Raw genomic sequence first — 131,403 nt, 5'->3', positions numbered from 1 at the left:
CGCATTTTGCATTTGCAGTTTACTCGGTTAACCGCTTTTATAGCGGATTTAACACATTTCAGCCCGATCCGGCTGAAAACTGAGCTGTGGAGCTAAACAATATTCTTAGTTAATTTTCATAATTATGATGAAAGTGATACAAATTAATATATTAACTAGAAAGTTTAGAAAATAGTTCTTTATTTTTAACGCTACCTTAATTTTTTTGTTTTAATTGTTTAGAACACAAATTGGTTTCATAGCAAATAAGAATACATTTTTATTGAACTAAAATCTAGCTACTAGCAACAGTTTACCAAATTTTCAAAAAAATATTGTAATCAAAAACAATATATAAAAATGAAAAACTTGAAGGGAGTGTTTTGAAAAATCACTTTCTACCGCTGTATTTTGATCGATAATCTTTTAAAGGACTATTAGTATATTTTCGGCACAATTTTCACCTTTCATTCCACTGTGCCCAGTTGGGTGGGGCAAAAGTGAAAACTAGTTCAGCGGCCCGAAACATGCCAAAATGTTTGAATCGAACAATCAACGCACAGAGATGGATTCAGTGGGAGTTTGTGGGAATGAAATGCTGGTGGATTGGGCGAGATGGAATGGGCAGGCATAGCTCATATAGTGTGGCTGCATGCATTTGCCATTTCCTCGGCAATCCGACTAACCCACCGCCCAGAACAGAGTGCCACGCCCACTCATATGTCAATGGTGCATGCATTTCATTCAAAGTTTTTGTTGTTTTTATGCCTCACAAAACCCAGCTCGACTGACATTGTGCGAATGTTTGACCCCCGGGGTTCAACTTTGCGGAAGATGGGGGAAACGGGTGGTGTGGGTGGTGTGGGCGGTGTTTGGTTTTGGGTTGAATTCTAGCCAACGTTCCTTTGTTATGGCTACCAGGCCAATGAGCTTTGGGACCTGACCATTATATTTTCAAGTGCAAACTTTGACACTTGAGTTGTTACCCCCCGCAACGGGTTAAATGGCGCCAAAAGCCAGAATCCAGAATTAAAGACCACTTTTTGATAGAGTTTTAAGGATCAGAAGCTTTCACGACCCTCGGCACGAGTCAAAGAGATAAAATTTAGCGCTTGATAGAAAAAACGAGAAAAAAAATCAAGTAAACAATGATAAGAAAATGGGTTTAGCGAGCAAAGGCAAATAGAATTGCACGAGGACACAACAGAACACAAAAGGCAAACAAAATTATGTTTAAGGTTATATGCTATGCATAAGTAAGTGAGGCAGACGGACTGGAGCGGGTCAGGCAAGCGGAAACGGAAACGGATGCTCAAGTAGCAAAAAGAAAGTGTCTAACTGGCTGTGCATGTGTGCTGGTGTTGGTATTAGTGAGGTGCCCCCATCCCCGCACACACCCTCTCCCCCACTCACTGGCACTTCCGACAATTGGCAAAACAAAACACTAGCTAACACACAGGGAGAAAGAGAGCGCAACCGCAGGCGGCTTCCAAGACTCCTCTTCTTCCCGCTTTTGTCCTTACACAGGAAAAAATCGCATATTTTTGGTTTCTTTTAGTCTTCACATATTTGAGGAAGTCCTTTCTGGTAATCCAGTGAAGATATCTTTAAAATTAAGTGACTTTTCAATGACTGCATATGAAATCAACCAGGATTAATTTATTTTTAAGGAACTTAAAACTCGCACCCAAAATTTTATGGTTGGTGTTAAAAATAAATTTAATAGTGATTTGTTCATTATCTGGCTTTGTTCAATAAATGCAGGGGTGCCACACAATACTCTTTTAATAAAATTCCAACCAAAAACAAACTTATTTAATGTTCTTAATCTGATCTTTACCAAACGATTTATTAAATAAAAGACTAACGCTCTTAAAAATTTTAGTAGAAAACTATGTTCTAAGGAATTTACTAAAACTTCCGACCGCAGAAAAATCTCCAGGGACCTAAAATGATTTTAAAGCTTCTTTTTGGATGAAATTTGTTTTTAATATTTCATTTTCATATTATAAAATATGGTTTAAGGATATTATATCCTTCCTATTATGAAATTGAACATTAAATATTATAAGTGAAATAAACAGACAAATAGTAATCCTTTTTTTACTTGTGTAATTTGCCTTGCACACGCGCCGAACGAGATAAAACATTTGTATGCTCTGATAAGAACGCATCCACTTACTTTTGGTCGCACATGACCTGAATTTTGTCTATGCGGGGTAACAGGAGTCAGACGAAGAGCAGACAAAAAACTTGAACTTGCACACGGACCGAAAAGCAAATGAAGAAATTTAAATTTGATACCAGCCAGGGCAATCAGACGATGTGAATGATGCCCACTTTGCATACCCTTTAATGAAATCACAAGGGGTAGTATAAATTTAGATAACGAATAAGATTCCAGATCTGAAGATATATTACTTTTAATAAATATAAGAGCGGTTGTATTCATAATACACAATGCACAATGTTCTTTAGTTATTTAATTACAAATACAATTTAAAATTGTTGTAAACTGTAAACTCAAGTTGTTATTCTGATAAATAAATAAATCTTGTAACTGCAGTTTCTTTTAACCTATTCTATAAATGAAACTATTTTTGATTTCTCTGAAGATTCAATTAGTACACCATAGTTTAAAGGCAATTTGCCCAGTCGATCCCCAGCATTCGCACACATATTGTAGCTGGCTGACTTTACTATGCACCATCATAGAGCAGGCAGCCTCCACTCCAACTCCATCAACCACCCTATCTGTCTGGGGGTAGTAAAATTCCTCTTCGTTTGCCTTCTTTTTTCTAAAGTTCCAGTTCAGTTACACGAAATTTGGAACGGAAATACGAAAATGAAAGATTCGTATCTGGGAAAAGTTGGAACGAGATTGATGTGTGCACGGGCATAAGACCCACAAAAAAAAGAGGAGTAGCATCGAACCGCCCGCAGCACTCAACTGTGGTTCGTTCGCTTTCTTTCTATTTAGCCGCCCGTTTGAGTGCCATCCTCTTATACGAAAATAGGATTTGCTTGCAAATTTTCGGAGCCCCTTGCACATTGTGGGGTAAGTTAGGTAGGCAGAGGGGTGAGGGGATAGGAGACCTTTGGGGGTGCAGCAGCCCTTCGGCTCGTTTTGTTTGCTTGACACTTGCGTGGTTAGTGATTGTCCATATTATGTGACAGACAGACGGACAACTCAGAAAGAACTCGGATTGAAAAGAATAGATAGCGGAAGATGAGGAAAGGAACATAAACTGGGTGTGTTTTAATTTTGGAATGCAGTAGGCTGAGTTGGACGTCTTGCAGTTGTCACATATGTGAACCCTTTTCATAAGCCATAGGACTATATGGCTCTCATTGTACGTATAAGCTCAGATTAATTTTGTCGATAACTAAGAGTCTTAGCCTAACCAGCAAAATTATTAAATCATGCAACATTTAGGTTTCCCAGAATTTTCAGGTACAATTTCCTTATTATTATTATGCTACATCAAAGTCACAAGTGTCTTACACTTGTTAATTTACCTAAGCCATAAATTGCCATACACCCAGCCCATAACCATTCACACTTTAAGCGGCTTAAGTTCCAGTTTGCTGAAATTTTACCAGAGAATCATCGATGGTAATTAGCCCTGTCAACACTCTAAGAAACGGCAGGGAATTATTCAGGGCAGGCTGGGAAATTGTCAGCTGGCCAAACTGAAATTAATATTTCAGGTCGTGCCAAATAATAAGCCAGGAGCCACGACACCGCAGGAGGGCAGAGCAAAGCTGGAGTATCGTTTAACACTTCATTAAAAGCCATTCCGACAACTTGTAGACAATTAAAGACAAGTTGTGGGCAGTGGTGTGGGCAGCACTTAACACATTTCCAATGTTCATTGACCGGCAAATGAAATAAAAATTGCAAACATCTTCAACTCCGTCAGCGAATGCTTCATTTAACAGCGACAAAAACAACATCGCAGAGAGCTATTTGCGGATGGAGCCGTGGAAGCGGAAAAGGACCCTCCACATCCACAGCCGAGGCAATAGACAAAGTTCCCAGGCCACAAATTACACTTTGGTTTGGCAGCACAAAATGGCGTAAAAATTGCAGCTGTTTCTGCCACTCGAATGCGAACAAAATTATTGAATGTCCTTGCCTCCTGTCTGCCGAGTTTACCATTCTGCATAACTTAATCGCTAGCTTAAATATGAAATTATTGTTATAAAATGTACTAGTCCTTAACATTTTCACCTTTATTTATGTTTTTAGAAGGATCAGATTGAATGTTAAGAATAAGTACCTTGAGAAAAATATTGATAGTTCAAAAAATATAAGGAAATATAATTTCGGACCTACAATTAATATAAGAGCATTTTTATTTATGTTTGGAAATAAAAAAAAAATATTTTTATATAATTCGATTGCGACTTGTAAACCAACTTTCCAATTTTCATAGATTTATTTTTCAGAGCGAAACTATGAACGGGAACATCTTCGATTCCCAGCCTTCTTTGAGGTCCCTTTCTGGTCCTGGCTCTCTGTGTCTGGTTCTGTGTATGCCTGTGTATTTTTTATGATGCTTGAAAATAAATAAACACTCAATACCAATGCCAAAGAGCAGACAGAGCCAACTTTCAGGAGCAGACACCAGAGAAACCGTGGCCGGGGCGTTGGGAAAGGGCAGACTGGCAGCATCGCGCACATTCAATAAATCTTCAACTGTGAATAGTCACTTCAGACGGAACCGGAGGAGGAGCAGCTACCCAGGACACTGGGAGTCGAACGCCTTTCGCTTTCGCTTTCACTTCCACTTCCATCTCCCTTAGCTCCTTTCCCCATAATGGCCGCAGTCATGAGCTGTTGGATGATAATAATGATGATGCTCTTGTCCCGGCCCAGAACGTGTTTAGCGGGGATGTTGGAGCTAGTGTGTGAAAAAGCGCAGCCTGCACGTATGAACAGCGGACTTAAAGCCTCTAATAGCCTAATATTTTGCACTCGAATACATAACTCACTGCGCTCAGGAAGCGGAAATCGAGCAGGAAGGGCACCAGATCAAGAAGACCAAGGCCAAAAACTTTGAAACAAAGAACAAAACAGAAAAAAAAGCCCGTAAGATTTTGCGAATTTCTAATATCCTTTATGTGCGATTCGAGGTGGTGAAATTGTTAATGTAGAAATAAATATGCTTTTTAAATTACATTTTTCCAATTTTTGTTGAAGAATATTATTCGGGAATATATGTTCAAAGGTTTTTAAAAAAATGTTATAATATTGTGTTATAATTTGAGACTCTATAAACATACTAAACAGTTTTTCATTAAAAAAATCAAACTAATTAAGAATAATTTTAGCGCTATGCAATTTAATAATCTGCAAGTATCTAGTTACCTACAATGCAGTAATCAATTGAATATAATGCACTTACAGTTAAAAGAGCCTATTTATACAAAAATGTTTATCTATTAATTACCATACTTAGCCACAATGAATTCGGGCCATTTCTTAGCACGACGGTATCCGAAGCGCCTTAAAGCAGGCAACAAGCCATGCTGAGCACAACAAAATGAAGGCGGATGCAAGGAAAACGTAAATCAAACGGGCAAAAAGGCAATCGCAACTTTCGACCCCGAGCAAACATTCAATCTATAATGGCATTTACACGACTAGGAACAGGATATGTAATATCCTTTTGGGGTTTTTAACCAGAACTGAAAACTGAAACGCCTCGCTCCTCCCGGTTGGCAGTAGGCAGGTCCTCCGAAAGCTGGATGGCTGGGATGCAACTTACTTTCAAATAAATATGGCGCAGCCCTTTGCAACCCCGTCGCCATAAATCTCAACAATTTCCGCTGCCTGTGAGAGTGGAGCGAACGCCGGTCCCATGGCCATCTATGGATTTGCTATTGAAATTTATGCGCATGGGAGTGTCTGGCCAAGTGGATCCTAACTCTTTTTGTTTTATTTACTGAAGCAGGAAGAGGTGGGCCACCCGGAGATACTTTCCCTAGGCTTTAGTTTTCGTTAGTTAATGGATTTATTTGGTTTTGAATGGATGAAGTGTCCATTGACAAAATAGATGGTAGCTTGTTTAAATATCAGGGAAATGACTTTTTCATCTATACAACGTAAATCAACAATATTGAATATATTCAAAAGGAATACAATGTTTTCGTGTCCATAAATGTTTAGAACTCTACTACTACTTAAAACCTATCCAATAAATTAAATCAAAACATTCTTTTAAGAGAGTAATACTTATTCTGCAAGTTTTTCAAACAGCCTATCAACAAAAATGTTTTGGTAGACCCCCCATCCAGTCCTAATTGCACACACTTTTGCTTTCCGTTCGAGCTTAAAAGGTGCTTCGCTTCGCCACGCGCCAATCATAATTTCCAAATCTTAAGCAGCTCCATAAAACTCGAGTGCGAATCGCAAACACAAATGGCAACTTTCACTTGGCGTGCTAACAGCCGAAAGGAGGCTAGGCTAAGATTCCGCTTGGCAATTTAAAAATTAAGGCAAGCAGCAGTGAAGCGGTGCTGCAAAACACTTTAACTAAAATTAGAAAAACGCAAACGAGCAGAATGCAGGCAAAGTCTAAGATTCTCTCTTTCCTTATAACCGTAATCGGCACTTGCAACTTGGCAAGAACAACAAGCGAAAAATACACAAAAAAAAAATAAAAATCACAATGAGTTTCTATTATTGAAATATTGAGTAGGTAAAGAAAAATAGAGTGAGATCAAGAGGGTTTAAATGACATTCAAACGAAAATAAACATACATTTTTTCTTTAAGTCTATATGTTTGAAGGGACTTAATTTAAGTCCCAATTATTCTCTGTATATCAGCCGATGTGGCAACTATGCAAAAGCAACATCAGCGACACCAGTGGCAACTGCAACACGGCACTATAATGAAGCTATCAACCGTAAGATGGCGTTTAGGCACGCAATCATACTTTGGAAACCTTAGAGACCCGCGGCTATATGCAACGCAATCGCGAAGAGCCTCATGTGTGCCAACTGGGGAGTTCCGGGGAAACCATTTCAGTGGAATTCTTATTGCTATCAAGGAACGCAAATTTATTTAATTTTTTGGATAAACCTCAAGATTTATAATTCACAAGTTAAATCGATGAATATTTTCAGGATCTATGTAAACTATTCCGTGTGTTTTGTATACAAACTTTTTATTCCTTCAAATTTTGTTAAACTAATGAAACCCTCGTCTAGTAATATAGACTTTTAACTTGTTAATATTGATTAAATTTGGAGGGGAACCCATTTACCTCTGATTTCCATTATTAATTCCCATTCAAAATCGCCTTCTTAAATTACGAGACCCAATTCTAAAACCAGAACACCCTCCATATCAACTAGCCTGCATCGTTGGCGTGGCCGTTTTCGTAATTTTCGCTATGCGGCACAAGCACGGCGAGCACTTACACACACGGCGTATGCTTAATATTTCCGCCGCATCCTATGCGCATATTCATTTTTGACGACGCTTTGACGTCGTCCGTTCGTTGACCGCTGGGGAATCGCCCGGTGGAGGCTTCAGCATTAGCGTTTAATAGTAAACGACGCTGTCCTGGGCGCTGCCATCTTGCCAGCTGTGTGGGATATACCCCGTGGTGGTGACCTAAATTTCTCGGTTTATGAAAAATATATGTGTGCAATATAAAATGTTTCCCTCTGCTGCATGCATAAAGCGTAGGAAAAAAATGTATTTTATATATAAATATATATATATATATATATAGAGAGAGTTGGGCATAGCGCTTCATATTTATATTTATTTACATAGGGTTTGTGGGCGATGGCGGTGGTGAGAGCTGGGCAAGTTTATAATGCCTCGCCAGTTTGCTTTTTTAGTCAAACACCAAATGGCGACAGTAATGGCGGCGTCCCAAGCGAAAATGCCCTAGAGCTGCGGTGCTGCAAGGAAACATCAAAGCGTTCTAAAAGCCCTTAGAACACAGCAAAAGAGGTTGCTTTTGGGGTAGCGCACAAGGGGAATTTAAATAAAAATTCATTTTGTAATGCTTTCGTATTGATTTTTAATTAATAGTTGTAGTTCTGGTCTATTCTCAAACACTTTAGAAATAAATCCTTTCTCTTACTTTGTGAATTCCTACGAGTTCCTATGAATCATAATAAACAAAACTTGTGGTATATAGAATTTTTATAGAAATGAAACAAATGTAATTTCCCTTGCTGGAAACCAAGTTTTTTAGCCATTAAACTGTCATCGATATGGTCGAGTTTACAGGCAAATATGGTCATCCGGTTTTAGACCAAAAATTAAATTGATTTAAGTTTAGTTATGCAATGTAACGTAACGCTCTCGACAGCCTTTGTGATATGTAAAGACCTTTTATTTCAATAAATGTCAACTCCAACGCGTTTCGATTGCAAATTTTCAATAAGCTCTGTCAGAATTTCAGTTGTTAATATATTTACTGTTTTACCATGTGAGGGGTGTGGTTGATAGGATAACGACAGGTGTGATTGAAACCCAGTGACATATGAAGCAAAATGAAGAAAATAATATACAAAATTATGTATTCGACAAGACAGACTATTGAATACCCTGCACTTGAGTTGTAAAAATAATATTTCATTGGTAGAGACATTACATTCTTAAGCTATGTGAATTAAGTTTGTGAATTTAAATCTTTTCTACTTAAGTCATGAGTTTTCAATTATAAAACTGTAGATGGTACTTAGTTTCTTTTGATTTGCGGTCGGATAAATTTTCCCTAAGCGTAGTACTAAGAAAATATGGACGATGAATAAGCATTCAAGGGCAGAGCTCAGCAAATGTTGCCCAGTTGGCTTTGCACTTTGAAGTGCGGTCAAGCATTTTGTAATAATATTTATGCTGATTCCCAGATTTCTTTCCTGTTTCGTTGAGTAAGCGTAAATACCACTCGGGGGGAGCTACAACTGTGGAGGCCACAAGCCACCATCAGACGCAAGCCAAGTTGAATTTATGAACATTTTCTGGGTGAAGCGGGGGGAGCAGCTTATCATAAGCAATAAACGCTAATGGATGAGCTTTATGTCGGTCAAGAGGGGGGAAGCCGCATCGCAGCGCAACACACTTGAAGTCCAACCCCGAAAAGGTGACAAAAGATATCGCAATTTTATGAGTAATCCTCTGACACCCTGACAAGGACATGCACTGATTACGGTGTCACAGACCGCTTCCTCTATCTCCCAGATAGATTTTAGCATTGTCTCGCTTAGAGCAGATAATATGTCCGATTGTGAGTGAGCTTTTGGGGGGTCCTGACATCCTTCATACCAAACCACCCATCCACCCACAGTCACCCGCTGTCTGGGAGCTCGGATGTTGCTGTGAGTCATATTAAAAAGTAACGAGCAAAATATTATGAAGCCAGACAAAAGGCATTTCCGGCAGCAAAGGGCGGTGGATATTGGATTCACACGATGCAATGTTTTGTGAAGGATGCCAGCCGGCTTAACTCTTGTTCATTGCCTGGTTGTTGTTTGACCGGCCAACACAATCCCCATGCCCCCACCACCCCAAAAAATTCTACAAACCCATCGCAGCCCGGAATCTCCCCGTATTATATTGTGTTTTTGGACCCAGACAAGTCTGCATTGCCGCATGTACACCATGTCCTGTCTCGTTTCCGAGGCTATCTCGTCCTTTGGCCGGGGGCAGCTCACACAGCATTATTAATAACCATAACTCAAATCTATTGCCGCTTTACTGCTCATTGATTCTGTTTATGGCCATGATTTCGTCAGTTCTTTCTGTTTGCCTTCCCCTTTGCTTGGGCTTTTTCAAAAGTTTTGATTTCACCGCAAAGCATTAGTTTCGGGATGGTGGTGAGGGACCGTGAAATGGATTAAGGTTTTCCAGGCTTTAAATGGTCTCAAGCACTTGCGAAATGGCACTTTAAAAATACATTGTCCTGTATATTTTTACTTATTTAATGTTTGGATCATCTGAGATGAGCCCTTATAAATACACTTAACATACAAATTTTTTTTGCTAAATAATAAATAGTTTTTCTTAAAATGAAAAAATAAAGAAGGTTAAATAAAAATTTTATTTAAAATACAAAAATGTATTAATATATATTCAATTGAAAAGTTATATTGACACGAGATTTAAAATGTATACTCTCTATGAGGTAAGAAAGATCCCCCTTCTGTGCTGTAAGCTTCTGACACAGATAAAAATGCCCTTGGAAGCTTAGAAGTTTAATCGATTTCTTGGGTCCACCAAAACTATATATCCCCCCTTTTCCGCTACGGCTTATCACTCAAAGCTGGCAGTTCTGAAAAATCCCAGAAACGCCAACGCCAACTGGCCTTTTGCGGCAAGTTTTAATTGTGCTCATATCTCAAGAACTCTTCTGGATCGCTTCGCTGCTTGTGGGCAAAGTTTGCATTTGGCCATTTGTGTGTGGGCCAAACTTTTTTGGGGCGCAGCCACACACACACACTCGCCGGCAAATTGCTCAACAATCCATGTTGCCATTTTACAACACTCGGAATTTCTTTTGGACACTCGCCTTTGGCTTAGACCCGCTCTGGATGTTGACTTTTACTTTGGCCAACTGAAGCATTGCTCGCTGGGCGTATAATTTCGATGCTCAGTGTCGTAAATAGCATGCCCACTGCCGCACTGAGAACGATGAGTATTTTCTTAATTTTCTTGCACTTCCTGCAGCCCGGCAAAAGTTTTCCCAGCTCTGCCAGCCAGAATCATCATCAGCAGCAGCAGCAGTGGCAGCAGCTTTTCCGTTTGTCAGCTGACAAGGGGCTGGAAAAAGGGGCGAAAAATGGGAGGAAAAACGGGGGACAAGCTCCGACATTAAAGTATTATGCAAGCGTATTAATGCACTCAACGGTTACGGCGACTCGACAGACGGAACGGAATGGTGCAAAGTGACCGGCTACACTTAAAAAAATCATCATCTTTTTAGTTCGGGTATGCCAAAAAACAACCTTAAAAGCTTAATATTGGAATGTAACACAAATTAAAAAGTTTAGCCGGAAGTAAGTTTAAATAAAGTAAGCAAAGTTATTATATGGTCTGTGAAATAAAACAAAATTTGTATTTTGTATTATGTTTTTTTCCCTGTACAGACGGGTAGGGATAATCTAGAATGCAGGATGTAGTCCAAAGAAAGCAGTGCCAAGATGGAGCGAAAGCTATTCAGCAACGACAGTGGCAGGAAGCGTCTTAGCTTTTCGTAAACTCTTGACTTAGATGTTAGCAACATGGTGGCTGGCTGAGAAAGGGAATGCATTACATTGAAAGGAAAACAATTTTATTAGAAATCCAAGAAGTGTCTTATTAAATTCTCCATAATGCCACAAATGCAAACCTTTAATCGTGTGGTCAAGTCATTGAGCCAACGCCCACGGCCCACGCCTAATTCAATTAGCCCTTAATTCTCCAGGGACCTCGACCCATGTAAAAGATCAACTTGCTGTCGGGCCAAGACGATCTGGCATTGTACGGTGTAGCGGTGTCTTGTCAACTGTCAAACTGTGAATGCTGGCCCGACCCAAACACATAAGTAAATATTTCCCCGCCTGCTTCAGCTGGCTATGTATTCCCAAATGCACTTCGACTTGACGCCTCGAAACTGAGGCCTACACAGAGAACAACCGAAGAGAGTTGTAAACAATACTCTTGTGTTCGAAAATCAAAAGTTGTAAACTTACGACTGAATGGCTTGTTTGATTTTAAAAGAATATTAAAAACTAAATGTTTCAAACTCTCGACTGTGTTTTCTTAAGATTAAAATATTAAAAGCCAAATTTGTCTCAGTTCGATTAATGGAGAAACTTCGGTAAGTATTAATTTATATTTATTTTCGTAGAGCACCATTTTAAAATTGAAACCAATAAAAAATTTGAAGAGCTTTGGTCAAGGCTGGACAATTGCCAGAGTGTTCCTAGTACCAGGCCCAGTTGGATATCCGGGAATGCCTGGCCCACCTGGGCCAATTAGATACCGACCGCTCCAGTGAATGAAGAAATTGGCAACCCAAGTCCGCTGTCTTGAATCATTTATTGATTTATGTTCTTCAGTTGTCATCGCAGGTCACAGATGCAGGAAAGTAAATGTTAAAAAAGAGAAACTCATTCAGTTTTCCTTTGTAAGTTGTTGGGATATTAGTTTTCGTTGCGACAGGCTGCGGCGTAGAGCACACATGTGATTTGATTAGGAAACCCGAGCCGAACAGTCATTTATTTTGCAGACTGGATTTTCGCTTCGGGCGTTAACTTGCATCGCCTGTCCACTTGACATATTTTCATGGTTGAAAAACTCAGATGGGTGGGGGTTCATTCATTGCTTGATTCGTTTATTCATTCATCAATCAGCGTACGCGACACACCATGAAAAATGTCAGTGAGGCAAGCATCAACGCGTGGACAGGGAGAGGTTTCGTTTCGATCTGCTGGATACCCATGAAGATGGGCTGACTTCGGCAGGGAATACCATTACCATTACCTTGCCGGCTGCCAAATGGAAATTGCTGGTAGAGTGGGGGAAACTCTTTTCGGCTCCTTCGCCTCTTGTCGTTTCCCATTTGGGCGATGCGTTGTGAAAATTGGCAAGTCACTTTTCAACATTTTCCGCGAGCCGTGAAGCAATCAATATTGATTGCATAATGAATGACAATCAGCGCTGCGCTTGACACTTGCCCCCAAACCAATGGGAACCGCCCGCATTTCATATTTTTGCACTGGCAGAAACATTTAAACTTCTAAATTTGGTGTTAAGGTGATAGAACTTTCAAAAGTATAACTGTATATATAAAAGTATATATTTTATTACAAACAATTAATAGAAAGCCAGTTTTTTTCCTAAGCGAACCCATAACATCTTAACAGGTCATCAAGAAAGTATGTATTAAATAACAAACAATAGACACAAAACAAGTTTTCTTTCCAAAATAAACCCATAACATCTTAATGCTATTTACTAAAATGATTGACATCAGACTGTCTGTCTTTGTATATTTTGCCTATTTTTCCGTGATTTCGGTCAGTGTGGCTATATCCCTTAAAGCGGGACATGTGCTGACCTGTGGCATTCTAATTGCGCTGGCCCGAGAACGCTGGCACTTTTGCGAGGGTTCAATTGGCAGAAGCAATGTAAAGCATTCCAGTGCCGGTGAAGATGATTCAATTGACATTCCCATTGCCATCGAAAGGGGGGATCCGATCCGGATACTCTGCTGGCCATGGCGATGGCGTTCATGTGAACGTCCGGAGGACGATGGACGTTGGACGCTGGACATCCAGTCATCCAAACCGACCAGTCAGCCACACAATGGCCGCCACTTGGCTGGTCGCTGTCATGGCCAACTTGGCCAACAATGATGGCCCTCCTTGCCAGCAATCCCCACGCTTCCCTGTCTCTGTGCCAGTATTTTTGTTAACTTTTCGAGCTCAGTTCGCTGGTTCTTTTCGGGTACGTGTGCGGCATTTGGGCATGGCTCTTTTATTTCCCGCTGCCTTCCTTATTTTGTTGCAGTTTGTTTTGCGCTTTTTTAGCTGCCATTGCGCCATTTTAGCCGTTGATGTTACCTGCTGCCATTTTTCATACTCTTCCAAAACAATGAAGGTCTCAGGAAGGTTAGCTATTCAAAAAGCACACTAGTATTAGGCTAGACGATTATCTTCATTAACTAATACTTTTAATGCCTTACATTAAAAAATAATTTTTTTTTTAGACATATCATTGCACTATAAATTTTAAAAAATTGATTCGATTATTTTAACTTAGAATACAAAGATATAACAAAATATCTTTTGCACTATTTAGGTTTTTTTATTTTGTTTTGATATCATGTATTAAACCAGAGGGTTTCTTCGTTTTATATGGCCCAAATGAATTGCTCTATTTCTCCTCCTCTTTCTAGTTTTGTGTGTATATGTCACTCAGCAGCATTGAATTCAATGTGAGCGACGAAGTCTGTGTTCCAGTTCTTAGGTTATTTTTTAAATTGAACATATTTCCGTTTGAAATATACTTTTTTCACCCCACTCTTCCTTTGATTTTTTTCCATCAACGGAGTATTCATTTCCTGTTTGCTACGGTCGAGTCGGAAAACTCTTTCGAGCGCAAGGACCAGACATTGAAGCAACCTTCTGCCTTATAGATTTGGAAACTTTAAACAGAAACATTTGTTCACAATTTTAAATCTTTTATTGAGGTAATCTTTGTTTCAATCTATTTACAGGAGTCGAATCACAGAAAAAATAAAATCATTTTGATTTGCTATTTACACAAACAGAAAAAATCAAAAGCATTGTGCCTAAACGGTTCTGTTTGTTACCTGAGTTGGAAACATTAAATTAAAACAATTGTTGACAAACGGTGTGGGTGTGTGCAACTATTATTTGCGTATTATATCAAAATCACTTAAAATATTCACACAAAACCTAAAGGCCAAACACTGCAAATTGCTTTATGCATGTTTAAAATCAATTAATTAAGCAAGTTTCGTTTGATTCACCTGGTCGAGTGTCCTTTTTTGCTCCTTGCTCTATGGATTTTAGTTGGGAGACGACTGGAATGTGAGCAAATAAAGCAATTCCAATTTAATGAATTTCAGATTCCCTTTGTTGTCCATTAGTATTATTTCGTTATTATTCTGCCATGCTCTATTGCGTCACGCACAAAGGCCTTGCCAGCAAATTATTTAAGCGAAATCAATTTTATTAACTTTTATTGAATTTTTCATTGGGTTCAGCCAATTAAACATATGGCTTTTCCCGGTTTTTTCATACAGATCCGGTTCTAGTTTTTTTGCTTCTGCCTTGTTTGAGTCTATCATTATTGTTGAACGATGTTTGTGACAAGCGGAAGCGGACAATTTATAAAGCACATTTTTACAACGACAATGACAAAAACTTGCAAATGAAGAATCGAGATATGGTCATTCCAGAATGTAGCAAAACTAAGCGACTTGGTCCCTAAACCTTACATACATTTTTCAAAGAGTCTTGTCCATTGAATGTAAAATAGATTTTTTAAGAAAATTACTGGTTTGAATTGAAATGTATTGTTCATTTATTGTATTAATATTACTCCGATAAAATATGCTAGAATTAAAACGTACATCAAATCAGATAATTAATTAAGAAATCATTAAATTAACTCCTTAAGTTTATTTTGTTGAACTAATTTTTGAAGACGAAACATCGGGCTATAACCTATTAGTTTTAAAACAATTTCAATGATACACAAACACGTATTAAATCAGTTTATTGCCAGCAACTTCGAATTTTCGCAGTCAGCGTTTTTATTGCACGCACATGTATACATATTTTTGTCACCCCTTATTTTCCTCCCACATAAAATAAATATTTTAACAAGTGTTATTTTAATTGCGTGCACCTGCAGCATGGCCAACATTTCAGCATTTCAATGTGTTGTTATGCCGCTGGCTGTATTTACCTTTGATCGATGCTGTAATGCACACATGTGCGAATGGGGCGGGCCATACAAGTATGGCGCTGACTGTGAGCTGCGTGAGGTCGCATAACTTTCGGGCCGCGGGACAAACTCATGCCCTCGCATGAGAATGCCACCGAGGCTGAGCCTTTTTATCTGATTAACGCGCTGGCTGCATAAAAACTCCCGCCATTCCGATTTAATTTGCTCGACTGGGGCCGAGGAAAAGTTTTCACTTTGTCACCTTCCTTTCCCAACGCGGCGCGCTGCATAAATCAATTCAATTTGTAATAAATTTCAAAACTTTTCATTTTATATTAATTTTGATGCCAGCCAACGCCTGTCGTCGTCGCAGTTTGCCTTCCCTTTCACGCCGCCACAAGAAATCAATTTAATTCTAATAAAATAAGTGAGGGGAAAGTTCCGCCGCCTTCTGCAACTTTATCGTACACAGAAAGAAACGAATGGCGTAAGCTCAAAACTTTAGGCTAAAATTTGGGTCCTAAACTGTTTTTGTTTAAATATAATACAAATTAAAAAGCACAGCAACTTAAAAAAATATTTTAAAATACTCTGATATTTATTAAAATTTGTTTAAAAATTTTTTTATTTACCTTGTTTGATACTTTTGAAAAGACATATATATTGACTTATTAAGCAGATGTTAATTTTTCCTCTGTGCAGGCAAGACGTTGTCTCTTTTTGTGGAGCATATTTCTGCGCCCCACTTTTCCACATTTTCCTTTGTCCTGCCGAGGTCCTTCGCCTTCCTATTTTTTTTCTCAGATCCTGCTCCTGGCTGCAGCTTAACAAATTGACTTTCTCCGGTCGCGGTTCGCCTTAGTTTTCCTCGCCGTTTTATTTTCCGCACTGCATACTTACTTACTCTTTTGTTATGATTATCGGCTGAGTTATTGCTGCCGGCAGGAAGGTCCTCTTTATGGGCCGTCTGGACGCATTGTCGTCACTTTGTCGTCGATTCGGCCACCCGAGCACATAATAATTTCCAGTGCCAATTCCACCATCCTTCCTCAGGATTCACTGACGAATTAATTCGACTTGATTTTGTGGCTAGGTGCGATGCAGAAAGCATCCTGTTTCTGCATTCCTCTGCTTAGTGAACCTTGGGGAGCCCAAAATTTGGAATGAATGGGGAAACACATCTACTGGCAGTCTAGAGGCTTTGACAAATGATGTGTGATTATGCCGCACTCGCTTTGGCCCGCTCCACCTGCTTTCACCTAAACTATTTGCTTAGCTTCTGTGCACTTGCCATCCCCCAGAACAACCAAGAAATGCAATCAATTTGCTCAACAATTTTTGTCATTTGTTAAATTGGAAATTGCCAGCTGCAGGCCTTTCCAGTGGGTAACTGACTGAGAGAGAGAAAGCTGGGGCTGAGAAATTCCTTTGGACATTTTGAGAATTCTCTTTGTCCTCGGCCTACCAACTGGCAGTCCTTGCCCATTTTGTTGATTGGTCGCCTTCAGGCCTTGAGAGCTCTGTGGAACTTTTGTTGATTTTTAATTGCGTCGATTTCTCCGGCACACAATCACACTGCAATGAAATAATTTATAACCCGGCCAAAGTCCTATAGCCTCTTTGCACAACTCAACATTCGAGAGCTCATTTCGCATGCAATGGTCAAATAAAATACAGCCCGAGCTGTTTGTTCTGCGCCTTTGTGTCTGCCCTGCCAATTTGTGGCAGAGTCAACGATTTGCGATTTTCTGTGGTGTTAATCCAGCGAATCCCTAAAAGTGCTCTGTGCACTCAAAATTGAATCAGTAAAACCGATTCGGGTGAAGTCATGGATTTGGAAATAATAAAATATGTTTTGCTACATTTTTGTTTTTTCACAAACCTCTGGTAGTGACAGTTTTTTAATTGAAAATATTTGTAAAGGGATTTTTACTTAACTTTTTTTTTTTGTTACTTTTTTGAGTGTAGTTATTGCTGCATTATTAATAGGTTTTCAGATTTGCGCATTTCCGTTCTTGAAAAGCATTTGAGTTACCTGTGAAAGTCTCAATTTCGATTGCTCAATCGCCCCAGTTCTCCTGCTCATTTTAATTATTTTTATGAGCACTGTATACGTTATATAATAGTGTTTACACCCAAGGACCAAACGTGGCGAAGAAATCGCTTTATAGTCCTGCCCGGCACACATGCTCACGTTTTATTGAAGTGTTTAACTCATGACCAGACATTAACAACGTCTGGCGTCTCGCTCCTTTATCTTCTACGGGGCAATCAAAGCATTGTCCTTTTATGGTGCTTCCTTCCTGCTCGACCCACCTCGTTGCCAGGATGCGACTACAGTGAAGGCAGAAGGTACTTGGATGCATCTTGGCTCATCATCAACGCCAAGTAATTGCCATTGCAGCACTCCATCGCGTCCCGCCCCTCCTAGTTTCCCTGGAGCTCGGCAACTTTCGGGCTTTTGAGTGTTGTGGCATTTTTGGTGCAATGGCTCGATAAGGTGTCCTTGTCCAGACAGAAAATTAATAAAGCGTTTTACAGGATGCGAAGGAAAGAGAGAAAATTTGAGCTTGGAAAACGCAAATAGTCATGCTCCGACTTATAAATATTTTTACCAAATCAGGCGTTAAAATGTATTTAAAAAAAGATTACAGATTAATTATAGCCTGAAAATAATTAATATTAATATTAATTAATATTTTATATCATATTTTAAATGGCTGTTTTTCATAAGGACTTTAAAGGAAAACATATTCATCTGTACATCTCACTACTATGTACTAATCTGGCCGAGTTGCGGGAATAATGTAAGATATTGTTTTACACTAACGTATTTAAGCCGGGGCTTGCCATTAAATGCAAATCCTTGTAGACTTACGGCAAATCTCTATTCCATTTGATCATCTGCACATTTTGCAGTCAACTCAACTAAGCCTGGAAAAACAGCGAAAGGCCCAACCTGCAGCCCTCGTATCTGCTCCCTTCTGCACTCTGAGCCCTCCCCTACACTTCAATTCATTTAACTGTGTTAAATTAAATCACAAATCAAAAATCAATTACAGTTATTACATCGACTGCGACGATGTCTACGAGTTCCAATCTCTAAACGAGCGCGATTTGCACCCCCGTTTGCCTTTTCAGTGCCCCCTCACCAAACAGCTGCATCGCAAAGTGAAGGGGGTCCTTTTGAAAGGGAGCAAGTTCCGGGGCAGGCAGTCGACTGGCATGGTGACCTCTATCTATATCTCTGGCTACGGGTCTGATTCCGATTTCGATTCCCACTCGCACTTGGAGTGTGGGGAGTTGGGAGCTGGGGAGTCATGAGTCCTGAGTCCGGAGTCCGGAGTCTGAGTCTGCGGCTCCTTGGGCGCACATTCCTGCAATCTGTTCGAGCTGCCTTTCTGCCTTTCTGCCATTTGCTGGCTCGTTGGCTGGCTGGCTGTGACTTCTGGCCAAAGCTTCATCAATAATGATGTTATCGGTTGCACAGGCAGGCACAGGCACACACCGAAGGGAAGCGCTGCATATTTATTTAAAGTTTTATGGGTCCGGGCCAGGCCAAGGGCTGCCCGATGAAGTCTAGTTGGTGGAAATGGAAATCAAACGGAGGCGACGGAGGAAGCAATTCCAACTGGTTTTTAATTTCGATTTGATAAAGATTTTAATATTGTTAGCCGAAGATGGTGCGGCGAGTCGGGGGAGCAACATCAAATTAATGTAACGGATGTTGATTGCTCGACGAGCTAAAAGTGATTGCAGTTCTGAAAAAAAAACTTTGATTGATTTTTTCCTTTCACTTAACAGTTGATGGGGGAGTGGTAGTTAGAAACGCCATTAATTCCAAAGACTTTTAATTAATGGGAAATGGCTTAGAGAATGCATAAAATATCTGAATATTCGATCGAATAAATGTTTTCACAAGAGTTATAAAAAATGTATTTGTTTCTGTAATTGATTTCACAGAAAATTAAGAACTCATAAATTAAAGAGTTTTTACTTAAACTTATAACTTTTGAAGATTTTTAATTGCTGGACAAATCGTTTATAAAAACATTTATTTGGTCCTTTCATTGATTTACAACATAAAAACTTTTTTATTTGTGAGTTTTTAATTTTCTAAAATTGTAAAACTAAACTTTTGATGATTTTTAGTTTTTGGACGAATTTTAATACATTTAAAATTCAAAGAACTAAGAACTGTTTAATTTAAATTAAATAAACAGTATCCTGACCCATAAAGCTAATTGATTTTTTTCTATTTCGTAAAATGGTGGAACTTTACGAAAATAATTGTATACAGAGTCCGAGATTCCTTTTTTCTGCATCTGTTTTAGAGCTGTTTTCATTTCATTAATTAATTTTGCTTAACATCGAAGATTCTTTGTGGAATTTGCAGGTTACCTCAGATGTTTTCCTTACTTAATTTCGGGATGTTTCATCCCGAACCCTTTGAATTCCTCTCCCCATTTTTGGGATTGCTTCAGTTGACTTCTATCTTGGGGCCCCACCCTTCCGTTGTTAAGCCGTTTGCTTTGTCATTTTGTTGGAAATTAATTCCCGTTTATGTACATTCTGGCAGCTACTGATACTTTTTATTTCGGTGGTTGCAAATTTCATTAGGAACCATCCGCTCCTCCATCCGCTGCCCCAAATCAACCCCTGAGCTCAGCCGAGCTTCATTTGCCTGGAATGTAACCAGACAGACAGTAACAACTCTTGACTGGATTTTATGAGTTCTGGCTCAACTACAAATGGCAGCCATAGCACTAAAGAATCCCCGCCCCTTTGTAGCGCAGATGAATGTGGGTCCCCAACAGATGCTGGCCAATTAGATTGAAAAGTTTACCCCGGAGGGAGGAGGGGGGTTGGGTTTTCCCCGGCTGGGATAACAATTTACTCGTTCGAGTGCTTGGCTGCTTGATTAATTCCATGAGAAGGAAAACCACGCTGGAACTGCATTGTCATTTGCATATCTGGAGCCCAGGGTCGAATGTGGGATTTATGCTGGCGCTCCGATGGGGCACAGATTTTGTGGTTTAACTTTTCCGCATCATCAAATCGAAGCATGCAAAAAACATCATGACTGGCGTAATTTACACGCCAATGACTTTCGAAACGACTAAGTACACAGCCACGCACATATGATACATATATGTATGTACATTGTACATTGATACGGACTGGGTCTCATCTTGGGCTAATCTTATCGGTCGTGGCACAGCTCATATAGCTTGGCAAAATCGCTTTAATATTGAAATTGCCAATTTCGATATTCATTAAATGTTGCGATGTGGGGCGAGGAGAAAGGGGGCGTAGTGGCGGTGCGGGGGCGTGGCGACAATGTGGCCCCTGTGCGAGGAAGCGTGCTTATCCTGCCATCGTTCCTGCTCCAGGGTGTGACGGGTCGAATGGGCGGGGGCAATCAAAATCCATAAACATCAATGTCGCTAAGCAGGGAAATCAGTGCACTGGGAGATAATCTGTGTTATCTATGTACAAATTTTCAAGTTAAAGGTTTGGCCACAGCTTTTCATAAAAGCAGTACCTTTTTAATCTGAAACCTTAAAAAACAAACAACATATTCTGTTAGACATATAAAAACATCAATATAAAAATACAATTAAATTTAATCAATTTTTAGATATATTTATAATTTAATTTTAACTTTTCCCAGTGCAACAGTGGATCTCATTTCCGTTTTTGCCTCAGACCCCAAGCTGAAATTTTGTTCTCACGCATTTTATATTTAATTCCCTATCAAGGCATCTTCGACATTGCGGTTTATTAAACAGAGAACCGAATATATTCCCGCGACCATGGGCTAAATTCTCAAGATCTAGGGAAAATGTATGTGCACGCATACATATGTATACATATATATATATATATATATATATATATGGATTCGTGGAGCTTCGTTTAGGCCCTGTGTAAATTTCATCAAAATAAATACAATTTATAGCGCAATAAGCCAATTTATGCGCCATGTTCGTTCTCGTCTCACTCCACTCACAATTTGCATAAATTTAGCAAGTCAGTTGGAAGAGGGTCAGGGGGGAGGGGTTGGGAAGGAAATGTTATATGTGTAAACAGCAAATAAATAATATTTGATTACACTGACGGTGGAAGGAGCGAGGGTCGCTATAATTTAGCCAACTGAATTATTGTTTAACTTGCTGTTTAGAATTCTAATGGTCGTTTTTATATTCTTTTAGCAGCTAGCAAATATCCTCCATGTTTTTCTATTGAAAATAGCTCTAAATTTGTATGGAAAATGTTTAGAGAACTAATGAACTTCTTCGCGTTTCAACCGTCAAAAAATCGAATTCAATATAGACCATTTCCCCTTATCAATCTAAGCCGATTCTGTCAAAGACTCCATTGCAAATTCTCTTAAATGACAGCTAAAAGAGTGGAAAAACAAATGAGTATAGAAGGAATCCAATAAAAGAAACATTCTAAAATTCTATCACAAAGAGAAAAAGATAAATTAACCCGGAAAGAGTGAAAATTCTGAGAAAAATGGACGAGGGAGAAAGCGTGTCACACAGTGCGTATGTGGAACATTTTCTAATTGCTTCACATATGTTCAAGTAATTGCTGTAACAGTTTAGCCTTAGAATCCCAATGGGAGAAGGGTACAACAGAGAGAAAAAACTCAGTAGGAATATTCTGGTTTACAGACTACTTGGTTAAAATTTCCTACTTCCCTAAAATACATAATGTAAGAAATATTTTTAATGAATAAAAGGTAATACATATTTTCATTGTTCTTCAAACTCTTTAAGAAGTTTCATTTCTCATTCTTGGCATTGGACTTAAGTTGGATACCTCCGTGTGTTCACTTCACAATCGTGTCCAACTCATAATCCTTCCACAAACGCTTTCAGATCCTTTCCCGGGCAGCGGCAATAAATTTTGTGGAAACAACTAGGCTCAGTTGAGAGTGTAACAAGCCCTAAGTGAAAAATAGAGAAAAATGACGGCTACACAAGATAAACAACACGGCCGAGTGCGAGCGAGCTACATAAAGTAAAACTGTATTTAATTAACCGACATTGCAATTACAAATTCTGTGCAGCGCGGCGAGAGCAAAAAACCGAGGACTGGGACCAGGGGTAAAACAGTACACAGGAGCAAAGGATCCAAGGATTCAAGGAGTAGCAGCTGCTGTTCGGCATACTAAAAAGACGGCGAGTAAAAAGCATGGCGAGGCCGGCAACTTCGAGCAAAACAATTTCATTTTGTGCACAACCGGCTGGCTGAACTTATGGGCTGGAACTGGAGCTGGAATGGCGCAAGGAGCTGCTGGGCTGCTGGGCTACTGGGAGGCACAAGGCGCCATAAACGCGGCCGGCAGTTGAAGGACTCTGTACAGTGGTTACGCAATCAGAAAGATAACAAAGCTTGCTTTAACTTCACCAGCCAAAAGGGTAAATTCTACCATTAAGATTCTTTTAAAATAAAATTGCGAAGCTCTAGATACTTGGCATTGATTAAATTCCTTAAAGTTCATGATATGTGGACTAAGATTCAATTTTACTATAAATGTAAGCAAACACTCTTCCCTACATGAAATTGAACAAATTTACTAAATATATGCAGGTTTAAGGCAAAAAATGAATTAATACAAAAAAAATTCTGTTAGGCTCAGCTGAAACAGGTAAAAAATTGTTGGTTAAGAAAAACCCCTTCAACTTAGTTTAAAGATATTCTCCTATCTGATTTTTTGAAGTATTAAATACTTGCCATTAATTGAATTCTTTAAAAGTACATAATGAATAGACTTAGATTTAATTTTACTATAAATGTATACAAACACTTTAACTTTACTAAATATATGTTGATTAAACGCAAATAATGCATTTAAAAAGAAAAGGCTTCTGTAAGGTTCAGCTCAAACAGATACAAAATTGTTGGTTAAGAAATACCCTCATGATTTTCTCATGATCCTAAGCCACTGTTTTGACCAATTGGGGCTAACTTCTGCACACAATGCAGCAGTTTTCAAGGCGTGCAAACAAAAGCGCAGCAGCAGCATCAGCACCAGCATCAGCTGACTTGGAAGAATTGAAGGAAGACGTAGCCAAGGCTCGGGAATAGGAATTGAGGAAAGGCATTGCGGGGGTAAAAGTGGCGGCGAAGCTGCCTTTTGTTTATGGCTTTCAGAATTTACACCTTAAAGAACTGGAAGTGCGAGCCAGTTTCCCTTTTTTTTTCAGCAGCCAGGTCCGGGGAATGGGTCTCGAGGGGCAGAGGTAGGAAAATTAACGGTAGCCAGTTATCATCCGGGAACAGAAACCTTTTCCACACCTCGTCCCCTGCCTTTTGGTCCTTATCGGTTTTGTCCTCCGGCAACAGACGGAGTTGCTACAGAAAAATAAAGGAAAGGAACGTAAAAACTTGTGCATAACTCAAAAAAGTCTTAATGAATTATGAGCCCAATGTTGCCGGGTCCTGTCTCGTCTGATGTCTCGTCTGTTGTCTGTTTTCTGTGGACTGCCAGTTCGCAGGACCGAAGTTCCTTCAAGGATTCACTCTGCCTGTGGGCGAGGCGGGCGCATCTGCGATGAGAACGATGATGGCTGTGATTATGGCGCTAAAGGTAAGCCACCTGGATGTCTTCATTGTGGTAAATGATTACATTGCCTGCCCTTGGTTTAAGCTTCATTTTAATCACAGCGGCTCTACTCATAAATGTTATATAAAATATATTAAAAAAAAAAAACAGGTAGCTTGAAAAATACCTTCAAAAATACATAAGATTCTGTTTAAGTTAAGATTTTGACGGCTTCGTATATTACAAAAAATATGGCCCAAGATTTTAATTTTAAAAATCTAACAAATAATAATAGTTTTGCATTTATATTTAATAAAATATTAGTTTATTTGGGGTACTCGATCATATATACCAATATATATATTTGTGACTATAGGAGTTTATGAACATAGTGTTTTAAAATTAAATTTTTGATCGCAAAACACTGAAAAATTCTCCATATTTTCGGCTTCCTTCCCGACGGATTTATAAACAACCCGATATACCACACAGGACACCGCATAACAGTCCATTTATTTTAATTATTATTGCTATTATTGTCATGCTGACCAACTAAACAACAATGAGTTAAACTGGCGAGGTACATATGAGCATGCAACTACATGAACGTAAATAACCAGAATGGAAGTTGGCTGGGAGTCTGCGATAAATAAAACTGCATAGCATAAAATCTAAACAACTGAAATGAATGTTGCCAGGCAACTGAAATGGCAACACAAAATGCCAACGGAATGGCAAGAACGAGCAAACAAATAATTTCATGTCACACAATGATGAAAGTTTTGTAATGTTTGATGTTCCTCGAGGAGCCCCCATATCTCTGGCTTCCCGCTGCTTGCAGTTGCAGAAAATTAAGCAATTTAATTTAATAGGCACACGGAGGGGGAGTGCGAGCTGTGTGGCACGGAACTGCAGCTGGAACTGGAGCGTATCCTCGGCGCACTCTGCTGCTCCTGCTGTTGCAGGACAATAATTCAACACGTATTTAAATGCATATCCCCGGATCCACCCATTCCTTCCCACAAACACTGCGGACTGTCTTGCAAATGAAAATTTACTGTGCATGTTGCCCCTGCCAGCACCAGAATCAGAAATACAACCAAACCCAGAGACACGACCGGAATCAGAGACAGAAGAAGAAAGGGAATATGATTTTGGGAGCCGAATTAAAGAATACCCTTATAAAATAATTTTTTTTATAACAACGTTAAATATAAACTATGAAACTATATAACTTACATACTTTAAAATCAATAAAAGGTTTCGAATTATGATAGTCGCTAACACAAATTTAATTTAAATAGTCTTGAAAGTAATTTTTAGTTAAGTCTTTACAAAATAAAACATCTATAGGCAGTTACTATTATATTTAAATAGATTGTGCAGTTTGTAAAAGATTTACTGTGATTCAGCATATAGCTCAAAGCTCAATTTGAAATATTTGTTTTTTCTGTAAAGCTAATGCATTTTTTCTTTTGATGCACAAAACTATTTTAGCTTTTACGATATATGATTGTTAAAGATGAAAACATAACTCATTTATGTACTCATTAAATGAAAATTTTAAATTAAGAAGTGTAGACTTTCCAAACGTTCAATGGAGTGTCTACTTTCCTGTGGGGCAAATTGTATTCAAAAAATATATTACCCTCTGCATGCATAAAACTATAGACCGACTACTCCGTTCCCATCCTAAAATATTGTTTGTGCCAGTTATTCGGGTGCGAGTGTGGGCGTTTGGAAAAAGTTTGGCCAACAACTGAGAACTGAACTACAATTGCAGGCAGTGCGGCCAATCGAAAAGCTAAATCAAAATGTTTGCCAGCTAGTCCGACTCTGAGCAACTAATTTCAGCTTAACCCAGTTTGGCCACATTTCCAAAGCAATTACCTTACCCGAGGCTTGATCTCTGATTTATGAGACCGGCGACTGGCGCAACAATACAGCGTTTTTGTCATTTAATGCAAGTGGAAGATAAATTATTGCAAACAATTCGGGTTGGCGATGGGCTGTTTGTTCTGCTTGTTCTGTTTGGGCTATTGGGATATTGGTTGGCCTGTCAACGGGGCGGAAATCAGGCAACATCCGCTCCATAAACGGATGTCCGGTCCGTTCGCACGTTCACGCTGTGCTGTGTCAGAAATCCTGGCGAATCACAGGGGAATAAGCAACTTTAATTTCGGTTACTTCCCGAGCTCAGATGGCCCCTTTGTACTCTGTTAAATGAAGTGAGAGATGAGCAGCAGATAAGTAGGTTTAAGGCTGCCAAAGGCTTGGAAATGAAATAGAAAAATTTAAATAAGTGAAAAAGAATATCGATTAAAAAAGCTTTCCTAACGTTCTGGTTTATAGTAAAAGGATAGCAGGAACAATACATTTGATTTCATTAAGATCGAACCCAAGAGAGCCGAAGATCATAATCTCGGCTGCTAAAAATAAAAATTTTAGCAATATTTAAAACTTTTTTATTAACAATTATGGCCCTCAATAGAATTTTCTTTGTGTTATGTATGTCTGACTTGAGAAGGAAAACTTAAAAAATAAAAACAATATCAAGATAACCAACTTTTGGTTCTTATATTTTGAAGAACATTGTGTACAGCAACTTTAAAAATTGTTTCAAATCACTTGAGAATGCTTAACAGCGTAGTTGTTGAAAATATAACAAGTCATGTACAGCAACTGATTGCACGAGGGAGAAAAGGTTATGAAAAACACAAAAAAAAACCAACAAAAAAAAAGGGTTTTCTTTCGAGGGATAAATATGTGTAGCACTGTCATTCCTTTGCTTAAATGCACTTAAAGAAGCAAAACCGCTTGTCTAATTCAATTCCATTGCGATTCCTATTAAGGCCAGCATGCTCGAGACGCCCATCGAAGTCACTGTTCATTCAGCCAGGATTTCGGAGAGGAAAACGCCCACTTTTCTTTCCTTTTCATCACCCGACCAAATGGCAAACAAGCGCGAATCGAGATTGCCGAAAGACGAGACGAAACAGGACCAAGTCGGCTGAGTTATTACGCAAATTTAGCATCTGAATAGAAAATCGAATATTTCAAGTGGCTGGTAATGACATTTCAGCTCCTCGAGCATCTCGACAAAATCGACGAAATCGACGAAGCCGGGAGTTGTCAGTCGTCGGCATTTTTGAGGTAAGCATTGCCATGGCCGGGCTGTGGTAATTGAAGCTGGCATGTGATTTATTAACTCAATAATGGCACAGATAGCTCTGCATCCCTTACCCCTGTTGCTACCCTGTTGTTAATGCCAAGAAAAATTGATGCAAATTTTCGCCGAATTCCCGCTCACACCCCAAACGAAAATTCCACTTAAATTCCGCGCATAATTCGATTTGCATTCAAAGAGGGAAATAAGCAAATTTATATTAATCGAAATGTATTCAACTCGAAGGACGACAGGCCGCGAGCATATGCCTGCGGGCTTGGGTTCGATCCCTTTGTGGTTCGTTTGGGGTTTGGGGTCGTAATTGAAATATTCCAGTCAGGGTGGTTGCCAGACTCAGACTGTCCCCATTTGTCTAAGGAGCACTCAGAAAAATATAATATATTTGTATAAATGATATAAACACTGCACAAACATAACATTTACTTCATGATCCCTTAACGCTAGGGATTTTTTCGGTTTTAGTACTGTCATCATCATAAAAATAAACAATTGTAAAATGAAATATCTATTTTATTAAATGTCAAATCATAATATTGTATACAAAGCATTTTAAATTGCACGATTTTATATTAAGATAGTTTAATTAATGTGCAAAATATTAGATTAAAATAGTCCCAATTTAATTAAAATACATTTTGTTTAAGTTGAATATGGTTTATTATAACTAAAAACCGCAATGGATAAAAAATATTTAAATTGAGTACTCCATATAAATTTTGTATAGTTACTGCTAGTTGACTTAATAGTTTACTGTGTATTAAAACAATGACGATTCCCCCATTTGGATCCCGGTAATTTATGGAGCCTATGGCACTTTGTTTTTCTTTGTCACTGCCAGTGGACAATGACGCAATAAGCTTTCGGCTTTCTTCCAGATTTGCTGTCTATTTCGGGTTAATTATTTCTTAATGCCCGTCTGCGAAAGGCAAAAACATTTCCGCTTCCGCTGTCAGCCGTCGCCATCATCAATCCATATAAATAAAAGTATGGTGAAAGCAACCGAAAAGCCTACATTCCCCCGACCTTTCTTGCTTCATTGTTCAATATCTCAAATGGAAAGGCTTTTAAATAGCTGTTGGCATTTTCGATTTAGCACAACCAACGTGTCCCACTGCCGCCTCTATATTGTATTAGCCGCAATAACAACCATAACTAAGCACTTCCCAACTCACACTCACACTGAGAACAGGAGGAGGAGCAACTAGGACAATTGGTTTGCATTACCAACAACCGAATCTCCGCTTGCCTGCACTTGGGCAAACAAATTACAGATAATTACATGGGAAAGGCCACGGCACAGGTGACACTGTGTAGTCGTCCCGGCTTTTCCCCACCCACCCACTCGAAAAAACTAACTGCAGGTGTAAACTGGCCCACTTTGTTGCATGTGTCGTTGGCTGTTAACGTCTGCGGTATGTGGGGCAGTACCACCACCCCTCGTCCTTCTGGACCTGCTGCTGATGATGCTGCTGCTGATGATGATGATGATGATGATGATGATGATGGCGATTGTTGTTGTGGCTAACTGGAACTGACTAACTGTCTCATTGGTTAAAAGGCCTTGGTCAGCCTCCTCGACCCATTCACCCACTCCCGCTCATCACCAACATCAAAACTAGAAGGGACTGGGAGCCATCTAATCAGAAATGCAATTATAAGGGCAAATGACATTGTCCTCGGAGGAGGCGAAGTGGAATAGTGTTGCGGGGGAATTAGTCAAAGGACTACCATTGCCATTCTGAAATCCTAGAGCGAAGTTCTTCAAAAGATTAGGATATAGTAAGTCATAACAAGATTCTCTATCAACTATTATTTACAATTTCTTTATTGGGCGCTATCAGTAAGGATATGTCTATATATATACGCCATAATAATTGATCTTTGAGGGCTTGATAAAAACACCTAACAATTTATGGGTTTAGTTTGTGAACATAATTTATTAACCCAAAATTCAATGTAAAAATAAAAATAAAATCATAAAGAAACAAAAATTGAACAGGAGCACTTATTGTTTTCGCTAAAAATAATTACTGAGCAATGTGAAATCAGAACTTTTACACACATACGTTTTGGATGAAAATTAAACCACCAACTCGAAAACACAATCAAACAAAAGTGCCTAATTTTGGCATATCTTACAGAACAAGATAAATGTAAAATGCTGTTTCGTCAGTCGATTAAAGAATTAAAAGTAATCAAACCAACTTGGGCGAAATTCAATACCTAGCATAAAATGGATATCGAACAAATATCTTCTCTGATTTTCGGTCTTTAGACATCTGAAATGTCAAACCCCCTTTAAGTTTTAGCAATCCAAGTGCGAGTTTAATGTCCTGATGTCCTGGTGTGTGCCACATTTGCATTGTCTTCGTTTGTTTGCGCGGTGATGGCGACAGCACTGTTGTCGCCATAGTCTCCTTGTTGGGCCATTGTCCGGACTCCAAACCCCGACTCTGGACTCCCGGACTCCCGGACTCATTGTTGGCCCTTTGTTTTTGCGCCTCGCGTGTCTAATAAAAGCGCATCACAATGTGGGTCATTGTACGACAACACAGGCCAGTCGACATCATATGGCTTTGCATTTGTCAGCAGCATGCCACCGCTCGCTGCAATTGCTGCAACATCAACACATAAAGCGCTGCTAATTGCAAACATGCACGTGCAGAACAAGTACCATGCCCAAAACACACATGTATATATATATATATATACATTTTATAAATATATTTGAAAATATTTGTAAAACCAAAAAGGGATACTTTTACAATAAAACCAATTATATAATAAAAATTAAAGTATATTTTATTTACTGATTTTCTTTTAAATCAACTGTCGTTCGTGTTTTTTTAACCCAAATCGTTTTTGTTTTGCTTTTAAAATTTGTTTTATTGACTTGAGCAGGTTAAATTCTCTTGTTTAATATTAATAAATAGTAATAAAATTAGAACATTTGCCAGCAAACTCTTTGTTAAGCTTTATATAAGATGTTTTCAGTGAAGTGTCCCGTTAGTGTCTTTGTTTTTCACTAGTCTGCGACAGCCGCAAAAGAAGAAGAGAATGAAAAAGAACGGAAAGTGTGTCAGGCATTGCAAATCGATATGGAATCCTCAATAATTAATTCTGGTATGAGTTGTGGTTTCGTCTTAGACCCCCTGCACCACTGAATCAATATATAATATCAAAATGTATACGGAAGTGGAAAATAAAAGTCTAGATCTGAAAGTAGGCAACAAAAATTGTGTACATGAATGTATCTTAAATTTCTCGTCCGTGTAAGTAAATAAAATGTATGGGAACACTTTTACAATTTTTGATATATTTTCTTAAATTATTGCGAAAACACCATTACAACAATTAAATGGGTAATCTGGGGCACAACTTGAAATATTTTGGTAACAGAAACTACCTGTATTTATACCAACAATTTTAAAAAGCTATATGGAACAACAGAAATTTCGACTGCATAAGTTATTATTTTCAATCTTATATCAAAAACTCAGTTTAAAGCCCTAATTAGGTGTTTTTTACCAGTTTATATTAAAAAATTAGAAAAGTTGAGATCTTGCAGACAGAGGTATTTTACATTCGTAAATTAATTTAAGAAAATCTATCAGATCATTTTACTTCAACCTGTATCTCCATTACCTTAAATATTCTTTTCTTTCAAAAAATTTATGAAAATTATTTTAGCACCTTCCGCCCCAAGCAGGTCCCAGTTGAAGACGGCACCACTTATCGCCTAAAATAATAATACGTGATATTTCAGCATTCGATTCTACACTGGTTTTTTTGGAGATGATTCCCATGGCCATTCCCATGACATGACCAATCCAACACATTTCTGCACATATATTCAAATCAATTCGCTTTAAAAAGGTTTCAAACCGAGTCAAAAATAGCTTAGAGACTTAACTAGGCTTTTAATTAGATTATGGCCACTGTCACACTTTAGTTTTACATTCTATATACATATATTGAAAAGGGTTTCTCACAACTCGCAAATTTCTTATCGAGCCTTGATACCCTCTTATTGAAATTATTTTAAAGACATTTTATTGAAAAGTTGAGATCTTGCAGACAGAGGTATGTATATTACATGCCAACCTTTAGTTACCGAAAATTTTACGCAGTCTGCTATCCCAATTAATTTAAGAGAATCTATCAGATCATTTTACTTCAACCTGCATCTCCATTACCTTCAATATTCTTTTATTTCAAAAAAATTATGAAAATTATTTTAGCACCTTCCGCCCCAAGCAGGTCCCAGTTGAAGACGGCACCACTTATCGCCTATAATATGAATACGTGATATTTCAGGATTCGATTCTACACTAAGGAAAACTTACGAGGATTCGGCGATGGAATTGGAAACACAACGGGTGGTTTTTTTGGAGATGGCTCCCATGGCCAATTCCATGACATGGCCAATCCAACTAAGGAAACAAGAACCAAAAGTAACGCCAAAGACTTCATTTCTGCACATATCTTCAAGTCAACTCGCTTTTTAAAGGCTTCAAACCGAATCAAAAATAGCTTAGAGACTTAACTAGGCTTATAATAAGATTATAAATGTTATGGCTACTGTCACACATTTGTTTTGTATAATATATATATTTAATAGGGTCCTACCCAACTCGCGAATATCTTTTCGAGCCTTGATACCCTCTTATTGAAATAATTAGTAAAGACATATTTTTTTTTAACCTGATGCTATTGTGAAAACTTTTTGTTTTACTTCTTAATAGTTATCCATATAATGTTCAAATGATTTCAAAATTATTCTTTAGAAGAATTAGTTAAATGTAATAAAATGAAATAACATGTTTTTAATTTGCCAATGACAATGGCAAATTTCCATTCAAAGCGGAAACTTTACCGCCTTATACAACTCTGAGGTCTTGGTTAAGCTTTTGTTAATTGTCTTTATATAAGATGTTTTCAGTGTAGTGTCCCGTTAGTGTCTTTGTTTCTCAATTGCAAATCGATATGGAATCGTGAATAATTAATTCTGGTATTAGTTCTGTTTTTGTCGAAAACTCCCTGCACCACTGAATCAATATATAATATCAAAATAGTATACGTTTGGGCGAAAGTGGAAAATAAAAGTCTAGATCTGAAAGTAGGCAGCACAAATTGTGTACATGAATGTATCTTAAATTTCTCGTTCGTGTAAGTAAATAAAATGTATGTGAACACTTTTACAGATTTTTGATATATTTTCTTAAATTATTGCGAAAACACCATTACAACAAGTAAATGGGTAATCTGGGGCACAACTTGAAATATTTTGGTAACAGAAACTACTGTATTTATACCAACAATTTTAAAAAGCTATATGGAACAACAGAAATTTCGACTGCATAAGTTATTACTCAGTTTAAGGCCCTAATTAAGTGTTTTTTACCTGTTTATTTTAAAAAATTAGAAAAGTTGAGAATTTGCAGACAGAGGTATATTACATGCCAACCTTTAGTTACCGAAAAGTTAACGCAGTCTGCTTTCCCAAATTAATTTAAGAAAATCTATCAGATCATTTTACTTCAACCTGCATCTCCATTACCTTAAATATATTTTTATTTCAAAAAAAAATTATGAAAATTATTTTAGCACCTTCCGCCCCAAGCAGGTCCCAGTTGAAGACGGCACCACTTATCGCCTAAAATAATAATACGTGATATTTCAGCATTCGATTCTACACTGGGGAAACTTACGAGGATTCGGCGATGGAATTGGAAACACAATGGGTGGTTTTTTTGGAGATGACTCCCATGGCCATTCCCATGACATGACCAACCCAACTAAGGAAACAAGAACCAAAAATAACGCCAATGACTTCATTTCTGCACATATATTCAAATCAATTCGCTTTAAAAAGGTTTCAAACCGAATCAAAAATAGCTTAGAGACTCAACTAGGCTTTTAATTAGATTATAAATGCTATGGCCACTGACACACTTTAGTTTTACATACTATATATATTAAAAAGGGTTCTACACAACTCGCAAATTTCTTATCGAGCCTTGATACCCTCTTATTGAAATTATTTTAAAGACATTTTTTTTCAACCGATGCTATTGTGAAAACTTGTTGCTTTACTTCTTAATAGTTATCCATATAATGTTCAAATGTTTTCAAAATTATTCTTTAGAAAAATGAGTTAAATGTAATAAAATGAAATTACATGTTTTTAATTTGACAATGACAATGGAAAATTTCCACTTAAAACGGCATGACCAATAGTATAACCATGTTTTAGTTAACATTACCTATTTCCAACTTTACCATTTTATATAACTCTGAGGTCTTGAACTACCGATGGGTTTCGGATTAGCATCTAATATGTCAAGGTCTCTCAAATAATTCGTTACAGACACGTAATCAAAAATGTTGGTAGAGCTCTATACCATTCAGCGTGCCGTGCCAGTTCTAACCCAGAGCTAGGAGGCCCAGAAAATCACAAACCGATGACCACAATATGTCTTCATTGCTCGGGAACTGGCATTAACATGCAGGGGTACACAGTAATCATCGCGCCCCAGGCCATGGAAATCATTGACTTTTAGATGCAAATCGACGGTCCGGTAACCGCAGTTGTAAGAGTGAAAGGCCGGCGAAGAACTTGCAGCTGGTTCTGCTCTGCTCTGGACATTGAATTGCTAACCTGATTCAATGAGCCTCCTTGGCCATCCTACTCTTTTTTGTAGCTACATGTAAGCCTTTCTTTTTGCCACATTTGGCCAACCAAAAGGCATAAACTTGATTGACTAGCAGCCAACCATTTTCTTGCATGGAAATACTTTCTTAGATCTCAGTCTTTGCCCGAAATTGTTTTATTACAAATTGGAAATTTGTATCAAAATCTCACAAGGAGCGCTTGTTAGCATAGGCCATATCTCGACAGATTTTCCAACGCATTTATAGCATCACCTTAATCTTTAGAAGGATGGTAAGCAACTATAATAAGTTTAAGAAAAATGTGACCAAATCTAAAGTTCGTTTCAGATAAATATTGAAAATTTAATCACTTTCCCCAGTATAGTGTGCTGCAAAACACACCTACTTAAATCGTTATCATTTCAAAAGCCAATTAATCCAAAATAAATTTGCCATTAACATGTATGTTTTTTTCCGAAAATAAAGTATAATTACCCACAACCAAGTGTTGTTCTGCACTTATTGGTTGCTTAAGATGTTTATTTAATTTTAATGTTTTATATTTAGTTTATTTATTTTTAAAAGGTTGGATCGCGTTTGAAAACATATTATATTCAATTATGTCTATTGTCTGTTTACAAACTGATTGCAAAAGGTTTGAAAGTAATACAGCGCCAGACAGTTTATAGTGTTTTAGTTTTAAAATGTTTGTTGTTCCTTTTAAACATCTTTGCTGGCATTTGAATAATAATATTGTTACAAACTGTATCATAATTAATTTTTCGCGTATTAAAGGGAAATTGCATAGGACATGGTGACTTATCCTAAACATTATCACAGCTATAAATAGAAGATAAGCTCAGAAAAGGGCGCAAACAATGAATCCAAAGGTACTGCTGCTAGTAGTTTTCCTTTGCCTGGTGGCAACGGTCCCAGCGCAAAAAGGGAGAAAGAAGGGTATTGAGGTCTGGATAAGGCCGAAACCCGTTCCCGACCTCGCACCACCGCCGTAAGATCAAAGATCAACGCCTATGTATTCTGGTCACCGTAAGTTTTTCCCAGTCGAGAATTCAATGCTAGCGCTTTAAAAAAAGTTTTTTCCCAGGTCCTCCTGATCAAGGTCTCATTGGGGCGATATGTGCTGAAATAGTGTTTGCAGTAAATAAACGCATACTTATTGAGAAACAATATTTTAAATTGTTTTATTTTATATTTAGTTTAAAATTGTCAAACGATTTTCATAATACGAATGGTAGAACATTAAGGTAGTCCCAAATGGACTTGGTTCTACTTGGTTAAAATTTTAAAATTGTCTTTCTCCGATTCTGAGCTAACCTTTTCAAGACCCTTTGCTGGCACCTGAATAATAATATATCAACCAAATTCGATTTTATTTCAAGTTCGGGATTAGTCACAATATGTATTATATTAGATATTTTGACTTATCCAAAACTTGCATTAAGTTATAAATTTTATATACTTATCAACAGGCGATTTAAAAATATATCACAGCTCTAAAACAAAGTCAGGTACCTGAGCGATAATAAGATACAACAATAAAGAATCAGGTACTTCTGCAAGTGGTTATCCTTAGCGTGGTCGGAGTATGATGAATCTAGACCGAAGATTGAGATTTGGCTACAAATTTGGACAAGCCACCAAAAGGATCGACTATAAACGTCACCACAACCTGGTACCCGAAGATTGTACCTAATGTAGGCGTCTATTTATAGATATTCTCAGGGTTTTATTTGGAAAGTAGTTGCTGAAATAGTGTGTCGATTTTCGTACAACAAATAACCAACGTTATTCAAAAATTATTGGCCCATCCATTTATATTTATATTCGGCTACTTTCATTTAGTTGAACTAATTGACCTCGGAAGCCAAGTCCACTATAAAAACTTATTTAACCGTCTAAATAAGGAAATAAGTTTAAAAATATGTAAGATAAAGTGAATATAAAAATTTAATAAGTTTAGATATTTACCCAAGCTTTGATTGCTTAACATAACTTTTTTTTATTATCGGAATGCAACAAAGATTTATTTTTTACCGAATTTTCAACAAAAGAGAACGAAATTATATCTACCGTTGTGCTTTTTTAATAAAAAAGAAAAGGTATGCAAATCATTTTCCAGCAGAGTAACTGAGAGTTGAAGGTCTGGGCCTGTATTTCTCTTCGGTTTAAGATAATAAACGGTATTTACTTTAATGAGTTAGGGGAACTTTACTGCACGGCCTAATATTACAATGTTATGCAAGGCATATCTAATGTATTATCCACATGACGTAATCCAATGTATCACAGCTATAAAAAGATGTTTAGCCTGCGTCCATATCAACACAAAAATGAAGCTACAGGTGTTGCTATTGCTCCTATCAATCCTCCTTTGCCTGGTGGGAATGGTGCCGGCCCAGAGAAGAAAAAAACGAGAGATTGAAGTTTGGGTGCGACCATCACAGGGAAGGCCGGACCCTCAACCACAATGTCGTCCCAACGATCCAAACTGCTACTAATAAGGCTAATGCACTTGATGAGCTCATCATTGTTCTAAAATAAATTTAAATGCGTTGCCTTATTTCATTTGTGTACCCCTAATTTAATAAGTTTTAATAGCACAAAATAAGTAGTCTGGCTTTAAATGTGGTCAGTATTTTTCATCGAACGAAACTGTTATAAAGCCTTTTTCTTTATTAATTAATTTCTTAATAAATTCAGAGCCATGTCAGCTTAGAGTCTGAAAAAGTTTTAAACTAATGATAGTAATATAAAAGGTACGTAAAATTTTTTGGAAGCCCTTAATTCCCTTTTTTTGTTGGCAATAACCTCTTGATATTATAAAAAACCATTTAGAAATGTTTGTACGATTTTCGACGGTTAAGCCAACGTAAAGAAAATTGATTTGACTAATGCTTTTTATCGATTAAAACATAATATTGTCATTTTTTGAGCTTACTGTTTATATGATTAAATTGCACTAGGTTTAATTTAAGCCAGCATTCAATTCTTCATCCAAAGGATCTGTTCTAAACATGCATAGTATTTTGGATTGTCTGAGATATACACTTTTTTCACCCTTTTCTTCCCAAAATTTAGCATGCAGCAGAGCCGCAAAACTTTTCGTTCTCGCAAAAGTTGTCGGTGCAGTCGAAGAATAAGTTGCCGCCACGCCCAGTTATACTCTCATTATCTTGGCATGTAATTCCCAGTCCCTGCCCTTCCGTCCTGCGAGTATCCATCCCCACATGTGTGTCAGTTTTGGCGCTCGCGGACAATGGCAGAAGTTTCTGTTTCGGCTCGATAAAGTATCTGTTAGATACAATTTACAATATTTTCCGCTCCGCTTCGTCCCGCTCGCCAAGTGAAAGTTTTGGCAGCAAAGTATGGCTTTAATGATAATGACTTTAGCTACGACAAAAAGTAGCGCAAAGTTTAGAATACGCCAACGCAACGCTTTTGGGGTTTTTGTCGAGAACTCCAAGGGGTTTGAAGAAGTTTTCCCCCACATCTACACACACGCGAAATGGAAACAGTTCGGTGGGATTTCGCCCGGGTGCGTGGTGTTAACTTTTCCTACGTGTTGGCCCTATGAAACTGATAAGAAAAGACAGCAGCAGGAGCCGCTAAGTGGGACAAGGCCAGGCAATCTATAAGGGAATTTGAATGGGATGTAATTCGATATATCAATGATGCTGCTACCAAACCTGGAACTAGACTACCTTTTGGGACTGCAGATCGTGTCGCAGCATTGCCAGCGATTTAGTTTTATCACAATCGCGGCAACAACTTCGGACAATGTCAGCGATTTATTGCATCAGCTCCAACTAACAACACTTGGTTACGTTGTAATCGGCCAGCGCTGTAGATACAGATACCCGGCCAACAACAACAAACAAGCATCCTCAGCAGCCCGTAGCTACCAAAAACCCAATTGCCCGTTCCCGTTCCCGTTCCCATTTCCGCTCCCTGTATCTGATCAACGCGGCTAATCTGCACTGCGAAAAAAATCAATTTGTCAGACTTTGACTCACAATTGTCGTGTGGCTTCCGGCTTTTACAAAAACAAATCCTCGTGTTACTACCTTTGAACTTTAAAAATATAATTTACCATTACGCCAGCCTAGAACATTATTTATCAAAATTAATACTTAAAAAAAAATATATATATATATATATTAACAATATTTTTTTATAAGTCTTACAATAAACAATTGATTTTCTGTCAAATAATATTTATATTTAGCATAATGTGTAATGAAATATGAAAATCACATTCTAGTTTCTTGACATTTAGACATTTTTTTAGACTTTGTTAAGTTTTTAAGATTCTGATATGTGCAAAAAAAAAATTTTTCAAATTATTAAACAAATATTTTTTCAAATTTTTAAATGAATGAAATGAAGTTAAGCCAGAGAAGCGGCATTGTAATGTTACTTGTGCTATGAAAATCTCGCGTTAATTCGATTTTGCTTTGTGTTCTCCTGAGTGTAACTGCAGTTGCTGTTGGGCTGTTGCTGTTGTCAACTTCTTTGTTGTCGTCGTCGTCGTCGTCATCTCCTCCTCATCAACATCAGTGGACCGCGGCAAAAGTCTTCTCCCAGCAACGGCCCAAGTTTCGACTGCAGTCCCAGGCTGTTAAGAGTTCAACTCGTGATGTTTAAGTGGTTTAAGCCAAGGTAACGATTTCCTCATTGGTCTACAATTCTCCAGTTCAGCCCGCTATTGCTGTTGTTGCCGGCGACATTCTGTCATGCCACGATCACGAACCATTCGTAACACATTTGTTGCAATTTTCCTCGCTATTTGTTAAGGTTCAGATGAGGTTGCAACCAAAGGGACTCTCGTCTGGGGGCTTTGATGTTGTAAAATATGTACTAAACGGCAGGATAAAACGATTGATTGCGACTTGCTGCGAGGTGTCTGCAAAGTTACATCAGCAGTTGAACTGATTTATTGTGGGGGGAGTTTGTTAGAATAATATTTAGTAGTTTTTAGCGTTAAGAAAAAGTATAATATAATATAAAAGTTCTTAAATACTAAATATTATCTAATATTAATTAATTGGGAAATAAATAAATTTCATTCCCAAAAGCTGAATCTAAATAATCATTCCACACTCTACATAAACTTAATAGATTTAATCCTGGTGTACAATTGTAAAATCAGCATCGAAAGGTGTTAATGGCCGTCTGCTAAAGCGGTTGTCCAAATTGCACTCGCATTAAATTCTCTTCCGTTAGAGGAGCATTGACTTCCGGTTGCGAGGGGGTGCCATTCCAAAGGGGGGAGGAAAAGCGGGGAAAACAGGTGTAAACTGTAACGCCGCCAATGGGCGACACATTTGGCAGCTATTCAAGTGTGATAACAACAGTGTGCCAAGCCCGATAGAAAGGGACACGGCGAAGGAAAACAATGGGAGTGAGCGGAATGGGGATGGTGAGGGGGATGAGTAAGAGTAAATCAAATTGAATAATTGTTACATGACGGAGCGAGGGAGATGGGCTGCAGATGGGAAGAAAGAGACAGCTGGCAGGGACATATGATCGAGGCAACAGGGGCAGCAAAAACAAACGCAGGCTAACAAGCCTAGGCAACAATAACAATAACACTGAAAGGACATCAGCATCCTCCATCCCTTTAGCCCATAAAATAGCCCGCTGTACGGGAAAAAAAGGGGTTTTAATGGATTAAATCATTTACTAAGAGTGATAAAGTTTTCTATTTATACCAAAAATAAACAAATTATATATTTAATGTTATATTATATAAAATAATTAAATTAATATTTCAAACAAAAATGTACTATTTTAATTTTTTCCCAAAAAGGACACATTTTTTCTGAGTGCTTCATTCCATTCCGCTGCGATGAGAAGCGCTGCGATGCGACTTCAATTCAATCAATTGAACGTGCCACGAATGGTTAGCAATAACAAAATACACTCTAGTGGGTTGAGCGGGTGGTAAAAGACGGGCGGGGGGCGCGAACAAGGACCAAGGACCAAGGACCAGGATAACAACGACCAGGGAGAGCAGACCAACTGGCGTGTGAAATTGACAATGCAGCTGCAAAAGAGAGGACACAAAAGGCGGCGAGGTAGTTGGGTCCACGTAACACCGTGCAAATATTTCATAGCCTGTGCAATAAATAGGAAAAATAATATTATTTATAGGATACTAAACTAATTTTAACAATAAGATAATTTAAGCACCCCACCTGCAAGTTTATTCATAGAATTTTAAAGAGAGATATATATTGAAACATTGATTAATGACTTATTTATAATAAATCAATTATATAAGTCTTGTTTATTCTTATACAACTTTTAAAAACTCTTAAGTATGGCGTTATAGTTTAAAATTGGACTCAAAAATATTGTAAGTTTCTGCAATTGATCAAGATGAACTTTCAGAAAACGATTTTTGCAGTGGAGTAAAAATATTTTTGCACGCGACAAACGGCCAATGTGCGGGATTAAGAGCCAGGCCCACCTGACATCCACATCCACTTCCACATCCACCGACGAATACCGTGGTCCGGTTTTACCTCATGAAAGTGTCCTGTCCGCCGTCCCGTGTCAACGTGTCTCATTGATTGACTAGGTCACACACACCTGAACACATCAGCAGGCGACATTTTTGCATAACCCTGAGCTGCGAAAATCAAGCAAATAAAACTTATTTAGGTTGCAGGGGCGGACAGACCAGTGATTCTCAATATTTGCAGCGGGCTTACCTGGCACATTCTGCCCATCTGCCATAACAGGTGTTGATATGTTTATATACTGTCAAAGGGGCGGCATGGGAATGGTGGGAGGGGGGGGGGGGAAGGGGGGAATGGGCCATGAATGCTTTCGATGTGCGTGCAATTTGCACAAATTGCAGACAGACCGCATCGAGGATGCGAGACAAGTTTGTGGTGGGATTTGCCTGGTTATCAATTAAACAATTAGCGGACCATTATTTGAATAGGCTCAGAGAGGAGTGTTACTACTCGGCCATCAGAATCGCAGCTCCCACTCGTTCGCTTGTCAAATAAACACGTCTCAGCCATCGCGATTGCATTTCCCCGACTGTCATTTACCGTTGGCTCTCGGGTGGAAAATCTCTGGAGTGCCTGATTGCCACGCCCACAGGCTGCAATCAAGCGTTCGCCTCGAAGTAACTAAAAGATGCATGTAATTTTTGATAGAGATGGGCAGCATCGTACATAGATACTTTCGTTGATAATTCTTAGTTGCATAGATGAAATATAATTTCAGTAGTTATTTAAAAAACTGAATCAATAGCATTATTTTAATTACAAGCTATCCGTTTTAAATATATTTTTAATGAGTTTTATATATTTTTAAATTGTGCTTCTTGTACCAAACGGGCTCTTACCCACTGACCTTTTTTCTACAGTTTGTATCTTATGCAAGGGAAAATAATACCTTCCCATCACTGAGCTGAAGTGCACACATGCCAGACCAAATTACAAGGCATCCCAGCGGAGGACCAAAGACGAGGCGCGGTTTTTTAAATTAAAAACTAAAATCGATTGACATTCAATTTGAGCAGGCAGCTCCCCGACTAAAGTCGGGTCTCTCCCTTCTCGACGTCGTATCTCAAGTCAACATTTGTCGCTATAAATTTGCCAGTGCCCAAGTTTCGCACATTTCCTTGACTCTGCCACGGATGTTGGATGCTGAGAAGCTGGGATGTTGGATGTTGGGCTGCTGGGATGTTGAATACGGAGATGCGATGCGATGCGTGTGCGTGCGTAAGATACTCGGAGACAGATGGGAGCTGTGAGATGGAAACTGGGAGTGCTTCTGCCTTGGCTGCTGTTTCCTTCCTAGCAACAACCTTGGCAGCTGATACAGCTGAAGAAGCCAGCCAGCCAGCCAGCCAGCCAGCCAGCCATCCAACCAGCGGCTACATTCAATACTCACTGACATGTGCGCCACCCGATGGTGATGCCCATGAAAAGGAAAGAGATCACGGTGACTGTCATAGCTGCATGCCAAAATAAACATGAAAATGTCTAAGCTAGATTTAGTAAGCTTAAAAATGATAATAAAATAAAAGATAATAAATAGATAGATATATAAATAATAAACCAGGACGGTATAGTGTACGGCTTTCTATGTAAATGTGGAATTTATGGATGGAATGGATGCTACATATTTTGTAACATTAAACTAAGTATCAGAAAATGCGAACATCACTTAATATCACAGAATATACATTTATAGGTGATTCCCATTTAATGAACACAATAAATTATTGCTTGAATCCAAATTAATGACCTTTTTCAGTGACTATCAACATACTGTTATTTTGCCAGACATCTCTCAAACTATATCCCTTGCTGGAGTTTCAACTCCGACTTCAACTTTGGCTCCAGTGTCGTATCCGTATATCTGTATCTGTATCTCAACATACACTCAACGTATCTGCTACCATGTGGCTTTCCGCGTTTGCGTGCAAATTTTGTGACACTTCACCCACGGGAGCGTTTTTTGCAACTTTGGCAGCTAAGCGCTGATCCGAGCTCGAAGCGCCCTTCTGCTTTCTGCACTGCTCCTTCGCTCTATTAATCCTGGCTGACGTTGACAAAATGAGACAGGTACACAGCCAAAAAAGGCATCTAAATTCAGGTTTTCTAAGGAGTAGTTTTTAGCTGGCATTGAATGCACATATCACATATTGGGGCTTTATATACTAAACTGGGGAAGTTTGTGATTGGATTTCTCCATACAAAGCCAAAAAATCTAACCATAATGTTTTCCTTAAAAATGAGATAAACATTGAGTATTTTTTCGAATTTTCCTAACCTAAAACCATTTTTTTAAAGACTTTAAACTTTAAAGTCTTAATTATCTGTATTTATAGAGGGGCACAGCTATTTAATTTTTTTCAGGAAATGGCTGATTAAATTTCCAGCACTGCTGCTAGTCAACCCTTCATTAAGTGCCACTCCCACCTCCCGTTTTTCAAAATGCGGAGGCGGCGGCACCGATGGCGTGTGCATAATTTCCCAACCGGAGAAGAAAGACTGAAGAGCTGATGCAACAAGTTGCAGCCGCTTTTAATTGATATTAATTTAATTGACACTCCAGTTGAGTTGTGAACTCGAGTGGCGTTTTGGGCTCGTTCTGGTTCCATTTACCCACGGCCCTCCTCCTTTTTTTTCCCTCAGACTAATCGCGTGGGCTTAGCCCGACTTGTCAGTTGGCAAAGTGGCGGCTTCAATGAGCTTGGTTGCAAACACAGTTCGCTGGCAAGGGAAAGAGGGTCCGGAGTGCATTTTATGAGTTTCCATTTAAGTTCAATTAGGTTTGCACATCGCTATTAGCATAATGAGCCAGTGTCGTGAAGGAATTGCAAGGGCCCATTAAGAATTCATGCAAAACTCTTAAAAAAGAAGACAGTAGAGTATACAAATCGTATATGAAGGCTAACCTACCACTCATTAAAATAGTATATATAATTGAAAATTATAGAGTTTCATTTTGTAAATTAATTATATTATGTATCTAAAAAAACCCTATTCAAAATAAAACTTATACTAGCTTCCCGCTTTACATGACTGTTAAAACGACGTTTGGCAAGGCATAGCATATCTAATTCATTTAGCCACCTGCGATCGAGAAATGTAAAGAGAAGAAGGTTCTGGATATCGATAGAACACAATTAAAAATGAACCCATTGGCGCAGCTTTTACTGGTCTGCCTTTCTCTAGTGGGAATGGTCCTGGCTCAACAACGACCACCCCAGATTCCGAGAGATCCGATGCCGAGAGATCCTTATAGAATTGACCGCAAAGATCTTCCACCTAATCGTAAGATTTCAAAATTAGAATACCCAGTGTCCTTCTAAACGCCAACTTTTTCTAGGTGCAAAATGGTGCCGACTTATTTTAAGTTCCCCTTTTGGTCAAAGTAATTGCTAATTAAGCTGTATGATATATAAATGTTTGATGACATGCTCCAAAGAAATCGATGAGGTCAATCCCTCTTTTACAAAAAAGATGTTCTGAAAGAAAATGTTAATTGTCTGACTACATACAAGTTTTCTTTGGTAACCAAATTATTTACAGGGCGCATTTCCTAGTTATTTAAAATAGATTGTAGCCCAGCTAGTAAGCCAATATATTTTTGCATTCAATCCGCTTCTAATCATAACGGTCCCTCGCACTGCCGCCTGCATTTGCTCCCCAGTTTGTATCGTGCCTCCATGCCATCATCATCATCATAATGATCATCATCATCCTGGTGCGCAGACGCTCTAATCGCTCATTAAACGGCCACAATTTGCCCGGTCGGCGTTGCATTTAAATTACTTTCCCATTGACTTGGCCAGGGGAACTGGCTGAAATTTGTTTATGAGGGCTAGCGCAGCGTAGACCTTTTAACTAAAACTAAAGCTCATAACTCTGGCCATCCGACAGCGACTGGGTCTGTCTAGTCCGTTGGACAATCGAGTCGCGTGAATTTCAGCAATCAGGCGAGGTCCGTGGAAGTCCCAAAGTCGCAGCCGAAAGCTGAAAACTGAAAACTGAAAACTCTTGCCTTTCCCCCAAAATACCCACCTCTGCCCCGCTTCGTTGTCGTCGCATTCATCAAAAAACGCTAAAGTCGTGCAGTTCGGTTTCCAAATCTATGCCCCACCCGCATCCTCAAGTTCTGCATTTCCCCCTAAGCCCGTTCCCTTATTGCAATTGGCATGCCATGCTTAAGTTTTTCCCGACTTTTTCTTTAGAATTTTCCATGCTCTTTTCGGGGGAGAGAGAGAAGCCGAGCTGACCGACGTGATATTATAAATTTAGCTTTGCCCCAGCTCGCTTCCTCTTCCTTGTCCACCCATGGGAAACGCTTTTCTGCCTTATTTTGACTTTCTCTAATCTTCCAGAATCACCAGAGTCCACAGTTTGAGTTATTTGCTTTAACTTGGATTAGCCGTTATTGTTATGCATAGTTAACTACAGTAATATTTGTTGGATATTCTAATGACTTTAAACATTGATCTAAGTAAACGAACAAGACTTCAATTCATTGCAGATATGTACTTTAAATGAAAACGCTTTATAATAATAGTAATATTTTGCTTATATATTCCTTTATTAATCATGTTATCTTTTTACGCTTCCACTTGGCTGCTGATTTAAATGTTCAACTCCAATCGATTGAAATGTACAAAAATATGTACATATCACAACAATCCTTGAATCATTTGGCTGCTGACTCACAATTTCGCCCCTTCACTCGGGCACTTCAAAAGGAATTTCAAATATTTATTAACGCCCTGCTCTCAAGCTGGCTCATAACTGTTGTAAATTACTTGGCCAGGTTGTAAATATTAATAACCAAAGGGTGAAGCGCCGGAATCCCCGAAATAGAGGGACTGCCGACTATTTCGAGCTGAGATGAGGAACCAATTAAGCGGATTTCAAGTGCTACGAAAATAACGCCGCACAATCAGAAGGTGACGAAGCGGCTGCCATGGAGGAAAACTCGTGGAAAACTCCAGGAAAATTCCACTCGTCTGTTACATAAGGCAGATGCTGAAGAGGGTGATAGTGCGGGATAATAGAATAGTGGAAATGGGGAGGACTGACATTGAAATGTTGCGCGTGCGGCAGTGCAAACAAATTTAAAAATAAAATAAGGAAAGTCGGAAAGGGAATGGTGAGGAAAGTTGCGTCTGTAGCATAAATTAAACTGCATTGCTGCATTAAGAGATCAAACATGAGAGAGGATGAGGGGGAAAGGCATTCTCAGCAGGAGGCTGCATCTGCTCCTCAAGCATTTAAAATGCTGTAAATTTTAATTAGACGAGATGTTCGTATTCCGAATTCGGAGGGCGCAAGCCAGGCATTGCACTACAGGCATCTGCCTTTGCTTAACATCTTAATAAGAATATCACGATAAATAATCAGTGTAAATTCAGCAATGAGATATGCATCTAGTACGATTTAAAGACAATCAATTTAATACGCTTACAAGAGTAAATAACATTTGTTTGCTGTACTATCCCCTAACTAAAATGATATTGTAAATCTGGCTCTGAAAACAAAATGTTTTTATAAAGGGCAGTAAAGATATAAACTAAATAACATTGGTAAGGATATTGTTTAAGTGGGTCGATTATTTTTGATAATATTTAATAAACTAGTAAAATCATTGCATAGCCGACCATTACTGTTTTAAACTTTATATAACTTCCTGGTATCAATTGCTGAAGATCCCAGAGCAATCGCAATTCCAACTCTCAGGTCTCCGTCAGAATTGGCCATAAATAATAATCATGACAATGTTTGGCCCCAGGCAATGTGAACTTTTCGCACAAAAGACCCGAGTCTGGAGCCGAAAGTTGAGATTCAGCTCGATTTGATGCCAGGCGATTCGAAATGAATCGCGACTCTCGAGGCCTCCTTTGTTTTTTGTTTGCCGCTTTCCGCAAACTGCAGGGAATTCTGTTGACATTGGCTGGTTGTCTAGGACGATAGACGATAGGGTTCTACCCAGTAAATGGTTATCTTTGTACTACATTTTATTTAGATTTAAAAAATTATATAATTTTTTTATAAAACTTCTTTTGTAATAAATATTCTTTAAAATCCTATGTGGTTCCACAAGAGTTTTGTTGTAAGTTAGTTATTTCTTAACCGTTAATTAATAAATTTTGTTTTGGAAAGTGTTGTCTCTATATGTTACCAAGAATTTTCAGTATTGTTAGTCCTTATAGCCATGTTAATGAACAATTTCCTTCCCATCACTGGACCTCCTCCAAGTTCTTGTCCCACCTTTAGGTGAGCTTATCAAAAATTGCATGGCATTGCAGCTGGCTGGGAATGCTAGGTAAGAACATTGTTCGACTGCGCTTCGGCGGCAATAAACGAAACAAAATGAAACTTACACTTTTCAGTGGTCCATCCCCAGTCCCCTCAGAGTTGTCGGCATAGCCACAATTCCTGACATTCGTTGGCTGAGATTAATGCGCCTTTGGTTGCAGCCGCCAAGTCGGCGAGTTCAGGTCAAGGGCCCGAGGTCTGAAGCGTCTGGGGCCGTAAAAAGTTCTGCCCTATACTCTAAACAAACCGGAGTTCAAGGGCTGCTAGGAAACCGCATGGATAGGTGTTTTAAAAAGTGCCAGGAAATCAAGGTACCCAACTTATTTATTATTTTGTAAACATACCTTCCTCACAGGGAAATTCAAATTTATTGTTAGCATAATTCTAAGTCAGGAACTTTAAATTTTTTTTAAATAAATTTTTGTAGACTAAGTTATGTATTAGGAAAACAATTAAAATTTTAAAAATGTATAGAAAATACTTTCAAAGAAAGAAATTAAAATTAATTTTCAAAAACGTATAGATTTTAATGAAAACTGATCACTTACTTACTGACGGATTATGAGGTTCAGGATTAAGGATTGTTGCATTACGTATATTTATTTTAACATCACCAAGCTTGAAGTACAGGGTATTGAAAATTCTTCATTGCCCCACCCAGCTCAGCTTTCTTGCTCTTTTTTTTTGGGCCTTATTGTCGACCTCAGCCACAGTTTAAGTTCCAGTCTCGGATTGCGCAACAAGAGCCCTCAGAAAAAAAGAATAGGACTGAAGAGGAGTGGAGCGGCAAAAGAACGAGGCAAGGAAGGAGCCACACAGCAAATTGTTAAAAATAATTTATATTAAAACGCAGCGCAAAAAGACATTGCAATGAAAATTGTGCAAACAATCAGAGTGCAGGGGAAAAAAAAGCGGAGAGATGCCAGGCAGATCCAGCAATTGCGATAAGGCAGAGCAGCCGGGAGGAGCTGGAGATCCGGGAGCAGGGCCCAGAGCTGCAAACAAATGTCCAAATGATATTTTGTCATAATAAATGGCACAACTATGATTATTTATGACTCGAAATGCGATCGCTTCCCTCCACGGCTCGACTCCACCAGCTCCGCTCAATTTAAGTCTCATAATCAGAGACGAGACGAGGAGCTCTGGTCATGATTTCGATTTCTTGCCCGGCCATGTAATTTATAGTGCCAAGAGTATTGAATACCGCTGTATTCTCTTTTGCTTTTTTTCAGATTGTTTTTTGGTTTTCCTGCCCCTTTTTGTGGCAATCAAAGCGAGACTTAGGCCACGAACTGACTGCGATAATGCCGTTTTTTCTCTGATTCCCCGATGTTGATTTGCGGGCTTCGGTTTTAGCTCTGCGGCTTCGATTTCCTCTGTTTATTGCTGGCCGAGAGAATTTCTGTTCTAGGTCTCAATTGTGGCTGATTGTTGTGAGGCATCATTAGAAGAACGTAAATCAAACAGTTTTTTTCGTTTTATGACTTTTTTTTCGCTGAGAGTTGAACCATTTATGGTTAGTAATGGAGGCAACAAATGTAAGACAGTTTCAGAGGGAGATTAAGCCAGGAATGTGGCGGGCTAAATGGCTTTATGGGCTGGCTCTTAAATACAATACAATAAATGCAGTGATCATCGGATATATATGTTTTGTTTATCGTTTATGCTATCAAGTCGTGCATGTCTTGGATTTTATTATTTGTGCTCAGCCAATCTATGAAAGTGTGGTTCAACTTCTTTTACTATCCCTTAATATTCCTACCAAATAAAATATCTTTTGTTTTTCCCCTATTAAAAAGGTAAACAAACTTAAATATGTATTACATTCAAAAATAACAACATAAACAACTTAAATTTCTACGTAATATTCTTACATACATGAACAAAAAAAGGAGTTTTTTTCGGAAGGATCAAGGCGTCCAACTTGATGGTAAAGGATAAGATCTTAGCAGAAGACTTTGATTTACGGTACGAAATGTTAGGGAAACAAAATCGATGAAGATTTATTAATTACAAAAACCATTTGACCGTAAATTATTAGCAAGAAATATTGCCTTCTACTTCCTGGAAACCAAAAAGTGCGTTTTATTTACTTTCCCATTGCTTGACTTTAAAGGATTCTTGTGGCCATTTATTGCCATATATATTTCGGTATTTTCGTGGCACTGCCAACTGTCAATAAGTCTTTACACTGTCGGCACACATGACACCAGATCCCGGTTCCGTTGCCATCACTTAACCTCTTCCAGTGCCCGTCCACATCCTCTTTTTCCTCCGCTACTGCAGGTTTTTTTTTTGTGCTCTCGTTTTTTCAGCGTTTTCAAATTAAACTTAAACTTTTTTCATTTCCATTCAACACACATAGAAAAACTCCCGTCAAACCCCCCTCCGAACACAGCGATTTTGCTGCGCACATGCGTTTCAATTCCACTCTTCAATTTTTTTTTTGTATTTTGTAGCTGGTGGGTCTGATTCCTGGTATGCCGCGTGCTCAGCGTGTTGTTTGCTTATTTGAAGTTTCCGCAGGGAGCTGAGTTTTCGGTTCAGTCGAGTTGAGTTGAGTTGAGTTGGAGTTGAGCTGTACTATACTGTGCTGTACTATACTGTGCTGTACTGTGCAGGGCGTTTTGTGGGCCGGAGGGGCGGACGGAGCCAACGAGCGCGCAATATTAAATCGTCTGTATTGTTTACAATCAGAAAGCGTTTTATAGACTTTATATAGACGAACGAGTCAACAGAACGAGTCAAACGAAAACAGGGGAAACATATTGATTCAAGCTCCTATTCTCCAGAATTCTATGGACTCGACGGCCACCAGGGAGTCACAGTTGAGCAATTTCTGCTTCAGCAATTCCCTTGGCGAATTTCAGGTCGGCAAAAGTCACGTTTTAATCGACGTACATATCGCAGCAATCATTAATCAAAATTAAACAATAATTATTTGCCAGAAATCACAGTCACCAGGCGCGGGGCGCTGTTTTTTCAGGTGTTTCTTATGCTCAGACTTTGTGGGTGCGTCGAAGGCTACAAAAATTGACTTTGAGCGGTTTTAATTGAGCTTTAATTATGCCTAATTAAGCGTGGAAATACACATTTTTTCTCTTAGCTTTCTTAGTCGTTTTTGCTTGCCATTTTTGCATATCACTTTACTTCTTTTTCGGCAGCGTGTGAACACCATTAACTTTTTGAGGACTGTGGCAGTGAAGATTACCCATTTGGGGAAAGTAATTAAGAGGTTTGAGATGATAATTAGTCATTTTGGGTGGAGCAAAAAAATGTACATTCGAATTAAATTTGTTTTTCAATAATATAAATAGCAAACAATTTTTTTCAAAATCATTTTTTGTTATATGATGAAAGGCAGAGTATAGCTTATCATAGTGAATTTAATGTGTATTTCCTTAAATTAATCCAGATAAAGAAGATTGAGTATAAACTACTTTCCAATTCCCTTCTGCCTGAAGCAAATCATATTTTGTCCTTGAGTCGTCCGTTTTTCACCCTCATTTGAAGTTTTGAAACTGCGTTGAGTGCCCCATAACTGTAAGCCATATAGCACATATCAACTATGAGGACAAACAAGAACTCGGTTTTGTTTGGTAAACAGAAAGAAAACTGCCAACACCGACACAATCCGCCGGGACTGAAAGTGGAAAAGAGAGTGGGGCCAGCACAAAGTAATTGATTGTTTATGGTCATACAATTTATGTGTGGCACAACAGCGGGGAAAGAGAAAGGGTAGTGGAAAATATTGACCATTTGCTAAACGATAATTCAAAATGTTAAATCGACAATTTCAATTTGAGGCGAAATGGCGGAGAACCCGGGGGGATTGCGCCATTCGCTCTGAAACCTCACACATGACTCCCGGGTCGGGCTGTAAATATAAACATAAACTCTCCACTTAATAAAGGCGAGTGCCCTGCCACGCCCCCTGCCCCAAGTGCCGCCCCGTTAACCCCATCTGGCTCCGCTGGAATCAATCGAACGTGTAATAAAATGCAATTTTTGCAACATCGTCTCCTACTCGGCCGATAAAACGCCGCTGGTTGCCTCAGTTTTATTTTTTTATACTCCTCTAGCTACAAACGCATTTTATTTGACTCGCTATTGAACCCCGAGGGTAAGGGCATAGCCCCTGGGCACTTTGGGGTTCAATTGCTGTGTAACTGCTACTGCTGGTTCGCAGCCAAAGTCCAAAGCCCTCACCTTTAGCTGGGCAGTAAAAATTCAAACAGTTACAAGTTTATCGAGCCAACGAGAAAAACAAAATGAAATTATACTTCATACTGCTGGTCATTGTTGTTGCCTTTTATTTGTTGTTATTATTTACAAGCAATTTAAGCAATCTGTTTGCTCTTCGGGTTTTTCCTTCATCTCCATATTTTTCCATAGTTAACAGTCATGTAAACACAACATGAGTACTCTGATTTTTATTGTTATTAAAAAATATCGTATATAGAATAATATACGTTCTGCAAGGTCAATAAATAATATTTAATAAAAGACGAATATGTTTAAAAAAAAATTTTTATAAACATATGTCATTAAATTATAACAAAAGATATGAGAAATAACAAATATTTTAAGTGTTCATATTTTTTTAATACACTTTTTATCCTTACTCTACCAGTACTGACTTACATATATTAGGTAAGCTTAAACAATTTATTTAGTATTTTAATCTAATCGATAGTTGGCTGAAATGCACAATCTTTTTTACGCTTGAACACAGCTAAGATCCAGCTGAATTTGTTTTCAGACCCACTTAATCATTGCAAACAAGATGGGAATATAAATAATTGATTTTAATTTTATATCTTTCGTTCCCTCCGTTCTCCACATCACATCATAAAATTCGCAATAATATTTTGGTATATTACTCGCGTAGCCGTCCCGTACTCACAGGGTTTATACAATCGATTATTCACGGTCGATTTCATTAATTTTCATAAACAAATTTGTTCAAGTTCTCGACCAGCAAGGGGGGTTCTTTTGGCAATGTATTGAAAAGTAAATAATGCAATTTTCCACGCAAGATAGAGGACTCAAGGAGGGATCTTTTGTGCCTGACTTCCGAGTTGCTGCAGTTGAGCAATTATGTAATTTTTAATAGTCGCCATCGGGGGCCAGAGGCGGTACGCATTTTACGAACGTAGAGAGGGGTTGCTTGTAAAATTCAAAGCATAATTTATTATTGTCAGTCGGTAGAGGGCAACCCTCGACTATAAAATAATGGAAATCGTTTAGGGATTTGTCAAAAATGTAGTATTTGAGAAAATTCAAATAGATATAGTCTATATATACCCAAGGTTTAAAGAGTAAGTATTACAGTTTAGGCAGATCAGACAAATAAGGAAGAATAATTTTTAATAATCGAATATTAAAAACGATGTAATGTTTGTATTTTGATCAAATTAATTTTTTTTTTAAATTAATTTAATAATTTGATAATGTTAAAGTGTACAAAAAAATGACAGCTGAAAAGTGTATTAAGATGGGAGGGTCGGTGTAAGATTATTTTTGGTGTGACGCGTGACACGTGCTGCGCTTCACGGATTTTGCTGCGGACTCACGTCCATAGACTAACCCACTCCAGGACCTTTTCCGGGCACATTCCACCCCCTGCCCACCCCAACGTGTTAATTGTGGCAACTGCTCTGCTGTGACTTCTATCCATTCAACTTGGCCACTTGTACGTGGGGTGAGCGGAAAAATGGCAAAGAAAACACGGAAATAAAATATGACTGGCCAGAGCACATGGGACAGCGCACACATAAACTTCGGATAGCTGGGGGTTAAGCATTTTCGGAAAAGCGTTTAGTGCTCGATGCGCCATAAACTTTTTTCATACACTTATACATATTTTTATAGAAACGTATTCTTATTTCCAACTATAGAATTTAAAAGTCGATGGATCAGACGGAATAATGACATTATATACAAATGGCTGCGAACAATACTTTCATTTTTTTGGGCATTAACAAAAAAATAGTAAAGATTTTTTTAAATCTGGCAAATAAATCTTTAAATGATAATCAATTGAAAATCCTATAGTTTAAAGAGCGTTTTTAATAAAAAAAAAAAACAGTTTTTAGAAGATATTCGATGTTTTTAAATTAGTAAAAAGGAAATCACCCACACCTTCTAATCGTTTTAGTGTGATATCGAAATTGTTCCTTTAACGCATTAATTAGCGTTGCTGTTTCTGGGGATAAACCGCCCGCTTGAAGGACACTCGTCGGCACCTCCCCTAACGGATCCTCTTTACTGGTCAGTAGCAGTGACCCTCGGTCATTGCCCCATATTTGTGATAAAAAACAAAAATGTTCCAAATGAAAAACGAAAAACCGGAGACCATCAGCATCAGACTGAAACCGAAACCATTCCCGACCGGAGGCTGCTCCACTTGAGTTGCGCTTTTTCAACTTTGTTCGCGGACTCTTTTATGACGGTGATGAGGATGAACTGACCACCAGTCGGCTCACTGGCTAGTTGGGTTCGCACTACTTGAAATGAAACCGCAACTTAATAATTTTTGCTTCTGCGGCAATTAAAAATTTTTACCTTATTTGCTCCAGTTTGCCAGCGTTTTTATGTTTGTGCTTTTCGGCGGAGTGGAGCCAGGACTTGTTATCTGTTTCAGTTGTTGCCCCAGTGCAACATTTTGTGCATGGTCATTTACTTTTCGCCCCCAGCCGCTTCAGTCCGCCAAGTTGCGATGTTACTAATTAAAAACGCAAATGGGTTTATGATGTTGCACAAGTTGCGGTCGCCTTGGGGGCGGGGGTATTATTTTTTACTGCTGTCGCTGCGAAATTGTAACATGACAAAAAAGCTGAAAAGAAGTTATAAAGAAAAGCATAAAAAGAGCGTGGCATTAAAACAAATTTTTGCTCGGTTTTCTTTTTCTTTTTTTATTTCGGGACAAATACAAAACAAGTCCTGCTGGGCTCCCTGGGTTTTCCAGCTTTTCACCCTTGCGGTTGCTTGCGGCTGCTCCCTTTGTTGGGTTTTCCGGCCCAACACCCCCTCCTGTTTTCTTCATGCTCCTGGACCTTTTCCGACTATATCGCCATCCATCTCGGTGGTCTCCTTGCCGAGAATGGCAGACTCCTCCACGCTTTTCACGCTTTTCACATTGCTCTGGCATGTTTTCTGTTTTATTAGCGTGAAAATTTTTCAAAGGTGTCAGCACTTTTTACGTTCTTGTTTTTGTCGTTTTCGTTCTACGTTTGTTTTTCGCCTGTTTTAAGCATTTCCAAGAAGTGGGTGACTTTTCTTATTAAATATTTTGTGAAATTTATATTTGTCACAGCACAAATGAGATGTTAAGTGCCACAAAAGGAGGAAAATGTATTCCGGGAAATTTTTGAGGCAGAGTCGGCTTATTATAAATGATTTTAGTTTCTAATTTTGCAGCTTTAGATGTGTAATAAATTATTTTTGGTAACTCTTTGGTTAATCCCAAGCAAAAAGGGAATGCTGTTAGCCGTTAGTTTTCCATTAAATATTCCTCCATCGGCAATTCCCTTAATGGCCAGCAGCCCCAAGCCCCAAGGCCAAAACCAAACCCAAGCGAACCGAGCTGACCGGAAATCCCCAACAGCACGAGCCGCCCCCCGACCACGCCCCTGGCCTGCCATTGTGTAATATCCGTTGACTATTATTCTAATTCATGCTGAAAATTAAAAAGCTGCCTATGAGCCCCTGACCAGCCCCAACACCAATCCTGATCCCCTTGCCGACTTGTTTTTGTGCCAGTTCAGCGAAAATTTCATGCAAAATAAAACCCAAAAAAAAGGAAGAACCAAACCGAAAACGCCTTTTTGAATAGACGAAGGCATTATGTTGTTTTTGGGGGGCTTTTGCCATCCTTTCCCGTTTTTGTGTTCAAAATAAAGCGACCGCATCAACGAAATATGAAATAGCACAAAAATACTATTCAGTCTGTGTATGGAAATATGAAAAAATTAACATATAAATTAGCAAAGCAGACAAAATGTATAGGGGGCGAGGGTTCTAAAGGGAAAGACTCCTTTTGTTTTGAAAACAATTTTCGTGGCATAAATTTACGGCTGGCAATTAAAAATATTTTGTAATTCTTCTTAGCTGAAATCGGGGGAGTATAAAAATAGAGGGAAAAAAACTTTAATTAAATGTGAAACAATTTATAAAACAATAGAATTAAGGGGGATTCGTAATAGAACTCAAATTGTTTTTAATCTAATTTATGTAATGAAATAGTCCAGCGCTGCAAGCATAAGCTTTTTGTTGGAAATTAACCATACTTTATAATGATTATTAGCAGTTTTTGCCTTCTAAGTGTAAAGGGCAATTCATGAACTTTATCTATACCCATTGAACTCGATCTTCTTACACCTTAAATTTAAAGCGATAACCGCACATCCTTGGCAACTTCCTGGCTTCCCGTTGTCCTTAACTCTGTATCCACATATTTACGGCCGCAACAATGTGCGCCTTGTGAAACAATTTATAACTTTTGCGCTCTTGCCTAATAAGTTGGCATGTTGTGGCCAATAAGTTGCGGCAACAGCAGCGGACATGCAGCGGAACTCGTTTCGAAACTAAATTACAAGTACAGCAGCAACAACAGCCGCCGGCTGGTGGGTATAGATGCCCCACCCCTCCACCCACTTTCGCCCACTTTCAGCCCACTCCCCCTCCGTCCTTGCACACCGATGCACATCTTGCCAACAAGTTGGGCGTGTTGTTGCTGCCTTAACTACTGTTAATTCTTCTAATTGTGTGTACGTTGTTTGCGTGCGCTAATGTCGCATATGCACAAGCAGCAACAACATCAGCAACATCAGTTGAAGGCAGCCTGCAGGACGGTAGCAGGCAGGAGGAAGTAGGGGAGGACCGGAGGAGCATGCAAATGTGCAACTGCTTATGCCAGAGCGAACTCAGTTTCACCCTTTAAAACATCTGGCGATGGGTTCGTGAACAAAGCCCCAAAGCTGGCTAGAACATCCTCTAACAAAATGGGAATAAAAACACAATCAAAACTTTCCTAACTTAAAATATATGGTTCAAGTAAATCGCAAGTAAAATTCAAGTTGAATTTTTGGTTTTTTAATAAAAGCCCAATAATAACTACAAGAAAATGTAAAAAAGGTCTATGTTTTATGATTTAACTCTTATTATGTATTTAATTTGCAATAGCCATTAATAAAACAATTGTTCATATATTATAGACAAAAAACAAGTTGGCAAAAACTTTAGATTGTATAGTGGTAGATAAATAATTGTAAATCATATTTAAAACGCAAAGAACTTTGTATATTTTTATTTTTTATGATTATTATTAAATGTAAAAATTACCAAGAAATAAATAAAATTAAATTATTTTAGCTGCCAGTGACCCCGCTTCGTGTCACGATATCAAATCCATTACAACGCTTGAGATTTTTGCGGAGTGGCGCATCGTTTGACAACTCACATGGTAGCAGCAGAAGGGGGGTCTGCGGGGCCAGGGAGACCCTGTCCCTTATTAGCGCAAAACGCTGCACGTTGGGAGCGTGTTTTGGGACATGTGTGCGTGAGCCCGTGTTTTTGTTATTGTTCTTAAATGTAATTAAATTATGCAGATGAGCGCCATGCGCTCGCTTTGCAACTCCAACTCTGTTTCTGCCGCTGCCGCATTAACTAAACTGCCATGGAAAAGTGTTTTTAGGTATTTGCATTTGACACCGACAAACAGTTGCCTGGTGTACTAGTTTTCCCAAGTGCTGGCGGGCGGAATCGTTGGCAGATTGCTGAACAAGCTGCTGCAAAATGTTAGAAAAATAGAAATGAAAGTGGAATAAAAAAACTAATTCCATTTGGCAGCGGTGGGATTCGAACCCACGCCTCCGAGGAGACTGGTGCCTTAAACCAGCGCCTTAGACCGCTCGGCCACGCTACCCCTTTGTATAGAGCGGAAAAAATACTCATTCAAAAAGAATTAGCAAGCGAAACATGTACTGCTAACCCAGATAACGAATAGAGCAGCACCAAAGTAAATACATTTATCTTACGCATCCCGCACAAATTTAAAACACATGCCTTCTTTATTGTTAAGTTTGTTCTTTATTTTATTTTATCCTCTAGTTCTTGAACACTGTTGAATTTTTTCATTTTCTGCGCATTTGCGGTTATCCGTTACATTGAGAGAATTCCTTGCTTGACTTCATCTTGCTTCACTTCTTGTTTTTATGATACGATTAGATGCTGATTCACAAATTTCGTTTGTTTAGGCTAAACTCTATGTCTTGTTTATATGCTTATACCATTTCATATGGTTTCGTTTGTTTAACTATGCTTGTCCCTTGTAATTTGCTTAAATTGTAGTTGAAATTGATTTAATTTATTTATAGTTGTGTTGTCGTATAGCTAGATGAAAGATCTGGTTCGCTATGAAATATGAATATGAAATTTGCGTTTGAATAAGTTTTCAATTACATATGGTAATCTTTGTATTTTTCATTTATTTGTATTACTTTTAACTCCCTTGTATTGGTTTTGCAATTTGTTCCATTAAATTGTTAAATATGTACAATCGATCAAAGTGTGGCCGACTCGTTGCAGTGAAAAAAGAAAATCAAATCAAGTGCTGAAATAAAAGTCTTCAGCCAAGGCTGGAAAAATGATAAACACACAAAATGAAAACAAAGTGAAATGTATGTTTTTTTTTCGAGCATAGTTACTTTTTTTTATTTACACGTATAATTCGTATATATAGATTTACTTTGTATTTGTTTATATTGCATAAATTGCTTATTCATATTTGTGAATGCGACGTAGATTCTATATGAATATTGCGGAGTTTTCAATAGTATTTGCATTTTACACTGTGTAAACATCTTCTTTGTTTATTATTCCGATGAGTAGTTTATTCTTTACTGAGTCTATTAACTATAAAAATCTGTTGTGTTCTATTTTAGTTTTTGCATATTTATTTCGTTTTTGTTTTAGGCCTTTTCTTTATTATTGGAATATTTTGTGAAAGCTTTAGGCTAAATACATACATAGTTTTAATGACTGGTGCTTAAGAGCTTATCTTATTTGTTATTTAATAAAGTAAAATTAGTTGTTTGCTTAGTTTTTTTTTGTGTGGTTTTGAAGTTTAATAGATTTTTGTGGTCGCGCCTAAAAAGAAGCTTCTAAATATGTACAAGAATTGAAACGCTTTTAAGCTTAACCTAATATTTAAGATCACTGGTATGCAAATGAAATGGCCGTGCAGCAGGCTGGTCGAATGTATTTTAGTTTAGCACTTGACCAACCAACAGTGCCTGCCAAATTGTGCGCAAGATTTCCTTATATACACCTGCGTTTTTCCTGCGCTTTTCCCGCTCGACAACCTCCCGAACTAAATCCTAATTTATACAAAATGCTTTCGCTTGAATACACGTAACGTAGGAATATACAACTAGAGTATGAATATTCGGGATTGCTCTGGTTTTCGTTTTTGCTAAGAGTGTATTTCCTTGATTAATGTCAAATAGCAATAACTCTTTTCAAAAGCATAAACCAAGGCAGGCCCGATTAAATTAGATTGAACCCCTGCTTCCTTCGCTAATTTCCTCCTTGACTTAACCCTTGTAGAAGTAATGCAGCTCGATATCCGGATCCGGTCTGGTTTTGATGATGGTGCGGCCCAAAGTGCCGCACGTCTTGGCCGGATATCAGTGGTACCGCCTCAGGCTCCCGTTGTTGTTGCCCACTGCCACGCCCACAACGCCTACGCCCCCATGATGATTGTTGTTGGACAGGGTGGACACGTTGTTGTTGTTGTTGTTGGTGTTGAAGGATCTGCGTCCGGTGGTGTTGCCATGGATAAGCGCCATGCCCACTCCATTCCTCAGCGGCAGAGCGGGGGGCGGCGGAGTGGGCGTGGGACTGGGCGGCAAGTCGTGATCCAGCGGCAGCGAATAGTGTGAGTTGTTGTGTATATATCCCGGCTCAGACATCGCATCGCATGGCTTGGCATAGACTCCGCCATAGTGGTGACTGTGGTGGCTCTGGTTCTGGTTGTGGTTGAAGTGGTCCTGGGTCAAACGGATGCCATTGGCAAGTGGCTGGCTGTAGTGCGACAGGGTGCTCTCCTGCACCACCGGCGATCGGTGGCGCGGCAGCGAGGTAGCATTCAGTGGCTTACCGCCGTTGCAGGTCAACAGTCGCATGTCCTGCTGCGAGTGGTGCATCTTCGAGGTGGCCGGCTGCTGCTGCTGTTGCTGCGGCTGCTGTTGGCCATTGTTCGTCATGTAGTGGATGTGGCTGAGCTGGGCGAAGGAGTTGGAGGCCTGGTCCACGGCACTGGGCACCTGCAGCTGCGGCACTGCCCCGCTGGCCGTGCTTGCAACACCACCACCACCACCACCCCGACCCCGCAACTGAGGCGGGGGTGGTGCTTCTAGCTATAGCTCGGTGACCGGTATGGGCCGACTGCTGCCGCCCATATAGGGATATCCGCCGGCTGCCGGATGAACGCCTCCACAGCCGGGCGGCGGTCTGGCCATGTACTCCTCGTCGGAGAAGGTCTTCTGGTACTCACGCTCCTTCCTGCCCAGCGCCGAGTGTCCCTTCAGCATCTCCCTAATCCGGCGGCGACAGGTGTACAGCACCAGGGCCAAGGTGGTGATCAGAGCGGCACAGACCACCACCAGGATGCCGATGATGGCCTGCTTGCTGGCCGCGCCATGGGCACAGCCCAAAAGGGGTTCGGCCAACTGGGCCAATGGCAAGTCCCGCAGAGCCGTCGGATAGGCACACACCACTGGGGCGTACTGACCACTAGCATTCCTGCTGACCAGCAGGTGACGCAGCCACAACAGTCGGCAATCGCACTCGAACGGATTCTCGGAGAGATCCAGGGTCTGCAGATCGGCCCACGGCACTAGACCCTCGTCCAAGCTGCTCAGCTGATTGGCCTTCAGCACCACTGTGCTCAAGTGGGGCAGGCCACCCAGGGCGATGGCGGGCAGCTCATTCAACTGCTTGTTGCTGGACAGATTCAGGTGCTCCAGATTGGCATTTGCCCCGAAGGCACCGCTCTCCACACGCCTCAGTCGCTGGGCACCGGTCAGCTCCAGATGCCTCAGCTCGCGCAGACCCGCAAAGGCACCCGTGGCGATGACCTCGAAGTCGTTTTGGCCAATGATCAGCTGCTCCAGACGTCCCAATCGCTGCAGTGCTGCCGTGGGAATCGCAGCCAGGCGATTGTCCGACAGATCCAGGTAGCGCAGGGCCTCCAGACCCTTTAGCGCCTCCCCCGAGACATTGTGCAGGCCAGCTCCACGCAGGTCCAGGCGGGTCAGTCCCTTCAGATCCTCGAAGGCTCCGCCCGGAATGGTCATGAACGAGTTGGTGCCCAGGTAGAGCTCCGCCAGGGTGGGCAGGGCCTGGAAGGTTATCTCCCCCGGCACCGTGGTGAGGGTATTATCATCCAGATAGAGCACCCTCAGGTTCACGAGTCCATCCAGGGCATGTGGATCGATGTGACTGATGCGATTCTGGCCGAGATTCAGCTCCGCCAGCTTGCCCATGGGCGAGAAGGTGCGGTACTCCAGTTCGGCAATCAAGTTGCCCCGCAGATTCAGCACACTGATGGTGGAGAGGCCCAGGAAGGTCCTGTTCGACACCTGGCCAATCTTGTTGTGGTCCAGGTGCAGCTCCTGCAATTTGGCGTGATACGCAAACGAGCGTTCCGGTATGGTGACCATGTCGTTGAACGACAGATCGAGGAAGGTGAGCTGCGCATAGAACTGCATGGACGAGTCGATGGTCTTCAGCTTGTTGTTCTTGATCACCAGTCGCTGGATGGCGGGATTCAGGGCGATGGGCAGGACATCCAGAGTGCCCTCGCCGCAGTTCACCATCAAAGTGTCGTCGTCGCATTCGCAGCCATTCGGGCAGTTGGCCAATCCCTGGGCCACTGGCAGCGTGGCCACCACCAGGACCAGGAACAGACCCATAGCCTGGGCCAACGACATGGTAATTGGCCTTCGTCTGCTCATTACACGCTGCTCGCTGTCTTCTGGCTTTCTGCACCACTTCTCGTCGTCGTCGTCGTCGATTCGCTTGTGTGCTCTCCTTTCCACGTTTACTATGTTCGTTCTGGCCAAGTTCGCCAATGGCTAGAGCTCTCCAGTCCAGACTCCGGCATTCGCCTGCAAATGGAGGGGAGACAAGCAAAAATGGTGCGGGGTTAAATTGATTTTCCATTACAGTTTAAAATTGCTTGGCTCTTGGATTTCCATTGGATTTGGCAGCTGCAGAGCAATCGCATTGCCCATTGCCCATTGCCCATTGCCCCCGTCGGGAGTTAATCGGCAGTTTTGTGGACTGCCCCCCGAAAATGTGCCTCCATTTGGCTGTCGGGCAGTAAACAAATGAAGACAATTTAAATGGCCACGGCCTGGACATTAGGAACGGAATTAGCGGATGGCTAAAAGCAAATGGAAGTTGTTGCAAGTTTCACTTTAACAGTCTGTTTCGGACTTAATGGCTGCCAGGCAGTTAGCCGAGAAACTTTGGGGTTGGGCTATCGATTGGACGGCATAGCATGGAAGCTGATTGCCACGGATTAAACTATTTGCCTAGAAATTCTTCATTAAATCTGTTTATGATACTTAAGGAATTACCAATGTTTCTGTTAAACGATTTGGTTCAGTTGCTTGTTTTAACTTTAGGTCGGAATAGTTTACTATTTTAATATTTTGTATACCAAAACTTTTTCTTATACAAAACTTTAAGATTGATTTCCAATTTAATTCCAGCTGAAAGTGCTTTAATTATACTCGAATGCCTTTGAAGAGCCAAACCCTGTTTTTTAACCTACCCAAGGCGGCACACATGTCAGACAATGGGCCAACCCCAGCAACCCTTTGTGTCAACTGGCAGGTCCCCAAAGTCAGACCCTGGCCCCAAAAGGCCATCCCCCGCCCCCTCCCCCTCTTCTCAGATACCAATCCTCAATGGATCCCCAAACAGGCCAAAGATATGCCGCATAGTTGGGGCCAAACTTAAAAAACAACTTGCACTTTGTTTGCTTTTGGGACATTTATCAGCTTCGGGGATAATGGGCAGCCAAAAGGGGGAAGGGGCTGGGGTCTGGGGACGACTGGCAAAACAAAACTTAATTTAGCGCGGCAACTGCGAGAAGTTCAAGGATGTGGGGCCCACAAAAAGGATATCGGCACTGGGCTCCCCAAACGGGCCATAAAATAAATAAAACAAAAGCGAATTTCTCTTTTTTCCTTTGTTGTTTTCATTTCGACTGAGAGATGGGGTTGAAAAGACAAAGGATGCTGTGTATGCTGTATCGTCCCCCTTTCATATTTTTCAACTTTTACGCAGTGTGGGCGTGGCCGGGCCCCAAAGGCGCTATGAAAATAATCATAGATGTGGGTCAGACTTCAGAGCGGCGGAGTGCTGCAAAGGATATAACTTCCGAAACTCTCGCTTTTTATTATGTAAATATCACATAAACACCCGGGAGCAGCCATCATATGAAGCAAGGCTGCAAAAAATGGCACTCGTGGAGGGTCCTTGCCGGCCTTATCCCGCTCCCAGTTCCGACTCCTCATCATTATCATGCATATGCCATAAAGCAACTTGTTGAGACTGGGACTCCGCCTCGAAGAAGAACAAACAACCGACAACATTTTCGGTTGAATAAAAACAAAAACTGAGAAGTTTGCGCTCCTTTGTGCGCTCCTCAGCTCAGCTGCTTGGAATGCATATGGCTGATGATGATGGAATGGGAAAAATCATATTTAAATTGCTAAAATCCTGTTAAATGGCCAACGCGATACCCCAGGCCTGCTTTTCAATGAGCTCCCAGCCACGACCTGTCTCGAAAAGTTCAGAAGCCATCAGTTGGGTTAGGCTTTTATTTGGCACCAAAGGCTGTGAGATGAGGTGGAAAACGGGGAGTGAACAATTTAAAGGAGTTCCTGATGGGTTACACTTAATTCAGAATAATAGATGGCTTGTAAAGAACAATTTTATGGTATTTTATGGATTCCTTTCGGCTTTTATGTTTCCCTGCCTTGTGTGAGCATTCAGAACAACTTTAAAATATATTTTGAAAGAAGTTATTTTAAATTAAAGACAAGGAATACCTAACAAAGTGATTAAAAATAATTGGCATTATTCTTACTTCGCTTTAGAAAAATATATCTTTTTAAATTTTAATCAAAAGTTTTCAACGTATTTTTTTCCCTTCGTACTTGTTTAAACTTTTTCATTTATTTATTCATTTTGAATTTAAGTAACCTGCTCAACTTTCCAATGGGTGCAACTATTTAAATTGTCACTCTCATGAAAGTTTCCTTTTTTCCTTTTGAACCTTACAATCCCCATCCATTGAAGGTATGCATGCTCTTTATATTTTATGGTCTGCCGCTGAGATTTTATTTGGTAGCCTTTGTTGCCTTTTTAGGACATTTTTATTTGGTTTGCTGCTGTTGCTGAACTCATTTATTAGTTCCGCTCGTGTCCGACTTGCACTTTTTGACCCCCCTCGGTCACTATTTCCCTTCTGCCGACTATATCTTTTTGGCCATTGTTGGAAAATGTTTGCCCGTCGGTTGAACTTAATACAGTGCGAGAAAGTCTTAGAAGCTATTAATTAGCCAAGAAATGCTTGGCACTTAACCTCCAAGTTAAATGTAAATAAAATGAAATAATTTTGGTTTAAATAAGTTTATTTTCCTATGGTTTCTGGTAATGAAATTATTATTATAAAGACTAAATGGGGGCAAGATTATTTTTGTGTGTAGCTGTGAGTCCAACAGCCTTGTGGCCATGGCCCAAAAAAAGGGGGTGGGCAGTTAGGGGGTGGTGGGTGAACAAACCTCTTTTTATTGTATCTGTCTGGTGCCGTTTTCTGTTCCGTCTTTTGTCGGTTTTTGGTCCCCGGACTTTGGTTTTGCTTTTGCTTTGGCCCAGCACTCCGACTTCCGCTTCACTTCCCCGCCCACGATTCGACCACCCCCTTTTAACACTTTCTGCTGTTGCTTTTGGTTTAGTCTAGATTTTTTTTTTGGTTTTGAAAATTTGCCAGCACACACAAAAAAAAAAGACAATCATTTGCCACAACTTTTCTGTTGCAGTTGGTGGAAATTGCTAAACAAAAGCATGTTTCTGATTTAATGGTAGAGAAAAGAGGGGAAATGGAAGGGAGCGGGGTATGTTGGCAAGTACAGTTGTGCCCGTAGCGTACTCACTTTTCTCTTTTTTTTTTATCTGTGGCTGGCAAAAAGTTTGACGGTGCTTAAAAATAGCATTGGAATCGACTGGTCGATAATGGTTTCCAGGTTTCAGCTGGCCTGGCCCAATTTCCTTTTGCTCCCCTTAAAAAATAAACTTGCTCAACTCAAGCCATCAACGTCGGCAATAAACTTCAACTTTGCCTGTTTGCCAAATGTTTAATATTTCAAAGTAACGCCAGCCAATATCCTAAAACCTTTAACCAGAAACCCCCAACGGTCCCCAAGTTCCCCCCTTTCCCCCCTTTCCCCCCTTTCCCCCTTTCCCCCTTTCGCCCTGTTTTCACCCCTTCCCTGGGCGTTATTTATATGACAATTTCGCTTGAGCGCGCGTTAAAATATAGCCGACAATATTTTATGCTCAATGCCTTGGCTCATGTTTTGCCAACAGCCAAGTCCTGCCTGATCCGCCCCCCTATCCGTACGCTATGATAAACTTGGCAAATTTATCCTGCTTTGTGCCATACGTCTTTTGGCACAGTTTACGCTCAAGACCGCTTCGAAATCCCCCACCCCTCTATTTGCACTATTTGTACAGTTTACAGTTTCAGTTTTTTAGCTGCGACTTCGAGATACTTTTTGTATGCATCTGCAAGATACTTTTTCCTGCCGGTGCGGGCACACCAAATATTTGCCATCGCAAGGAGACAAAACAAAGAAATGACAGCCTCACGCACAGCCAGCATCGAATTGGAAGAGCGGTATTTGGGGCACCACCAAAACACCACACCACAGCACCACCCACCACCCACCCAATCAGCCACCAACTTTTCCGACTTAAGCTGCAGTGGAAGCTGAAGGCTGTGTGCCAGTGAAAGTCGCCGCGGCAACAGCCACTCGTCTGTGAAATAGAAAACGAAACAATAGACGACGGGTGGTTCCTGTGTTTTGAGTGGGTCGAGTAGGTGGGTGGGGTTTTCGAAACAGCTTCCAGAGAGTGGCCGCCAGGGGGCGCTTGCCAATTGCGCATCGTCACACATGTTACTTCAATTTTCAGTAATGGTAATCGGGCACAAGTTTGCCTTTTGCCGCACTCCCATTCCCAATACCAATCCCACTTCCAATCCCACTTCCAATCGGCAATTGAAACGGGCTTGGGCTTGGATTTCGATTCGGAATTTGGCGCACGAATTGAACGCTTTCTGGTCCCCTCTCTTTCGGCAGCTGATTTGTGCTTATGAACCGCAAAAGCTACATGGATATGGAGTCGATGTGATTCGAGAGGCCATATAATCAGTGTGGGGTAGCTAATTTCGGAGGAAAATCACTTTCAGATAACGAACTCGGTAAAGACCCACTTGCTCTGGGTAAAGAAATTCGAAAAGAGGTGACCTCAATCGGGCCTATTGTACATTGTACATTAATTTTCAAAAACCCCCCAAAAGAAATGTAAAGAAAACGTTAGCTGTGGTGTAATCGAAGTGTTTTTCACATGGATAAATTGCTTAGGTGCAAGAAGTGTAGTTTTTTAGGGTGACCCCAATATTTTGACAAGCTATCATGGATTACTTAGAATCAATCAAAACCTAAAATGGATAAAACTTATTATTAACACTACAACATTACTTAAACAACCTACAACTTCCAACAGTCGATTTAGCCAACTTTATAATGTATTTAAGACTAGCTATGAAGCTGTTTACCATCGATATATTTTAAATGTTCAATTGGGCTGGGGATGGTAAAATTATTGATACTCTTTAGTATCTTATCAATCTAAGCTTATATTTTCTTAGTTTATTATTCAAAATTATTTTGTCTACTTAATTTTGTCTACAAAAATGTCTTGTGGTAATTCCACACCTGATGGGGATTCCCCCACTTGGCATTCCCAATGTAATCCTTTGCAAAGTTCAACACCCCGAAATGAGCGGTTAAAGAGGCGCCCCAGTGAGCTGGCTCATTTGTTGGTCCTATTCTGGTTCTGAGCTGAGACGAGATGAGGTGGGTGAAAGGTCCCTCGCCGGCAATCTCCTCCATCCGCAGTAAAACCCGCCAAACAACAGGAGCAATGCGGTGCTTCGGATTCAAAAAGTATTTTATGGCTCCCTTGAACATTGAGACTAGGCGACGGCGACAGCTACAGCTACAGCTACAGCTACAGCTAAAGCCACAGCGATGAAGACGGCGGAGCTCGAGGAGACCAGAGTCGGCAGATGATAAAGAGGATGATGTCGACGACAAGCCAAGAATTTGGCAAAGTTGGAACTACGACGATGCTTTTATGGCATAATTCCTAGCACCTCCACCGCCTTGCTCGTCTGTTTGTTTTTACAGCCTGGCCAAAAAGTTGGCCCAAAAAGGGGCGAATTGGCAGTGCAAGAAAGTAAAGAGTAATACCCAAAGCAGTCATAAAGTAAACCAAATATTTTACATATAAACGACCGCAAGCCGACGTCGTCGTGGAGGTTTTTTCCTCGGCCCCAGACGACGTCGCCATTTTAGCCATAATTTTCCAGCCATTTCTCTTTTTTCCGTGGCTTCTACTTCAGCTTGTACTTCTACTTCTCCTTCGGCTTTGGCTTTGGGTTTAGGTTTGGCTTTCTGCCCAGAAAGCTGCGACAGTCGAAAGTAGGTAAAAAAAAAAGTTTCGCCCATCGACCTTGCCATCGAGCAGTGGCCCGCCCTTTTAGCACTTCCGTGTCTGGAAGTTTAAAGCCAAGACAAAGTTATATGTGGCAGACAATAAATCCCGAGCTATTGATCCTTGCTATATGTCTTAAACAAATTTATACGGCAAGCGGAAAACTAACCCATATATCCCAGACTTATTCTGGGATCTGGAGCAGAGTGGGGTGTGGCTTTTTTTTTTTGATAAACGCGCATATGGCGCCATTACAGAATGTCGAACATAAACTTCGCCAGCGAATGCAGATGGGGGGCTTTGGTTTCTGGTTTCTGGTTTCTAGGTTCCGGGTTCTGGTTGTGGACCATTTAGCGTCGAGGGCTTTAAAATTAAGGCGCGATAGTGGAGATTTTACTACAAACACGGCTTAGGCAAGTTGGGACATAAATTCTATGAATAGAGAATGGAAATGGGCAGCAGAAGGCAGATTAGGAAATGAGGTTTACTGAAGTTGCCAAAAAAAATGGTGGCTTAAAAATGACTTTGGGTGGGTCAGAAAAGGGGCAAATAAAATAAATACGAACTAGGTAAATTTAAGCATTGGGAGTAAGTTGGCGATGCGGTTTTAAGATGCCACTTATAAATTGAGGAAAAAGTTACAAATAGCTATGTTAATAATTTGAACACCTTTAAAAGAAAACGTAACTATAACTATTTAAAAGTTTCAAGATAACTCTGCCAATTTCGAAATAAGTAGAAAACTAAGAATAGGCTTTAGAAAAGTATTTACAATTGGTATTTTGCCATTTTGATTAAAAACGAGAACTATTAAACTCAAAGGCTTAAAAGTAAGTTAATGGATCTCATTCCACCTGCTCCATTATAGCCCCCGATTTCCTTTCTCACTTTGTGTACTCAGGACTTAAGACCTTAAGTGAGCCTCGTAACTCTAGAACCCAGATCTTTTCGGTCGAACTCTCATTTCAAGTGCCGAAAAGTTTGCCAAGCTCTAAGCCAAAGCAAATTAAATTGCCATTGCCCAAGCAAATGATTTTTTCAACAGCCGCTTTCGCTCCTTTTCTCCATTAGATGAGATAAAGTTGGCCAACTTTTGCCATCATTTCTGGTGCCGCTTATCGACAAAAGTCAGCAAACAGATCGGATTTGTATTTAAATTAAGCATTAAATAGTAAAAAGGCGCTAAATGAAAATGAGACAACTTAAAAGGGCCGAATAAGTGCACTCAAAAAATAAAATAAAATAATTTAAGATGGTTTTAATTTAATAATTAAGAATTGTATTAGTTAGTAAATTACATATAAATAGATATTCTCTTATTCAATAATTTTGTGCCTAATTGTGTCTCAATAAGTTGATCTCAGCTAAATAATACTTAACAGCTTTAATTTGAAATATATATTATCATTTGTTTCCAACATTTTCTGTGTGTAGAGGATTTGGAATAACCGAATGGAGGACAGCTTTAGCGCCTTACAACGGCATTTGCTGACAGGCATTAGGAAAGGACTCGGCGCGACTTTGCCTCCCCCTTCTCAGCCCTTTTGTTGCTGACTCAACAAGCAGGTGGGTGGTGGTGCCACTGGGCGGTGGGTGGTGTTTGGTGCATACCTGCAGCTGGACTTAGTGGCCAGGACAGCAGCGCTTCCGCTTCCAAGTCGTGGCCCATAAATCTTTCGCAAAATCGCGGCCAGGCGCAAAGTGCACCACAAAATGGTGAAAATTGCACGGCAAGGATATAACAAAAGGGAAAGGAAGTGCAGGAAAGACAGGGACAGCCAGAGAATGAGAGTGAGACAAGGATCTAAGCGGGCGGCTTACACTGCTCCACTCGGTTTGGGGTTAACTGACGTTGGCCTGGCCTGAACGGGGTTTCAGTTTCGCTCGGGTTTAGTTGGCTGTGCGTAAATTTAGTGCCCTGGAAATTTAGTTTCACAGTTGCGGTGATTTACTTGGCCAGTGCTGTCCCGTCTAGGAAAAAACACAATGGGACAAGAGTGTCCAAATAGGAAATACAATACACAATTGAGAGATACATATATAAACGTTAACACTAACGTTATTTAATAAGCTAAAATACTTAAATTTCAAAAATCACTAATTTAAAATTGAAAAACCTTTTTTACAATTATAACTTCATCTACTGACTTTTTTATATATCATATTATTACTTTTATAATATTTAATCAATTTTTAGTTAATGCAATTTTCAACTAGTTAGAGTTTATGTGTATATAGTTATTAAGGGATGTAAGTTTTTTTAACGAAAATTTAATCAGAGAATTTTCAATCCACTCCAAAGATTTCCCATTCCACGGTGCATTTAAAATGTTACATATTGTTTGCATTTGCTTTTAAATTTCCACGCTCAACATTGTACAACGATAAAGTACAAAAAAGTATTAAATAAGTCTGAACTTTTTGCCTACTGCCCTCTGCTGCTCTTCCTCTGCCGACTCTGCGTTCCCCGCTGAATTTCACATGAAGCAAGGCCGTTGGGAAGGGGGTCTCCGGTGGGTGGAGGGGCGGAGGACAGCGTCACATGTGTGCAGAATTCTACGTGGCTGGAAACGAAAGGTAAAGGGGATCAAAGGGGCAAGGGGGCAGCGTGGTTTTTTGCTTTAAGCAGCACCATTGTTTATGCTCGGAGCTTACATCGAAAGGGGGAACGAGAAGGAGATAAATACACATTAAAAAAAGTTTATTATTTTAAAGTTTATCAGATGTTAAATTAGTGAACAAAAAAATAGTTATGAAGTGAATTGAACTTTAATCTGTCATTAAGACGGCTCTTTAAATAAAGCTAATTATAACATTATATTCTGCAAGAAATTGCTAAAATGAATTAAACTTTTTTCTGTCTTTAAGATGGCTTAAAGCTTAAAGCTTATAATAGGAATTTCCGTATAACTTTAAATAAATTAAAATACTAATTTCCTCAAAGTTCTTAATCAAAATATAGATTAAACAATTTGATCCCCTTTTTTGCAGTGAGAGGTTGGTCAGAGCTAACCAGACTCATTTAAAGAGAGACCCCGAGACATGAGCTAAGTGCGATGGCGAAATTTATGCGAAGAATGCAGCAGCAATATGTGCAACGGCAGCAGCAGCAACACTGCAACAGCAGCAGCAACACTGCAACAGCAGCAGCCACAGCAACAGCAACAGCAACACTGCAACACGGCAGCAACATCAACTGAACCACACGGCTGGCCAGCATTTTTCTTCGTCCTGTTTGCTTTTGGCATCCCGTGCTGGTTGGCAGCACCCAAAAAAAATGGACCAACAAGGGAGCAGGACGATATTTTTCCTCATTTTTTCCTGGCCGTTGAATAATGTTCAACGTGTGTGTATGTGAGTGCAAGAGTGTGTTGGAGACAGGAAAAGTATTTGCGAGTGAAAAGTCTGCAGTTGCCTGTGTGATGTGTGAATAAGTGAGCTTTGTAAGAAGTTTTTCATTTCCCGCTTTTTCCTCTTTGTCCGCCGCTCATCTCTCACTCGCCACCATTCTCGGCAATTTTTCAGTTTCTCCATTGTTCCAAAGGGAAAAGTGTGGCGGTGAGGGGGTGAAGGGGTGAAGGGGGGGAACTGTGGCTAGGCATACGGAAACTTAATAAGATTTTAATTGAAGCGCAAGAATTTAATTAATTTAATTATGAATACATAAGCTGAAGACGGCCAGAGGAATGATATATGTAAGTGAAAAGCAGACGAAGAGCAAAAAAATGCTCGCCACTGAGGAATGCAATAAAATGGCAGATTTGATTTAATCATTTAAAATGTAAAAGAAAACTCAAAGGGGGTGGATTTCTTTGAAGTGTGAGCCGTTTCCTAAGAAAAAATATGAAAAAATGTTAAAGTCAATAAGAAAAGGCTTGCCAAAAAGGAAAGTGTTTACCTGTGATAAAAAATTAGGTCATAACATTATGAATATTTACTAAACAAAGAAATAAAAATTACAAAAAAATGCATGTATATGTTTCGCCCTTCAGACTTAAATAAGCAAGAATACTTTATAACTTATTCAGAATATACTTATTAGTTTTATATTTTTGCTACTATCAGAAGTGCAAACAATTTGCATAAAAGACACGTTCGAGCGCATTTCAGACGCTGTTTTAAACGCGTTGCCAGTGCACAGTACTTTTTTGGCGCGATTCAGGTTTCCATACAAAAAATAAATTAACTTCCGCATTCTGAACGGACTGAACGAGTGCGAGTGCATTGGCCTGAGCCAAAGAAGTGCGTGACAATTATGTTGCACAAGCCAGAGTGTCTACTGCTGTCTAGTTAGAGCGGCAAACCCGTCATTCCTTGACTTAATTAAAACCAGACTTTTCGCCGAACGACGAGTCATTAATCTAATTACTGCTTTCAATTAAACGCGAACGAAAAGCAACTTCGGCTGCATAAATCAATTGATTTGGCTCACATGTATTGGATATCATCGTCGTCATTGAGCTTGATTCATTCATTCAAACACTTGTACATCTGTTCGCCTATGTTCGTTTATCAATTATTGCTTTTCGGAACCAAGGGGGCAGCATATCGAGTACTGAGTTTTCCACTGCACCGTTGACCGACTTTGAGTTATTGTTGTTGCGCAGCTTTTTTTTTGTTTTGTTTGATTTTCATTAAGTTTAGCCCCTTTGCCGCTTTCAGATCGCGTTGCCAGTTGCTGCTGGCAGTTGCCAGTTGCAAGTTGCCGGTTGCTGTTGCAATTACTTGCGTCATTAAGCAGGCGACCATTCAGCCCCGAGTTCTCGAGTTCTTGAGTTTGGTCCCGAGCTCTCCCCGGGTCATTCCCCTGATCCCTTGGGTGATTTATATTACTTTGCCAAGTTTCCAGAGTCGCCAAAGATTTTCAATTGAGTTGCTCGCTCTGTTTTGCCAACATTAACAACTTGCAATTAGTGTGCAATATGTTGTTGTTGCTGTTGTCGACTTAAAGTTTTTCTGGTTAACCCCAAAATGGCACGTCAGTGGCGGAGTCGAAGTCCCTATGGTTGGAAAAGCTTGGAAAAGTTGTTTTTGATTACTTTGAAAAATACAAAAACAAAATGTTGTGGATTGGGTTCGAGTTAACAGAATGTTTTTGAAATTAATTATACAAATTACAAAGATGCTTTAAGCAACAGATACAGATACAGACACCCAAAAAAATTAATTTATTTATTATTTTAAAAAAAGATTTTTAGATATATGCAATTCATACATATTTTCTTTGAGAAATTAAAGAGTTTTCAATGAGAACAAAGAATTATTTTTATCAATCGATTAGATTCCAACTGTTTTCGTTAAAAATTATATTGTTATTATAGCTTAAAATCTACATAATTGGCATTTTACTATAAAATTAACATTTTTTCCTTTCAGTGCGCTGCTAAAGTCAACAACATGAGTCAACGATATTGGTTTAGTATTTGTATCATATTAATGCCATGGGCTTAATTTATAATCCCCCTTAACATAACAAATCCTAACCATAATCCTCAAACTCCAATGCAGTTGCTAAAAAAACAGAAAAGCTGAATCCGAAACCAAAAATTTGCCAATAAATAGAAAAAAATCACACTGGCGACAAAAACTGCGTGGCTGCACACTCGTCAGACAGCGCGATTTAAGCCGCAATGCGACAGCATGAGCGTGGAGGGGGGTTGGAAAATAGAGAAGGGAGGGGGCTGAGGATTGACAGGGAGCTGTCCCCAATTATTTGTTGTATTTAGCAGAAAATGAAATGAAATAAGTGACAACATCAATGCGAATTAAAATTATTGTCACCGGTGGTGTAATGCAATCAGTTTCGATTTGATTACCTTTAATTGACTTTTCAGCACTGTTAAATCGGCGACAGCGACGTCGGCATAGGCAGCAAAAATGCTGACAGCGTCATCAGCATTTAACACTTTTTGTCGCCGCTCATTAACAATTCAAACTGTGTGCTTTGACCCACTCCGCCTGGTGGCTTAATTTATTTTATTTAATTCAATTTCAATGCCGGAACTTGTTGTCAAACATATTGTTGATGGAGGGCCTGCAACGAGAATAATTTGCAAAAAAACCATAAATTATTTAATCCAGCTGCAGCAGCATCGTAAATTGTTAATAATATGGCAAAGAGGTCTGTATGTCGGCAATTTATGATTTGCTTAAAAAATTCATTTAACTGTATTCCGAGTGGGATCGCTCTGGGGACAGACTTTTTTATAATACCTATATATTTTTTTTTTCCAGATTCTTTTTCGCTCCCATCTCTGGCAATTTGCTTTTTTAATTTTAATTTTAATTATTTATTTATGTTAATGCCTTAATGGTTCCATTGAACGATGATATTCATTTTCCATATTTGCCGAAAAACTTGATTCCATTTAATGTCATGCATTAATTAGATTTTTTCGTTTAATGCATTTCGAACTTAACTCCCATCCGATTACGCCTAGATAAGCTCTAGATAATTATTTAATATTCAATTACTCAAATAGGAATTTTGCATTTGAATAAGTTCCCGCCCGCTGTAAAAAAGAGTTGAACAAATTGTTCGCCCTTAATGAATAAATTGTTTGCCTTGCAATTTGGCTGTGCAACTGCTTTCGCATCTGAAATATTTCCGCAATTTAATATGCTGCAAAAGGAGCCACTGAGGTGAGGCCAGCACATAAAGCAAATGTGAGTCTGAGCCGCCGCAGAATATAAAAATGTATATCTGAAAATGTGGAAAAGCGTAAGAGGGAAAATGCAAAATGCTGGGCCTCGCCTATTGCCACTGGGAACTGTCCCTTGTCTGCGTCCCCAAAACTCCCCCTGCTACCGATCCTTTCCTCCTGACCCAGCCTGTGTCCCTTGTCTTTTGGGCTGCTGGCTCTGGCTCTGACTCTGGCTCTGACTCCATACATGGCAAGTGTTGTAAGTATGTGCTTAAATACGCATTTATTCATACAAATATGGCCAGGAGGCGTCTGCGGCAACCGCAGAGAGCATGAGCATCAACAGCGGGAGCAGTTGGAGTAGCAGCCGGCAAAACAATAAAAACAAGTTGTGAATGCTTAACTAAAATTTGGGCTCGAATAAGGAATATCCCGTAACTGCCTTTTCTTTTTTTTTAATCATTAATTTGTCTTAAATCTGATTTAGTTGTTTCAAAATATATATAATTTATTCTTCCCGACTAGATACATTTTTTTTGATAATAATTTTATTATTGTGTTAGACAAACACTTTCGATATTATTGCCTTTTTTACATTGGTGCAAATGAGTTATTACTAAACGTTTTTAATTTTCTTTGATTTAAAATAAGATATTAATTTTTGAAAAAAAAACTGGATGGTTGTTAAGGTTTTGTTTTTTTTTAATGGCACTACTTCAAGGACAATAACTGTTCCAAAACAATAATAAAAATGTATTGAAAAAAAAAAAATGTATCAAAAGTCAAATATCTGCACGTTTTAATTGCTAATCTGAATCTAAAACCTCAAACCAGAATATGCCTTAATCATAAACTTGTGTAATTTTGGCAACATCTTCCCTTAAGTAAGTTTCTCCTGAATCCAGCATACCCCTTGCCATACCCATACCCTGTGGTCACTCGCTATGGCAAAACGCAGAGCGAACGAATTTCCATGTCGTCGTCGTTGTCGTTGTCGTGGTTGTTGCTCGTTAGTTGCGCATCTGATTTGCCCGCCGAGGGAAAAGGAACGGGGCGGTGGGGGAGGAGGGTCCACAGGATGCGGACCCAATGCCGGACCCCTGGATGGTTGCCCCGCGGGCTCCTGGGCCACGCGAACATGGCGCAAATGTGACAAATATGGTCATGAAGTGTGCAAGTGACAAGTCCAACATACTTACAAATTTTCATGAGGACCCACAAAACCCGCTGGTTGAGGGCCAGAGCGGAATTCCTCTGCGTTTTCAAATATATGTTAATGATGTTGAAGGGGGTGGAGGAGGTGGCTGCGGCGCACAATGATTTCCAGTTTTTCTCCTTACAATTTTCCCTGTTTAGTTGGCCAAACGTATTTCCTGTCTTTCCGCCGCTTACCCAACACCTCTACAACTGTTTTTATTTTAACGATTTTCCCCCGTTTCTTTCGCAGCCTTTGTTCGGCAAATAAAAAACTGATTTGAATATGTGCAAACTAATGCCGCTGTTGATGAGCTGGCGCTTTTTTTCGCCTGCTCGCTGCGCAAATTAAATTTCAATTTCAATTTTCAACGGAAGCGGTTTGAACAGGGATTTCTTTCTTTCATTCTTCGGGTCTAATGTGATTTAGATAGCTTTGGGGTTTTAATTGGCAAACATCAACGGGAAAAAAAGAGAACGATGTTTCTTAAGTGTGGGGTAAAATTTGTGAACAGCTCTTCGTTAATGATTATGGGAAATTTGTAACTATGTTTATATTTACATAACAAAGTTTGTAATTAAAACGAATTTTGCTCATTAACTTGGTTCTTTTCAAGAAATTGTGCTTTAATTCAACGTCCGTTTGCCACTTTATTTATTTTTACTTTCCCACAATGATTAATCGATTGACTTGTCGCAATCCTTAATAATCCCAGCAGGAAATGCGTGTCTCAGCTCCAAACGAGAACGTCTTAAAAGGGTAAGAATAAGCGGCCGGAGAATCAGTCATCTCGCTGCATCCTCCATAGCACATGTCCATTTTCCAGCCTCGGACAGGAAATAACAGCGAGCTGACTGAGCAAACAAGAAATCAAACAACTTGCAAGGCAGCAAAAACCAAGGAACAACACCAGCCCAGATTTCCAGGCATGGTCAACAGCAATCAATGTTGCATGCCACATGCAATGGGACTCTGAAAATCAGACGACCAAGTTTTCCGATCCGAAAACTCATTTAAAATAGGTACGCATCGAGGGAATGGGGGTTGTACAGTACTTTTACTACACAGAGAACAAATATTGGAGCGAAAAATTGTATTTTGAATAAAAATAAATTCAAGTTCGATCATAAGTAAAAATAAACATTTTCATATCTTATTTTTTTGACAAAGTTATAGAGCTTGGAAGTACAATAGTTCTATAGTCAGAAAACTATAAAATTATGTTATCTTTTAATAAAAACTTATTTTTGTATTCAGATGTTTCTGGTGAACTTAGTTAAGTTTATAATCTTATAAAACCATTTCTCACTGTGCACGCACGCACTTAGTTTGTCTACTCTCGTTGAAACTCTAAACAACAAAATCCGTCACGAAAATTACATAATTACCTGCAATAAATTGTAATTACGGACTTCGGTAACATTTTGCTTAGATAAACGCTTTTTCATGTCGCTGTCTGGGGGCTCTGTTTGCTTTTGTTTTTGTTTTGGTCTTTCGGTGTTTGGGTGCTTTGGTGCTTTGGTCTCTTTTCCATTTCGGTTTCATTTGGCCCCAGTGCGACGACATTGACTTTGCTTCGTCCGCTGGCATAAATTAGACCAAGCAATTACAACAACAGCCAGACTGAGGTGACAATGTCAAGAGGGGAGCGGGTATCTGCACGTTTTTGGTTCTACAAAATAGCGCTACATGTTATCCAACGCCCCCAGGCACTAGAGTCATTTATACCGATTTGTGGGTGGTCAGAAATTCGGTAAGCTATGGGAGAATCATGCCCAGAGGAGCCACAAGAATAAATCTGTGTAAATTTATAATTTAATTTCCACGGGACTGTCCTCGAAGGCAGTGCTAACCTCATTTGATCTAGAGCGACTTCGGATTCCGATGGAATCTCAGCATCAATATTTTAACCCAGACCCAATGAATCATGCATTGGATCGAATGCCAAATTATACCACTGGCCCACAACACTGGCTTTGGAAAATATATATTTGACAAATTGAGCTGAAATCGATAAATAATAATTGAAGCCGAGTGTGCAGAGGCCAGAAAATGACTGTAGATTGTAGATGAAAGAGATAATATACTATGGGGGCCACCGAGAGGTAGACACTCTGTCTCGGGCTACCCATAAAAGCAATTTCAATAAATAAACAAATTAGGTCAATGCAAACGGCAAGCCAGAGAGAGAGAAATACTCGCACACAAATCGAACGACGCAAAAATATCTGCAAAACTGTTTGAAGGTGACCAAAATGTGTTTATTTTGGACCTCATTAGGGTGACCCATAAACCCAACCACCCACTTTGCTCTCATTTATTATAAACATCAAATCTGAACTAAAAAAAGTCATTATGCATCCCAAAAACGTTGACTGTAAACTGGTTTTTTGACTCTTTGTCCAGCTGCATATTAAAGTTGTTCAAGCACCAGATTTGCATATTTAAACAAAAACATGCAGACGAAAAATGTCGAGTAATCAACTTTGAACCATATAAATTTACGCTTAACATTTCCTACACACCAATCTACAATATTTCATTGAAAGCTCACAAACAAAATCACGAACAAAATTAAAAATGCAAAATCAATGGGAAATAAATGCGCATAACGTTTAGCGTAATTACGGATCGGCAACCAATGCAAATCCAATCCAAATGAATCTATGTAAACATACACACGCTGGAATGTTTCCCTTGATAAGCTAGAAAAATGAATTTTTATAAAAATATATTGCTAAGGTTAATTGGGTGCTGATGTCTGTGCATTCGACATCGAACCGAAGCGATGACATAATGATCGGTCTAAGTATATAAAAACACATTTTAATCTCTATACATTTCTGGTTTCACCAATCGCAGATTCCGCAGAAATCATGCATATTCTTAGCATCCTAAGGTGTGCTGTTGTTTAACAATGATTAATTTGAAGTTTTAACTTTTTTTCAGGTGACAAACACAACACTGCTGATTTGCATGGTTTTTTGTTCAAAGTTTGGCTTAAGACCTCTTTGCATATATTAAAAATGGAATATTTTGCTTTTGAACACGAATAATCATTTTTTACTGGATTATTAAAATAAATGGTGATTTTTGAGGATCTGCAGTTCTGTCATTTAACTTTCCTGGAACAAATCCCTTTTTAAATTTTCTTATATTTTATTGTGCTTTGTATAAAAGTGTACCACATTTATGCAAGTCACATGTGATTTAGGCTAATTATATCCCCGACTAATGCCAATGTTAGGCCTCAAATGAGTTGGGCTTATCAACGGATTTCCATTTCCTCTGCCTGTTTTTTGCCTGATATAATCATCCGCTTCGTTAATGTCCCCGCAGCCTGCCATGGCATAACTTTTATTTGCAGGTCATTAAACATTTAGGACCACGCCCCTTAACGTCACTAAAAGCGCTGTTTGGCCGACCGACCGGGGGAGCTTTGCATAAATCGATCTGAGGTCTGAGCCTGTCTCCGGCTATTTACTTATTTATCACAATGACCCAGCCCTATTCCCAGCCCATTCCCTTTTGAGTAGACCACACACAGCGTAATAGTTCCCGAGTTCGTCTTTTTTTCCTTTTTCCTTTTTCCTTTTTTTTTTTTTGCACTCCTCAGGCTGGTCCTCCATTATGCCGCTGTTTGCCTTGATAATGTTTCCAGGGGGGAAGCCTGCTCAAGTTGGTCAAGACATCGCTGCCTTTTTGTCATTTCAGTTGTGTTTACTAAGCGGAAACACGAAAAAATAAATATATATGGGAGTGGGTATTTATATATATTTGCACACCTCCCCCTTTGGTGGCCAAAGAAGGCCTAGTTCTGACTCTTCCTGACTCCTGACTCCCGATTGCCGACTCTGCTCCTAAGCAAATAATTTATTTATGGGCTTGTTTACTTGTTCCGGCTCGGGATCTGCGTCGGCTTCTTTTGTCATGTTTGCCAAGGGCTTAGTAGGTGGCAGTTCTCGAATTCGCTTTATAAATAAGAAATCAATTGATTTTATTTACAACTCTTAAGGCGCTTAGCCATTCCCCGGCTTTGGTGTTTCGGAAATTGAACCACTCTATGATAAAGTCGATTCCACATAAATATTGTTTCTGCGAACCGGGAGAATCACAAGCTGCTCTTTCGCCTTAATAAAAATATTTACATTCGTTTCTGCTGCAGTTGCAAACGCAGTTCGCAGTTCTCAGTTCGCAGTTCTCAGTTCTCAGTTCGCAGTTCTCAGTTCCCATTGAGTAATCAAATGTCGGCTGCGTGAAAATGTTTACGGTGGTTTTCTGGGAATAACTGTTGGGGAAGTGTTGAAAATTTATCTGCCGGGCCATGCAAATTTTTCGTTTTTATTTGCGCCACGTTTAGTGCACTGCAGCATTGGGGCCGCAAAAACAAAAAGGGTGAAAGGGAAAAGGAAACCCGGAGCCAGCAGCCAGCAGTCAGCAGCCAGCAGTCAGCAGCCAGCAGCCCAGTTTTCCATTAGCAAATGCAACCACAAAAGCTTGGCTCCATCCCTCCTGCTCTTTATCTACATATATCTCACTTGCTCCCGCGGTCTCTCGCTCTACTAATGCCGATCCGATAATTTGCACTTAACTGCCAGAGTTCTGGCTCGATTCTCGATTCTCGTTCCTGGTTTCAGTTACTTTCATCCAAAATTCCCTTTCATAAAACATTTTTTTCCCCTTCAACTTTTGCCTGTTCTGCTGACAAATTCGGGCAAAAAGTTTCTGTTCGAGGGGCTAACATTATGTGCTTGGAGCTCTGGAGCCAGTTCACTGCATTCGATGGTTACACAATTCGGTCTGATGAAAGACCATCAGGCGGAGCGTGAATCGAAGTTAAAGTTCGGTTTTCTTTATATTTACATTTCTCATCGAGGGGGCAGGAAATGCGAACAGCTAAAGGATTTCCGTGGTCATGGCTAACGGCTTTTCCTATACTATACTATACTATATCTTGGCCCTGACACCGCACATAAGTTATTATTTACTCTGACAATAGGGGAGTGTTCGTTCGAGGGACAGGATGTAGCGTGTAGAGTGTAGAACTCCTCCAGCTCCAGTTTGCCACTCAATTGACGCTCGATGCAGACCGTCGAGTCCTTGCCCCAGAATTTCCCCCGGGCTGTTGTCGGCCTGCCAAGTGTTGGCGTGTTGACTTGGCTCCCCAAACTGACTTTATCCCCGACTCCGCTCCGCTCCGCTCCTTTTCTGTCTCCTTCTCCTTCTCCTTCCCATTTTCCATTTTAGTTTTCCACTTGATAGTTCTCTGAAGTCCACATTGCTGTTTCTAGTTGTTTTCATGTGTAATTTGTACTTACACAGTAAAAATGTCAAAGCAATTTTCGATTATTGATTATAAACATTGAGCTTATGAACTTCCAGAATCGTAATACAAGAAAACTTAATCAACATTCTTTAAGACTAATATTATTTGATTGCTTTACAATATTGGTTAAGGAACTTTAGCATTTGCTTAACATTCGTTTAGTTTTTAAACCAATATTATAAGATATATTGTTTTTAGATAACAATTATTTTTATTATTTGCTTAAATACAAGCTAATGCATGCTAATTTTTTTCCCCGTGCAAAAGCATGGCTTCAATCATTCCCCGACTTTTCGATTCCCCCAACTTTTTGCATTGCATTTTCCCTAGAACTGGCTTTGTTTATTTTTTCTAGGGACACTCCCCCTTTTTAAAGTTTAAATAATGGTTGCTTTTTGATTCCAACCCATAATTCAAAGGCAAACGGCACAAATCGAAGTTGGGGTGGGGATGGGGGTGGGCAAACGTATCTGGATGGCCAAGTATTTGAGCCAGCAAAGTGCTGTCCAAGGCCGGAGGCAAGTTGTATCTGCTAGTTGCTCCAGCTATCTGTATCTGTCGGTTTCGTTCGCTCTTTTGAGTGGCGCTACGTTGACCATTTTTGGGTGGCCCCACCATCGCTGAGGTGGAGTACTAGGAGGTGGGGCGTCTATAGATGCTGTACAGCATTGAAGCTGCCAGCACGCGTTGATGCCGTTGTTGTCCGTTGGCCATAAAAAGTCAGACAAGTTCCAGGGCGACGCGTTGCCATTGTGACTTCGGAACGCTTTTTGTGGTGTTCTGTCTCTACGGCTTGTCAAACGTGGCTGTTAGATACAATTACAGTTAGCTGCAGATAGCCGGAGTGGCTATGCGAACGGCGGCACTCGTTTGAAGTCCGCTCCACCGCCTCCAGGTATGTATCTTCATCTCGCATCTCACATCTCGCATCTCGCAGCTCCATCTTTGCCTTAGTCATGTGCGGTCGCCAAAGTTATCGGATACCATGCGAGACTTTCTGATTTCCATTGTCTCAAGTGCAAAGATTTTCGCTCTTCGTAGATCTGCATCGGGGCGTGCGGAATTCGCAACATATCTAAATGGCCCGGAGGCGTGTGAATCATCGGATATGGCCCTGGCCACTGGCAACTGGCCATTAAAGTGCGACAAGTGTTCGGAGCCGGTGGAAAATTGCATAATTGCCATGTTGGGGATAATTGCCGCCGATGAATCATCCCACAGATCGTCGGGCTTCGAAAGCAAAACATGTAGAAACTGGTTCCGGATTAATGGTTCGCTATTAAGGGGGCTGCTACCAAATTTTGGCATAATTATTGTATCGAGTGATCAGTGAAGACATGAGGAAAGTTACGGATTTATTTTTGCTCAACATTAAATATAGGTTCCGAAATAACAACTTATTCATAAATTGGTAAATGGTTTCGTCTAGCATTAGTATTTCCTACTCTTAGTTCATGAATTGAATAAAATGATTGAACAAAATTGCTCTTAGATTGTGTTTTTAATTTTAAGGCATTTTAAATTTGTTTCCGGTTTTAATTGCTTTTATTTTCTTAATTCGCTTGCTGCCAGCCATTGTTTCCTTTTAACTTGGGTTACCAAAATCGCTTGGTTAAACATAAACTAAACTAAAGAAAACCTCCCACAAAAACGCACCCAGAAAAGCAATTAAAGATTAAAGTCTGGCAGAGAGGAAAAGAAAAGCAGAGTCGGTGACTGAAAATGGATGACCAGCACGTGTTAAGCTTATTAGGAACTTTGATTTCGGTCGGACCATAGAGCTTCCTTAGACCTTCCGGTCCAACTCTTTGCAGCCCGAAAATCAAGACATAAATCCCGGGGCTCAAAAAACACACAGCTCGGCCGGCAGCAAAATGGCAACAACTAATAACCAATAAAAAGTCTTAAGCCATCTTAAGCTCATAAATGTTATTTTCAAATACAGAAAATACAGAGCTGTGGTCTGAGGTCAAAGGGCAGGGCGGTCGTTCCTTCGTTCTAGGGCCATAAAATAATCCAACTACGTGTGAGTGCTAGTGTGAGTGCCCCCCAAAGGAAACCATTCGAGTTGAAAAGCCCTTTTAATAAGCATTTTGGCCAGACTCGAGGAAAATAAAAATGAAAATAAAAATAAAAACTTGCATTCGAGCGAACGGCAACAAGTGGAAAGCGACGGGGGCCGGGGGGTTGATGGAGTGTGGCAGGGTTAAGGAGAATCCACTTCAGCTGATGTCTGAGTGAATGAAGTCGAAAGATGAGCAGCCCAAGCCCCAGCCAATGATTGGCAGGAGAAAGAGTCGGACATAGCTGTGCGAGAGAGAGGGGAGAACGCCCCGGAGCGGGCTGTAAAATAGAGCAACAGTCGGCGGCAACAGTTGTTGCCTCAGAGCTGCGGTCATGTTGCATGTTCAAGATGACAGCCTGGCTGCCACTCGGCGAGGGTTTCTTTAAAAGTTTTAAGAGCTAAAGTTTAATTAAAATTAATTTCAAAATATATTCTATATCTATTTCAAAACGACAAGGGATCATAATATAAATCAATCAAAAATAAATTTTTCCTATTTAAATGCCAATATTTAAAATCAAATATATATTTAACAATGCTTTTTATTTTTAACAGTCTGTATTGTGTGAGTTTGGCTTAAAGGGCTGAGATACTAGGAAATAATCGAATAATAATGATTCAATTAAAAATAGCCCTTTTCTTAGACCTTAGTAGATAGCCTCTTAAGAAGCTTTAAGTTTCGCGGAATTTGTGTTATTTAAATATTTTCTACAATACAAAATAAACACAATACACAATCCGGTTTTAAAGTTAAAAGCTGCTTTTTTAAAAGCGACCTTTTATAATCAGTAACTCAAAAGCAGTCATTCTGGAATAAATATACTACAAGGATTAACTCTGATAATCTGATGTCCAATATGCATTTACTATTTTCGAAACTTGTGAAGCCACCCGTTTATCAATTTAACTCACGGCTGGCAGACAGGCAGTCAGAGCCGCAGAGTCAGGCCAGGCTGGCTGGCAAAACGCTGCAATGCAGTTGAACTTTTAATTTGATGAATGATATACATTTGTCTCGAGTGCGAGGCAACCCCTTCTGCCGCGACCCTCTTTCTTAAAGCATCTCGCGGGCCTTGGTCTGCCACTTTGCCACGCTGCCACAGAGATTGTCGGCCGGTAATTGTTGTGGATTGCAGCTGGGAGATGGGAGATGGGACAGTCCGAAGACCAAAGACCGATCGCCTGGAAATATTTGCACAGACAAGTTGAGACCCCTTCACACACATGCTCCTCTGCGGCGCTCGGGCTGATCTGGATCTCTACTCGACTTGGGCTATATAATTTTGCTTAGCTGCAATTATGAGATGTGCCGGGCTGATCTTGAACCAGGCAAACGAGCGAGAATCGGGGTGCACACACATGGAGGAGCGGCAGCAGAAACCTGAACTTCACCGGAAGCTTCGTCTTCTGTGCGCGCGGGTCTTTTGTGAATCAAAAGCAGAGCAGCAAAGCGGCAGAGGCAGTGAAAAAAATTGAAAAAAAAAAGAATAACTCGTTCTTACGGTTATCTGTTGGTTTTACAAGTGCCCCGAGTGCTGCAGAAGAATCTCCCCTGCACCGCCATTCTTCATGCGTCTGGCAGATGCCAACATAAAATACATCCAACATCCTTAATTATGACAATCATCTCAGCTTGATGTTCATTTCTTGACTTGACTTGACTTGGTTTTGTTTTCCGCGGCTGCTGATCTCCGATCCAGATCGCTGGTGTATTGTATCCGTATCCACCAGTCGCCATAGTGTGTGTATGTTGCTATGGGGTCACTCCTCGATCGAATTCGTGTGGATGGCAGAGGGAGGGCGAGAGATCGCAGTAAGAGATCTTTGGCACAGTTTTCGAAAACACTTCGGAATGCCGTGCACTGGGGGTTGATTTGGTGCCAGGATGGGAACCAACCAAGTGGGGGAGATCGTTTCCCCGAAGGTTGGGAGCGTGAGAGCTTTGTTCTTATGACGATTCCGGGTGACTTGGATTGGCTGGAAGTGATGGTTGATCGCGGGAGATATAATTATTGCCAAGGGATATTTTATTCATTGTATATTTCCCTTTTTTTGGTTAGCACTGGTAAAAGAAACGAAGTAAGTCAAAATATTTTGAACTCAAATTGAATATTATTCGTTTTGATTTGCCTTTGTATTTTTTGTATTTTTTTATATGAACATTTTAAAATTGCTATAAATTTTTATTTTGAGAATTTTTGGAATTCATAAATATCGTTCTGAAAATTTGTATTTCAATTAAAATCATAGAGTGAAATCAAATAGAAATTCTTTTAAAAATAATATCATCCAAATTGATTTAAATATTTTAATATTAAATTATGCATCCAAAATTATATCATTTAATATTTAGTTTAAAATTTATAAAATTTCGAATTCAATAGTCAGATATTTATTTTTACTTTGCACTTTTTGTATTATTTATGTAGATATAAAACAAAAATTTAGTGCATTTATTAACCGACAGAACATTAAGTAAATTGGTTTTAAAAATGATATCAATACTGTTTTGAAAATTTATTCATTATTCAGATTTAGTATTAACTGAAAGTTTTAATACTAATAGTAATAATAAATTATTGCAGTGATAAAATCAGAGTTCGCTGGACCTAGCAAACGAAAGATTGCATTACTGGGAAAGTATTTTTTTATTTTACTATCCCTACAAAACAACACGACCTCAAACCCCCGACATGTCCAGAATTTTCTAAGCGAACACTTTCGCTTTCGGGCCGACAGATCCCAATTACAAAACCAGCTGATTGATTATGCGGCACGGGCAATTAAAAGCTCAGCTTTCACCCTAAGGCCAGTTGCCAGCGGACAGTTGGCAACCACTAATTACTTTCACTGGACCACTGGGCCCGTCATCAAACCCAACTTGCAAATAAGCCAACTCAAAGTCAGAGGCGCAGTTACAATTCGAGCACGCAGCCGGACTTTGGTTATCATGGTCGTCATCATCGCAGGGGGCCAAAAGGTTAATATGGCAATTAGCCAACTTAGCCAAAAGAAAGCCGAGGCAAAAAAAGGCAATCGCCGGGAAAAGCCAAACTCTCTGACAATTAACAGAGCCATAGCTTTCGTAGCTCGTAGATGCGATAACTTTCAAATGCGATTAGGGTCGATGAGCTGCCAACTGAATCCAAATCGACAGGTTCTAACAAATGATGATTCTGTTTTCGTTTCTCTTTGTGTTTTTTTGTTTTTGTTGTTTTCTTTCCATCGAAGCTCAGAACGGATGCCGGCATCCACAAGATACTTTTGAAAGTAGCTCAACAGGTTCACGCCTCTATCGAAATCTCAGACACACATTAAATGTAATTTTCGAACGAAAAAATGGAAGGACAGACGGGCCGAAAATGAAAACCTTTCGAGCCAGCCTCACTTGTAAGTGGTACATCAAAAATTTCCAACAGTTTTTCAAGTGTTTATGATGGGGATGGTTGCATTGAGAGGAGGCATTGCTTTTGGCGTGATTACCGCAAGTAAACTATCTCTCGCAGCTGGATTTTTATGAGCCAACGAGCTGCCGGTTTTTATTTCTCTGTGCCTGTGCCTGAGTCGGTGTCTGTTTTTGTTTTCCCTTTTTTTGTTGTGATTTTTTTTTTTCTTCGTCTTTATGAAGATGAATTTCTTTTTTATGAGCGATTTAGACGTGCCTGCCGCTCTGTATGCCCTGCTGTTTTGTAGCTTCAATTACCTCAGACCTCGGTTGATTGATTTCGCCGCAATCGAATTCAATATCAAGGCAAAGCCCACCAGCTAATCCAAATTAGAGCGCCTTTTGTCATAAGCCCTAACAATACGTCATCATCGGTTTACCTTCAATCGACGACCCACAAAAAAAAACGCACAAAACAGATAGAGAACCAATGACAAATCCGTTCAACAAGTGGCACTCGAGAGCAGATCTCTTGTCGAGGGCTTCTGCTTCTGCTTACATCAATGCCAGCATCCAATCTTTATCTGCGGCTCATCAAGCGGATCGCATTTGCATACAATTCCCATCGGTGCGTGTTTCCTATATATACTATATCATTTTCGCTATCGCCAGTGACAATCTGGTGGGCATAAATCAGGGGGCCGCATCTTGGCTTAGATCTCCAGTATATAAATTTAAATTAGCCAGTTCAACTTTTACCCCCTAACTGGCGGGCCGGTGATTTAGCACTTGGAATAAGCCAAGAATCGCTTTGCAGGTGTTTCAATGCCAAAAACGAGTTTACATGCGACTTGACTTATTTGCCTGCTAATTTCTGGTTATTTATGCGACCGAAGCCGTTGGAAAAAAAGTCAAACAATAGACGGCATTTGGGTGGGGCCTCAAGTTGCTTTGCGGATTTGTTTATTTTTCTGTGAGCGCGCTTTTCGGGCTGCCTTTTTTTTTGGGGGGGTTGTCCATTGTTTGCCTGACAACATGACAATTACACGTTCAGAATTTTCGAAAAACAAATTGCGTTGTCAGCTTTGGTTGGTGGTAATCAGCATGGCAAATTATGGAATTATTTCCACCTGAAATCGAGTGCCTGAAGGTCGTCGCTATAATTCAATCACTTAGTCAAGTGCAGGTTTAATTTATGTCTAAGGTGATCTCAGACAAGACCCAAAATTTAAAAACAAAAAAAAAAACAAATAAAAATAATTGTTTTGGCAAATTTAAATTTTAGACAATTTACAGGTTTTTGCTGATGATGTCAGAGAATCATTTGGATATGCTCGAAGTATCTTCTTGGTAGCCATTAAGATATTTCTGAAAAGGATTAATTTAGCAATTATTTTCAGATACGGACAGAAACATTTTGAAATGGCTAAATTAATTTATATGATGATTTCACACCCAAAAATGCTTATACCAAAAGATGATCAAGAAAAGATAATTGCTCATTAAAAATAAAAGATTGGTAATAATTTAAAAATAGTGGCAAACAAAGAACACAACGACTTTAATTAAGCTACAAATGGTAATGAAATACTAAGTAATAGTTCGCTCATTAATGCTTCTTTAAAATTAAAAAGCCTGGCTTTTTGTTTTGTCGTTGCAATTCCGGGACTTTCAGCGATGGCATCCTTTCAACACACGACAAAGGATACTCCAAAAGTTGACGACTGCTGTTTCGGTATTTTTAAAGGAAAAAGTTGGATGAGAGTAAAGGCCTGTTTGTTATTTACCGACAACTTTATGGCCACATGTCGACGACAACAACAACAGCAACAACAACGACGGCGAATTGTCATCATAAACAATGTGAGCGGGGCAACAACAACAACAACAAAAAAAGGCAACGAATTTGTTGCTTAAATTTTTGCCTCTCGTAATTTTTTCCCTTTTGCGGTTGTTGTTTTTGTTGATGCGCATGTGTGAAAAATAAGCAAGTTTCCCGAGCTGGACCCCCAAGTAATGTGGGGGGTGTGGTCGGTCGTCAACGCCAGCGACGTCAACGAATTTTTTCCATTTAGGTTTTTCTTCATTTTTTTCTACCCCCGTTTGGGGGGAAAAGCGACGCCACGGCGTCTATTTAATGAAGTGCCAGAGCGCCGGCGATTTTTTGGGGACATTTTTTCTATGCGGCGCGGATAGTGTGAATTTTCACATCAAGTCTACTGCAGTTTTGGAATGGCATAAAGCGATAGCACCGAGTTGAGCCGAGCTGAGCCAAGTTGAGTTATCTCTTCTGCTGAAGGTGCCAACGGCCGGGTTGACAGGTAGGTGGAGGTTTGGTTTACTTGATTTAAGTACGGATTGAATGGGGTTAGCAGGTTTGTGTTCAAGGCAAGGCACGTTTAGTGGTACTTAAAAGACCGTTTTAAGGCACTTGAATACAGAGAAGATTGACCACTAACGGAGGTGTTATGTCTTGATTAGTTTGGACATTTTAGTGCTTTTATTAAATATGTATTTAGAGCTTTAGCCTTAGCTTGTTTATTATCCTAGCTCGAAATTTATGGTAAAAGTCGCAATTTATGAACAAAATATAGGCATGCGTATAAGGTTTAAAGAATTAATTAGCCAAACGGGTTATTAATTTCTCTTATATTAAGATATAATTATATATTAAAATTGGTTTGAATACATTATGTACATTGGTAGTTTTAACTAGATATTTCCTCCTACACATGGGCTTTTAAATCTCTCGAAAATAGATCAAAACCAACAGGCTGACACATGTGCGAGATCATGTAGACTTAACCTAAGCCCCCGTTTTAAAGCTCTTTAATCCAACGTATCGCAACGACTCGAGGGCCATTCATCCAAGCACTTACCCGCTAACACATGTGTATCCAATCACTCTCTGCCCCAATGACGTTCTGCCGGTATAATCTGTAATGAAGAGCAAACATATAAATTTAATAAGCTGTCACATAAATTTTCCGTTCTCTCATGAGCACTTAAATCTATGGACTAGACCCAGTCCAAAAAAATCATTCGAGCTGAACACTAAATTAGATAGAGAGCCAGCGAAAAAATGAGAACCTAAAAATAGTGGACAACGAACAGAAGCGGGGGGGAAAATGTGAAACAAATTAAATCCACTTTAAAACTGTTGCCAATGGCAAAATGAAAATGTTTTGGCATCTGTTTCGATTTAAAGGATTGAGTGGAAATTGAATACTTTCCCAAGAACGCTGACTAAGTGGAAATTAATAGCCGAGAAAACCCCACCGAAAAAAAAATTGAGGGAAAGACAGGAAAACTTTCACTGGAAACTGTAACGAGAAACTTGAAATGACTCTTTGAACTGTGAACCATGAACATGGAGTTGTCGAGGGCCCTGAAGTGCCGTGGATTGGAGTGTTTGGATTGTGTGTTCGACTAGACGCATCATAAATATTTGAAATGTGTCTCCGTAACCGACACGATGATGGTTCCATCGGGGAATCTCTGGAGCAGGGGGCAGCCAGCATGCCACATGGCAGCAGCAACATTTTGACACACTTAAGTGTCGGACAGCCCCCATCATCAGCGGTCTGATCACCGACGATCCGATCCGATCCGATCCGATGCGATCCTCAGCCGACTGGGGCGAAGATGTGCGACAATAAATTTGGAAATTATGAACATAATTCTTCATTAACAGCGCCTCCGTGCTGTTGCCATTGATAAATTGGAAAACTCGATAGAGCAGAGGCGGCTGGCTCCCCAGCCTTTTCTTCTTCCCTTCCGAATTCCGAATTTCAAATTCCCAAACCCAATCCGAATACGAATACGAAACGAAACGAAAGTGAAATGTGAACTGCCCACATTTGCTTTCGTTTTATGTGGCCAGTTGGTGGGTTGGCGAACGGAACTCCGGGCTTTGGGACTTTGGGTCCAAATGGCCAGTGATAAATTGGCGATATTACGGCAGCAGATTATTCAAATTTCTGCCCGTGGGCGTTAACCCACAAAAAGGCATTTGAAGAATGCCAAACCAGGCCAGAGATAGACCCATTTCTAATAGTGCCCGGCGATTGTGCGGCATTCAAATTGAAATAACGTGATTTTTGTGGTCCACTGGCCGTTGCTCGATGGTGCAGGGCAGGTGGTTGACATAGATTATTCCCCCATTCAGCTATTGTTTTGCGGTTTTGCGCAGATTTCTGGGCTTGACTGAATCGAAACGCACTTTTTCCTCTCTATTATTTAGTGGGCGTTGCCGCGACTTTCTGGTAGTTTCTTGTTTGTTTTTTTGTGTACATGTATATGTCCCTAAGTGAATTAAATGGCATTGAACACTTGGAGTTTTTTTGAAATGTTTTAATATCTTGGGGAATAAATATTGTTTAGAAACGAAATAAAATACATAAAAAAGCAAAAATATAAATATATATTTAATTCTCTTTGCAAACTCCTTAAAAAAGTTCAATACTTGCTGACTATTGTTTTAAAGTAAACCAACTCAAAACCATTTACTGCTTTATAGGCAGTTGGTTGGGAAACAAAGGCAACCCAAAAAAAATATTCTACATAAAAAAAAATTACCAGTTTTTGTAAAAAAAAAAAATTTCAACATCTCCCCGACGGGGAATTGAACCCCGGTCTCCCGCGTGACAGGCGGGGATACTAACCACTATACTATCGAGGATGTTGAGTTTCGATCGACCGAATGTATTCATAGCTTTGAGCACCGTTCTTATCTGTGAGCAAGAACCGGATAAGAGAAAGAGAGAATGAAAGAGAGAAAAAGTGAGAACAGAAATGAGATCTTAATAATTAACAAATTTGTATGGAAAAACCGACCCGACCAATTTTGTGTTCCAAGTTTGAGTTCCCCAGTTTAACAATTTATTTTACAAAATTTGTTGTAATTACTGATCTGGATTTTTCACATATCTTATCAATTTTCCACCGCAATCAATTGATTTTAATGCGTTTCCAGCATAGCGCTCGCCGCTGCTCCACTTTATGCGGCATGCCAGATACCAGATCTCGTTCTCTCGGTTTTTCTGGGGCCCCCGAGACCAGCCGTAAATTGCAGCCGGGAGTGGGTCTGGCCCACAGCGGTTTCGAAATCATTCCCACCTCATAACAACCAGCAGGTAGAGCCGCCCCTTCACTTCGATTCACTCCAAACCGCTCCACACGACGCATGCAACGCGCGTTCGGCTTTCACAGCCCAATTCACTTGCCGCAAAAACCGCAAGGTGCGTTGTTATAGTTGCTCAAAAGCATTCAAAGCGAAAAATGCCATTGGAAAAGCACAAAAGCAAAAGCAATTACGCAAGCAACATGGATTTTGCTGTCTCTCTCATAAAATCAAAGGCTTAAAAATAAATATTTTCACTAAAAGTATTTATTCTTTAAAATTATAATTGATCTGTTTATAAAGCCTCCTTCGACTCAACCATCAAACAAACAGAAATAGTTCCATGTTAAAAATTCTCATGTTGAAATTCCATTTGGTATAAAACTGATAATTCCTCGACATCCATTTGTTGGAAAATTAAAAAATCAGCAGTCATGTCCGGGCGGCGATGTGTGATCTGTGGCGAGGAGCCGCCGGCGAAGGACGCGAAGGGCAACGAGGCGTATGCGTATCCCAAGACGGCAGAGGAGGCCAGGATCTGGCAGGCCAGTATGGCGGCCAAGAACTGCTGCCTGGAGAGCATCCAAAACCAGTGTTGCGTCTGTGTGGCGCACATTCCCGACTTTGTGAAGCGGGCCAAGAAGATTGGCCGGCGGTTAAGACACTGGAGCGGGAAAAAGAGAAGCGAATGGATGAAAGGGCCGCGGCAGAGGCGGCCATGGGCTGCCAGTGCCCCGATGATGGTCAGCCCGGTCCCGAGCGCCCCACCGTTAATGTCCTGCTCCTCAATGGCGCGTCGCTGCCCACGTATTGCGGCAAGGGTCAGTCCTGCGTGAATTTGCGACCACTTCCAGCGGCCGAGGGCGATTCGGAAGTGAAGCTAACCAAATGGCTAAATCCCAAGGACTCGGACACGGAGATATTTGTGCAGGAGTCGGAATTTAAGGACACCGGCGGGACCTTTCCGGACATAGATGGCACCGAGGTCACCATGTTGCGCGCTCCCATGCAGGAGGAAGAGAAGCTCGAGCATCTGCAGCAGGAGCAGCAGGAGGCGGACCAGGAGCAGGACCCGAGTGTCAGGTGCGAAAAACTAGTGACTTATGTGTATGCTCCTCTGTCCTTAAAAGTGATTCAAGAGAAAGTAGAATTGGTAAAAGTTTCGTATGCCCTTAATAACTTTTTTAAAACACTTAAACTTGCACGTTATTCAGGTGTAAAAAGCACTTAACCCAAGTTAATTTATGGAAAACGAACAAAAGAATTTTATTTATTTCTATCTAAGCTAAGGCCTTCAACAAAACGTTAAACCTTGGCAAAGTTTTCAGTTGCATCAATCAATATGTTTTCTACTTTCTGCCAATTTAGGAGGCGCCGCAATAGCTGCCTGCCCGGCTGCACGGACGTCCTTCTCCTGGGCCGCGGTCACCATCCCACGGACGAGTGTCCTTGCCAGTGTGAGCAGTGCACGAGGCCCTCTGGCCTGCCAGAAGACGAACCCTGTTGCCAGCCGGAATGCTGTCCGGAACCGGAGCCGATCTACCACACCCAACCGCCCTGCGGCTGCGAGTGTGAGCAGCAGGTGCGGCGGGAACTCACGAAGGTCATCAAGACGCAGGGTCGCAGGATTCACGAGCTGGAGGAGATACTCTGCCGGCAGAATAATCTGCGCAACTGTCTGCAGCGGAAGCTGGATGAGTTGTACTGTGAATTTGGTCGCCTAGATGAGGATGAGGCCAGTCGATCGCGACTAACCTGTCGGGGAAGCGAACGTGGCGGTCCCGATTGTGTGGCTGTTTTGAATCCAGCTCCACCGCCACCACCACCGCCACCGCAACCAAGAAGCGATCCTCCCTCTAGACGATCGCTAATCAGCCGTCGATTGACCCTCATGAAGGCCAATCAAGTGGAGGAGGAGCCGGCAACGGAGGAGCAGAGGGCTTCGTTGCCAATGCCAGGTCAACGGGTGCACTGTTTTGCGGAGAAAAGGGCCCATTCCGTGCAGGCCACCCATCGACCTCGCTGGGTCCAAGTGGCGGATAAAGACAAAACAGACTCGGATAGCAAGATAGCTATTCGATTCGGAAACAACAGCACCTACCTAGTCCCCAGTGGGAACGAATCCTTCTACACTTTGGGTCCCAGGTCCCAAAACTCCCATTCCAACTCCACCTATTCCTTGTCCAACAGATCCCGTACTTGATGTGCCCGTCTGCCACCCACAAAACCCCCCCCCGTTGCATCTCCCTGTCCTGTGCAATCATGCAAATAAAAATATATTCTTTTTTCCGGCTCTGTGCAAATGTTTTTAACCCAAATATTTTGTAGACATGCAATATTTATGTAGACATGCTGCAAACAATTTGCAGCTGAGTGAACGACAGAGCACTGAAAAAAACCCCATGTTTTTTTTTTTATTTTTAAAATAGTTACTTTTTAAATAGTTACTTTTCACAGTCCATTTGGTTGGAGAAAAAAATGTGGGCAATTTTTCTTTGGCTTCAGTAAGGAAAATAAATGCATATAAGTAAAAACTATTTTATTTTTATTGGCAAAATAACAATTTTATTAATATTTACGCTTAAATTCAATACAATGATTATTCTGTTTAAGATGTAAGTCAAAGGCTTGGAATATTTAATTAAAAGTGTAAACAACATGCCGCTTATATATTTTCTTCAGTTAATCAAATCATAGCGCAGTCAATAGTTGTGATAAATAATACTTATTATTTTTTTTGATATTTACAAAGGTAAAACGTAATAATTTCAGTGACTCGAGAAAGGGAAGAATGAAACTGGATTGGAGAGCTGAGACCCACTCCCGGCTCAATGCGAACCACTCGAACACCCCTCGAAAGCGACAGCTGCGTGCAAATTGTTGCCATTTTATGGCATTTCAGTGCAAACGAATGCAGCTGTCCATACTCCACCCCCCGTCATTTAAACCCACCCCCAACTCGCAAATGCACCCCCCTGCAATTTAGGGAACAATTTTCGCTTACTATCCCAAATGTTCATAAACACATTAAAATGATAATTAAAAGAAAATTTCGCTCTCTTTTCATTTTTCGCACATCAGCAGCAAAGTTAATGCCGCAATGTTGCATCTGCATTATTTATTTATTATGTATGCAAATGCATTTAATTGCATGGCCGAAAGAGGAAGCGAGAGAGAGAAGGCGAGAGAGAGAGAGAGAGAGGGCGAAAGATACAGAGACAGAGGAGCTGCAGGCGAGGCAACGTCAAACAATTTGCATATTTTAGCATGTAATGAAATTTGTAATAATTCTGCAATTAATTGCGTACGTGTCCTTGTTATAGTCCACGTAGCAGTTGGACGGGAGGAGTCCAGTTTCATTTTCAGTTTGTGTGGGTTTTTGGCTTCTCGCCCCAAGGGCCATGAAAACACACACCGCCAAGTATTTTGCCGGGCATTAATTTTCAAGTTTTGCGTGCATAAATAAAATGACATATATATAAATAGATATGGCCATATATATATTCGATCTATAGATAGAAAAAAAAATGTATAACTTAAATCCCAAAAATAAAAATATTTATTCTTGTCCTTATTGATTTAATCCTAAGTAATTATAATTACTAAAGTATAAACAAAAGTTGCATTTAAAATACTGAGCGATTTAACAATTTCTGAGCTCTGTAACAGGTTTGTATGAGCCATTCAGTAATTTATTTATAAATAGCTTACAACATTCTGAGCGCCTTAACAGCTCAATATACCTACTTATGTTTTAAAACTGTTTCATTTAACAAACGCAGTTCAATTGAATTTTGCTTGGCTTCACTTTACGAATTCTCTCGGAATCGCCACATTTTAGGACCCCGACTTTGACCTGCACTTGAAACTGCCAAAACAAAGCAATCGACTGCGGACCTTTCCACCCTGCTCTCCCCAAAGTCCTTCATTGGCGGCGGCTGCTTTACAATTTGCATGTTTACAAGTAAATTTCCAACATGAATATTTATTTATTTTACCATTGCAACGCAGCAAATGGAGTTGTTGTGTGCTCTGTTGTGGCAGGGCATTGTTGCTGCTGGCGGTGGCTGTTGATGTTGATGGGTTGTATATACCTTCGGCTAGGTGTTCGACATGGTCTTGTTGTTTTAATCCTCCGCCCCCGCCCCGCCCCCGTCCCTTAAATTCCGCCCACCAACCCCTTCGGTGGATTTGCAATAACAAGCTGCCTGGGCCATTGTTGTTGTTGGTCATTTTGTTGTTTGTTTTTAATTGTTTTGCATGTTTTCATTTCATTTGCAGTCGCACTGCAAAAAGGGAATAAAAATCGGGTTGCGGGGCAATCGACACCGTCATTATGGCGAGAACAACAACAGCAAATATTTATGCTGATTTTTATGCTACTTGGGCGCATAAAAGTGTATTTAAATGCGAAGATGTCAGGGGCAGACAATCGTGTTGCATTTGCCTATCGCATGGCAAATACATTCTTTGATTTTCATTTCGATTTGATGTTTTTCAATTACATTAAGGGTCCTGCCACTTCGGGATTTTCCAACCCCCACCCCCCAGCAGGCATCATTTGTTGCCCCGATTTTGTTTTTACTTTTAGCTGTTTTTTCGGCAGTTTTCTTGTTTGTTTATTCTGCAATTGTCTGGACTGGCAGACAGACAATAGATTTCAAGGATGGTTTCATTTCAGCTGCGTCCATTTGTGTTTCGTTTTCATTCTGCTTTTACGGCTTGCAATAATCATTTGGCGAGGAACGGAAGCGGAAGTACAAAAGCGATGAGCGAGGGCAAAAGGAAGCGGGCCAAAAGGAAAAGTGCCAAAAGGAAAGTCTCATAAAATTAGTAGGAATGACTTTAAAATGCCATGTTTTAGAGTAGAGCCCCAACCATGCCATTCATTGTAACCATTCTTGCCTTTTTTTTATTCTGTTCTTTGATGATGATTTTTCATTAGTTTCGCGCCGTTTGAGGCCGCCAATTAAAATTGAAAGAGATGGAGGCCAATATTGGAAAAATATCTCCACATTTCTATACACATTTATATCAAAATGTATATATATTGTACTTGTGCACAGAAAACATTTTTTTTTTGCAAACAAAAGTTTGGCTTTGTTTTTACTTTCGTTTTAAAAAATGTTTAAGTTCAAAAGTATATATACTAATTAAATTATTTTGATTGGCTTTTTGAAATTAATATAACAACTATCTAAAAGTATGCATACTAAATTTGGATATTATATAAACATTTTTGTATTTTTTATGTGTACAGATAGACATGCCGTCATGATGATAAATGAGCTCTGCCTTAGCTTAACTGAAATGCGTGCTAAATGTTATAATTGCCGCCATTCATTGAGGCTTTCGGATCGAGGGATAGAGAAAGGAACGAGGCATGTGCAAAACATTTGAAACGCTTTGAATTAGTGGCAATTTTGTTAATCTAAAAGGTTAAATATAGTGCTTGAATTCAGCTAGATATACGAGCAGCATGACAATCATTAAATTGACAGCTCTCGACAACTTTAACACAAAATAATGCCGTGCAAAAAATTTAAATTTTGCGATCAATTTCCTCGTAATTTGGCAATTTCCAGCACCCTTCCTATTGAATTTGCTGCTCTGTTCGCACAAGCAAACTCATCTCGAAGAATATAAATGCCATTTTGAGTTTTTCCTCTGCTTTCTTCATATTTAACTGGCAGTGCGAAATTGCGCAAAGAAAATATGTGTATCAAGAAAAACAGATCCAAAATAAACCCTTGAGAGGAAAATAGACGGTCCTGAGTCCTGAAGGACTCGCATACAAAACAATAAGGACAAGGACTGCCGGCCCAACGAACGGAACTGAAGAGCAGTCAGAATAATAGTCAATAAAATATTTGCACGAACCAAAAATCATTCAAGCGCATCTCGGGACTTTTATTTCAATACAATCCACAGATAGAAATCGAGGGGGCTTAGGGAAAAAGTGGCCCAGGCATTGAAACAACATTTGGCGAACACAAAAAGTTTCTAAAGTGCAGCAGCAGCATTCAAAGAAAAGATGACAGGCAGGGAAAATTGAACAAAAACAAGAGCAAATACAGGCTGCCACAGGTCCTGTGCGTCGAGAGAAAAGTGGCAAAATAAACAAAAAATGGAAAACAATTTTCAATGTTTTTGCTTCTAGTTGAAGACGCTTATTTCAATGCCAGTGGTGGGTGGCAAAAAAGAAAAACCTTCTTTCGGCCAACTTACTTGAGACTTTCAGTCACAAAAATTTTTACCCATGACTGGACAACAGTGGCGGCAAAAAGTGTTCGACCTTTCCAGCAAAACAAAGCAGGAAATGGCTGCCAGGATATTGACAATGGCGGAGGCGGCTGGCGGGGGCGTGGCCATGGCCGCTGTGCATCGAGCGTGAAATGCGACAACCCTGGGCGGCGAACAAAGCGAGATAAAAATAGTTCCCAGCCATTTAAAGCGCATCTAAAGCCATGGAAAAGTTTCAAATTTACTTCGCCCCACTTGTGGATCCTCTACTTAGTGAACCCCATGCCGAGCGACCATTTTGTTGCCCCCTTTAAACACTTGAGCTACTTAAGGACATTTTAGTTAAATTTTATGTCGATTTCCGCTGGTCTCAGATTTCAGTTTGCCAATCTATTGAAATTGCGGTCGAGCATCGAGGGAAAAAAGGTCAAACCCATTAAATTTATAATGCGATTGAGGGCGAAAAACCGAGTAAGGACGAAATGGGCGTGGCAGTGTGTGTGTGTGTGTGTGTGTGTGCGTAGGAGAGAGCCTTAAGTAGGTCAGTTTTGTCTGTCATAAAATGCAATTGGAGCGCATTAAAGGGCCCCGCGACTCGCAAGTGAAATGTCAAGTTGTAAATAAGCAGGACATCAGCAGAGGGCGGAAGAAGAGGGGCGTGGCAGGCCAAAGGATCCACAAAGTCCTGCGAAACGACCCAAAAGGTTTGATATCTGCAATGATGTCACTTCAGAAAAAGGTCAAAAGGTTAAACACATTTAAATTTTAAGGTTGGCAAAATATTTAATAATGATGATTCTATTTTATTTCAAAATAGGAAAATTTATTTCCAAAGAAGCTAATTTTTAATGAAATTAAATTGGATTATGTGAACTAAAATGTATATAGTACCTAGAAATCATCAAATATCAGATTTTTCTCCTTTATTCACTTTTATACTCAATCAACATACTTAAAAAGTGCAAAATTTAATTTCTAAATTTATAAAATCTGTTGAACACTGAAAATCCCAAAATGGTCCCAGATATTTGCTTTAAAATCACTTGAAACAGTTATCTGCTCGCTGTCCGCACTATCTGCACTTACATTTTCCGACACTTTCGGGCCTTTGTTACTATGCAAATGGCTGAACATTCTGGCTTAAAAGCTTTGTTACGACCACCGCCGAAAAGCATCGCGTCTCGGGTCTAGACGTCTGTTCAGCCACTTCAATTTGGCCCAAACGAAAGGCGCTGGAGCGTAACGAGGGGGCGTGGCTGCCCCCCTGAGTTGCGATTACGGCCATGATCCGCATGGCCTGGACCCCTCCACATAATTGATATTCATATGCAGCTCGGATACCGTTTGCTTGCATCTCATTAGTGGCAGCATTCGCTGAATCCCGCATTTATCCTTATATGTATGTACCTGGCCATGGCTCTTATAAATAAGCACATAATCAGGCGACAAACGCGCATGGCCCAGTGCCTGCCACGTGCATAAATAAATAAATAATTTGCAACAATTACCATAACTCGGGCTGACATCTCTACTAGACCTTCGGCCACATTGTGCCAAAGTGTTATGACTAACTTGGCTCTTTCTCTTTCTTTTTCTCTTTCTCCTACCAGCTGAAACTCTGAAACGGAGAGGTTGTGGCTGCTGCTGATGATGATGATGTCAGTCGCCAGCAGCAGCAGTCAATAAACATAAATATCGGGCTGAAGATGCTCGTGGAGCATCGTTAAGTGTTTGGCTTTATGGCCGATTCGGAATCGGGCGAGAGACTTCGCGGCCCGGCTTGGACTTTAATTAGCGCCTGGCCTGACAATTAAATAATATTTTCGCCAACTCACAGCTCGCCGCTTACGGCTCATCCGCACTCACTCCTCGTCTGTGAAGCCGCCGACTTGTTAACTCGCTGCCTGACAGTCTGCCAACAAGTTTTAATTACAAGCCAAACGACAGAGCGAAAATAAAAATAAAAAAACACTGGGAAAAGACGAGTAGGAAACGAGCAATTGATACGGCCTAGGCTGAGAAATACCCTGTTTTTAATTAACTTTTGTAACGACAAATTCTTGGACAAGAAAATATGAAGCAAATATTTGATTTTATATTTAAATTTAAGGCTTTAAAATTCTACTTTAGGGAGTATTTGTCAGAACACAATTAAATAGTTATATTAAAACCAAAAAGTTTGTTATATTCAATAAATTCTAGGTCAATGAAAAAAGATTAAAATAAAGTGTCATCGAATTTTTGGCACTAAATTGTCATGTTTTTACCATAGAACTTCAAGCCTCACTGAATTTAATGGAATCGTTAATATTAATAGCAGAACGAGCAAATGATAATAAAAAATATATATTTATTTTACTTCATCCGGTAAATTGAGTTAAAGTCATTATAAATGTATGTAAAAACGAGTGCAGAGTAAATCCGACTATGCAGAGCTGACAAACAATGTCGGACAGACCTATTACACCCCGGCCTACCCATTTTGATTATCGGGCTTGGAGAAAAAAGTGTCTCCCAGCCAGTTAGTTTTTGATAGTCGTTGGCTTGTTTTAATGACTCCTCCTGGACTGCAGCAGCATCAAAACTTTTTTTTTATGGCTGTATGCAAATATTTTTTCAACACAGTTTATGGTCGGTGATTGTTATCCGAGTCTGGGTTGGTAGTCGGTTTTTGCAAATCTTTTGTTCAGCTTTTATGGGTCTCTGGCCCTATCTAAACTAAACACCCTCTTTTTTCGCCGAGTGTCCGTTCCTGGTCAGTTCATCTTCATTGCTGATGACATTTTTCTGATTTGTCGCTAATTTGAATTTGAAAATGGAAACGAATCGAACGACAAACGGCAGCCCTTTTATTTATTTATTTATTTACTAATGCCATCAAATGAATTTATGACAGTTCAGGCGTTGTAAAATTTTCTGGTTTCGCTTTGATTTTCATTCTCGTTTCGAGTGTTGATTGGTCGCCTGACATATTGACTTGCATTTTGTCAATAGCGTTTTGTCTCGTTTGATTCGATTTGATGAAGGTCGTTTCTATTAGCGCCCATAAAACGACGGAAATTCATATCAAATTCGACCTTCCTTACTTTGATTTGGGCAGATATTCTATTACTGGGAAAATATTTGGTAGCATGTGGAAGGTTGGTCACTAAAAAGGTTTACATTAATTGGAAATTTTGAAAACATGTTGCAAAATATTATCAAAAATTCAGAAATTTGCAGGGATTAACAGTGCAAAATTCGAGCTCTAAAAATTGTGTTCACACCTGTACCTTTTATTGTTTCATTATTTTAGGGGTTAATTTTAATCCCGCCATTTGGAATGGGCCTCATTCTGTATTCTGTGTTCTTCCACCCTGGCCAATTATTTCAACCACCTTTTGCTGGCCTCGCCAATTAGCTGACCAAACCTGAACCCAATTCGAAGTTTGTTGTTTTATCGAGTATCTGGAGTGGAAAACACTCAAGCACTCGATGCAATTTAAACAAATATATGCAGACACTGCCTCAAAAAAGAGCGCAAACGCCCATTTGTCAGGGGGCGTGGCAGCAGGGGAAGCGGGAAGCGGGAAGCGGGAAGCGGTAAGCGGTAAGCGATAGCCCAGACAGATACTTTATGCAGTACGTGCCAAACAAAACTCCGCAGCCACTGACCCATCCAGTTATTGAAATGCAAAAGCCAAAAAGGAAAATTGCAGTAGCGAAGACAATTTCCCTGGCACGCAAAGAGGTGAGGGGAGGGGAGGGGAGAGGAGGGGGAAAATGCACAGACAGGAACATGGATGGACCCATGTGTGTGCATGACTTGGGAGACCCGCGATCTCAGGAATGGACTGGACTCCACTAGAGTGGACCCGAACCAGGACCAGGATTGGATTTCTAATGTGCAATCGTTGTCTGCCGTCAATCCATTTAAAATCGTACCGGCGACAACAACAAATGCGGCACGTACGGTTTTATTTCTCTGGCTAAAGCTGGACTTCTCGGTTCTCAGTTCTCGGTAGATAACATTTGTATTTAAAAGACACTTTACGGATTGCTTTTGAGCGACGAGCGCCGAGCGGCAAGCGGTAAGCGGCAAGCGGTAAGCAGCAAGCGGCGAACCGGTCTCTTTTCCTCTGTGCAACCATTTGTAGTTTATCGGAGGCGAATCTTGAAGTACCGCCCGGTACAAGCCGCATGTCAAAATGTCAATTTCTGTTTCTGTTTCTGTTTCGGTTTGGTTTCTTTTCCCCAGCACTGTGTGGCACGTCCTCTGTGGCCCCTTGTGGCATGCAAAATTGCCACATGTTGCGTAAACTAGTTTCGTGAGTCGTGAGATATATCACCTGAGTCGCAGCGCTCTAACTGCACTTGCAGAATTTGTATATGCACATGTGTGCACATGTATATATTTTGCAGCGATCTCAGGCATTCGGCCTGTCATGTCCCCACTTTTCCAAATGTGTTTGCTATGATCGGTGGCTTGAATGGCCGACAACGGTGCAGACTACCAGGGTATATGTGGCTTATCCCCCCAGAAAACGTGTTCGACAACAGCCTTGGACGGCTGAATTGCCATTAGATGGCTGGGAATTGGCTTGGAATTGAGTTTCTGTCTGAACTTACCCTTATTTATGCGGCAGGTTTTTCGGCTAATGTGGCGAGAATTTTTCGTTACCTGTAAGAGTGTGGAAATAGAATGAGAATGCGATTTAGAAATATTAACAACAGGTTTGGTTAGTTACAAAAGTTATTTTAGTTTTATACGTTCTAAGGCTTTTTAGTAGGCTTATAACTTCTCAATGGTTCTATACCGATAACCTTTTAATATAAGATAAAATAATTGGTTGTCGTCAATTAAATTAAATTTAAATATTTGCTCATAAGAAAAAGAACCTACATCAGAATAAGCTATGACCATCTAAGCCCATTCAAATTGGCTTAAATGCTTGCTTATGGTCACAATCACTTTCTGGGAATCCCACCCAACTCGAATACTTTTCTATTCGTTGAAGACTTTGTTGATTACCCCAGAAGCAAAGGGAAATAAACTTTATTACCCAATGGCCGTGTGCCGTTTGAGAATTTCTGCCAGTTTTTTGGCATTAATGCGAAGTTTATTTCTTCTTCGTTTTTGCGGGCATAATTAAGCGCACTTTTAAATATTTCAACCTATGTTGTGTGTGTGTGTGTGTGTTTTTTTGAATCGTAAAAAGAACTGGAGTACCGCCGGGGTCATAAAAGCGACGACTTTGGACCACCCAAGATGGGCGGCTGGGAAACTTTGGCATGAGTTACTCGACGCGTGTGCCAAAAAAGAAAAGTGTGAAGAGCATGAAGAGAAAAAAGGTCAACAATTTTATAGCCATTTCCCGCTTAGGTTTCTAGGTGTTAAATAATAAATACGCCCAGGAATCGCTCTCTCCCAGTCGATAAAAACGGGCGCTTTGGAGGCCCAGGAATTGCGTGCTCCGACTTATCGTGCTTACAGTTCAGTTCACTTGGCCCATACGACTCCCACTTTTGCAAGCAGCCCGCTGCATGATGACATTTTAATAGCTAGCCCAATCCTCAAGGAGGCCAAAAAAAAATGAGGAGCAAACCCCGAAAGCAATAAGAGTATTTTCCGTCCTTTTACGAGCACTCATAAAACATTGAAACAATGTCGAAAGCCCAACACTTTTCCTGTTGGTTTTTTCCTCCTGGCCACCTTATGCATGTATGTTCTCCATGGAACCATAAACAAATTTTCCATTAATTGCTTAATTTTGCTAGCCCCCTTATCGAGCGACCTTTAAAGATTCAACACAAAAGCAATTAAAGGCCAACCAACAACTGCCGCCACGAGAAAACCTTTTTCTGCAGACTAAACTAATTTAATTAGTTCAGGCTGGGGAGGCAGTAAGCTATTTAGTCCCCGACTGGGTTCCTTTGGTTAGTTAGACGCGCCAAATGAAATCAGACTTCAAGCGATACAATGTTTAATATTGCCCTGAACAAACAGAGCACGCACAACCAACACAAAAGGTGTGAGAAATATATTTAGATATGTTTATACATATAAAACAATACAGGACATAATTAAGTTTTTGGGAGATGTACAAATTTGTACTGCTTATCTAAACGTTTTGATATCTAATATCTTACAATATTTGATGATTGAATTAAAACATAAAGGTGCCTCAAAGTTGAAAAAAGCTTTCAGAACAGTGTGTATTGTCATAGCTAAATTACAGTCGATTTTTTATATATCTTACTATTTTTAATACTATATTTGTTGATCGGACTAAAATTTAGAGGTGTCTCGAAGTTGGAAAACCTTCGAGAAACCTATTTATTGAAATCCGGGCAAGAAAATTAATTCCTATTTTAATTTCCAATATATATAATGTCTTCTAAATGATAACCTATACATTAACCCTAAAAAATCAGATAATAAATCCACTTCCGCTTTCTTTGAATACTCATTTACTAAATATAAACAACAGCTAAAAGACACTGACTATCTTTTGTTTATGTCGCACACCTTCACCCCGAAGACCCCATGAGGAAGTTAATTTTTTTTTTCGTACATGTCATTGACTCACACCCGTAGAAAGAGACAGCAGCTAGTCAGGAGTGAGACAGAAACAGAAACATAAAATTTGCGGCAATTTCTAGGGCGTCGTCGTCGTCATCGCAGTTGTCGTCTCGTTTTGTAGGTGACTTTGGCTGTGCGGCATATAAATAAATATTATATTACCCTCGGCAAGGAGGAAACCTTAGACCCGCGACGCAAATGTGAGACAAAAATTTCCCCTCGTCGTGTGTCGCCCTTTTGTTTGCCTGCTGAGTTGTTAATTAAATATTTACTCTGCTTATTTGCAAAATGAATAATTTTAGCATTTTATTTCACATGGCACAATATGTGTATCCCGCTCCTTCTAGCTTCTAGGGATTTCTAGCCCACACTCTAACCTTTTAGCACATTTATGCTTGACTTCGGAGACACTTTAAGTTCGCCTTTGGCTTTAGCTTTAATTGCCCTTATTGTTGTCTTTAAATACATGGAGCGAAATGTTTACAAGTTCTAGCAAATAAAATTGTATGCTTTTTAAAGAAACCCACAATTTATTTATAGCTTGTTTTAGGATATATGTGGTAATAAAATGTAAAACTAGTTTATGTTTATTATTTTTTTTTGAATCAGCTGTCACAGCATAGAAATATATTTCCAAGTAAAGTCACAATTTAACGGCTGGGAAGTCAAGTATAACTCAAATGAGTTAGTCATTTTGCAAGTTGAGCTCACCCATCCACGAATTACATCATACAGATTTTCTCACAACCTTCTAGCGAAAAAACTTACAGTCGCATTTGCATTTAACTTTTTGCTTTAACTTCTCACATATTTATTTATTTATTTACTTTTTAAGCATTTTGTTACGCTTCACATTTACGTGTTGATTGCTCGTTCCAGCACACAAAGCTAAACTTGTTTTGCAAAATGCCATTCAAATAGCCGTAGTCTGAATCTTGGCCCAACTAATGACTTCATTCTGCTGTTGTTTCTCCACTGCCGTCAGTCAAGGTGATTCGGACGAATTTCAAATATTTCAACAACTGAAGTTCCACGCCGGATTCGGTGTTTACCTCAGAGAACTTTGCATAATTGATTAATAATTTTGCTGGACAGGTGGCGCCCCCCTAGCGACCACGCCCCCTTGGAGACCCCTTGGCCGACAATCGTTAAATATTCAAATGAACTATCCAGACCGCCTTAACCCATTAATTAGCCCGACTTGAGCACACGTTAGATAAATGTTGTGAAACTTGATTAAAAGCAAACATTTCGAGCTTCGGCTTGAAAAAATTTCACTCTCTCTTGTTTTAAAGGGTTCAATCGAGAAATCCCAAATAGATAACGATAATCAATGACAGGAGGGGAAAAATAGAAAAGGGGTGGACAGTTCAGAGGCGTCACCCTTCTCGCATAGGAATCTATTATTGATTTTACTTACATTCGAGTTTTTGCTGATTTGTTGTTCATTTTGTTTGTTTGCCCTGGGTTTGTTTGTTTGTTTGTTTGTTTGTTGATTTTCTGTTTGCTTGACTCGAAAATTATTTGGGTTAAACAAACAGCAACAGCAACAAGCAATCACTGCAATAGTCGAAGCGCATAGACAAGACTTCAAATATTGTCAGAAATTGCTTCCTGGTATAAAATTTTCTTTCATAAAATTATGAAATTCCAAGTTTTATTGAGGAAGTGCAAAGTTGAAAACTTGGATCAGTGACTGTATGCAAATTATGTACAAATGGGGTGCTTAATATCAATGGACTTGCGTTTTATTTTTTGCTATTCTGTAATTGTCGTGCATGAATATAATGAATGATTTCTCAAAAATCATTACAATGTATTTCTCATAAGTTTGTGTTTGGGTTGTTTTATCGCCTTTCCTATTCTCAACTTGTAAAATTCCTGGTAATCTCATTAGTTCGCCTTCAAACACCAGACTAATCCAATAAGTTGTTCAACTTTTCATACCAAACTTTAGCCGCAGAAACTTTAACACAAGACAAGTTAATTTGTCGCAGCTAGGAAACTAGCTTATGGGTAAACAACGAACATGTCAACAAAACTTAACAGAAATTAACTGGGTAAACACGAAAAGAACCGGAAAATACTTGCTTAATTAACTGGCAAAAACTTTAAGGACAAAGGACACGTAGACGTAGACGGGCTGGGGGGAAAATGTAGGCGTGGGAACCCTTTATTGAAAGGATAAATTGCCGCAACGTGGCGTATGCGCAATTAACATTTATGGCAATTAATTATACGATTATGCATACGCCGTGTGGCACACCGCCTGGCATCAACATAAGCAGCCGATGTTCTCTGTCTACTCTGTTCTGCCTCCTAATGAAGGCATCAAATCCGAAGGCGACAAAGTGTTTACCACCGTCTTCATTTTTTTGTTGTGCCCCCACTTTCGGTAAGCTATAATTATGGGTAATCAAACAGTTTTATTTGATGCTCTAACTAATGATCTTTTTGTCTAGGCCTCAGCAAGGTCGAAACCCTAAACGAGCCATTCAGAGACTTGAGACTTTAATTAATCGTTGTATCGCCATCAACTCTGATTAACCGAACCGACCAAAAAAAACTGCCCCCAGGCAACTCAATCTCGTTAATTGATATGCAAAATCAAATGGCCACTAAATGGTGCGAACCGAGGAATTGCGCCAAAGTGCTTGACTAGGTGAAGGCTCTAGCGATTTTCCGAGCAACCAGACCAGAGTTCGTTGAACTTAAAGTTGGGCGTGTCGAAATAGAGACAGTAGGATAGAATTTATCGAACGGAGAAAAAGAGATTTTTAATTGAAAATCCAGAGCAAATTGCAGCCTGCAGCTTAGCAAATATAAAATTAAATAAGATTTCATTGGCACTCATATTTTTATGTAACGTTTTCAAAGAAATATCTAGAGCATTGTTTTCTGTAAGCAAGTTTAAGCCTTTTCTTTCACTTTTCTGTGCATTTATTTGCCATCATTTTAATACCCGTATAATTCTGCATTCACAATTTATAGAAAAAGAACAAGACTTTCATTGTCACATATATTTTTGAATGTCTGGTCTCCCCCATCCACACCTTGATGCCCCATTTCAACCAATTTGTTTTGACATATTTTTGCTCGACTAGGCAGAATTGTTCAAAACACCAAGCAAAAACACAATGGGAATCTGAGAGAGACACAGGGCAAACAGAGATACACAAATGAAAGGCTAAATCATTTCGTTGAGAACATTTTTACAGATTGCGGTTGGGGCTTTCTTGCTCGCCATCTGACATGCTGATAAAGCAAATTTTGGACTCCCTCGCTGCCCCGAGTATCAATAAACCCATAAATTCAAAAGGAGCACCGCACAAAACAAATGTAAATATATATAAATTTGTTGTTGTCAGCCCATTTTCATATTTATTTCCCAGCTCTGCCTCACATTTCGTGTGACGTTTGCTCTTATTTATGACCAGACTTTTTTGTGGGCGTCTACTATGCGGCCACAACACAATCTATCCATCTATTATCTTTTCGTCATATCTTTTTCTTTAAACTTTAAAATTTTGCATATTTGTCGTAAATTGCTCGCTTCTGTCCCGCCCGATCTCAATTTTATGGATCATGTTCTGTTTGTCGTCATGCTAGTTTTTTCGGGCTATTAAATGGTTCCGTATTATAGTATGTATATTAATGGATTTTTGGTGTGTGTTTGGTCAGAGCGAGTCGTGAATACTTATATTTTTCAGAACTGTTTACATTTTGACACTTGGCACAGATGTTTCTGGCGGAACTTGGGCTCTCTGGCCATGAAATATTCCGAAAAACATGTGCGTTTTGTTAATGCGAAATTAGCTAAACGATTATCTTTTGAGCAATGAGTTCATTAATCAGCTATGGAAGCTAATTTTAGGGGTAATAAACTTTGGGATATTTAATGTTTATTTTTCTTAAGTATTTCTTTAACTTTTTGAAAAAATATATTTTTGGGCAAAGGTTCCAATGAAAAGATAGAGTCTTAAGAAATATTAGTTTTTATTATTTCCCAATTGAAGGTTTATTAATAAACAAACATAAATAACCTTCTGTACAATAAATATATTTCTGCGAAATCCAAACGACAAATGATTACAAAATAAGTCACACAACTTTCGCAATAGAAAATAAAATGCTTGAATCATCAGCCCAGTGGAGCTCACTTCTGCTGAGGAACTGTCAGTCAACGAAATCTTTCTTAGTAGGCCTATCCTATCTATAAATTATTTCCACATTAAATCCCCCAACCCCGCGCAACAGCCATCCCATCCAGAACAGTAAGTAAGCTTTAGCGTCTTTTCCTTTCTGTTCTTCACTCAGTAAGTTGCCTTTGTTCCGCTGGCCCCACAACACCAGGGAAACCACAAATATTGACCAACATTCAGGGCCCATAAATAAGTAAACAGTCCATTAGTTCCAGGCCGCCCCCAAGCCGGCCCATTTCCATGGCAGCAGCTTGCACAACAGCATGAATGCAGCGAATTACTTTTGTGTGGAAAATCAGAAATCGACGCCAAGTCACACCCTATCGGGGCATAGATTCAGAGTGGCCCTATCTTATCGAGTTGGCGCCTTATCGCCCCAAAGGTAAACAAATGTAAGATAAGCGACTCAACTCATTTGCCAAATGACGCATACAATATGATGGGGAGCAGAGGAAATGAAAATGAAAATGGAAAATGAAATTCTGTTTTAATGGTTCATCAACCGAGTGTAAGTTAAATATAAACATGAGCGCATAGAGAACACATTACAGAACTAGGTGAAAATGAGGAAGAGTTTATTTTGATTTTGGGCAAATTGAAAGACAAGTGATGGGAATATTTATTTGGTGGGAATCAGTTGCGTCGAGAAAGTGTCAATGGCACGTTCCACCAACTGTTGCCAGCTTTTCTCACACCTTTCTCCCCGTTTTCATCATTTCCCGCGCACCTGATCTTGAATATTTTGGGGGACTGGGCATATGGCTCACAAAAGCTGCCAGTCCATTTTTAATTACGACTACGTGAGCGAAATTTTGAAACCACAAATCGAAAAAGAACATCCGTTCACAGAGTCAATTATGCTAATTAAATTTATGGTTGAGCCGATAGTTATGGACAGGCATATAATGCCCATATAATGGAGCAGGTTCTCTCGCATTTCGATTCAGTTCATTTGCAGTTTGTTGTTGATTTAATTGCAAAATATAGAGATATTTATTTTTAATGGACTTGCCTTGGCCACGGGGCCTGGTTATTAAAATAGAAATAGCTTTGACTTTGGCTCAGATCGCTCAAAAACAAAAAAACTCACATAATTGCTGTTGTAAAATGTTTTGATTTCAAGCCTAATGGTGGTCATTGGGGAGAACTTATTTTCGGACTTGTAATTTGGGGTGATTTCCCTCCTAGGGTTATTAGAGTTTCAAGTATTTGTGTGGCATAATAAATGTCAAGGCAGCAAAATGTGATTCGCAAAATAATAGGCTTGGGAGATGAAAATATTCTGTTTGGTGGTTGAATTGAAAAGTGGAAATAAACAAGGGTAATAAAAATTACAAGGGTATGGTTCTGATGGCGTTTTAACGAACATAATCTGATAACTTAAAAAACACAAAGGTCATTACGGATTTATGGGTTTTTTGATTCAATTGTGATTGATTTTACTGGGTATTTTAAGTTCTAAAGCCATGAGAAAAAATGTGTGTTTTAAAATATGTTTAAGTCCTATTAATTTCTTTTTATCACAATCATACCTTTTTCTTGCCATAAATCTCTTTATCATCAATCAACATTTTCCCTCTTAATTTCCTCCTGTCCAATTAGCTCCCGTTTATGTTTACGATTACAATTACCACATCGCACACATAGCTCCGAAAAATGTTACCCAATATAAGCCAACATAATTTGCCCAATCCTTGCATAACTTTTCCTAATCGCATTAAACGGAAAATTCTTACTGAATTCGAGCCTTCGCAATATGTTTTTGTTTATGTCTATCATGGAAGACGTTGTTGGCGTCAATAATTACAGCATCAAACGACTGGGAATCGAAGATATATATATATATATATTTTTTTTTTTTGTATACCCCACCCCGAGTGGCGCTCCCGCATCTTTCGAGTTTTCCCCAATTTTTGGGGCAGGCTCGCCACATGCTTTTTAACCTTGATTAAGTTGACGTTTTAATGATGCTGCTAATGGTGGCAATGATGTTCTTAACGATGATGCCACTGCTGATGATGATGATGATGATGATGATACCGATGCGGATGGGAATGGGAGCTCCATGCTGCTGAAGATGCTGCCGCAACATCATTAACAACATTATCAACAACACAACGGCGGAGGAGAACTTCACGAGTATTTTTTGTTTTTAATTGCCGCCTGGCACTTAGCTAATGTAATTTATATTACATCTAGCTGCTGCTCTAAAAGCTTTAAGTAGCTGGAAAAGAAGAGCCGAAACAACAGCGAAGTGCAGCATCAGCGGAAAATGCGGAGGTGAGCGAGAAGAAGGTTGTAAAAAGAAGTGTGGGATCTGAAGACGTAAAGTCTTGTTTATATTTACCTAACATTGTACTTGAAAGATATTTTCGTTGCGTTTCGTTTCTTTTGCCTCTATCTCACTTCTCCCACTGCCACTTCTACTGTTTGTTTATCTAATGGCTAAAAAATATTTAAGCCGTAAAATTTGTAGCTCTGAGATGGCTAAAAGCTGCTGCTTCTCCTCTTCGGATATTTTTATTTACGATTGTCATAAATACGTTTGGGTCAGTGCGAAAGAGAGAAGAGAAAAAGGTTCGGATAGAGTCTCGTGCCTTAAAAGTTGCTATATTTTCAATTTATGTAAAAGAGACGCAGCCCCACCTGCCCCCATATTACCTGCCTGTTATCTAAAATGTTTTTTCCTGTTGGTAATTAAAAAGTTTTCAGTTTCAGACCCAGTTAGCTTCCCCAGCTCAAGATGTCTGCTTAGCTAATGCAGGTTGTTGGAAGTTCTTCGCTTCGGCCTTGTCGCTTTCGGTGGAAATTTGTGGGCCTGATAAGCACAGCAGCCGGGAGCTTTAATGAGTGGGGTTTGCTTTAAGATTTCGCTTCGAGGTAATTCTCGGAGGAGATAATGAAGGTCACCCGAGATGGGAACAACATAAAGATAAGCATTATTAAGTTATTAAACATTTTATATATTTTTTCTTCTTAGAACTTATTTCATTTAATGTTGCTTTTAACGATAGTAAATTTCAATGTATGAATTATAATTGTACAAAACTATAAACTATTATTCTTTTGTATGATCTGAAATTATTTAAAAAAAATATTTTTAGTATTTAAATTTATTTAATGTGAAATAAATAATAAAGATTGCAGAATAGAAGGACATATAGTATGCATTGTGTAGTTTGTAACTCCCTAAAACTATTTAACTCAAGACCATTTAAAACCTGATCTAGTGCATTTTTCCTTGAAATCCCCTGGTGATTCTCACCCGAATTCTATTCCCATTTCGGATTCTTCGAACTTTAAGACATCCCAGCATCTTAAGACTTATGCCAGCTCACGTCTGGACCGATTCCTACTCGGCCAAGTCGACATTCCTCAAAAGTGTCAACGAGAAAGGCCCACAGCACGAGGCATTTGGACCGCCCAGCCGCCCAGCCGCCCAGGCCAACTCCGAACTGAGCCCCACCTCGTTCATTCATAAAGATCCACATCTCCATAAAGAGGGGCGAGCAAACACGAGTCCAGGCAGCACCTAACAAGTTCTCGGAATTGCACAAGCCTCAAAAGTTCTTTAAGTTTTTCGCTCTAACGAAACCTGTTCCCCAGACAGTAACCCCGAAAAGAGACGATGCTATGGGACTTAAACTGTGACTGAGACTGGGACTGGGACGGAAACTCCGTCCGAGTCTGCGGCCCGAGACATAATTAATGATTTCAAAATTTCACAACGAAAACTCATAAAACTTATCGATCGAACATGAAACAACAGACGAAGAAAACAGAATGTCATGCTGCTGTCAAGGCAATTTCAGGTCTTTAAATATGGCTAAATTAACTCAAGTTAGAAAAGCCAAACTTCGGGCTTGTTATCTTACGAACAATTGGAAATTTAATAAAAACAATAGTCTAACTAAAACTAATTGAACGGATCCAATTTCTAAGTTAATTACAAGATTACAAGGCATAAAGTATTACGATACTATTTTGTTTACATAAAGCAGCTCATATATTGATATTTTATCTTTCTATGAGTACTTATATTAAAGGCACTATATACTCTTTTAGCGAATAAAATGCAAGTAAATGTTACTGAATGCTCAACAAGACACATAATTTGTTGTACGTCTTCTTTACTTTAATTTTTTCAAATAAAAACATGTATTTTTATTTTTTGCAAGTATCTATGTTATTAAATTTATTATTATAAAGAAATATCACTTTTACAAAGCACAAAACTAACCTTATATTATGCCTCAACTAATCAATGAGAGAACTTATCCTAGTAACAATTGAACACCAGAATTAAGCACCAAAATGGAAGACTTACCGCGATTGTATTGCCAATTTGAGGCGGGTTCGTTAGCACGCACTGTTGTCAAACAAAAATGTTGGCCTAAACACAACGTGAACCGAGAGCACAGCAATCTTTGTATTACTACTTTGCGGATAGTCTCTTTTATTTTTCATTGATGAAGCGGCGCGAGTATTGCTCATTAATTCTGCACACACGTTTCGCCGATTGGCGATTAACGATTGACGATTTTGCTATTTTGCGATGACCCGCGTGCCCCGCCCCCAAAAAGCAAGTTGCCCGCACAACAACAACAACAACAACCGTCGGCGGAGGGGGGTGAAAGAGGGAGAGAAAATTTGCACGCGCGAATCTGCTGCTGGCTGCTTTGAGAAATAACGGTGCGCTCTACAACATGTCCACACGTCCACGTTTTCGGCCGAAATTGTACTGCGTCCCGTCTTGAAATTGTATGCTACCCGTCAGATACTCGAACTCACGGATACGTTCTCAGCTCACAGATACGTTTTCAACTCACAGATACGTTTTCGTAACAGCAATGTTAGGATTCGTCGTTTTCCTAACAGAACTGTAAGTTCTCTCGCGGCCGAACTGACGCTATATTGTATCGGTGTCAGCCACGAACTTCTCTCACCCGATTCTCAGCTGCTGTTAACGGGCTGGCTACGCTAACAGTACTCTGCCCGCGAGAGCATCTACGAAGTAAGTGTGAATGTATGGGTGAGCCGAACACTCACTTCGGCTGGTTTTGCAAAAATCATACAAACCTCTCTCGCAGAGAGCCTCAGATAACGGGAGAGCTAACTGAGCCGGCCACACTCAAATTGGAATCTCATTGAGTCAGATAAGCTGGGAGTAAGCTGGTTCAAAACCTTGCTAGCTGCAAATTTCGCCCACAAATGAGACCCGTGGGTGTTGAATGCGTTTCTTTTTTTTTTATCTTACTCTGTGGGCCACAGCAATTTGACAATGGTGTGTGGTTGCCGCATAAGGCGCACAGGTGTGCTAATGACTTGGGCTGGGAAAAGTGCGACTTACCACTGGGAAGGCCCCAAGGACTGCTAGACTCTTTAGGAAAACTAGGGCTTAAATTGACTTTAGAATTTCTTGAGAGACTTCCAAAAACCTTTGGCTTAAAAATATACGATTGTACCAGAAATACTTTGCAAATCTTTGGGAAACCAAAAATGGACGGATTACTATTAAAAATATGATCTGCAAAAAAAAATGTTTATGAAATCTGCTCTCTGCAAATCGGTTTCAAAACTTGAAGAATCTTGCAATAAGTATAAATTTCAATCAAAGAATAATACATACTTGGTTCATCTAGAATTTTCCTGTTAATGACTTCGACAATCGCAAATCAAACCCAATTAAAACAGTTTTATGTCATAATTACGAAATAACTTTAAGTTAAGTATAAGTTATTTTCATAAGTAGCATTTAAACCAAAAAGGTTATATTTCACCCTTTGGTAACAAAAATCGAAAAGAAATCGAAGGAGTGTAATCCATTGAAAAGGCTGAAAAGTGTTTTGATAAAACCAAGTTTATTTTCCTTCTTCAAATTTTCAATGTCCAATAAATGTTCAATCCAATAAGATGTCGCACTTCCGCCGCCCACAGCTAATTAGCCTTCACCGCTTGCATTGACCCGTCCCAATTAGAACTGCCCACGGATTCTCCGATAAGTTCACTGCTCGCTCAGCACATATAACATTCTTATCAGATTCGATGCTAAGTAAAATAAATAAATAAGAAATAAGCCAACAACAATGATATGGAAATCTGATTTTTTGGGAGCGGTCGCAGCAACAACAAGAAAATCGGAAAAAGAATGCAAATGCAGCAGTGAAAGATAAACAGAGAGGAAAACCAAACAGAGAGTGAGCCGGCACTCTCTGGCTCTCTTTTAGATAAAAGTGCAGGCCAGATGATTTTCCACCTCTCTCGGAAAAACTCTCCCGTCGTCTCACTCTCTCTCTCTATTTCGCTCTCCATTTTGGATGGTTCGCCTAAGCGCGGCTAGATGGCGCCTCTGTGCCACAGAAGTGAGAATTGCATTTCATTTGCTTTTTGTTTACCAACGAAAAAGTGGGTGGTGATTTTGGGGGAGGGGTGTGGAGGTTGGGCGGGGGGGAAAATGCGGTTCCATTCTTGGAAATGTTTGCAAAAACCGTCGCCGGTTTGCTGCTGCCACAAATGCCGCGTAATCACTTTTTGCGACTGTGCCGACGTCACCGGAAGTTGCAACACGTCGCCGTCTACGCACACAAACGTACACACATTCAAACATACATACGGTGCATATGCCGTTAATGCCACTACCACTGCCACTGCCACACCCCAGCAATTGCAAATTTCACCCACTCCACACCACCACCCACTTCTCAACCCAACGCCTTGCAAATTTTCAAAAAAGAAAATCGAGGGGGAAAGAAAGTTGGAAACCTTCGGTGGAGTTGAGTTATTGCTCGCATTTCCATTGTCCGCCCCACCACCCCCAATATTTGCACTCTTTTTGTGAACATGTGTGAACAACTGCAGTCGGCCAACCACCCCCTTAGATGCACTGAGAAAAATCCACGCTTTAGTACAGCGAATAAGTCTTAAATGAAAAATAAAGTTTGTGTTACTCTATTTTTATTTAACTATATATTGCAATACGAAAATTAGAAAATCTTTAGGGTGATGCAAAGAAAAACTTTTGGTTTGTTTTAAAACTTGTGTATGTGTCTCATTTAATATTTAAAACTCTAAGAAATAAATGATTTCCTAAAAACGGACAACCTACAATAAATGATTATCTCAATGGTCTGGCAAAATCCTTAAATATATATTAACATGGACACCCAGGACCCTCTTAAGTTATACAAAAATATGATACTAAGTCAGAGTTCTAGAAAACAAATTTATTTTTTCGTTAAAACAAAGTTATATGAAAAGAAAAATTATTTAAAAATCGCTTTTTGAAATGTTACCAAAACTAAATAGGTTTCACTTTGTTTGGTTTTCTAATTAAATTCCAAATTTGATAACGTATAACAGTTACAATGTTAAAATTGTAATTTTAATATGAATTTTGATAGTTTTTCTGGAAGTGTGGTAAGTGTGTCCCTTTTGCACCCTCGGGCGGCGATTAATCATGAAAATTCACACAGAAAATATCCATTAGATACGAATTAAGACATAATTGAGAGTGCAGTCCTCGTACACGATTTCAAGAACCTGCACCGCAAAAGGGAGTGGAATGGGGTGGCACGGGGTTGGTTTCCATCCGTGTGCAGCGGCATAAATGCGAGAGGTTGCCTCAAGTGCCTGCGACATATTTATTATCCGTTCGAGAACAAAAAATGATTATGTCCTGAAAATGCCCCAGGCCCGAGCATTAAACTCCCATTGTTGAGCAAGCGGATTGCAAAGGCTTCAAGAGTCGATGCGCAGCGTTGGCTTTAATTACAGTTTGAGTGGCACTGGAGAAGGTCCTCGAAGGGGTTTTGATACGGTGGCTAATATGCTGCATTTCAATGCCACCTTTTTGGGGGTTGCTTTCGAGCAAATAACTTTGAAAAGGACGCATTCACACCACTTAACTTTAAGATTCCTAAAATTAAACCCCTATTTCCCACATCAAATTCAACATATACCATTTTTAGTCAATATATAAATACAGTTTTTGGGGAAATCGTCATAAAAGTTTGTCTGTGTGCTCCAAATATTACAATTCCAAATTAATTTTGAATAAGCAAAGTCTACCCAAACCCAAAACGAAATAAAACTTATAACTTATACATTTGTTCTTTATCTTTTTTTTAGTAGAAGCTGAACCACATATACTTTCAAAGTCGAGATCGCCTTGAAAAGCAAATGCAACTTTTTGTTGAAGTTGCAGAAGGCAACAGCTTTCAAAATTCTTAAATCAAGCATTTAAAATGCATTTTTAAATTCTAAATACAAAGAAGACTGTTAAAAGCCAAAGAAGCTTACATTGAGATGACAATTTGTAAATAAATTCCTAGGCAATGTTAAGTTGAAAAAGTAGAATTACTATTTTTATAAAACTGGTTATAATGGGCTTTTGCACGACTACTTAAAAACTGCTGTTAGGAAGCATCAACCCATGACTTGACTACTAAAGCAGTTCAATAAAGGTCCCGAAAAATGCACCTAGGCGCCGGCTCTGTTGGTTAATGCCAGCTAATCCGAACACCTGTTGGAATGCATTTTCCAGCTCCCCATCGCCCACCCACCCCACACCACCCACATATCAATGCCAATTTGTCGCTACACGCGACAGCTACAAGAATTTTGTAAATGCCAAAAGAGGCAGACATAAAAAATGAAACAAAAATGAAAACGGAGTAGAAAAAACAAACAAACAATTTCTGTGTGGTGTGTTGTTGGCTATGCAGGCAAGAAAATGCCCAACAAGTGAGGCGAACGAACAAGTGTTATATGACAGGTCTCCGAAATCCAACTGTGATTTTCCGATTTTTTCCCTACTCAATTGTTTGTTGTTCGGTTACAAAAAGCTTCGTCTGTTTGCCCGGTTGTAATGTGGAATGTAAGTTTTGTATGTTAATTTGATTTCGGTGTCAAATGGGATTTTTGTTGTTTCGGTCTTTTGTGTTTTGTTATTTCCATTTTTTATGGCCTGCACTTGGACTGCGCTTTTATGGTCCCATTGTTGTTGTTGCAGCTGGTGTACCAAACAGCGTATAGCACATAGTAATTGCTCGACCCGATTCCCCCATCAATTTGATCCCCCGTTCGGTGTCAATCCGCTTTGGGTTTTCGCTTTTGATTGTGCGCACTTATGTCTTTATTGACAACGCCGCAATAACATAAATAATTTATTACAGCCAGACATTGAGCAATTTGTAAATGGCCAAAAGAAATCTCGGCCCGAGCACACGGCAACCTCAAAGATACTCGACTGCCAGGGCCAGTGTGTATCCGCTGGATATGCACAAGTATTTCTATGGTTTTTCAGCTCTCAGCTCGCTACTGATTTGCATTTATCAAGTGCATTTGAGGTAAATGAAATCAAACGAGCTTGGCAAAAAGTCAAAATGGATCTGGCCAAGCTCAAAGCTCTTTCAAGGACTCTTCGGGTAATTGATGCACTTCAATAAGAGCGAATTTAATTGAGTTAGATTCCCTTCACATGTGCGATTATTTGTGTCTGTCGGCATTCGTCTATTCATTCCGCAAATAAATCGTTTTAATTGATGTAAATATTTGTATTTCAGATATGCAAAGCAACTCACCAATTCGCTCTTTGAGCCCATGAAGTGCATGGGTCATAAATGTTGAATTCAATACTAAAACTTGGAAACTTTTCATTGTTTGTGTTATGGGGGCATTGCCTGGGGCTAAGAAAATTTATTGGAAAATCCGATTTATTAGTTTTCTTTCAAGCTGATGAATATTATATTTACCACATAAAAGTTATTTGGAAAAAATGTACATGTGTTAGTTTCCTAAGCTTTTGCTTTTGTTATATAGTTAGCAAATAATAATGTCTACATAATCATTGTCTTTATGTTACTTAAATTTGTCTGGTTTTATCTTAAGAATCTGAATCAGGCTGGAAACGGGTTAAATCAACATCGTTATTTAAATATATAATAAAAATAAAAAACAACAAAAATGTTTATTCCCCACCAGAAGAATTCATTTAAATGACTTCCATGTTCGACCTTGAAGTGCGAAGCGCACCTCCACTGAAACCTTTTCCCATATATTATATTGCTCCACATCTTTCACCTCTTTCTCCTAGTTTTGTGCATGGCATAATCAATTATTTTGAATGGACAGGCCAAAAAACAAAGTCATTTATTATGCTGGCCAAAAAAATTTGTCACTATTCTGCACTGGTTTTGTACGTTGTTCTTGTTGCCGCTGCCACTGCCGCTGCTTATCAGTCCAGAACCGAGTTTGGGGCCATAATTAATTTGGCCAAACAACAAGAGCAAAAATATATACACACACAGAAACGGGCCCAAACAATGGCAAACAAATTGATTAATGACAGCGTATTAAACAATAATCGAGATAGGCCTCCGGTCAGATCAGAAAGGAGGAGTTTTCCCCCGAATCTCTGATGGTGTAACCCATCGAATTTTGTGCGCCCACGCAGAAACAGAACTTTTTTTTCCCCCCGATCAGAAAAAAGTGTGTTCTTTTTTTCAGCGTCTATTATTGTTGTTGTTTTTCGCCATCGTTGGTGGCTAAAAACAATTCATTTAAATAATATCTGAACCACTTTGCCAGAACAGGAGGAAACAAATCATTTTTCATATCCTTCGTGTTCATCTCGCTTCGTCCGCAAAGCTGGCAAATTAATAATGTGTAATTAATATTTTTTGGGACCGGTTCGTGTGCTAAAAGCTGGGTTAAGGGATTTCGTTCAATTGGATTACACAAATCAGAAACATGGCTCTGAGTTATTGAGATGTTTTGATGAAATGGTTAAAAAAAATAAAGTTTTATGGCTAAAGCTTTTTAGATTCAGCGGTTGAAACGAATGGAAAACAACAAATGATTTTTAAAAGGATTTCTTGTTTTTAATAAATTAAGAACATAAATAGCTGAATGAAAATTTCATAAATTTTTCATTTACTCCAGGTGTTTAAATAATTTGTTGTTAATATGTATAAGTTTCTTTTATGACCAAACATAGCAATCGATCAATAACCCGTTAATAACCAAAAACAAGTTAAGCTTCTGTCATTCGACAAATTTAATTAAGACCTGACAGAAGGGGTGCCCATAGATATGAAAATATATTTGTATGAAACGAGGCAGTGTTGTAAACTATTTCGCTTTCAACGTAACATAATATAACACAACGTAACGCAACGCTTAACGTAATAGCCTTTCATGTTTGCTCAGTAACCCTCATCAATTCTAATCGCCTGAAGCCAGAACTAGTACCACCGCCCCCTTGACACTACGCCCACTCAACACCATCACACTGCCCAGCACACACAACCATACACACACACACGCACCCACACTCCCCCAAAACAAGGCGAGCGATTTATGGCATGCTTTCACATACTTTCACCTGGGGAATATTCTCCTGCGGTTGCTGGATAGATCCTGCTCCTTTCTTCGTTTTGTACACCAACAAGAAATACAATATGCAATCATGTTAAATAATATTACATCAAAACAAATATAACAATTATAAGTGAAAAACTAAAAACCCAAAATGTTATTGCCTTGTTATTTGTTTTGCTTCAACTTTTAAAATTCAAATTGTTCTATTTCCTTTAAATATTCAAGTTTAAAATTAGATCAAAAGCCAAATTAAATTATTACAAATATTGATAAGATTAATTAATCTTTAACCTTGGGTTATACAATTTTCCTCAGTGCACAAGTGTGTAAGCACGGAAATGTAGTGCACAGTCCGCCCCCTTCGTGTAGTTTATGGGAGCATATTAATTTTGGCATTGAAATGGAGTCCAAATGCATTCGCAATTGTTTTAATGTCGAGTGGCTTTCGCTGCTATTACGAGGAGGGCTTGACCAAAACTGGTAATTTAATGGCATTTTTCAATCATTTAGAGCAAACACTAAAGTCAGTAAATAGCGACAGTAAATTTGAGGTAATGTAAACAGGCTTGGGAATGTAAATAATTATATGCTACTGGACACAGCAAAAGTGTATTCTAAATAAAAGTAAAATGTTTTGTTATGGTCATGCGTATTTATTCAAATAAAAACAAAAAATGTATTTATTTTTAAACCAGAAATGACTTAATTAGAGTTAAACAGTAAACTTTATTCAACCTTTGAGCAACCTGGTATGGTGTATTCTTTGTTTGTTTTTGATTAACTTCAAATTTAAGTTGGATATGTACCCCTTTTCTGGCAATCCTTTAAAATTATTCCCTTAAATTTTGGACAACATTGTTCCTGCTTTGCTTAAATGGGCAAGCGGCTGCACCTGCTGCCCGAAAAGTTCTCGATGCTCAACTTGTACGCAACTTTTATGCGTTCCTGTGCTTGCGTCGAGTGCATTCCATATGGATTAGCCGAAACAACCTGACAATCTTTATACTTTTGTCATTAGCAAGCTTCTTTTTTACGGCAGCTTTACGCAGCTTTCCTTTCTCCACATGGCGAAAACTTTCACACATGAAACTAGTAGAAAAAAAATATTTCTGCTGCTATGCAAACTTTAATTTCTAAATCATAACTTTTTTCTGCTCTACTTTGGCCGAGAGTTTTTAGTAGGAAGGGTAGTAGATGTAAAGATGCCAGAGGAGTTGCTAACATATTGGGGAAGCCATCACAGATGAACTCAACTGGGATGTGAGGACTTTCGCCGAGCACTTACTTACAACTAAGTCCGCCTGAATAATGGAAAGCTTTTTATACTCTATTAAGGGGTTTTTAAAATGCTACAATTATTTATCTTGCTGAAGAAAAAACCTGCATGTCAAACCAAATTTAATATATGTATATAGATTAACTAGAAAAAAAATTAAATATTTTTTTTTAAGTAAATTAAACAAAGATATTTAAAACACAGACTACAAAATTGTTCGGCATTTTATTTTGTTATGCTGTGTTATATCGCACTTCTTTTAAAATAGTGTGTTTTTGGAAGGCAACTAGCGTTCCTGTTCTAAGTAAATTTCTGGCTTTTCATATTTGGGTCAAAGTTTTTAATAGTTTGCCGGTCAGGTCCTCCCCCTTCGCAAAGGGGGCTATATGGATGGCTCTACTCCGACCTCCGCTGACCCACCGAAGGCACGTGTTTGCACGTGTTCTACTCTGCTGCTGGCTGGCCAGATAATGGAAAAGATTTGTTTATAAGAAATTTAAATGCTGTTCGGACAGCCTTTGGCCAGAGGCTGAACCAATATTTAATTCAATTTTGGGCAGCTTTTATTTACCCACCTGCATGGCAAATCAATTACAAAGAAGTGCCCCAAAAACTATTGGCACTGAGAGAAAATAAATTTACATGTGAGCTATTTAAAACTATTCACCACACAAAAACCATTCCAAAAATAAATTTCTTTTTATAGCATATAATTGGAAGATATTTTGATGAGACTATTTTTCCCTGTGCAGTCTCCATTTCAGCTTGGATCGAAGTTCACTGGGTTGGCTTCAACTGCTTCTAATTGCAATGGAACCACACGAAATGTCAACGCTTTTGGCATATTTCTGTTGGCCTGGATGTTGGCCGCAGGTGCCTTTCCCCCCTTCAACTCTGCCAATCCATGTGGCTAACCTAGAAAAAGGAGGCAAAAACCTCGGTTGACTGGAGTCTTTTTGGCCACGTACTCCATTCAGGTTTCTTTTTCGGTTATCGTTTGTGAAAGGCACCAAAAAAAAAAAAAGAAAAAAAAAACAACCAAGTGGATGTCGCTTGGAGATTAGTTACACTTGTGCTCCATTTAAATGGCAAAGCGACTAAATTATGCGAAGTTCTTTTTCATGCTTTCGGCTCTTTGTTATTGGAAAGTGAAAGACCAAGAGTACACGAAATAATTGCAATCAAAGCCGCCCTTTCCCTGGGTGAATGTTGAATGTCGCTCGATCTAGGCCCGGCGAAAGTTGGACTGCAGCAAGTTGATTCCTATTTTCTGGGTGGGTCAATCGCCCGATGGGAGGGTATGGCGAATTTTAATGCGGTTCAATGGAAATTGCAAATTTCAAAGGAGCGAACCGCTTTGAACCTTAAAATGCCAAAATGGAAAGGCCATAAATTTATGCCTAAAACTAGAGACTGAGCAATAACCGATTTTTCTACTCTATTTAATACATAATAAGGTAAGAAGTGTGTGCCTTTTTCCTATTATTAAGTTAAGTTTGAAACTTTTAAAACATATAGTAACTCCCTAGAGATAATAATAAAAAGGAAAAGATTTTCCATGAAATAACGTTTTGTTCGTCACTCTGCTCCTATGAATATTTCATAAGTAAAGGAATGGAACAATAATTGTGTTGCATCCTCTACCTCCCCAAAGTTTGCCCCATGGGATTATCTGTTTTCCAGGAAAAGCACATCCTTTTCATTCCCTATCAATTCCCAAGCAGCTTGTGAAGACACCCTTTTCACAACCACTTTGCACAACTATAGCTCTCACTTCTCTTGTTCCAGTACACCATAATTTAATTTGTGACGAGGCCAAGCAGCCATGCACAGCTCTTTGGGTTCGCCTTAGGTTTATAGTTTGGCTTGGATCATGCTTCATTAACATATCTGCATATTTTGCCATTGTCTTTGCTGGCATCGAGAACTGGATATATCGACGGATATTGGCAATCTCGGGGCACACGTGCGTTCAGCTGGGCTCACATACACATCAAAGCTCGGATGGGAAATGCTGCTAATAGCAACCGTTTCATAAACTTTTGATGTGAGCAGACCTTTTTGCCGTGTTCCTATTTTTTTTTTGCTCTTTTTTATCTAAAAGCTTGAAACTCATTAAAATACCAGAAGTAACGAAACGAAATCAAAAAGATAAACCCGCACGCCAGCAGAAGACGCTTGTTTTCTGGTTCCTGGAAGTCGGGGTGACAGAAGGGAATCAGCAACAAAAAACTGAAGAGAAAACAGCTCCCACAGAGGCACATTTTCGTCTGAAGGAATGCTGCTTCTCGTGTCTGTCCCCTGATTTTCCCGGCTTTCCACCTCCTCTCCTCCTTTCCTCCACCCCCCCACCGCATTCACTTGAGTGGCATTGATTACAGCGAGGCAGACCGGCGGAATGGCAAACAAATTATTACAAGTGCAGTTGGAAAATATGTGGCGGCCACTTATCAACGTAATCAACAACAAATACCTGGACACGCCTGAGTGCCGGCGGTTCGCCTTTGCGAGGGAAACCTATTGACAGCACCCTAGGCTGTTTTTCGAAAGGAACACGGGGTCGATCCGTTGAGTACCCCTTATATAATAACATGGCAGGCTTAAACATTTGACAAAGCGAAATTCTTTAATTTAAATGTCCTCGTTTATGACAAACAAAATACTTGGGCATATAAAAACTTAACAAAAAATTGTATTAGCTATAAAACTCTAAGCATTTTTACCATCATTAACCTTTATAGGCTTATTTTGTAATCCATTTAAGAAGTATATTCTTATATAAACTTTTGAAATCTAAATGGATAATTAATTGTGATATTGAGCTTTATTAATAATTGGAAGCATCTCAGCAATCATGGTGCTTCGCATAAGAAAATGATTATTTATTATTAATAATTTTAATATATTTATCGAAGAAAAGTCTCATATTAGTCCAAACATTTAAAAGGTTTTTAGAAAACACATGTCTGTTAATTCTTATTTCTTAATCAATATTTATGGATATGTTTTACTCCAATTAAAAGTAATAACTCCAATGAATGTCACATACATTCGCTTGGTATAACCTTCATTCCAGGGTATCAGTGCCAGCAAAAAACGAACCCCAAGAGGTCCAGAGACCCAAAGAGACCCCAAAAGGTAGCTTCGAATGACAGCGGCATAGACGAAGACGTCGCCTCCGAATCCGAATCCGATTCCGATTCCGATTCTGAGAGCCCGACAGTCGCTGAAAGAAGACTGACTGTGGGGTCTCCGGTGTTGTTCTAAGCCAAAACCAGAAGTGAGTTGTTGTCCGGGGCTGGGATTGAGATTGGGAACTTTGCAGCTCGAACTGGGGAATTGCAAAAGGGAACAGATATGGGCGGAGATATAGGACGGGGAGGAGTGGTGAGATAGACCCAGTGGCTCCCATCCTGTGGCCGTTCCATTGCCGCTCTGTCAAATGTTTGGCTTAATGATGGCATTGATGGATGGATCACACGTAAGCGGCAGTCATTTAGTAATTTATCTCAGGCCATTTCAAATTAATAGACTCGGTGGTTGAGGAAGCGCTCCTCTTGCCTTTGATTTCACGATTTTTATCTCACATTTGAAATTATGTGCAATTTTTTTGTTCGTTTTTGTTTTGTCAAATTACATAAATTTATGAGCGAGCAACTTTCGACTTTTGACTGTGAGAGTCCAGCTAATTAAGGCAGCTACCATCCAGTTGATGAGTGTGGTGCCTTCTTAGCTGCAGTTTCAAGCTCGATTAAGTATTTAATTAGGCGCAGTTTAGTAAATTGGTTGACTGACTCTTTATCCACATGCAGATCGGGTCGAGTGAAGGGCCAAACGATCTCGTGTCATGTGTGCAGCGACACTTGTTCGTTGAGGAAGAGGGTCGGTGACCTTAAAAGGGGAGGGGTGTGGGAAGAGGGCGAGAGGTCAAGGCCCTTGGCCTGCCCAGCAATAAAAAAAACTTACCTGGAAGCACTTTTCTCTTACGAACAAAATTAAAAGTAATATCTTTTCAGCACACTATTCTTTTGAATATAAAAAAAAGGTTTATTTACCCTGCTTTGGAACACATCTAGCCAAAACTTATTCCTAATACTTTCATAATGTTACTCATTTCGTAAGCACAAGTGCACTGCCATTTCCCTATTGTTTTCCATCTGGGACACGCAAATTCCTCAGAGCTCTATCAATATTTAACACAAAAATGTTTCTGCAAAAATTGAAAAAAATAGTTTGCTACTCTTTGTCAGTGGCACGAAACTCGAAAAGAAATAGAGCATACGAACAAAAAAATATGCGCTGACACTGACAAGTCGTGTGAAGCACACCTGCACAAGTCAAGCGCCGAACGACCGATTTCGAGATTTCGAGAGACCGCAAACCGAAAACCAGATCGGTGAAGGGGAACGCAGGTGGGGCATTGCGGCTTGGGGCATGCCATTGCATTCGGCGCACCGAAACGTGCTGCAAAGTGCTTCTCAGCTGTGCGTCGTGGCCTTAAAACTAGTGCAACACATTGGCCTCCTCCGCAAATGCTGGAAAAAAGCCAGCTCAATCCCCCTTTCCTACCAATCCATTTTCCTTGGACCCGGGCACAGCGACTTCAAGCAGCAAAGGGGTCTTGACTATCCGCTGGAGATCCAAAAGAAACGAGAAAATAAGTATCCAGGGGTCTATCGAATCTGTGGATGTCCTTCAGGAATAGTAATGTAGTAATAGTAATGTATTTTCACTTTTGTTTTATATCTTACGTATCTAAAAAATATCTGAAATAATTTAAAACTTGAAAACAAGGAATCACATTTTATACTTGTTTTACATTTGGTATATTGAAAACATATCTTTATAATAATTCGAAAATTTAAGGATTTTGACAATCTCCACATGTTGCCAGACGTGGTTATATGTTAATTAGATTTTAATAAAATCTAAGGAAACATATTTCTTTAGGTCTTCAACATTAAGAACAAATTAATTATATGACACAAATGCAACTAGCACTCTCAATGCCTTACGTGCAATCTCTTTAAGATTGTTTGTTATTAAATAGGATATATATATATATATATACAAAATATAAGTCATGCTTAGTCGGAAATAATTATGATACCCTATCGGAGGGTACTCCCGCAAAATAGGAAAAATAAATGTTGCACCGCATGATTTTCTTGCCGGGGGCCTTTCGCTACTTGAGCACACACACGCGTAAGTGGAACGAGGGCGGCTGTTGCAGTTGCAGTGCCACACCCCCTGCCGCCCACCGCATGATGAGGAGGGAGAGGTGGTGGCGGAGGGGAGGGGAGGGGCATTGTCCTTAGCCTCACCGCAGGCTGAAAAGCGGAGCGTGCACAACAACAACCGGCAGACAGACGCTGCAATAAGGCCAAAGAAGAGATGGTAATAGACAGCGACTTGGACTTGATTGTAACAATGTGGCACACTCAAGATGCGCCAGGTATTCGGCTAAGGCGATAATGTGGCAAGGATAACAAGACATTCGGACAGCGGAGTGTTGCACTGGGGAATAAGATCCATTAGTTTATGATTTTAGTATGGCTTTTGGTTATTTCTTATGCCTTAATATTCAAGATTTTAGTTAAGAAAATGTTTGTGTTCTTTTTCTGGAAACCCTTTCTTATTAAGTAGAACAATTTAGCCCAAGCAAAAACTACAAATTCATGTTTCAAAATATCAACAACATTTTTATTTTTCGTATAGACAAACTTTAACCCTTGACACGCAATGTAAATGTTTCAATAGCTAATATCAAAAAAATAATAAAAATCTAGCAATAGATAAAAAAGCGCATTTTCAGACTTCAATGGGACAATGCGACAATAAAAGAGCATAATAATTATTAAATTAAAAATAAATGGTTTACATTTAAAAGTAGTATTAATCATCACACCAGAATGTGAGATTTAATAATGATTTCTTAACTCAAATGTTCGCCACCTTGTAGCTTTTCTCCAAGCTTTGATGAATAAGTCTAGCTTATTCTTTTTTTTTCATGTGTAAAAAATACGAATAAAGCTGGTTGCAAGGGCTGCCTTGTTATCAGGCAGCTCCTGTCTTGCTCTCCTCGACCGCCTCGAAGTGCGTAATGCGCTCATTACGTGCCGGCATCAACATCGCATCCACATGCCACACCGGTGGCGACTCAGCCTCAGACTCCAACGCCATGGCTGAACTATTCCGTCTGCACCACCTCCATCTCCACCTCAAAACTGCTACCCGCTGCTCCATTACTTGGCCTTCGTTTTGGTTTTTCGGGCTTTGTCCCAGCTCTCGAACACGACAATGTCATGCCAATTGCATGCCTTTCCCATCGTCGCGTCCTCTGAAAAGTCTGTCGAGGATTGGGGGATCCGGAGGTGACCAGTCGGGGGACGTCTGGGAGTCAGCCAGTCAGCAGCTAATTAGAGAACCGCCTTTTGTGCCGGGTGATAAGGCAAAAATTGGAATTGGAGGCGAGATTGCGGGCTGGCTTTGATTCAATCCCCGATCGAATGGTATGGCTGAGTCGTGTCTGGCAAATTGATGAAATTGTCAGCGATTTGGCAGTTCCTGGGATGGGACCAAAGCTCAGGGCTTAGGCGAAGCATTCAGACAGATGAGTATAATTGGATTATTAATACAATTGGGTTTCAAGCATGTGATGTTGCAAAATAATAATAGTTTGTTATCGTTTACTTTTAGGTTGATTTAATCACAATCGAGTATTATTTGTTTAATCCCTTTTTAATAGTTCGTGTTATTAAACAACTTCTTGACAATTTATCATTTATTTGATATAAGCTTTAAAATCTTTTAAATCTCTTAATGCAGAATCCTTTCATAAACCACAAAGGTTAACATGACCCAATCCATCTGGCACTATCACCCCGCCTTCCATTACTTAACCATTCCAAAAGTTCATCAACCCAAACCGCAGTAGCTACAATTCAGTTAAGTGGAGTTTTAGTCCAGGCTGCGAAATCAGCAACTGCTAGTGATGAGAAGGTACCAAATTAGTACCTTCTTAAGTACTTTTTAAATGCCATTAAGTTGAAATAGGAGCAATGCACTAAATTTAATTAATATATTTATTTATGGTTTCTCAGAGCCAAAAGTACATAGCTTATTCTTACTGCACTCGTTCTGAATTAAATTAACTAAATCTATTCTCATTCTTAAACCATCTTAATACCAATTATTGGCATGCAAATTTAGGTAAAACAAAACATCAGATACTTTTTTAAAAATTCTTTCCCCTTAAGGAAAAAAGTTATAAATATGTGTTCTTAGGTACCCTTGACCAATTTCCCTTCACTGGCAGCACAAGCAAATGCAACAACAGCAGCGCATCAAAATTAATGATGCAGTGAAAACCGCTAAATACCCCGAACTGCAACAGGGACCTTCTCCTCTCCTCCTCTCCACTTCCCCCGATCCCATGGCCATCGAATTGAGGTGCGAGGCAGGTGTTTTGGCCCTATGCTGATTTTGGGATGAGTTCACTCCGGACACGTGCGATGATGTCCGGCGAGCGATGGAAGCGGAACAAAAGGCTTACGGTCGCCTGTTGTTGTTTTGTTACTGCCGCCGGTCATGTCGGTTATGGCCGGTGCTGTACTGTGTACTGTGGTGGCCGTCAATGAAAGTCCATATGTCAAGTGACTTAACAGCAACAACAGCTCAAACGAGACAAAATCAATTTTCCTGCTCAGTTAACCAAGCAACAACAGCAACACCAGTCACATTTAAAACGGATTTGTAACGCCAACAAATTATTTACGCTAGGAAAAAATATGGACAAAAAGAAGGCAACTGCAGGTGGCAAACAAAAAGTCCAGAAGGTAAGTGTAGTTTTGAGAAGGGAATACCCTCATTCAAAGTGATTCAAAACGAGAATTAAAATTTTAAATACTCAGAAATTATTTATTCTTCCTTGGTGTCAAGTAATCTTAAAATAAAAATCATGTTTTGTTTATTTAGTACTAAAACCAACTGCTTATGCAAATAAAAGGATTTATTTGATAAGATACAAAAGTGGGTTGATTGCACTATACCCAGATTATCTATTATTACCTAACCGTTATTTAATAATTTTACATACATGGAAATAATATACAAGAATATTTTATAGGCCTTCTTAAATTGTCTCTTGAAGTAATAATGCCCGCGTTGAAAGGGTACTAGAAAAAACAAGGCTAACAAGTAGAACAGGAAAATTTGAGCTCAAGAACGATAGACTGCGTAGGCGACGTTGGAGATGTAGATTACAAGGTTAGGGAAAAGAAGTGAGGTACTGGAACACTTGGATAGGAAAAGGAGAAGAGTGGGCAACAAGCGACGATGCCTAGGAAGTGGGCTAACCCAATTGGTCTCTTGGCAAACGCATTATGGGTCACTAAGCTGCACGGCCATTGTCAGACGTTGGCTTTGTCACTTCCCTCTTATAAATTTCCCTGCTGTTTCCCTTTTCTCCAACAAGTGCATTTCGCGATTGACATGCAACACGCGCTCAGGCGCCCACTTTCCCGGACTTTCAGAGGGCGTTTTGGTCGCAGGGGGGCGTGGCACGCACCGTTGTCGCTTGGCTTAGTTTGTAAAACTTGTTATCGCAGGGGGAAAAAAGAAAAAGAATTTGTTCTCTCCAATTCTCGATGGAACACTTAAGAAAATACTGCAGCCTCATTGAATGCAAATATTTTTGAAATTACTTAAAATAGCTGATAATATTGCTTAATAACTATGGCATTAACAACATATTTTTTAAATTGAATTGATTTTTTTTAACTTGAGCTTAAAAAGGAAAAATCAATCAATTTTAAAGTATATACACTAAATGTGTCTTATTAATATTTCTTTAAAAGCATTCAATAGTTTTAAAGACTAGAATCGGGAAATTCTGAAAAAATCTTTTTTTTAATACATTATTTTGGCTCTTTCCACAAAAATTAAAATAATTTAATCAAAACTGACTCGATTTCCTTTAGTGTAACAATGCGTTTTTCCCCAGTGCAACCGTCTCTGTCTTTGAAGCTGTGTAATTGAAATTACGTGACACTTTGCATATGCACTGGATTTAAATCGAGTTTCCAGTTGGCCATCAAAGACAATGGGGATGGATGAGGGGCTGTGTGGGCACAGTGGTGCCTGCCTATTGTGGCACGCGTGGTTTACTGGTCGGACTCCCACTCCCCCGTTGTTCAATGTTGTCGGTGGCTGGGAGTATCCATCGGACCAACGTGTAGGCGACGGCTCAGAACTTTGACAAGTGCATTCAAGTGCAGTCAGCGGGTAGGGAAAACTAAGGGCATAAAGAACGAGGAAGGAGACCCCAGCACGTGTTGGAAAAACCATAAAGAAATGTATAAAAACGAAAACCTAATTAGCAACAGACATGCTGGGAATGAAATGTATGGGAAGGCAATGTGACTCGGGGTTTAATTAGGTACGGAATCAGATTTAAGGTTTAGTGCTGATACCCAGCGGCAGCTGAATCAAATCAGGCGAGAAAAAAACTGCTACTTAATATGAACAGATTTTAGGGGAGAGTGTATTATCAAAAAGGGAAACGGGAATTATTGTCATTGTAATTAAAAAATTCAGCACTGGGGGCTAATTTAAGCCAGGTCCTTATCTTAAAATCATTTTATCACATTGCTAAGGAGGGTAATGCCTTCATAATTATGACATAAATACCTTCATATTTATGAAATATTGTGTTTAACTTTACAGGAATAAAATGGAGACATTTTTAGCATACTCATAGCTTCAACTTTTGAGCTTTAAGATTGCATGTAGTATTTGTTTTGACAAGCAACCTCATTTATATTTAAACCTACAGCTTTTTAATATCTCTTGATTTGCTGATAAATAAATGCATTAAATGCATTAATTCCATAATGCGGATAGACTTCTTTGTTTATAATTACAAACTTGCGATCTTTTAATAAATTGGATATTTTACTTTCCTTCAACAACAATTTTATTAATATTAATATTACTGTTAATTTTTTTAGTTTAAGTTAGTTGTCAACTAACTTGAAGCGTTCTCACGCGTGAAGTAACTGAAAATTTAAGAACACAACAAAAATAAATTCTTAAGTCATTTTGACATACAAAAGAATTCGTAGAAGAGAAAAAAATATTTGTCAGAAGTGGGATTCGAACCCACGCCCTCAGAGAGGACCAGAACGCTCGATCAAACCTTGCTGCGCAGGGTAAGAGGTATTTGCTCTTGAGTCTGGCGCCTTAGACCGCTCGGCCATCCTGACATTGGCGCTCCGCCGACGATTTGTCCCCTTGGGCTGCATGCTATTTATAGACTAGCAATTAGATAAGCAAAGTTAAAAGAGAAACCTTGACATTACAAACAAAAGCATTCAAGTGTGGAGCAGAGGAAATAAGTCCGCCCACACATTTGTGCCAAAAAAAGGTGATAAAAGCTCGGCGGCATCTGGTGTTTGTGTTGGTGTCACTGCCGGTTGCTATGTGGTTAAGTGCTGCAGTTGCCATTTCACGCTCGGCTAAATCGCTGCTAAATCGTAACCTGAGCACCGTTTCCGGCAGGGCAATCAAAACCGAATCGAGCCTTGTCCTCCGTTGCCCGGGGGCCTCATCATAAAAATCACCCAAACCGCAGCCCAGCAACAACAAAATCACCACACAAAACAATCCCATACAGTTGCAAAAAAAATATCGTACTTAAATCGAGAAAAATCGTATATTTTGTAAATAATTTACGATTTTATTTAAGGTTAATGCTATAAATAATTTTTATATAATTTTTTTTTTAAACCTTTTTTTAAAGTATGATTAAATGTTTAAATGCTGTCACTACGCTGTAATCAGCGATTGGTAATAAATGGATCTCCTTTGGAATATAACTGAAGTTCAAAGACATTTAATTTTTGTGATTTCTCGGAGTGCACACACCCAATACAGAAACTCACCCGATTGATGCGCCACGAGTTCAAGTCAATTGCAGAGTCCGCAGGCTGCGGAGTTGTTCCCCTTTTTGTCGCCGGGTGCTGAAACCACAGGCTTTAACCCCCCGCTATCTGCTGTGATGTATTTGTCAGTAAAAAAATAATATACGAAATGTTTAAACAATTCGGCAACGACTACAAAAATACCGATTATATATATAGCCTTCCGTAAAATAATCATAAAAGTATCTGTTCACTTAAATTTTTTAATATATACGAAAAATGTTTTTAAATGTTTTTAAGCAATAAAAGCAAAATCTTAATAACGAACAAGAATTCTAAGTCTTTAAAGGCCCATCCGATTAAAGCTCTCGGTTTCCAGTTGATACGTTAACCCGTACTTGAGCTCTCCTTGACAATGGGTATCATTTCGAAAAGTAACTCCTCATGCGGAGGCAGGCTATCAAATGCAGCCTTCTTGGGGGAGTGGCTGGATGATGGCAAGGGGGCAGTGGAGACGGAGGCTTGGGAGAGACGCCGGCATTGAAATCGAAATCTGAATCGACAA

General features: G+C 39.6%; 4 protein-coding genes, 3 long non-coding RNA genes and 3 other non-coding genes across 10 annotated transcripts; 3 read left to right on the top strand and 7 right to left on the bottom strand.

The window, feature by feature from the left end:
- Positions 1 to 31,327: 31,327 nt before the first annotated feature.
- On the bottom strand, positions 31,328 to 31,660 carry LOC128257733 (accessory gland-specific peptide 70A-like). Its single transcript, XM_052988903.1, has 2 exons — positions 31,505 to 31,660; positions 31,328 to 31,448 (listed from the first exon to the last, which is right to left on the bottom strand). Exons 1-2 carry the CDS (start codon positions 31,629 to 31,631, stop codon positions 31,396 to 31,398), a joined length of 180 nt encoding a protein of 59 aa, XP_052844863.1. The 5' UTR covers positions 31,632 to 31,660; the 3' UTR covers positions 31,328 to 31,395.
- Positions 31,661 to 32,683: 1,023 nt separating this feature from the next.
- LOC128257734 (accessory gland-specific peptide 70A-like) lies at positions 32,684 to 33,224 on the bottom strand. The gene is made up of 2 exons (XM_052988904.1): positions 32,870 to 33,224; positions 32,684 to 32,814 (listed from the first exon to the last, which is right to left on the bottom strand). Exons 1-2 carry the CDS (start codon positions 32,994 to 32,996, stop codon positions 32,762 to 32,764), a joined length of 180 nt encoding a protein of 59 aa, XP_052844864.1. The 5' UTR covers positions 32,997 to 33,224; the 3' UTR covers positions 32,684 to 32,761.
- Positions 33,225 to 33,403: 179 nt separating this feature from the next.
- Positions 33,404 to 34,586, top strand: LOC128257736 (uncharacterized). Its single transcript, XR_008267896.1, has 2 exons — positions 33,404 to 34,104; positions 34,161 to 34,586. It is a non-coding gene; the product is annotated as an uncharacterized LOC128257736 (long non-coding RNA).
- A 970-nt stretch (positions 34,587 to 35,556) lies between these two features.
- Positions 35,557 to 36,310, bottom strand: LOC128257737 (uncharacterized). The gene is made up of 3 exons (XR_008267897.1): positions 35,904 to 36,310; positions 35,802 to 35,825; positions 35,557 to 35,728 (listed from the first exon to the last, which is right to left on the bottom strand). It is a non-coding gene; the product is annotated as an uncharacterized LOC128257737 (long non-coding RNA).
- Positions 36,311 to 43,383: 7,073 nt separating this feature from the next.
- LOC128257735 (uncharacterized) lies at positions 43,384 to 43,965 on the top strand. The gene is made up of 2 exons (XR_008267895.1): positions 43,384 to 43,639; positions 43,695 to 43,965. It is a non-coding gene; the product is annotated as an uncharacterized LOC128257735 (long non-coding RNA).
- Positions 43,966 to 56,500: 12,535 nt separating this feature from the next.
- Positions 56,501 to 56,582, bottom strand: Trnal-aag (transfer RNA leucine (anticodon AAG)). Its single transcript has one exon. It is a non-coding gene; the product is annotated as a tRNA-Leu (tRNA).
- Positions 56,583 to 57,758: 1,176 nt separating this feature from the next.
- LOC128257728 (leucine-rich repeat-containing protein 15) lies at positions 57,759 to 112,018 on the bottom strand. The gene is given in 4 exon segments (XM_052988897.1): positions 57,759 to 60,828; positions 72,334 to 72,551; positions 88,012 to 88,069; positions 111,589 to 112,018. A coding segment is annotated over 1 exon segment (2,331 nt). The 5' UTR covers positions 60,676 to 60,828; positions 72,334 to 72,551; positions 88,012 to 88,069; positions 111,589 to 112,018; the 3' UTR covers positions 57,759 to 58,344.
- Trnad-guc (transfer RNA aspartic acid (anticodon GUC)) lies at positions 89,742 to 89,813 on the bottom strand. The gene has a single exon. It is a non-coding gene; the product is annotated as a tRNA-Asp (tRNA).
- On the top strand, positions 90,446 to 92,542 carry LOC128257729 (uncharacterized). The gene is given in 3 exon segments (XM_052988899.1): positions 90,446 to 90,917; positions 90,920 to 91,337; positions 91,623 to 92,542. Coding segments are annotated over 3 exon segments (1,482 nt in total). The 5' UTR covers positions 90,446 to 90,688; the 3' UTR covers positions 92,458 to 92,542.
- An 18,038-nt stretch (positions 112,019 to 130,056) lies between the features above and the next one.
- Positions 130,057 to 130,181, bottom strand: Trnal-caa (transfer RNA leucine (anticodon CAA)). Its single transcript has 2 exons — positions 130,144 to 130,181; positions 130,057 to 130,101 (listed from the first exon to the last, which is right to left on the bottom strand). It is a non-coding gene; the product is annotated as a tRNA-Leu (tRNA).
- Between the last annotated feature and the right edge of the window lie 1,222 nt (positions 130,182 to 131,403).

Source organism: Drosophila gunungcola, assembly GCF_025200985.1.
Source record: "Drosophila gunungcola strain Sukarami chromosome 3L unlocalized genomic scaffold, Dgunungcola_SK_2 000002F, whole genome shotgun sequence".
Lineage (NCBI taxonomy): Eukaryota > Metazoa > Arthropoda > Insecta > Diptera > Drosophilidae > Drosophila > Drosophila gunungcola.
Note: the sequence above shows the minus strand (reverse complement) of the source record. Positions and strands in the feature narration are given on the sequence as shown.

Coding starts and splice junctions, on each gene's coding strand:
- LOC128257733 (XM_052988903.1), bottom strand. CDS start 31,631: ATGAAGTCTTTGGCGTTACTTTTGGTTCTTGTTTCCTTAGTTGGATTG. Junction 31,449..31,504: donor AATTCCATCGCCGAATCCTC/GTAAGTTTTCCT, acceptor TTCATATTATAG/GCGATAAGTGGTGCCGTCTT.
- LOC128257734 (XM_052988904.1), bottom strand. CDS start 32,996: ATGAAGTCATTGGCGTTATTTTTGGTTCTTGTTTCCTTAGTTGGGTTG. Junction 32,815..32,869: donor AATTCCATCGCCGAATCCTC/GTAAGTTTCCCC, acceptor TTATTATTTTAG/GCGATAAGTGGTGCCGTCTT.